A 129903-nucleotide genomic window follows, 5' to 3' on the forward strand; every position below is an offset into this window, starting at 1 on the left:
AGCTTTTCTCTGTCTCTACGGCAGTCTTAACCCGGTTTATATATATTTTTTAGTTTATTGTCACAATAACAACTTGTTTTCTCGAGCGTAATTACTCTAAAGCTCCTAGAAAACCTCTCGCCGTGTTTTTCCACCAGGATCGAGGGAAATCTATATTACTGGAAATAGCCAGTGAGCATTCCTATTATCTTTAATGTCGAGGCGGTGAATTCCCAGAATGAAGCCTCTGTCAGGGCCGCCCGGCGGGGCGGAGTCAAGCTCTGCAATTATTCCTGGAAAGCGACTAGGCAGAAGCTGCCGCGCGGTTCCTGGGAGCGGAGCGCAGGTTCAGCGAAGGCGGGGAGCCGCCGGGTGAAACGAGGGGAGAGATGCCAGAGAAAAACAGCACGGTTCGGGGCGGTTGTCCTGGGAATTAACCGAAACACAAAAACCCCCACACACATATATGTGCGAACCCGGTTTGTCCGTCGAAGGAGCGCTAATAGAGGAGCTGTAGCCCTGCCGCGAAGCGAAACAACCGGCGGCGGTTGGAGCGGAGTGGGAGTTGGTGCGGCCGGCGTGACGTCAGAGCCGCCGGTGCTGCGAGTTCTCAGAATAGACTTCTAGGAAACGGTAAATTTTAAAAGCCAAGCCTTTACACTCTGTCCTTCACACATCGGGATCTCATTCTGGCGACAACACACTCCAACGCAGTGCTGCGGAGAGCTGAGCTTTACAGTAGAGCCGCTTTTAGGTCGTTTCTATTATATTTTATTGTTGTTCTCCTCTCTGCTGATCAGTGTTAAGGACAGGAGCAGAGCCTGTTTGCGTGCACGGAGCTCTTCGGGTTACAATCGAGCTATTCATACATGAAACCCATGTCACCGCGGATTGTTTGTTAGCCAGATTTTTATTTTTTTCCCCTCCTTTTTCTTTAGATACATTTTAGTCTCTGTATGTTTTGATTGTTTTCTGAAGTCCGATTGGATTTAAGCCCAGAGAAGTGAAGAAATAGAATGATTCTTTGTGTACCCGGGTGAGTTGACTTTTCTTTGTGTCTCTGCTTTCTCTTTGCTCGTCATTGTAAAGAAACCCAGCCGGGAAATTTCAGTTACACACACATATATATACACTTATATATATATATAAATATATAAGTGTAAAATTGCCTTAATTGGCCTTAATTATTATTATTGTTGTTCAGGTGAAAACAAAACAAATGCAAGCCTGTTGCAAGATCTAACGTAACCTTTAAAAAATACTAGTTATTAGTAGTTCATTGTTTAGGTCAGTAGTAAAAATAGGATAAAATGCGATAAAGTCAGTTTTTTGAAAAATAAATAAATCAGCCAAAAAATATTAAAATTCCAGGGTTAAAAACAAGGAAGCTGTGATAAATCCTCCTGCTGTGTTTGTTTATGTCTGCTAACTAGTATCTTCCATCTGATTTCCAGTCCTGGAGCTCTTCTGCCCACTACCCCGTCCACTGAATCCCCGCGGGGTATGCGGGCAGGAACTGCAACTCCCACCCCCTGCTTCCAAAGCACCAGTCCACGATGGGACCCCACAAAAGATCTGAGGGCCATTGCCAGCAACTTCTGCTACCTAGAAAATTCAGGTGTGGTTTAAAACATGCTTCACATCTTTCTCATTCCAAAAAAAAAGGAGAAAAAAAAAGCATTCCTAAAAATCCTCGATGTGTTCCAGGTATTGTTTGGTACATTTCATTATCTGCTCTGAGAGATTAGTTGATTGTTCATCGCTAAGTAAACATCAGGCTTCATGCAGGACAACACGATCTGTTCACGGTGACTAATATTTAGGAATTTGTGTGTGTAGGATGGTACTGGGGAGCTGTGACTGCAGCCCAGGCCCACGCTGCTCTTCAGGAGGCATCTGAAGGAGCCTTTTTGGTACGGGACAGCAGTCACCCTCTGTACATGCTGACCCTGTCGGTCAGAACCGCGCGTGGCCCCACAAGCATACGGATCCAGTACAGCTGCGCCCAGTTTCTGCTCGACTCCAGCTCCCCGGCCAGACCCAGCCTGTCATCCTTCCCCAGCGTTCCCAGTCTGGTGCAGCACTACATGGGACCAGAGAGAAAGGCAGAGGAGGGAAGAGTGGAGGAGGAGCCTCCTTCAAAAGCCTCTCAGCAGGGCATCCAGCAGACCACAGTGGTACTAAAACTCAAGCAGGCTCTGTACAAGCCCCAAAGCCTCCCCTCTCTTCAGCACCTCACACGTCTCGTCATTAACAGACAAACTGACTGTCCCGATCAGCTACCACTCCCAAGGCCCCTGCTGCGTTACTTACAGGACTATCCCTTCAAGGTCTGAGGGGGCGGAGGAGGAGGAGAAAGAGGAGAGGAGGTTCACTGAATCACTATTAATGGCTGAATCTCAGCTTAAGGGGAAAAAAAACAAAAAAAACAACACTTTTAAGCGGGTCCTTTGTGTCCGTAAAAGACATTGCTGCTTCAGCAGTTGGAGGCCAGTTGCAAAAATACTGGACACAGGGTGATGTTTTTGGTGACAAAATGTGTACAAATTCAGTTAATCCTGCTGTGTCTGGTTTCAGACTTAAATTGTTGAGGACTGGATGTCGAAGCACCCCAGGAAAAAGGAAAACAACAACAACAACAAAAACTTGTGAGAAACATGAAGTACTGTACTCTGTTTTATGATGGATGTGGAAAACTGTCCATATCTTCTCCCCTCCTTCATCAGTTCAAGATGTATATAGTTTCCTGAGAAGTACACTGATTACACTGAGACATCTTTTATGCCATTTTATTTTTGTTTTCTCAGTACAGCATCTTTTTGTACCTTTTACATGTGTACGTTTTTGTATTAAAACCACCAGCTGGACTCTTGGCGTGTCATGCTTTTACATTTGTATCCACTTGTTATTCATCTGTGTTGTTTGAAATGCCAAACGTTTCTGTTGTGTTAAGGCTTGCGATCGCCATCACCAACCCCCGCATGACGACTGCTCTTGTGACACTTGTTAGGAAATATTTTCCCTTAAATCACCTTTGAAACACAAAGACTTAGTGGCCTTTAAACTCTAAGTATGCGAGAGAAGCAGATTGTGTGAGGAAGTAAAGGCCGTGCTGCGTGAGCTTTTGCTCAACAATGCACGCCGCTTGCATCTGAGTCAGCGAGAGGACAAGCTGAGGGGAGGACCGTTCGTCAGTGGATTCACAGAACTACTGAATGCTTCCTGGGAGGAGGGTGAGCTTCTGAGAGGGAGGGTTCCGAGAAAAGCTTCGGTAATTACCTTCAGCTTTGGAGCCTGCGTTTTTTTTGTGCCTTCGTGCACACATTTTTTATTGTGACGCAGGATGTGATCACGACTGTTACTAGATTAAAAGTGCAGCGGTGACATGAAAACAATGTGCGCTTGTGCAAATTATGAATGCTGGGTGTTATCAGATCAGTGTGAGCGCGTGCTTGGTGGTTCAGTGGGGGTAGGGGAGCTGAGGCAGCGGCGACCTGAGCTAAAGCCAGCGTAATAGGATCTTAATTTCTCAGTCCAGATCCTGCTTGTGGTCCTTGTTTGACTTCTTCCTTCTGAAGGATGCAGAATCGAGGCCTAGGAAACACAAAAAATGAGCCGGTGTCACTGATGCCCAAACCCCAGACCCCTTAATCAAATCACAGCGATGGCCCTGAAAGTGGGCTCACGCAGAGTGATTTCATATGAAAACTGATATTGATGTAAAGCAGTTTTATTGAACAGACCTGCCGGTGATGTCATGCCGTGCCTCCTTAAACTGCAGCCCGTCCACGTTCCCCTCCACCCACTGTCGAATGAGTGGGGGGTGTCTGGGGTCCACCTCCAAGTAAGCACGACTGTTTCTCACCAGGAAATAAAACAAAAAACCCACAGAAATGGGGTAAAAATTAATCATCAACAGGACTCGATTTTGAAAAGTAACCCTGAGATGAGAGCAGCACATGCCTGGAAGTGCATTCACTGGAAGTCTTTTAGAAAGCTTAACACATTAAAGAGGCAACACGATACATGTGTTTTTCAGAACATGCTGTTCTTGTGACAAGGCGCTTTTGCCTTTAGGAATTGAACACAGGTGTGTCCATCTGTGTGTGAGAGTTGGCTTTTTTTTGGTTTTTACCCATAACTGGACAGAATCTGGGGAGCCAGGGTCAAAATCTGCTTGATCACTTTCAGGCCGTCTTCGCCTCCGTCTAAAGCAGCCGGGTCTTCAAATCTGGGGAGCAGCACACAGCAAAAGCACACACTGTAAAATAGATACAAACATCACATATTTTAAAATGTTTTCTAATGAAATCTGATAAGCTTATTTATTAGATTTACATTTTACATGCAAATTACAGCTAAAAGTAAAGGATGAGTGCACATTTCCTTCACTATGATCATTTCTTCTAATTTAAAGATCCCAACATTGATTAAATGGTCAGCTACTCATAAATAACATATACTAAACAGTATGTTAATATTGTTATATTGGTTTCATTGTATTTATTAAACAGCTTTAACAAATACAATGTTTAACAAATTGTAACAATTGTACAATTTTTTATAAATACAACTGTATTTGTAAGCAACCTAAAACAGTAAATTCTGCTTGGTTTTATATGCCCAGAGATTATCTTTCATAAATCTTTTACAGTTTCATATATTTCCACCTTCTCCTATAAACCCAACAGATGAATGCTTAATGACATTGTAATTACTCACAATTATTTAAACAATACAACCTTAATAGCTCACTCTAAAGATTTGTACATTCTGCATTTAATAACAACTTTTGCGAATCCAACTGAATAAAGCTTTTTTTAATGTTAAACATAGACAGGTTTAATATATATAAAATGAGAATTTAGTCACCTTAAAATTTCAGGTTCAAGGGACGCCATGTCTTCTGAAAACAGGTACGGAGGGTTACTGACCAAAGTTGTAACTGGCCTAATGAGACTGAGCAGAGTTTCTGCATCTGATAAAAAACAAAACAAAACAAAAGAATCTTTTTATCAGCAGAGGGATCAGCTTTGTTATTTAGAAAAAAACATGCAAAACTTTCACTGACCCTTCATGACATCGATGTGATGAATCTCTAATCTATCCTCAAGTCCCAATCTGCAGACGAAAATCCTTTTTCAGATTTTATGAAATCTTTATAACAATGTAATGTAATCTTTATAATAATGTAATGTAATCTTTATAATAAAAAAAAATCAATGCTAAAGGACATTTACAACATAGTTTTCATGGGTTGTGCTGCAATTACCTTAGTGCGTTCTCTCTTGTTAAATCCACTGCATCCTGGCTCTGATCCAGGGCGACGCCTTTAAGCTGGAAAACAAAACACAAGAACTAACTTTACGCAGAAGTTTTCTCTCTGTTTTCCTGTATTTGTATGCACGGGAAAATTGGGACATTTTTACTTCTTTATAATCTGATAACAGAAGAGAGTCTAAAATATGCAAACACAATATCACAGTATAACTGGAGTGCATGTTTGATCAGCTGAGATGAGAAGATGTACATGTGATGTGAGGATAGCAGCTTATCAACTGGAAATCTATAACTAATGATTTATCATATCAGTTATCCTATTGATTTTTTTCCCTGTTAATCAATGTGGCTCGGCTACAGGGAGGGGTGGAGCGGGGGGTTCAGTGTGTTGTGTCAGGGGAGGTTGACCCACACAGCTGTTCTCCATCACCGGGTCATGCCTTCCCTATTTCAGGGGGATGCCGGGACCGGACGAGAGAGCGGTGTGTGCTGCGCAGAGCGAGGCAGCTGGAAAGCTGCACTTTAACTCTGTAAATAAAAAACACTCAACAAACTGTAACACTGTGGTTGTCTGGTCCTTCGCCATTACAGTCTATTAATAGTAAATAAATAAGTCATCACTAAAAAATGAAACATAACATATGGTCATCACAAGCCTCAAAAAAACACTCAATTAGCTCAGCCTAAAGAATCCACTGTCAAATGTTCTTTAGAATAACTAAATGACACATAAAAAGCTGCAGCCTTTGTATCAATACTCACTGTTAGGTTAAGGCAATTTATCTATTTAGACTTAAGCTGACAATAGTAGTGAGCAACACTTTCCAATGGCTATGGGTCAAAAAGCTCAAACAGCAGTTTGAGTGTATAAGGCCATGACATTCACCTGTGTCAGTACCTGACTTTCCCGAGGTGAGCATGGTGTTCCATTCCTCCAGAGGAATTTATTTAACTCAGAGAATTAATGCCAGGATTGAAACTGTTCTCATAACACACGACTGCCCACCAACTTACGTCAGTGTTTTTCGTAATTTGTAATTTTTCTCTAACTGATGCATCACGTTCAGCATCTAAACAAGCTGACATTTGCTTGTTATATGGGATTAGTTTCAAAAATGCTTGGTGCTACAGGAAATGTCACAACTTCCTGAAGAGAACATGAAAGTCTGTACACAACGTTACTGATTGCAAAGAGGATCCTGATCAAAACCACAGATGTTCAAAACACAACCTCATCTGACAGATGTTGATGAGGAAGACAAAACGTCTGGGTCTTGAGATTTTGCAGACACACGACCACTAACCGCCAGACATTCAGTTTGTAGCTCATTTGGACGCATGACCGTCATGGTGACAGTGTAGGATCAAGCGAATAAGGTCCCGGTCACACAGGCTTAAAGACCTGTCAGTGACCATCTGGCAACCTCCGGGTCATGGAGGAATAATGAGTTTACCCTGACCGATTGCAAGTGGTTGCTGAAGGCTGATGGCAGTCGCTGGGAAAATAACTGTTAAAGCTGCAGCCACTCATGCCTAAAGACCGGACTCTTTATGGCGTTATTTTTGTGCCACTATTCTGAGCGCACATAAAAAAATTTTTTGCAGGTGCAAGTGTTGCATTTTGAGGAGAAATTTATTTTGAGTGAAGAAAAGCTACATTTGAGTGAACAAAATTCATTGCTGCGTGCAAAAACTGTGTTTGCTGTTATCCCCACACACACAATAGCAGCCCCTCTCGCTCAGTTTTTGCATTTGAGCTCGCTCGCTATGTGTGCTCTCAACATTTCTGCCCGTGCGCATTCAACTCTTTCTGTACGCCATGTGCCACAAAACCAGCCAATCACAGACTTGGATGCAAAAAAATCTGATTGGCTATTTTGGTCTCCAATCAGCTCGAAATGACGAAATGCAATATCCCAGAATCCATTTCGTCCAAACTCAAACGAGGCAGTGGCGGAGTTTGAAATATCACTCTTTCTGGGTTACAAAATAAACTTTTAAGATATTTTCATACGATAATGGTTCTGTGTAAACTTCAAAAACCTGCTCGATTTATCAAGACATCACATATTTGCAAAAGTGCTCTAATGTTTTCGGAGATGCCTGTTACCCACCAGCTGACCGCATAGCTGGACTGGCTATTGCGCATACCGGACATTTGCCCGGTGGGCCGATGGTGATCTTTCATTTTTATGTTTGCTTGTTTGTTTTTGTAATGGTATAAACAATGAAAGGTGGTGGATTAGCCAATTGGCTAATCAACTCTGGGCTGGACCAATTACAATACATCCTTATTGAGGTGAAAAGGAACGCGATTAGTCCCGTACTTCAGCTAGAATGAAAAAAGACACAAAGCTGGAGTTATTCTGTGTTTTTGCTGTACAACTGCCTGTTCTTCTCTCATTCTCTCCCCTCCCTCTCTTGTTGCTACTTCAATCATGAAACTGATCAATGATCAGCTGATGTCTCTCTTGTTTGTTTATCGCCCACTTTGCACCAGAAACAGGAAACCAGCGGATGTTGCGCTAAACAACACCAGCACGTTTAAGCTTGATAAGCTGTTGTTAGAATTTATTTAATATTACTTTCTAGTATCAGCTGATGTTTGCCAGAGCCACAGCTGTAAAAGCTGCTGGTCATGATATCGGTTTGGATATGTGGTGAGAGGGAAACATGAAGGTGATACAAATCATACATATATACCAACAAGACAGTGTACATCACTGTGACAACAGCGTTTGTTTTCATTCAAAAGCTTTATGGTTTTTCCTACAATACCTGGTGGTGTAGTCGGCCGATTTTTTGTCAGTTCAGCCTTATACTATGTTTAACCCGAGTGACCACCCGGTCAGCTGGTGGGTAACAGGCATCTCCGAAAACATTAGAGCACTTATGCAAATATGTGATGTTTTGATAAATCGAGCAGATATTTGACGTTTACACAGCACCATTCTCGCATGAAAATATCTTAAAAGTTTATTTTGTGACCCAGAAAGAGTAATATTTCAAACTCCACCACTCTGTGTTCCTCTGCCACTGCCTCGTTTGAGTTTTGGACAAAATGGATTCTGGGATATTGCATTTCGTCATTTCGAGCTGATTGGAGACCAAAGTAGCCGATCAGATTTTTTTGCATCCAAGTCTGTGATTGGCTGGTTTTGTGGCACAAATATAACGGCATACAGAAAGAGTTGAACGCACACGGGCAGAAATGTTGAGGGTTGCTATTGTGTGTGTGTGGATAATAGCAAACCCTGAAATACAGTTTTTGCACGCAGCAATGAGTTTTGTTCACTCAAATTTAGCTTTTCTTCGCTCAAAATAAATTTCTCCTCAAAATGCAACACTTGCACCTACAATTCTTTTTTTCACGTGCGCTCAGAATAGTGGCACAAAAATAAAGCCATAGACTCTGATCCCTGACAACCACCTGTTGCTAGGGAAAAACATGTATTCTCTGACTGGTTGGCACAAAACTCGTTGTGATTGCTTTGTGTTACAGCATATTGCTGTGATCATAGTTTGAATGGAAGTGACAGACCTGTCTACAAACTAGTGCGAATAATTCGATGATAAAAAATTCTCGACACAAATTCTTTGACTCGATGCTTCGTTTAACACTTGGCTCTGAAGCATGTGTTAAACATTGTAAACGCAAGTGTTTCCCCCTCATTTGCGACTAAAAACAGTCCTACAATAGAGATATTTCATCACAGGATCCCTAAAAATAACTATAATAATAGTAGTAATGATAATAGATTTTAATATTATTTTCTGACATTGTCTTCTAACGCTATATTTTGCTACAGTGGGGCAAAAAAGTATTTAGTCAGCCACCAATTGTGCAAGTTCCCCCACTTAAAATGATGACAGAGGTCAGTAATTTGCACCAGAGGTACACGTCAACTGTGAGAGACAGAATGTGAAAAAAAAATCCATGAATTCACATGGTAGGATTTGTAAAGAATTTATTCGTAAATTAGGGTGGAAAATAAGTATTTGGTCACCTCAAACAAGGAAAATCTCTGGCTCTCACAGACCTGTAACGTCTTCTGTAAGAAGCTTTTCTGTCCCCCACTCATTACCTGTATGAATGGCACCTGTTTGAACTCATCATCTCTATAAAAGACACCTGTCCACAGCCTCAAACAGTCAGACTCCAAACTCCGCCATGGCCAAGACCAAAGAGCTTTCGAAGGACACCAGGAAAAGTATTGTAGACCTGCACCAGACTGGGAAGAGTGAATCTACAATAGGCAAGCAGCTTGGTGTGAAAAAATCAACTGTGGGAGCAATCATCAGAAAATGGAAGACATACAAGACCACTGATAATCTCCCTCGATCTGGGGCTCCACGCAAGATCTCATCCCGTGGGGTCAAAATGATCATGAGAACGGTGAGCAAAGATCCCAGAACCACACGGGGGGACCTGGTGAATGACCTGCAGAGAGCTGGGACCAAAGTAACAAAGGTCACCATCAGTAACACACTACAACGGCAGGGAATCAAATCCCGCAGTGCCAGACGTGTTCCGCTGCTGAAGCCAGTGCATGTCCAGGCCCGTCTGAAGTTTGCCAGAGAGCACATGGATGATACGGCAGAGGATTGGGAGAATGTCATGTGGTCAGATGAAACCAAAGTAGAACTTTTTGGTATAAACTCAACTCGTCGTGTTTGGAGGAAGAAGAATACTGAGTTGCATCCCAAGAACACCATACCTACTGTGAAGCATGGGGGTGGAAACATCATGCTATGGGGCTGTTTTTCTGCCAAGGGGACAGGACGACTGATCCGTGTTAAGGACAGAATGAATGGGGCCATGTATCGTGAGATTTTGAGCCAAAACCTCCTTCCATCAGTGAGAACTTTGAAGATGAAACGAGGCTGGGTCTTCCAACATGACAATGATCCAAAACACACCGCCCGGGCAACAAAGGAGTGGCTCCGTAAGAAGCATTTGAAAGTCCTGGAGTGGCCTAGCCAGTCTCCAGACCTCAACCCCATAGAAAATCTGTGGCGGGAGTTGAAAGTCCGTGTTGCTCGGCGACAGCCCCAAAACATCACTGCTCTGGAGAAGATCTGCATGGAGGAATGGGCCAAAATACCAGCTACTGTGTGTGCAAACCTGGTAAAGACCTATAGTAAACGTTTGACCTCTGTTATTGCCAACAAAGGTTATGTTACAAAGTATTGAGTTGTATTTTTGTTATTGACCAAATACTTATTTTCCACCCTGATTTACGAATAAATTCTTTACAAATCCTACCATGTGGATTCATGGATTTTTTTTTCACATTCTGTCTCTCACAGTTGAAGTGTACCTCTGGTGCAAATTACTGACCTCTGTCATCATTTTAAGTGGGGGAACTTGCACAATCGGTGGCTGACTAAATACTTTTTGCCCCACTGTAACTCCTCTACTGAAGAGTGAAAACTGCCCAGCGTTGTTGTACGTTTTTCGTTGCTGCGGCAGAAAGAAGATGGAGAGGCAATTAACAACACAAATAAGTGATGCAGACTCAAAACAAACTTTAACTGAAATATAGCAAAAGTGCAAACTGTTCTGATAATGCAGGGGCGATGTTGTGACTTCTCTAAATAACGTCAAAAATGTTAGCTAAAGTAGCCTAAGTCACTCGAAATTATTAGCTAATTGTAGCTTTCGGAGCCATTAGTCTGCTGGTATATCGCTAGCTGCCAGCAAAAGGGGCTGATGTAGTTTATTATTTTAGTTTGTTATAGATGTCTATTCCTGTTCTGTGCTTCATTGTTTGTCTACAGTACAGCTCCAGATCCAACTGAGAGCATGTCAAAAGGAAATCTGTGTCCAGTAGCAGCCTTTATTCAGTCTGAATATTGTTCTAAACATGGATCAGTTTATGCCTTTTATTGGTTTTAAATTCTGTTTCACTGTTACATTCAACCTTTGGTTGACAGCATAGTCTCAGAGAGGAGCAGAGAGGGAGAGGAAGGGAGAAAAGGAGAGAAAGAGAGAAAAAAATAAACAGGCAAGAGTGAACATGTATATTTCAAAGGGAGTGTAGCTTCTGTTTTGCCCATTTTCTTTCATGACGAAATGTTTCTCCTTGTGTCTAGGATGGTTCTTTCCAGGTATTCCAGATTCCTCCAACAGAATAAACATGTGCAGTTAGTGGGGTTAGGTTAACTGTGAGTGTGAATGGTTGTGTGTAGGGCTGCTCAATTAATCGAATTTTAATCACGATTACGATCTGGGCTTTCAACGATTATTAGCCCCTCCCTCGTGCTTTACTCTCGCGCTGCTCCATGTGGCAAATCCAGCGCACCTCTCTGCATTTCAAATACGCATCACAAAAATTAAGAGGACCCAAGGGAAGCTCGGAAAGCTAAGCAGAAGTTATTTGGAGTGTAGACATAGTGTGTAAACTTTGCTACAGTGTCGTAGCTGCACCACAGAGCAACACTGCAAAGTTCACTAAACATAGATGTTTACATTTTTCATTTATTTTTTATATTGCAAACATTTGCACTGTTATCAGTATTTGCACACTATTTTATATTATTTTTTAAAGTCATTATTCAATACATTGTTATTGTTAACCCTTTAAATCCCTGTAGAACCGGAACCATGTAAGCTAGCGCAATAATTTGTTTTGCATAAGAAACCGGAGGAGTTGTACTTACATCTTATGCCATCAGCTTAAGTGACGGAAGTGACGTCATTTTCGCGGAAAATGTAGTTTTTTACTTGTAGGCCTTAAAAGCCTATACTGGTGTTTTTATAAGTCATGTTAACTTTTCTGAATAGTTTCTGGGATGCTTAGAACTCGAATTGCTCAGCTGGAAATAGTTTATTTTGATGCACCTGCTGTTTTCTTTCCAAATTTGCATCATAGGATTGTTTTTTGTTTTTCCTGTAGTATATAAAAATTGCTGTATCTCCAAAATAAAACTATGAAGACACTTAAAATAAATTTTCTGTGGTGGGAAACTATTTTTTTGCAACTTTTTTGTATTTAAAGTTTTGAGGGATAAACCTCTTAAATTTCCCCAAGTAGAAATATATGTAAAAAAAACAAAACAAAAACGATTGTCAATTTCTTTTGTAGTTTATTGCACTTTTTTGCAATTAATGTAGTTACTATGGACTTAATGCATACATATTATTAAAATATGGGCTATAACAGTTGTATTGATGTATAGCAACTTGAAATGCTCCCAAAAATGGCACTACAGCATGTAAAAAAAAAGTAATATAAGCTCTGGCGGACTTGGTTCTATGGTAGGTCTTAAAGGGTTAAATAAATATCGTCAAATAATCGAGATCTCAATTTCAGTGAAAATAATCGTGATTATCATTTTTGCCATAATCGAGCAGCCCTAGTTGTGTGTCAGTGTTAGCCCTGTGACAGTCTGGCAATGTCCTAAATAATACCTGCAATAATATCAAATATTGCGTTAGTTACATTACAAAAATATTTAAAAATATAAAAATGAAATCTTTTTTCAAAAGCCAACAAAAGTGCACACAGGCCATAAAACTCCGATCCACTGACCTAAGGGTTGTTAGGTGGAACACTGAATTATTATTAATATAAATTATTAAAATCTACACTATCATAACGTCTGGATTTAGCAGCACAAAAACTTGCCTCTTGTTAATGTCCGAAATCTTTCCAAGAAAATAAAGTAAAGGTACATTTTTATGCCTTAGTCTGGACTTCATATATGTCTTATTTTATTTAATTTGAGAATGTAATTTTAATATTACACGTGCACACCGTCAAAGGGTTTATTTGGTTTGTTTTTTTGTTTGTTTTTTGACAAATGTATGCAGTTAAAATATAAACATTGCAATTTCTAAAATGGAAACTAATGAGGTGAGGTGTTCCGGGCATGTCCCACCAGGAGGAGGCCCCGGGGCAGACCCAGGACACGCTGGAGAGATTATATCTCTCAGCTGGCCTGGGAACGCCTTGGTGTCCCCCCGGACAAGCTGGAGGAGGTGGCTGGGGAGAACGAGGTCTGGGCTTCTCTGCTTGGGTGGCTGCCCCCGTGACCCGGCCCCGGATAAGCAGAAGAAAATGGATGGATGGAAACAGTTAATTTTGAAAGGTCTGTGTTTATTCTCTTTTGAATATTTATTATCGTTCATTGATATGACAGAAGTGTTTCTTATACGATTACTTATTTCCAGTCTGAATCACACTATTTCAATTTTTTTACCGCTCAGCTCGTAGTTAGCGAGTATTTGCAGACAAACATTAAAAACTTTGACGGCTGCCAGCTCCACCCCTCACGACACATCAACTCCTGTCAGTTGCACACGTGGTATAAATGTAAAAATGTATACTTCAGGTGACCTACTTCTCGAGTTATCGCATTCACAAGATTTGCAGAAAACCTGACCTCAATGAAATTCAATTTCAATCAGTGAGGGTAGAAATGAGAACCAGTCATAGGAATACACATTTTTCCCTAGCAACCAGTGGTTATATCACGACCAATGAGAAACCTCAATATACTGCATATATTTCACTGTTGTAATGAAAAATTTGACTCATTGTCAGTGTATTAAGACCCAAAGTGAGGGGTAATACATTAATAAGTTAAACAGCCTTTTTCCTGTGGGGTCCCTTATTGTAATTTCACTCGTCTGAAATCTTACGAGAAGCACAAAATTCTACCTGAGGCAGACTCTTCAGCAGGCTAAGAGAAATGGCACCAGACCCACATCCCACTTCCAGGCACGTAGGCTCCGTCTCAGCAGGCACTCCCATCTCAGTCTTCATCTGCAGATCATTGAGCACCAGCTCGACCAACTCCTGCATCAGCAAAGACGAAATAAAAATCACATTTCGGCTTATTCGTGATCATTTGCTGGGTCTTCACTGCGAGCATGCACTGCCTCGTCTTTTCTTTTACCTCCGTTTCAGGTCGTGGTATGAACACAGGAGGCCTCATCTTCAGCGTCAGGTCCCTGAAGTCCCACTCTTCAATCACGTACTGCACGGGCATCCTAACCCAAACATGCAACATGAGAATCACTGAAAATCACTGAAATGCATATAGAGAGATCTATGCACAAACTCACCTGGAGAGACGTGTGGTGCAGAGCTTCCATATCTGCTCTGTTTGTTCTCGGCTGAGAAACTCTGTTAATCTCTCCTGCTCAAGACTTTCTATCTGGATAAAGAAACGCTATGTGAACTTGATCCACGTTTACTGCATGTCAGTGCAAGTGCTGAGGCAATGTAGATTTTGCAAATTACAGTTTTAGCTCCGAGGAGATGAGCAATGATGTACTGGCTGGACTGCTCAGGCTCCGTCACACCTCTCTCCTCAAAGCGCCTCTTCCATAACTTCACCGCCTGAAGTGGTGTAATCCTGCCTGCGGGTAAGGCTGGAGCGCTGCATGTACGGACAGCTTGGGACTTCCAAAGTACCTAAAAGCATGACATTTAGGATTTATTTTTATAGCGAGCATTATCGCCTTTATTTTGATAGTGAAGCAGTGTGGAGTAGAAAGGAAAGAAGGGAGAAAGGACGAGGGAAGGCACACAGTAAAGGGCTGAGGGTTGAACTCAAACCCAGGCTGCTGAGTTCTGAACCATATGGCACATGTTCACCAGCTCAACCAGGGAGCCAAACTGGCACCTGTCGCATTTAAGTTCAAATAAAATTTCCAAGTATCAACTGCAGTTTTTTAACACTGATGTTAGACTCCCATTAAGCATTTCCTCGGGGGAATTTCCAGCAACTTTGGAAATCATCACGATTTATTTTAGATCAAACCTCAGACACCACTCACGATTACTCATAACACGTGTCTAGCTGACAAGTCATAAATAATTTTCACTTCCTCCCTATAACCAAGGGGTTAAGAGGGAATCTGTAAGTCAAGTTAACTTACATTAGTTTAATGTAATCCAGTAAGAGAGAAGTGTTATTATTAGTTACTGTATGTGTATGGACAATAATCATTTTGTTTATTTATTTGAGTTATTCAAGCTTATATAGTATTTATTTAGTACAGGTATAAGTTATGTGCCATGATAGATCGAAAGATACTTTACTGATCCTAAAGGGGAAATTACTATGTGATAGTAGCAGCATAAAGAACTATAACCTACAATAAAATTGCTTGAAAGTACCACGGGCCCATAATAAAGGCCTTATAATGTGTGAAGTAGTGCAAAATTTTATATGCAACAGCGATTTTAAAAAATGAAGCAAAAGAAAGACAAATAAATACAAAATAAGGCTGGGATTGTGCAAAAAAAAAATTATACTGGGATATAGAAGTGCAAACGGCTTCAATAAATAACAAGTACAATTTCAAATCCAACAGACAGCAAGCAGCAGGAAGGTTTGATACTGATAAGTCTGAGGAATACGGACAGGTGTGTTCGCCTGTCAACAAGCAGGAGAGCTTTTGTAAAGCTTTATCGAGAACTGCAGGAATGTTTTCCTGAAGGCTTGACTCAGTCTGAGCTCTGCTGCCTCTGTGTGTGCCTGCCACTTTATTTTGTTAAAAAGAAGATAACAGAAAACAGATTTGGTCCAGTTGCGTCAATGGAAATCAACTGATAAACAGATCAAGAAACTCATTTGACCTGGTCTGTGCTTACAGGTGCGCTAGTTTGTAATGTGAGTAATATTTCCAGTTAGGAAGGCAACAGGAACAGGTTTGGACTGTTGGTTGGTTTTTAAAGCCGTGACACTGTCATGTTTTTGTTTGTTCAACACTTTGGACGCAACGTGTCGACTTCCCGGAAAAAAATAAATAAAAAAAATAACTTGACCAGTTACCTTTGGTCCACTACTCCTGCACCCAAAACATCTGTAGTAGCTTGTACTCAGCGACCTTCTCCACATGGTTAACAGTATTAAATCTTTACATCGTTATTCATTGGGTTTCCGGAGTCTATGCGCTCTCGGGCTGAACTCGCTGCATGGCGGCAGTAGTCTGTTAGATCAGCATGCTACACTTTACGGTCCTGTATGAAATTCAAACATTTTTCTGTGTCGGAACAACAAGCTAACTGGCAGGGCTCGTACTGTGTCCTGCACGCGGCACAGAGAGCGACTGCGGCGCAGTCTGCGCAGCGCTGACGCCACTGAACGACGTTGCCTTCACGGACTGTAAAACATATAAAGCTACACCGTCACATACGTTAAGTCTGTAAAGTAAGATGGTAAAATAGCATCTATAAATGTAAAAGTCATTAGCAAGTAATAAAAGTAATATTACATTTGGTAAATACTATTATTCGAAACCTTTAAATTGTCTAAAAGGGAAATTTTCCTTAGTGTTGCGCAATTGTTCAGGGCCCAATACTTTAAAGCGTTTTTATACGACAACAGAGTTCGTGTTACTTTTATATTAATTTTAAAACATTATTGGTGCTACATACGCCACGACTTCCTCTGTCTTATTGTTGCCTTTACAGTTTTTGCGACGTCAATTTTTATTCTAAAGCTAAGTTACTGGGTGTCCCTGAAGGCGATATTATTGTTGTTCTTCCCTGTCTGGTTTTTGCATGCGTTGATGTGTCGAGTTATTGAATAGTTTGATGCCTGGGTGACCATAACCTCTGCTTAATACATTAATAACAGATTTTATAGGGCGTCTCTTAACTTTAGACCTGCGTTTAAGTACCTAAGGACGTCGCTAAGTTGTCTTTAAACGTTAAAGCTATATGCTAGCTCATGCTGCTGTAAATAAACTGGGAAGATCCACAGTAGACACACAGGAGATACCTTGTTAACGCAATTTGGGGCAAGTTAATAGGACTCAGCAGGGTTTACACACCTCTGGATTAGTTCTCCATGAGGATAAAATCTATGATGGGCATGCCCACTCGGATAGAGTGTATATTTTTCAGCGAATTTCATCCTACTCTGGGTCCCAAGATAACATATCAGGTAAGTCTGCAGATGGTCTGGTAAAGTAGTTTTATGTTATGTTATTTATTTTATAGCTACTGTCGTTATGATTATCTTTATAAATGCCCCAATTGAGAGCTTGTTCATGACTGAGTGTGTTTTAAACGTGCGAGGCAGGTTTTTAATCCTTCATAGTCATTTGGCATTGACATGTACTCTGCATAATCCTTCTGAGCTCATGTATCGTATTGGGCATAGTTTGTCATACTGTGTCCTCTCCTAACAGGTTCCAGAAGAGTACATCTCACGGGAGCTCTTTGACACCGTTCAGGTTTATATTATCACCAAGCCAGAGCTACAAAACAAATTAATAACAGTGTATGTAGTCTTATTCTGCTCGTCTGTCTCCCTGCCTTGTTTGAAGTCCTTAGTATTTAAATAATAGTGTATTAACTTAATCAACCAATCTCTTTTTTTTTTAAATCTTAGCACTGCAATGGGAAAAAAGTTAATTGGCTGCCCAGTGTGCATCGAACATAAGAAATATAGCCGAAATGCCCTCCTGTTTAACCTCGGCCTTGTTTGCGATGCCCGAACCAATACTTGCAGCCTCGAGCCTATTGTTAAGAAGCTATCTGGATACCTTACAACTCTGGAGGTAAAGAGTATCATATTTTCACATGTTCACGTGATCGCTTTCTTCGGGATGATTCCTTAGAGATTTTCTGTCTTGTTGTGTTGCAGCTGGAGAGCGGCTTTATATCCAAAGAGGAGAGCAAACAGAAGCTTTTACCCATTATGTCAACTTTGTTAGAGGATCTTAATGCCACGGGAGCCTGCACCCTACCCATTGGTATTATTTGGCATCTTACTGGCTATAAGTTTTATCTGTGGCAAGGAGCAATATATCTTTTTAATATATAGCTGTGGTCAGACGTTTACACACATTCATCATGGGCATGAATGTCATGGTAATTTTGTACTGTTTCATTGAACTGTTCTTTTTTCCAGGGTGGAATTATTTTAAATCTTTAATGACTTAAAAAGACAAGAATTTGGCACACAAGTTAGAACTTATTTTGGATGTTCTCTAATCCACACAGGGCCAGAAGTATATACATAACTTAAATATACACACTCACTTAAATCTTTTAATAAGTGGTGCTGAAGTTTCTACAATGTCTTTTAACTCTCCGAGACTAACTTCTTGTTAGTGATCATGATTTACATGATTTTTCTGGTACGTTTTCTTTTCCAGCATAAAAATGCTTGTTTGACATCACCCATTAGATTGCCAATACTCAGAACAATGGGTGTAGGAAGGGAAATTATAGATTTCCCTTCCGCAAGTTTGACTGCAGATTCCAAGATAATCTGTTTAAACAACTACATGTAAGTACAATGTATTCTGATGTGTCAACACTGCTGAAGTCTGGAAGATTGTCACCATCACATAAGAGGAAATTGGTTAGGATTTTCAGGAACAGAACAGGAACCACCAAAGCTCAAAGCAGCCATAAACAGGTGCCAACTAAGAAAGAAGCCCCTACTCCATAGTTGACAGCTGCCCACACAGATAAGCCAAATGCTTTCTGGAGAAAGGTTTTATGGACAGATGAGACAAAGACTGAGCTGCAGTACTGTAAAAAAGTAATTGCTCCCTTCCTGATTTGTCACATTTACATGTTTTAGATCATCAAATAAATTTTAACTGTAGACAAAGACTAAAGACCTGAGTAAATACAAAATGTACACAGCGTTTACAACTGAATCCTGTACAGTCTGTGGGTTTTAGGCTGTGGAGGTCCAAAGTTCAAATGTTCTTCGTCCTCCTACCGTCTACTTTTATAGCTAGGTTAACGTAAATATGATGTTGTGTAATTAAAAATCAGTACATACAGACGCTGCAGAGACTTAAAGCTGTTATCTGGGTAAAGTTAATTACTCCATCAAATATGTCTTGATGCATGCTCAATCATCCAGGTCAGTAAATCCCAAAAGGTTGATTCTACTCATCTGGATGTAGCGTTTTCAATGGAAGAAACGTTTCGTCACTCATCCAAGTGATTGCTTCAGTCTCAGCTGACCGCAGGTCTTTGATCAATGGGCATTTATCAGTGGTTGTTGATCAATGGTCATGACAATTTGCATATTAATGATCAAGGAACTGACCTCACAGCGCATTGTTCATTCAGTGGGCTGGTTTCAGTAATTGTGCAAATGTACTGTTTATAAGGTTGGAGAAACCGGCAGTCAGCTGAGACTGAAGAAGTCACTTAGATGAGTGACGAAACGTTTCTCCCATTGAAAAGGCTACATCCAGATGAACAGAATCAACCTTTTGGTACTCCATCAAATACATATTAATATTAGACAATAACTAGAGTAAATACAACATGCATTTTTAAAGTACATTACGGATGCATGCTGTATGTTCATTCCACCCTAGAAAAAGAAAAGCTCAGAGAAATCTTTAAAAGCCCAAAATTGTAATGATCCATGTACTTAGTAATAATGTGACATGTGCTCTGTTACTGTGCTGCAGATCATACTGAAAGTATCATAAACGATAGAGCTGCAGCTGCTCTACTAGACAAATCATGTGATTACGGCATTTCTAAATGAACTAAAGCATCTAGAATAGAATAGAATAGAATGGCCCATTATGTTCATTGCACACGTACAACTAAATTGTGGGTCCTCCACACCAACTGTGCCGGAATAGAATATAAATAGTAAGACAGCAGGAATAAATAACAAGCAGGAGAAATATATACAGGGCAAGATAAAAGCTGATGAGGGTTACTCAGGCCATGACTCTGGTTGGTTGGTGGGTGGGAGGGTAGGGGTGGGGTAGTGTTTGTCAACACTCCGAATGACCCAGGGGAAGAAACTGTTTGTCTGGAGGCGTGGGGCCTGATTTACTGGAGGTTTCGACCAGAGGGCAACGGGTCAAACAGGGATGGCGGGACACGAGGGGTCACCTGTGATGGCCCTGGATATCCTGAGGAAAGAGGATCTCCAGGAGTGGCAGAGAGCAGCCAGTTATGTTTGGGGCAGTATTAATTACCCTCTGCACAGCCTTCCTGGTTTTAGTAGTTGCCCCTGCGTGGCAGACATCCAGGCAGTAGGAGAGCACACTCTTCACTGAGGAGAGCTTTGTTATGCATTATGTTCGCTAACAACAGGTTTTCCAATATCTCTGATAAGCCCTTATCAGCCAACCAACATGCTGGCTGGGTTATGGCCCAAAGTGAAATTATGTGGTTGTTTGGATTGATTAGGTAAAGTCAAGACAAAGCAGTGCCACTATGCAAGCGGCTTTGCTCTGACTGTTACTCTTTTTAGAAATTCAGATGGGAAATGCAGGCTGATGTTTCTGAGTCAAAAATTTTATTTAAGAATTTACCAGCTACACATAGGCAGTATTCACATGTTGGTTGGCAGCAACAGTGTTTTGTTTTTTTTAAACTGCTCTTACTCTTGTTTGTTGTATCCTTTTTAAGATGAGTCTAACACCATTCATCTAAAGCTGATTCAGCTGCGAAAAGACCCCCCAATAGTTCAGGAGTACGACGTGCCAGTCTTTACCCAGTGCAAAGACCATTTTATCAAGTCTCAGTGGGATCTCACCACTCAACAGGTAGGCTTTCAATGTCAACAACCTCTGGCTGCGGCTCTTGAGAGGTATTTGATAGCACTCTAAGAAGTGCTTGGAAGAAAGATCAGTGTTAAACACTTATCAGCTGTGCTGGAAGTGATATAAGCACGTTTTTATATCCTTTGTTTTATGATTTGAAAGAAGGCATTAGTGCAAGACAAGATGCCCTTTATTGGTACAATACTGTTTTATTGCTTTTATGAGTTAACATGTTTACAGCATTTAGTTACACAGTAATGCAAAAAGCACTACGTGCCTCTAACCCTTATCTATTTGCTGCTAACTGCAGATTCTTCCCTACATCGATGGATTTAGACACATCCAGAAAATTTCTGCTGAAGCAGACGTTGAGCTGAATCTTGTTCGTATTGCAGTGCAGAATCTCCTGTAAGTATTTTTCAGTAAATACAGTTGTACTCTTTAGTAACCTCACACACGTACTGCTTCATCCCAAAACTTTGTTTTATGTTGTTGTTTTGATTAACTGATAAACCAAGTGTGAACGCCTCTGTAAATGCAGAAGTTTTAATAGTTTGCTGTGGACCATTCAGGTGGGAGCTAACACAATCCCACAATCTTCCCGGGACTTCTTGTAGGTTAACATCCCAGCAGATTCACTTCAAGGTCAGGTCGTACAGTACTCAGCGAAACCTTTAACACAAACACACACACACACACACACTCACACTGACAAGAGCTCAGTTAGCATGTTAAAGTTGATGGCAGCACAATTAGAAAAGACTGAAGAAGTATGGCTTGTTTGGAAGGACTGCTTCTCTGTAAAAGGAGCATGGTGGCACAGTGTAGGTTTGCAAAGTTGGATCTGAACAAACCACAAGACTTCTGAAACAATGTCCTTTGGAAAGATGAGACCAAAAGTGTTGACATTTAACCAGAATGCACAGCGCTGTTTGACAAAACCCAAACACGGCATATCAGCACAAACACCTCGCACCAGCTGTCAAGCACAGTGGTAGAGGGGTGATGTTTTGAACTTTGCAGCCACAGAACCCGGTGACCTTGCAGTCATTGAGTCAACCATGAACTCCTGTGTATCCCAAAATATTCCAAAGTCAAATGTGAGGCCATCGGTCCCAAAGCTACTGTAAGGCTTGGCCAAAACTGGGTTATCTGACAGGACAATGATCCAAAGCACAGCAGCAAATCTGCAACAGAATGACTGAAAAATAAAAGAGTCAGGATGTTGCAATCACCAGTCAAAGTCCAAACCTCAACCTGATTGAAGTGCTGTTGTGGGACCTTCAGAGAGCTGTGCATAAATAAATGCCCACAAACCTCAGTGAATGGAAACATTATAACACAATGACGCGAGAGACTGATAAAGTCATAGAGACAACGATAAGCTGAAGTTATTGCAGCTAAAGGTGGTTTTTCAAGCTACCGAATGAGGGGGGTGTACTTGCATTTTCACTCTGTAGTCAAAATACACTTCAAAAAGATGTATTTACTTCTCTTTTTAACTTCACAGGTACTATGGTGTTGTGACTCTGGTGTCAATTTTCCAGGTATTAAACTAATTTCACATCACACATATATGAGTGTAGTGGAACAGTTTATCAGGGACCATTAGGGCCGATGTTAGTTTTAATTGAGAAGTTGTAATTTTTTTTTTCATATAATTCCTTCTGTGTTCTGGAAATGTTTTGTTTTTTTCTGTTTTTGTGAAAGTGAATTTTCTTGTGCAGAAAAACTTTTTTGGGGGGGGGAGCAGTACAGGTTGTAAAGCCGTAAAGCAAGCATCGGTTCTGAAGGCCATTCTGATAAAAGGGTTCATTTATTTCAAAAGAAAGCCAATTTATATATTGCACATTGCTCTCTATGCACCACTTTGAATACAGAATATTAGGGCAGGTTTTTTTAAGTGAGGGAAGGCTAATTGTGCAAGGCCTTTTATTTAAAACTTTAATTTTAATCTTTTCCTCTTTTTTTTTTTAACAAATACATTAAATTATTGTCTCTAGTCTTCTGATATTCTGCTGTAAAAAGCAAGCTATTAAAAAGTGGCTAATACTTCCTGATGACTTGTTCTGGTTGCCTTCATGGGTCTTTCTCTAGTACTCTAATGTGTACTGCACCACCCCAAAAGTCCAGAGCCTCATAGATGACAAGTCCATTCAGGAGGAGTGCCTTAACTACGTCACTAAGCAGGGTTAGTTGGGGTCATGACCATTAAAACACGTGTTAATCTTTATTTATTTTGTGACGTTAACTGTGCAGCTTTGCCCTGTCACTTTCAGGTCAGAAACGTGCGAGTCTGAGAGATGTGTTCCAGCTGTATTGTGGGCTAAGTCCGGGAACAACAGTCCGAGACCTTTGCTCACGCTACTCACAGCAGCTTCAAAGGGTCGACGAGAGGTTAGCGTCGCTCAAATGATCAGTTCCTGAAAAGACTTAGCGCTCCTGAAAATTCAGGTCAAAGTGGCACTGGCTCATACTGTATGTGTGTCATGTCACTCGTTTCTCCTAAGGAGGCTGATCCAGTTTGGACTAATGAAGTGTCTTATTCGACGGCTGCAGAAGTATCCCGTGAAGGTGATCCGCGACGAGAGAAGCAGGCCTCCTCGACTCTATACCGGTTGTCATAGTTACGATGAGATCTGCTGCAAAACAGGCAGGGTTTGAAGCCTTCTTTGATTGTTGGACAAAACTTAAGAACTGATGGTGTGAAACAAGTGTGCTTACAATGTCCTAATTTTACAGGGATTACTTACCAGGAGCTTGATGAACGTTTGGAAAACGATCCTAATATTGTCGTGTGCTGGAAGTGATGGGGCAGAAGGGTACAGCAGTGCCTAAGCAGCCAAAGATGCCTTGAACTAGAGAAGGAGGTTTCTTCAATTAACAGAGAAAATAATGAGTAGCGTTTTGCAGTTTTCTTAGCTTAGTTTTGTTCAAAAAAGAAAAAAAACTTGAAAGATTGGATATCACACTCATTATGTGGCTATACAATCCATTCATTAAATGGAAAAAAGGCTAAAAATATCTATTTATGTGGGTTTCATACTTCATACATATTTTGCTATCTTTATTGCTTTGACTCTACTTATAACCCCAAATTCATGTCATTTCTACCGCACAAATAACATTCCAACATAAAAACAGATTGCACTGCCACATATCCTTTAGCTGATTCTACTCATTCCTGGAGGGTTGAAGATCCGTTTGCAGTTAGTTAATGCAATGTTATTAGCATTTGTATTTGAATTTGTACTTTATTTATATGCTGCATTTTTGCTCTAACAGAAGCACTGAAAGCGTTTCTTACTGCAAGATACATCCACCCATTCACACACAGATAAGGGCAGTTTCGGTTCATTTTTTTACCCAAGGATATTTAAATATGTCTGACCTTCAGATTAGTAGGTGATGAAACATATTATTTATAACTGTTTACAAAATAGTAAAAACTTTTTAATGTAACTTAGCGGCAGTAAAATTCATCATGGGAGTGAAGCCCTGGAACAAGCAGGTACAGTCTTATGTTATCACACTGTGAAGAAAATATTTGAAATAAAATGCTTTGAAATGACACCTGCCATTAATACGTTTTTAATAATAATTTCATGTACTTTTATTTAGAAGGATGACTTGAATTTCATGTTTGCAAGTACTTTTTTCACTACCATATACACTTACCTTAAGAAGCACACCGGTTCAGCTGCTAATAAGATAACACAAATGTCTAATTAGCTAATCACGTGGCAGCAACTCAATACAGACTTGTACTGAGACTTTTGTAGACCTGACAAAGTTCACAGCAAGCATCAGAATGGGGAAGAAGTGACTTTGAATGTATTATGGTTGTTGCTGGTCGGAGTATTTCAGAAACTGTTGATTTACTGGGATTTTCCTACACAACCATCACTAGTGTTTACAGAGAATGGCCCAAAAAAAGAGAAAATATTCAGTGAGCGGTACTTCTCTGTGCATAAAGGCCTTTACTAATCCCAGAGGTAAGAAGAAAATGGTCAGACAGCTTTGAGCTGATAAGAGGGCTACAGTAACTCAAATAACCAGTCGTTACAACCAAGGTATTCAGAGGAGCGTTAATGAAAGCACAACATGCCAAATCTTAAAGTAGATGGCCTACAGCAGCAGAAAACAAAGCATCGGGTGCCACTCCTATCAGCTAAGAACAAGAACCTGAGGTTGCAATTCACACAGGCTCGCCAATTTTGGACAACAAGACTGGAAAAATGTTGCCTGGTCTGATCTCAATTTCTGCTGCAACAGTCCAAAAGTGGGTCCAAACCAGTACTAACAGGGTCTATCTAATTGGTGATTTAACAACTTTCTGATATGTACGAACTAGAGTACATTATACGTAAAATAATTTGTTTTGACCAACAACATGAATGATTTAATCCAAATAGTATGGTCTGATTGATTTTTGCCATGAGGACATTGTAGACAGGTGCAGCTGCTACACATTTTTATTTTATTGAATAAAATTCAGCCCTGAAGGACAGACCGTTTTAGTAAAGACTAACTTCATCCAAGGACTGTGAGGAAAAAAGCAGGAAAGTCATCATCATGAGTCGCCTGCAGGTTAGGCTGTCTCTCTTTTGCTGCATACTCTGGAGTATGAGCAACAGGGGAAACTTCGAGTCACCAAAAAGAAAATCACTGGAGTATGATGAAGACATCCATTAAAAAGGAACTAGCTACTCTAAAAACTTTGAAACCAGTTGTAACAGGGTGAAGCTGGTAATCAGGTTAATTTACAATAAGCTGGTTATCATAGTTTTGTATTTTACTTTTTATTCTTTTTTTTGTTTATGTGTTCAGCATTTTCTTGTTATCCATTCATTTTAGTTTTATTATTACCATCCTGGTTGAGTTTGAACATTGAACCTTGGGCTATTGTGAGAGTGTAATGGTTCATTTAATGGATAAAATCCTCCTCAGCCTATGAGCAGACTATCTTCTGCAGGTCTAGTATCTTGATATTACTAGGACCCTCTTTAGGAATATTTTGTTTATGTTGCTTTAGTTATAATTTACTTAGTTTAATTAATATGATGTCTGCACAAGGAAAAAAAAAGTTTTCTGGCGCTTTGCTGATGATGTCATATTTCACAACAACTCACCTTGGATTATTTTTATTGACATAACTGATTTTTTTTTTAAGGTTTTGCCAGAAATGTACAACTGTATTATGTTGTGTATTTGTTTGAGGTTCTGCTGCCCCTCTATGGCGGGAAAAAAAACCTGCACCGTTCCCTTGGTTTTCCGTAACCATGACAACTACCGGAAACACTTCGTGTTGTTAACTTCGAACCGTTAACAGTACGAACAAGTCTACTCAAGCTCCAGTTAGACAAGTCATTTATTTCTTTATTGCGTAATATCTTTTCTCAACGTAATGGATACATCAGTGATTCTTCCCGTTGAAGCGGAAGGCTTTATCCAGAGTCTGGAAACTTTCTCCCTCAAGGAAGTGGGCTCAGAGAGGTGAGACGAAACAACTAACTCTGCACCTGAGTTAAATTAGCTTGTAAACACGATGGAACGTACAAAAAAGGGAAAAAAGAAAGAAAAACAATGTGATAAATAAATAGAGACTATATTAGATTATTTCTCATTAGCCAGTACAGATTGTAAATGCTAAATAAGGGAGCTTAATGTGCTTTGTTATACAAATAAAATAAAATAAAAAATCAACCCAAAGCACTCAGTGGTGCAAATTAAACAGCTGAAATTGAGCAAAACGTCAGATTCAGATGTAGTTATAATATTGCTATCATATATAACTAAATAACGCTGATTGCATTTTTGCCGCGAACCCATGCAGACTGTAGGTTTGAGCATTGGAGGGGGCCCTCAGCCAAGAAATTCACATTTCAAACACTTACTTATTTCTGGTGATGCTTTTGTCCATCAGTTTTTGTCAATGAGAAGTAACCATCACAATACAACTCTGACCTTCTGATATTCATATTGAATATGAAAGTGCAGCAGCCAGAGCTCCCCCCCCCTTCTCTTTAATTCAACCAAATATATCATTCCTTTGTGAAATAAACACATCAATATATATACCAATTATTTGGGTAATAAAAACATCAAGAGCTAAAAAAATTTTTTTATAATGTGCAGGAAACCATCTGCTACACTTAGGTCCATAAATATTTGGACAGAGACACTTTTTTTTTTCTAATTTTGGTTCTGTACATTAACACAATGAATTTTAAATTAAATAGCTCAGATGAAGTTGAAGTGACTTTCAGCTTTAATTCAGTGGGTTGAACAAAAAGATTGGCTAAAAATGTTAGAAACTAAAGCATTTTAATCCCTTCATTTCAAGGGCTCAAAAGTAATTGGTCAAATTAAATAACTGAAAATAAAATGTTAATTTCTAATATTGAAAAACCCTTTGCTGGCAATGACAGCCTGAAGTCTTGAACTCATGGACACCCCCCGATGCTGGGATTTCGCCTTTTTAATGCTCCGCCAGACCTTTACTGCAGCAGCTTTACTTTTAATGCAATATTTTCCTTACGGGAGACTTGGATATTAATACACCTACCTCCTGGAGAATGTTGTTCACTTGTTTGGTTGTTGTGAAACGTTTTCTCTTCACCATAGAAAGTGTTCTGCTATCACCCAGGACTGCCGTTTTCTATGGATGGCCAGGTCTTTTTTTGTTGCTGAGTTCACTAGTGCTTTCTTTCTTTCTCAGGACCTAACTGTAGACTTTGCCACTTCTAAACTCGTAACAATTTCTCAGATGTTTTTTTTTTCCCTCTGTTTTTGCAGCTTAAGGATCACTTGTTTCACCTGCATGGAGAGCAAAATCTTCCAAATGCAAGCACAACACCTCAAATCAACTCTAAATCTTTATCTCCTTAATTGATAATGACATAATGAGGGAATTGACCAAACCTGCCCATGAAATTGCCTTTGAGTCAATTGTCCAATTAGTTTTGGTCCCTTTAAAAAGAGGGTGGCACATGTTTCAAGGGGCTGAAACTCCATAATATAGCTGTAATTGGAATATGTTTCAGTAAACAAGTAAAAACACAAAACTTGTGTCAGTATCCAAATATATATGGACCTAACTGTACTTTGGGATTTAATGTAATACATTAAAATACATTATTAATACCCTTTACAGGTTCAATAGACACACAGGAATGTCTCTTCTGTCCTAGTTTTCTGCTTCGTTTCAGACACAAGTAAAGTTGCCTTAGTTTCCCAGTCTGACTTCCTTCTTTTTCCTCTTTTGGCTTTTTCATGATTATCAGCCTGCCTGTGTATGGCACCATAACAGAGGTCATGCAGCTGCTGCCTGACATCGTAGCACTGTCTAGCTGTGTGAATATGTGTGTACGTTGACTGCGTCTCCCCAAAATCTGCACATATAAAGAAACTTATCAGTGTGGTCAAGTATAAAAGAGAAATGCATTCAGGACTCTACAGCTCATGACGTGTTTCTATTTTCTCCACTTCCTCTTTGCGTCATTTTGAAAGAGATAGAGATTTTTTGTCAGATCTTTGTTCATCAACTTCTGTTGGTTACTTTTAGTTTCTTTCCCTTTATTTGTGATGACAAATCTGGTCCTTTTTTGAGGCTTATCAGTCATTTGCATGTTGTGGTGAATCCCCTGAGGTTCTGGCCATGTAGTCGTCTTGTGATGTTTATATTGAGAAATATGTACATCTGCATCCTGTGAATGTTCAACCACATAAACCTAATATGTCTCTGATAGATTTTGTTATTAACCCACATTATTACTGTCTTCACTTGCATGATTAGCTCTTTTTTTTTCTCCTGAAAATAGCTTTTAATCTATGTGATCTATTGGTTTTTGACTGGTTGTCAAAAAGGAAACATCTGCCAAAGAACACTGTTAGTTTTGACTCCTTGAAATCAGTGTATGTTTCAAGTTCTTGAAATATAGATTAAAATCTACACAAACTAAAACTGACACTCTAATTTGCGTAATTTGACGCACTTTACTCAAGCATTGTTTGAAATTGAATGCACTGAAGCAGAGAGCCTGATAATATGTGTCTTTTAAATACTTAAGAGAGAGATGATCTGGTCCAGACAGATAAGATTCTCTGTAAAGAATATTCAAATCAGAAGTTATACTTCATTATAATAAAGGCCCTGGGCCTTGACTAAAAGGAACTGAGAGTTAAATCAGACTTATTTTAGAGCTAACTGGGATTTTTGTTGTGTGTTAGCTTTTGCGTTCTTGTATTTTTACTTAGTTTTTGTTCCTGCTTTGGTTTATTCTTTCTTCTCCTGTGTCTTGGTCAGATTGTCCGTCTTCATTTGATTCCCTGGTTTCCCATCTCATGACTTGGTTTTCCCTCTATGTCTTTAGTTTTGGGGTTTCCTGCCAGTTTTTTGCAGCACCCTTTGTTCACATTTTATGAGTCAATAAAGCTACTTTTGCATACAGAGATTCTGTGTCCTGCTTTTGGATTCGCTCCTCATTACATCCTGATAAAATCTGGAGGTAGCTTCCTCATGTTTGAATTTCTCTCTGGGGACAGAAATTGGACTCCCTGCTGCCACTCCATAAGTATACCCTAATTCTGTGCATTTCGGTGTGATATTCGATGATTTACACACTTAGCTGCTGTAACTGATTGCATTCAATTGCTAACTTGACCCCATTCAGTCGCAGACTGTCTACAGACTGATTCCATCTTATGTCAACATATAGAGCAGATTTTGGTGACAGTGTTGGTATGTTGACAATCTCAGCATCAAAACATAACTTTATCTTATTGAATAACACTAATGTAATATTATGAGTATTGTGACAATATCATGTCATTGGTTGTCTGGTGATTCCGACCTTTAGAAGTGATGCTTTTTTATTGTCTTTGTGTGCTAGCAGATGGTTCAAGCAGCATGATTATATTGAGAAACTTAACATGCAGGCAATACTGAATGCCTCTGCCATGCACGATGAGTTTGTCAAGGACCTCCTGGTTTCATTTGGAAAGGTGACTGCCACAACTGCATATAAACAATAATAAAATGTCAGCTTTTACGCAAGCCCTTTTACAATTTTCTAAGAAGTGCTTAGAGGGGAGTGATTCCTTTCCCTTTCCAGATACACATCCTGGTCCATGAGATGATCCTTATTGAGGTGTGGAAGAAAAAAGTGTTTCCCATCTTATGCCAGCTGGAGGATTTCAATCCAGAGAAGACTTTTCATCTTTACATGGTGGTGAGTGTTAAATGAGATGTTAAATGAGCAGCTCACATTGCTCATGTTTCATGTGTTCTGTTATGACTCCTTTTTAGATCCATCATGAAGCCACCATCATAAATCTACTTGAAACCATAATGTTTCACAAGGTCAGTAAGAACTCAAATAATCCCTACATATCTTAAAACATTTCACACACCAAGAAAGCACGGACTGTCATTCTCTGAGAACATAAATTGTAGGGATGGGTACCGGTGTCCGGTGCCATGATGGCACCGGTTCTGACATAAACGGTAGTAACCAGACCGAAAAGCAGCGCACATTTCGGTGCTTTATTTCGGTGCTTTTTTTTCCTGAGCTGTGATACACTTCTAGCCAATCATTTTACGTTTCCGAGGATAGTAGGCGGGTCCAGGTATGTACGTTCTTTTAGAGCAGAGCTACAGATTAAAAATGTCCAAGGCGAAGCGGTCAAAAGTCTGGCTGTACTTCACAGCAAAATATGCAAACTCAGCAGCCTGCAACAAGTGCTTTAAGCTGATACTGTGATACTGTCAAAGGAGGTAACACCTCAAATCCGATGAAACACCTGGCGACGCATAGCGTTTTTTTTAAAAGCCCAGAAATGCGCCATATGATAGCTTGCTGCGAGACCTCACACCAAGCGCATCTACTGTGCATGGGTTGCCTGTTATCGGACCCGGAGTTAGCGGGTCACGAAGAGTAGAGTCCTGGCCCCTAGCCCTGCCAGTGTAGCAGAAATGATGAGGATGATGATGGCAGCAGCAGCCGTTCTTCTCTGGGCGAGTAGCTTAATGTTGTTCGTGTGTAATTTACGTTGAGTAGGCTAACCACGTTATTACATTAATGCATGTAAGGTGAACTAGCAAACATCATCATAGCTACATGCGGCTGTCTTCTTGTTTGATGGCAGATACTCCCTTCACCCTGGCCAAAAAGGCTAAAATGACCAAAGAAAAAGTGGAAAACAGCTAAACATGAGAGGTTTTGGACAAAGTTTGTGTTTTTTCCATTGATTAAGCACTGCTTCCAGCCAAGAGTGATACCATATATGCCCCATAGCTGCAGAAAAGGCTAACACCGTTATCTTTTTACAAAAAACCAGCTGAACATGAGAGGTTTTTGGACAAAGTTTCTGTTCTCCATTCTTTAAGCACCGGTTTGAGCACCGTTTGAGCACCGGCACCATTTCAAAAGTACCGATTTGGCACCGGTATCGGATAAAACTTAAACGATACCCATCCCTAATAAATTGTAAATTAAGCATTATGGCAAGTGTTCAAGCGGTTGTGTCTTGTTATGCAGGATTCATGTGATGCAGCAGATGACTCTCTTCTTGACTTGGTGGATTACTGCCATCGAAAACTCACCCTGCTGGCGAGTGAAGCGATTAAGGATGTTGCTGTGACATATGACCAACACAAACAGACATCCTCTCTAGAGGTGAGAATGTATGTTTTGTTTTTGGTTTGACACATTCGCCGAAGTCTGTCGCAAACTTTTGAACGCTTTGTTTTGTTTCTTGAAGGAGCTGCAGGTGCAGAGTGCAGCTTTGGAGTTTGAAATCTCTCTGAAAGCCGTGTCAGTGCTGCGCTACATTACAGACCACGCAGACAGGTATGGCGCCCTGGAATTCACTTGGTTATGTTCTAGTGGAAGTATACTCAGTATTACACTGAGAAACACGCTGCAGCTGACCAAAGGAAAGTGTTTCTTTGCAGCATCAGCATTATCAGTCGAATGCTGTGCACCCATAACCTTCCTTGTGTACTGGTTCAGCTGATTGACCACTGCCCCTGGAGTCGCTGCAGAGAAGGTATCACCTCAAACATGAGATTGGTGTTGATCTACTAATCTATATCACTGGTAAAAAAAAACAAAACAAAAAAAAAAAAACTTTAAAGGCTTCTAAAAGCTACCCAAGCCAGGAAGCTTACCTTTCACACCTGCTAAAGTTTCTTACTATTCAATAACCTACTCATTGTCTCCCACTGTAGGTAACGTGCAAAAGCACATTGATGGCAAGTGGCAGACGATACCTGTAGAGGATCATTTAAAAATGAACAAACTGGACGGTCAGGTCTGGCTTTCCCTTTACAATCTGCTGCTAAAAGAAGAATTCCAGAGAAAATACAACTTCAACAGTTTCAACAAGAGCCAGCTTCTGAAGGTATACAGTGGATGATTGTTTTATTATAACTTTAGATGCACTGATCATGCAGAGTTGTTGTCATTCATTGTCTGTGCTGATATTAAATTGGATCAACTCGTCCGTCCAAATGGCTGCTGGATAGTAGCTGTAATCTGGTGTTTGGCAAGTGTGTGAGTGCCGGGTTATTGTCCTCCAGCATCATATCTCATCTCCTCCCTTGTTAGAGCACACATTCAGTTTCCAAGGGTTGTTTTGACCAAGATGTTTCCTCCTATTATGAGCTTTCTCATCCTCTTCCTGCTCCATTAATTACATAACCAGCCAGCCATGTGCATCCTCCTGTAATCACATTTTATTCTTATGCAGTCTGTGTAAACTGATGATTCATACATTGTTATTCTTGCTTCACTGTATTTGTTGTCATTCATGTGCCACAGCTCAGAGGTTTCTTGACTGATGTCTTGATTGATCAGCTGCCAAATCTGGTGGATCTGCAGCGTTTCCTGGCTCATCTTGCTGTTTCAGATCCAGCCCCTCCAAAAAAAGAGCTGATTTTGGAGCAGGTGCAGTCACACTCACAAATGTTCACTTATCCCTGTACCTAAACAATGTGCCTGTTCGTTTACACTTGGCTCTACTCTATTTATAGATCCCAGAAATGTGGAACCGCATTATCAGTGAGAATTCTAGAAAGTGGAAGGCAATAGCAAAGTATCAAGTCAAAGAAACATTCAGCCCATCTGAAAGTGACTTGAGACAACAGGCCCAGAGGTAACACTGAAAACACAGGTCTGACTGATTAGAGAAGGAACAGAGAAACGACTCAGGCGCTCTGAATAATCAGCGCTTGTTTTAACTAGGCTGGCCCAGACGTACAACTTGGATGTAATGGAGAGTTTACTTCCTGAGAAACCAAAATGTGGATCCTGTGGGAGAGAGGCCACAAAGAGATGTTCTCGCTGCCGAGGAGAGTGGTACTGTCACAGGTACTGACAGACTCTGAGCTGAGCCTGAAGGCAAAGCTCAGGGCTGTTTTAACACATGCATGAAAGTCCTGCACCTTCCTAGGACTCTGTCAGCACTACATGCAAAACACCAGGACACGACCACATGGTTATTACACATAATGCACCACACACAATAATCATAAATGCTAGCAATGAAGTTGGCCACTTCCATAGGTTACGTTGTAGGCTACAAAGATTCCCTGCAGAAGTGCACATGTGAGAGTCACTAACAGTATTAAAGATGGCCTTAACCACCATGAGCTCATTGGTTTTGGACTTTGCAGCTTTAGTTTTAGTTTTTGGTCACCACCGTTTTCATTTTTTGAAGCCAGGTTAGAAGCCAGTTACCTTATATAGATTAGAGGGTGGAGTCCTAATTTACTTTTTGCGTTTTTTTCGTTTACTTTTTGTTTTTGAAGCCAGCCTCGAAAAGCTAAAAAAAGTGTTTGTGTGAATGGGTGAATGTGGCAAGTTGTATAAAATACTTTGAGTTGTCAGGTAGAGTAGAAAAGCACCATATAAAAACCAGTCCATTTACCACTGGTAGCGAATGCGTGTCATGTGTGCTGCCTCCTGCATGCTCACGTAAACCACACAAAGTACTTCCAGTACTGCAAAGGTGTCTGAAGGGGAATAATTCCTGCAGATTACCACAAGTAAGACAAAACAAATGTGCTGCTTCTCTTTTCAAAATATCAAAAGGTCACGTGTGAGAGCGGCTCAGTACTTTCCCCCTCTCACTCATCGCTCCTAAGGTTTTGATAAAGTTGACGTAAGCCTCGCCGGGGCACTGAGAAAGAAATTTAAACACATTTGAGAAACAAATGGAGTACACAGAGGTGTGTTTCTTCAGTATTGGATGCAAAATGCATATTTTTGTTTAGAATGTGCTAAATGTCTGCATTATTATCTTGCTGATGTATGTTTTCAGAGAGTGTCAAGTGAAGCACTGGCCAAAACACAAGAAAGCCTGCCAGCTCATGACCGAGACCACCGAGAAGATCATCAGCTGAGGGAGACCAAACGGCTCTTTCTGTGGCTGATGACAGAAAGAGAACAGTGTGTTTCCTTAGTAGCCCGACACATTTATACACAGACTCTTTTTTCTTTTATCATTAAAACTGTTGAAGAATTTAGGACGTTGTAATCAAACTGCAATAAAGTTTTAAACCTGCATGCATCTGTGTTTGCCTGTTTCATCAAAGTGCCAGGGAAGCGCTGCATCTTCTCTTTCACCAACAGCACCGTTTTGACCTTTGTATGCAATGCAGAGAAGGTACGAAGCAAAATACCACAATAACCCATTTTCCTATTGCTTTTAGGTAGAGCCACCCAGTTTGAAGCTCAGGTCTGTGATGCGTTCAGATAGTGGCTTTAGGAGTGGGGAGGGGGACTTTGCACGCCCACTCAGCTGTGCTCGGGACTCAGAAGCACCCCCTGTTTGAAAACATTCCGGATGTCGGTGCAGCTCAGTCTCATCTCACTCTCTCTTTTTCATGATGGGCCGCTTCCTCCTGCGCCGCAGTCCGACTTGAACAGATGGGTAACATCTTGAAAGACGTGCTCCGGCTCTGCCGTGAAAAGGAGGGCCCGGGGTTTCGTTCGCTGTAAGCGGCTGGTGATGAGAAATTATTTCCAGAGATGTCGCCGAGACTGCACACCTCCGTTATTTGGAAACCTTAAGACATTTCAGCGGAAAGTTTTTTTTTCTTTTCGACCTCGGATGGAAGAACTTTTGAGACAAAGCGGTAGCCACGGGGCTGTTTTCTCCCGTGTTTTGGTGAGTTAGACTTAAAATCACTGGATTTTGTTTCACTTCGCTGTTTATGAGTGACTAGTTTAATATGCAGCTGTGTTGGGAATTAGGTTTTGAATGATCTCCCCGCGTGTGTTTTTTTTTCATGGACACGGAGCTGATATATTTCTACTACTAAACTGAACTACATTTGACGGCACATGTCATTCTTTAGCTTTTTGTATTATTGTTAGGCTTAATTCTACATGACAGTGGTTTGAGGGGGAAAATTACTAAAGTAGAAAGCAATAGTACTACTTAGTGCAAGTCTACAAATCTTCGTTGTATTTTATTAAAGTTTTAAGGTATTTGTACTCAGGGGCGTTTCCATGATTTTCTTTTTAAACAAACAAGAAAAGAGGGTGGTCCCCCAGGATTTCAAAATAAACACCAAATTAAACCACTTGAAAAATGATTGGAAGTTACGTGAGTGTGAATTATTTTGTGGACGCGCATCCTCCCTGAATGGAGATGTGGCTGACCGTCAACAGACCACAGTACCGAAACAACTACAAAGTGACAGAGCTAATAAAAAGTAGTTTGATTACAGTTACAGATATGTTTTTCCACACTGAAAGGTAGTAGGAAAGAGCAATGCCACATACAGTAGGAGAAATAATTATTTGATCCCCTGCTGAATTTGTAAGTTTGCTCCCTTACGAAGAAATGAAAAGTCTAGTCTAGTCAAGTCTTTTCACCGTAGCTTCATTTTAATGGAGAAAGACTGAAGGTCAACCAAAAATCCCCCCAAAATAAACCCCAAAAAAGTGATTTGCATGTTATTCAGTGAAATAAGTATTTGATCCCCAAATAACACATCATTTAGTACTTGTTGAAGAAACCCTTGTTGGCAAACACAGTAAGTGTGTAAGACGTTTCTTGTACTTGGTCACCAGGTTTTCTTCCCACACACACATATCTCAGGAGGGATTTTGGCCCACTCCTCTTTACAGAAACTCTCCAAATCCTTTAGGTTTCCTGGCTGCTGTTTGCCCCCTCAGTGCAGTGAAATCGTCCTGTACCCCAAAGCATAATGTTTCCACCTCCATGCTTTCTCTTCCTCCAGACACAGCAGGTCGACTTGATGCCAAAGAGCTCCATTAAGGTTTCATCTGACCGCAGCACTTTCTCCCAAACCTTCTCTGAATCACTTGGGTGTTCTTGGGCAAACTTCAAATGTACATGTGCCTTCTTGAGCAGGGGGACTTTGTGGGTGTTGCAAGATTTCAGTCCATTACAGTGTAGAGTGTTGCTGATGGTGTTCTCAGCAACTTTGGTCCCTACTGCCATCAGATTATTAACAAGCTCCTCCCATGTAGTTTTGGGCTGATCGAGCACCTTTCTCATGATCATCCTCACATGAGGTAAGATCTTGCATGGCGATCCAGACCGAAAGTTCTCACCTTCTTGTCAAGCTTCTTGCTTGTTGCTGATGTTCTTTTAGCCCTTTCCAGACCAAAGAGCCTTGGACAGCTCTTTGGTCTTGCCTATGGTGATAGTGAGTTTCGAATAAAAGAAGAAACTGATTATCTGGAGACAAGTGAACTTTATACATGTAATGACATTAAGAGTATGTTTAACTGATTGGTTGAGCGATTAATTGTCACGTGGACACACAGCCAATCCATGGAAGTCAGAGTGTGTTGTAGAAGATTACATATTTACCTTACTCAATGAGTTTCATGACTTGATACAATGTGGGGTTTTTCTGGATTTGTGATTGGTATTCTGTCTCTCTCCTTCAACATGAAACTACCATAAAAATTAGATACTGTTCATTTCTTTTCAAGCGAGCAAACTTACAAATTCATCAGTTAATCAATCAAATAATCAGTCAATGAATTGTTTCTCCCACTGTATACTCTTTTATTTATGCTGCTTTATGTTTATATTTCACTGCTTGTAAACTTTTATTCTTCTGAATTTGCAGACTTGAGATTTGCATAAAAAACTGTCCATTTTTAAGTTATAATGCACTATTAATGGTGCAATGGTGCCAAACAGTCAGAATGCACCTTGACAATATATAACATCATTATGCTCTTTATGTGTTTAACCTAACTGTCCTACTAAGAGTACTACTAAGTACATTCATATTTGGTACCTTAGTACATTAAGCTGAATTAACACTAACTTCATGATTTCAGGTTGCACTCTGATTATACAGAGTCTGTGTTTTTTGTCAGTTAGTGATAAAAATGGAGGAAACCCGGCCCTGAGTGACACAATGTCTTGGGAGGAGTTCATCGAGCTCCGTGACCTCAGGTCGACCAAAGAGCAGATAGAGCTGACGGGGACGCGCGCTCCGTGCTCACCTCCGCGCCTAGAGAGAACCAACGCCCTGAGGATCAGCCCGGGAAGGGTCCCAGACCTACTGAGTCGTGTGGGCATTATCAGAGTCCTGAGCAGCAGCCAGGACCCACAGCTCACAGAGGAGAAAGGAGAGGGCCACGACTTCCAACCCTGTAGCCACGCTCAGCCCACGTGGTGCGACCTGTGTGGAGACTTTATCTGGGGCCTTTACAAGCAGAGCCTGCGGTGTGTCAGTGAGTTGGCTTACATATGCTTTTTGTGCATCTGGGTGTGTGCATGTGTCAATGCTTTGGTGCATTTGCATGAAATGAGCGTACTGACAGAAAGAGGAAATTTACTAACACAGAGGAAGAGGCAACCACCAGTGTACCTGCAAGCCCAGATTACAGTCATTCCAGCCTGATGGCTTAAACAAGGCTTCATACTAAATAAACATAAATGCTCTCTATGTTAACATTCTGGAAAAAATAAAGAGAATTGTTGCCTGTACAATTTTTATAATTATTCACATCTACCCAGTATCTAACCTGCATACACTTAAGGGTTTGGTTATTGTCTAGGCTGAGGTTCAGCTACACTCATATGTGCATTTGCAAAAGTTTCATTAACTGAAACCCACCTAAATAAAGAGCAGTGGTTTGTACAAAGCATTTAGTGTGGGGAAATAGGGGTCCCTTACTGTAACCTGAACAGGAAACATTGTCACAGTCTTTGCAAAGAGACATAAGCTTTCCAGCTGACTATATGTTTTCACAGCTGCATTCAGCTGATTGGAATTGCTATTTATATTTCTTCAAGTATTTGCAATTTATTTTATATACGTGACTATACGGTCTGGTACTTACATAATGCTTTTCTACACTATTGAAGCACTGCTGCATTCACCCATACACTCGTTTGTATGCATAAGCACTTTTAATCTAAGATTCACACTCCAGTGAATGCAGCCGGGCAATTTAGGGTTCAGTATCTTACCTAAGGATATTCCAACATGCAGACCAGAGGAGGCAGGGAATCAAAACAACATTGTTGTTTTACTAAAAACAGTGAATAACTGCAGGTAAAACTGTAGTAACCTTTACCCTCCAGCAGAGGAGAGGCAATCACACTTACACAACATTATGACTTTCATTTTGCACATTCTCATGTATGGCAACATGAGTCTAAACTCTAGGACTTTCTTCATTTACAGATTGTAAATTCACATGTCACTACCGATGCCGTGCCCTGATTCAACTGGACTGCAGCTGGGAACGAGGCTCCTTGGCTGACCCCACATGTGTCGTGGAGTACACCATAGAAACGGACACAAACGTGGTAAGGAGCTGTGCATTAGGAAGCTGACAGCTGACACGGCGCCCCTTTATTACTTTACTACCACCTTTGTTCTTAATCAGCTGCGTTGCTAGTTGGTTTCACTTGCTTTTTTATGCTAGCGTCAATGTCGCAAACTTTACACCGCATAACATACATCATTTCTTAAGACCTCTGCACTCTGCATGTTATGCAATGCACTGCCTGTTTTGGATTGCATGTTACTGTACTAGATAGGAAAGAAATCAGGAACAATAACAATAAATGCACACAGTTCACACCCCTTTACTAACTGCACACGATCAACTGAAAGTTGCACCACTCTTTCAGATTTAGTTGTATTTACTCTTAGCATTGAAACTCCAGACAGGACAAACATTTCAAATATAACATTGCTCAGGGGAAGTAAAGTCTTTCAAAGGGGAAGCTTGTCTGCAGAGGAACAGAAAATGTTACCTTGAACACTTTTTGTAAAATGTGGCTTAGTTTAGTCAGTCACAAAAGTGAAATGTCAGTTTTTAAAGTACTTAAGCCTGTTGTAAAACCTATGTGCGAATATGAAACATTCAAGAAAAAAAAAACAGAGCACACTACAGCAACAAATTTTCATAAGAATCATTGTCTATTGGGCATAGCATAAAGTACAAATACAGACAGGTATTGTCCAATCTACAGCATTAGTTTTATGTCTTAGTTCAGAAAAAGAAAGCTTTCATAGCAGTAGTAGTAATAGTAGTTCTGTCTGAAGTTTTTTTTTAAATACAAAACTGGTGTTTTTCCTTCCCACTGTCACCATGTTCTTGCTCATAAGGGGGGTCGTTTGATTTTGGGGGTTTCTTTGTATTATTGCAGGGTCTTTACCTTCCATAATAAAGGCCTCGAGGCAACTGTTGTTGTGATTTAGTGCTACATAAATAAAATAAAATTGAATTGAATAGTACTTTATGGATTCCTGTGAAAAAAAGTACAGCCCATGATTCAGTAGCTTGTGGAACCACCTTCAGCAGAAATAACTTGCGCAATTATTTTCTGTATGACTTTATCAGTCTCTCACATACACATGTGGGAGAATTTTGGGTCCACTCTTCTGCGATGTTTCTCACTGTTGAGGTTTGTTAGTTTATGCACAGTTGTCTGAAGATCAGACCACAGCATTTCAGTAGGTTGAAGTCAAGCGTTTGATTGGGCCATCTTGACTCTTTTTCAGCCATTCTGTTTTAGATTTGCTGTTGTGATACGGATGATGGATGGCCTCACGTTTGACTCTAGATTATTTAGGTGTGCATGGTTGACTCAGTGACTGCCCAGGTATTGTGGCTGCTGTACAAGCACAAATCATTACTCCTCCACAACCATGCTTGACAGCTGGTATGAGGTGTTTCTGCTGATATGCGTTGTTCTATTTTCGCCAGGCATGCATTGTGGCCAAACATTTCCACGTTGATCTCATCTGTCCAAAGACCTTTTTTCAAATTGTACTGTCATGAATTTTAGCATTTGACATGCTAACTGAGGCCTGTAGAGTCTGAGGTTGGAATACTTTTTATTTTGCTGAGCATTGCTCTGTCTCTGGGTGGAATTTGCTGGAGAGATTGTAGGATTATGTTAACACACACCTGAATGCTTCAGACCAGCAAACTACCAAAACATCTGCTTTTATAGAGGTCCTCAATCTTGCTGATGATCAGTTATTAAGTTCATTTGATTAGCAACACCTGCCTGCTTTTTATCCTCTTAATTTCTATACCAGCAATAAGAATGTACTTAACTTTTAAAATCTCTGAAAACTTTCCTTCTTACATAAACTGTAAGCTCAGAACAAGCAGCTAAACTATTTTTAGATTTTCCTATCATATAAGTATGAAGTACCAGGAATTAGTTAACGGGTTCAGAGAAAATCTTTTATTCTGTTTTTAATGGGGTTTTTCAAGGCCAGTTAGGCTGCTGTATTCAATAGTAGAAGAAATCCCATCACAATCTTTTTTTTTGTACCATGGTAGTATAATCCATTAAGTGGGAACTTAGTACAGTAGATATCCAGCAGAGCAGGTATCTTTTCATCATGTTAGCTGTTATTATTCACTTTATTAAGCGCCTGTTACTTATCAAAAGAATATAACTACAAACATAAACTTGAGCAAGCCGACACCAAGGCATGGCTAAAAAAACATGTTGGTATTTGAGCTTTTGTGTGCACACTTGCAGTCCTTGTATAATAGCAAAATGACTAGCTGCCAGGAAAATAACAGTCAAATTCAGAGCATTAAAAACCAAAAACAAATCACAGATATCTACTGACATTTTTGCAATACTACCCTCTGCAAACTATCATTCAAATGTTTCACTCTTAGCTCAGTAAGAGTGGGCTGCTCAGGTTAATATTTTGAACTGTTAGTTAATATTTGAATAATAAAGATGACACCGAGTCATACCTGTGCTATAGACATGCACAACCAGTACATAAATGTATGTTTATTGCAGTCATATTGACTGCTTGAGATGCCTGTACACCAGTGTGCCACCACTAACTTCAGATGCACCACAAATATTTTTGTTTTTGAATCAGTCCTGGTCGGCTCAATCTAAGAGCAGTATGGAGGTTTTCTGGGTTTAGCACCGGAAAACTCATTAGTTCACATTAGCAGGTTTCAGTGTATTTCCTTTTAATACATATCTGATCATATTTACCCTCTCCTTATTGATCTCTAAATGCACAAAGATGAAAAGAGATGTTCAAAAATACTTGAATCACTGTGCTGCTTGCTCTTGAATTGAGGTTCTTCTCAGTGTTATTTCCATATAACATGTTAATACCTTATAACATAACATATTGTCTGTGAAAACTATGGATGTTTTAGGTGAACAGAGGCAAGACTTTCATAAGACTTTGTCAGAAATTGTAAAGGCTGGACAAAAAAAACCAAACTAAACAACTGGTGTCCTGCAGTTTGAATGACGGTTATTTTGTAGCAATTTTGTCAACGTGTCTGATTTTAGTTATTTGGTAGCTAGATTTAGCCACAGAATATACAAACTTTTACATAAGTCTTTTCATCTTTAGTCATTTCACAGTAACACCTCCCCTGCTGGTTTGGGAGGTTTTTCCATTGTTGCACACAGGAACTGAAAATCTGGGCTGCAGCTGGAGCAGTTTTTTCTCTCTCTTTTAATTAGTAATCTAACACAGAGCTGCATTTTTCCCTAATTACTTAATGTGTGACCAGAAACTGTTTTGACACTAAAAGCTGATCTTGCTTTTAGTCTAGCTTTACAGATTTTACAATAAGATTAAACAACCCCCCCCAACAAAAAAATTGCATTTGGTCCTGATTCGCTACAGTATGGCACATACGTTATCTGTCTGTATCAACAGCTATACTTTTTCATTCATTTAGGGGTTTTATTTTTTCAGACTGATATGCGTTTTTGAGAGAAAATGTCATTGCAACATTTCAGTGCTCGCTGTAATATATTTAGATTGCTTGTATTTTCTGAACAGCCATCAAAAAAATAAAACATATTATATCTATATTAATTAAAATCAGGGGAGGGGAAGAAAATACCCAGAATAAGCAACTGATGAATAATGTGAAACGCATTTTGGTGAAACTGACTGTGAAACAGTAGTATCATTATTAAAACAGGAACTGCCTTCCAGTCCGTGTCAGCTGGGTAGGCTCCAGCACCCCCGTGACCCTAAGTTGGACGAGTGGTTAAGAAGGTGGATGAAGTGATTTAAGGATCATGCTTTTTCATGTGACTTTTAATGTGCTCATCATGTGGATTGTTTCATAGCTTGTACAACTGTATAGTTTTATGTTAAGGGAGGTTTGGGGTAATTACTTTGGCTTATCTCGACTTGAGTTTAGACAAACTACTGACGGACGAGACAGAAAGTCTGTGTTCGAAATGAGATGGATTTGCAGGAAGTGGATACTCATGACAGAGTCTATTTATGCTTTTAGTGGGGGATGGGTAGTAGAAACAGGAAAGATTCTTATGGTGACTTCTTACATTTCCTTTGTGTTCAGGCACATGTCTTTTAGCTAACTGCTATACTTCCAGCCTTCTTGACATAATTACACCCCAAAAGCTGAAATAATTCTTTAGAAGTCACCAACTCATATCTTGGTATAATACAACAAATCGTCAAATTGAGCTACCAAGTTGAAACACGGGTATGTCTCAAGCCCTGTAAGCTTTTATCTATATCAGATGTTATGATGTGTTTCCTAGCAACCAGGCCTAAATATTTAGCATTTGTGCACTTACAGTTGTGGTCAGAAGTTTACAGACTCATCGTGGGCATGAATGTGATGGTAGTTTTGGTCTTTTAATGATTTCTTTGAACAATTCTTTTTTCCAGGGTGGAACAATTGGACAGCATTCATCTTTAATTCCTTTAAAAAAACAAGAATTGGGTGCAGAAGTCTGAATTTTGGATTTTCTCTAATCCACATGGGCTCAGAAGTACATATACAACTAAGCCAGTATTTCATTAAATGTTCCTTAGCACCTTAATGCAAAGCTTTTGGTTTCCATCAACAAGCTTCTGGCATGATTCTGTCTGACCACTTCATTTAATTGGTTGGTTTCCTGGCACAGACGTGTTTTCAAGCAAATTTTCAAAGGGGTTGAGGTCGGTGCTTTAAAAAGGCCATTCCAGAAGCTTAATGCTAGCCTGCTTTTTCCATTGAAAAACCAGCTGTGATGTAGCTTTGGGATTATTGTCCTGCTAGAACAACTAATTCTGCACAAGTTTCAACGGTACAGCTGCTGATTTAATTTAGGTAGTCCTTCTTCTCCATTATTCTATCCACTTTGTGCAATATACCAGTACCACTTGCAGCAAAACAGCCACAGAACATGATGCTACTGCCACCGTGCTTGACCGTTTTTGTTTACTCCTTCAAACATAAGTCTTATTGAGGGCAACATTTCAATCTTTTTCTCATCTGACCATATGACTTTTCTCCAGAATGCATTTGGCTTGTCAGTGTGGGCAACTGCAAATTTCAGTCGAGCTTGAAGGTACCGTATTAGTTTTGGAGCAGGGGCTTCTTTATTGGTAAGCATCTTCTTAGTGTTCAAGCAGTTTCCAGGGCAGGCTTCAGGCTTCCTGGGTTGTTTATGAACATCCAAACTATATTTCCTTTCATCTGAGGGTGAAAGTTTGGTTCTTCTTCCCGATCTTGGTAAAGTGGTGACACTAATTACAGTACAAGTCATTTAGAAATGCTTTCATGAAACCTTCACAACTTATTGAAATCTACAATTTGCCTTCCCAGACTTCTTTATTATTTTGTGTCAAGCAAATCTTTTTCATGTTGGCAAAAAAAACCCAGAATAATTCAAACCCGTTCTCCCAATTCTTGTTCTTTTAAAGTAACTAAAGGTGTATCCCCACCCTGGGGGGAAAAAGGACAGTTCAAAGAAGTCATTAAAAGTCTGTGAAATTCAAAGCCATGATGAGAGTATTTTTCACAAGAACCACCTTTTAATTTTACATTTAATGGGTATATGTCTAATAAGTGTACTAGTACACCTGTTATTTTAGACCTTGTGCAGCTGACATGGTCCCTTAATCGTGAATAAATGTAAACACATTTTGCTGTATACAAACTTGTAATCAGCCCCATATTTATTTTGTATTTATATAAACAAAATCTACCAGAGGTGGTCTTTACTTTTCTCATTGGGAATATCAGTTTGCTGTAGGGCTGTAGCATAATGAATTGCATTGTGGGAGTTGTAGGCTCCAGTGTCATGGGATGGCATTTTTCTAAGAAAGTAAAATAATCAATACAGCACCATTTAAATTTTCTATTGATCAACACTGAATAACGAGACATAAAAACATAATAAAGCTACATAACTGTTAGATACGTTAGGTTGGCATGGTAAATACAGTTTTAATATTTGTATTTAGTGCAAAAGTTAAAAAATGCTAGCAGCGAGCCCCAGCATCACATGACTGGGTCAGCGGTCCGTGGGGACACAGAAGGTCCACCAGCAGCACCCCCACGCTGGGAAAAAAGGGCAGAAAGACGGGTGAAACAGGGCTTTGAGGAGAGGAGAGGGCTTTGGTATTTCCCGTGCTGTCCAATCACTGCCGGCTGAAGCGGTTTGTGTATTTCCAAACTCAGCGGACCTGGGTGGGGCCTCTTCGGGGGAAGGAAGCTGGGCATCTAGGGCGGGGACCTGCACACATCCTGTTTCACACAGAGTTTGTACGGCGGAAACGTGGCTGGTAGGCTGAGTTTGAGGAGAAGATTCGTGAGATCTTGTTGATAGTCGTCGACATTTTTTAGCGGTATTTTGTCCTGCGCGAGATTATTTAATATTATCGTTAAAAGCTAGCACTGTTGCCGGTTAGGACTTTTTGTAAGGCATAGTTCAGTCAGTAAATTCCAATTAAGCTCAATCGAGAGCGATTCGGGGTAACAGCGTAGTAAAGTTAAAGGTTCCCGACTCTCTTATTGGATATATGCCGGTAGTCAGCATGACCACCGCGGCTAGCAGCTCGGATAAAACTCCCTCCTTTGAGATGACCTGGGGCAGCTCCACCAGCAGCGGCTACTGCAGCGACTCGGACTCTGACTCCGAGTTCGAGCAGTACTTCACCGCCCGGACATCTTTCTTCCCCAAAATCCGAAAAGATACTGTCAGTCCCGCAGTTAAGCAGGTGAGAAATTTTACAAGTTTAAAAACACATAGGTTTCATAAAAATCATTAGCTTTAAAATAAAGGGGAAGTGAAACTGTGGGTGTTTCGCAGCAGGACTGTATTCTCGCGTTATTTCCCCATTTCTGCTTATTAGCTGTCAGTGTTGGGTCTGTTATTGAGTTGTGTTTGTGTTCTTTTACTTCTGGGATGAGTTGCTGGGCGTCCTACTTTGTAGATGCTGCTGGGAATGAGTTGTTTTGCTCAAAGGAACCCCAGCAGACTAGATGGTTGGCAAGCCTGCAAGGCTCAAGGGTGGAGTTCCTCTAGTTCTAAGTAAACAGGTTAAAGACTTGTGTGAACTTTTTAAAATGCAAATGAGCACTCGTTACGTCTAGATTACACACACATACCGGTATATATGTGTCTTGTTGTAACAAGCACAGACCCACAGATGAACCTGTGACGCACTCAAGTTTCCAGCCAAACACCCACCATTCATTGACTCTCAGGTTGTTCACATTAATTTCTCAGTCACACATGAGTCATGGAGTGTTTTGGATTTCTTCATTTTCTTATCTTTTAGTCATACGCACACCCACATGGGTATCGGGTTTCTTTCCTGTGAGATGTGGGTACAGTTTACTGTAGAAATATTTGACTCTCCCTTTGCCAGCCGGCAGAGGCACAGTTGTGCATAATTTTCTCCCACCACTTATTGACTTTATTGATTTGTTTAACAGCAGCATATTAACTCTACGGCCCATGGATCTCCCTAGACATTTGCAGCTATGGATCTTTCTGGATGTCTAATTAACAGTCTTTCTTAGGCAGTGTGTGGTTCAGCAGATAATTAAGCAAAAGGTAGCCTATAAGAATTCGCATTTGTTTTTTAATCTCACATTTACTGGCAGTCCTGCATCTACAATATTGGCTACTACTCCTGAGAAAACCCCTACCATGAATAATTATAGTGTAAATTGGAAGACACAAGAAAACCTGATTTTTAATCTGGCAGCCCTGCATCTGCTGGGGGGGCAAATGTGCATGACTGAAACATGACTGGGAGTTTGCGGTTGCTGAGGCAGCTGACTTCACAGGATGTGCCTGCAAAACAGAGGAGGGCATTGTCTCTCCCGCTTGTGAGAGCCTGTGAGGGGTGGCTATTTTTACATGAACACCAAGTTGAGGAATGCAGCGCAGAGCCGTTGGCCACAGTCATCATTGCAAACAGCTGCAAGTTGCAAACCCCCTCCCTTTTCCTCCCTCTTCCTCCTCCCTCCCTTCTCCCATCAGCCCTCCTACATGGAGGCATCAGAGCCGCTGAACTGGATTGGACAGAGCTGACATCATTGTGTTCGCCTCTTTTGCTGCGTTGTCCGGAAGTTGAAAGTCTGATGCAACTGGTGTTCGCTGTTAGAAATGCCGAACATCAGTTAAAACCAGCTTTTACTCTCGTGTTTCAGCAGTATTGCTGAAGAAAAAAAACACGGAAGACTTGTTTAAATCAAATTTGACTGACATTACAACTTTTTTTCCCTCCCTTGTTAAAACACCCTAAAAATGAACACTGGGCTTTTTCAACACTAATGCAGGGTTTTTCCTGCATATAATTTTTTTTTCCACGTTGACCAAAAAGATTTTGGCCAACCACCAAAGGGAAACCAACAGAACTGTGATTTTTAAACCAGTTGTTTTTAAATGGGGTTTAATTCACTTGAGCTTAAGATGCATTTTAATTATCAAATGTCCAGAAAAAAATAAAAAGGCAGAAAATGTCTTAGATTTTTCTTGAGTAAGTGGCCACGGGGACATGGTCTTGTGTAGTCACCCTCTCAAAGGCTCATTTTGAGCGGGAAAATCCCTGTAATGCTGTAAGACACAATCATATAAAGGGCCTTTCCTCTGCTAATCAGTGTTTTGTCCTGCTCTCTGGCTTGTCCCTGCTTTTTTTTGAGGTGAGCACTGACACCTGGTGGTTAAAGACTGTAACTCTTCTGTTCCTTCCAGGATGAACAGATTGAATTGAGTAAGCAGGAGCTGACAGTGGTGGACATTCAGCAGAAAGTGAAGGAGTACAATGCTCAGATCAACAGCAATCTGTTCATGAACATGGTGAGCTGTGATTCTTCACAACAAATCCCTGCTTTTCCCTCCAAAGCATTTTTATCTTTTAGTTTAATATTTGTTTTTTTCCCTTTAACAGAACAAGGATGGGTCCTACACCGGCTTCATAAAGGTGCAGTTCAAGCTGGCCCGACCCGTGTCTGTTCCCACCCCAAAGAAAGGAGGCAACGACACAGGCGGGAGGCGGGCCAGCGGAGTGAAGCGGCGCACCTCTTTCTACCTGCCGAAGGACGCGTCCAAGCATTTGCACATAAGTTCTCGAACTTCGGCTCGTGAGGTCATCGAGGCTTTGTTGAAGAAGTTCACCGTTGTGGACAATCCCGCCAAGTTTGCTCTATTTGAGCGCAGCGAGCGTCACGACCAAGGTATTCTGCTTTAACATTAAATCGTGATTTCGTTTCTTTTTTTATTTAATGTGTTTGGTGATCGCTAAATGGTTTCTTTCTCCTCCAGTTTATATCCGTAAGCTGTCTGATACCGAGCGTCCCCTTCGTCTGCGTCTGTGCGCTGGACCGAATGAGAAAGTCCTCAGTTTTGTGCTGAAAGAGAACGAAACTGGCGAAGTCAATGTGAGTAAAACATAAACAGCTCTACATCCAACACGTATGGATCGTTCACCTTCAGATATACCAATTTAACTTCTCTCTCGCTCTCGGTTGCAGTGGCATGCCTTCTCCATGCCCGAGTTAAAGAACTTCCTGCGGATTCTGCAGCGTGAAGAGGAGGAACATATCAAGCAGATCGTGCAGCGCTACGCGTTGGCTCGCACTAAAATGCAGGAGGCTCTGGCTGGCTCAACGCCCGGCTGAGATGCCTACGCTCAGAGGGGCTTTAGCGTGCACCTTTCGGCTGGACGATCGCCAGAAGTTGACCGGCCATCGATGCATTCAAAGATCCCAGAGAATCCAACTCCAAACGCCTCTTGGTGAACGAGAGTGTGAGACAGGGCGCGAGACTATGAGAGAGAGAGAGCGCTAGCGCGAATGTGCATGTGAGATGATGTGAGAGATGAGACGTGCCTTACACCTGGAGAGTCTGATGTGCCTGAGAGAATGAGTTGAGAGAATTGACGACTGGCAGATGAGACAGTAATGTCTTTAGCTTTTGGTTACTGTAGGATTATCCTGCACCTCAGCTGTGTTATTTTTCCAGAAAACCAAAATTGGTAATATTTCAAATAATGCATTTAATCCCCTTTGCCTTCACTCAACAACCCACCATAATAATGATGCTTCTCACCCTCGGGTTAAACACATACTTGCTGCAAGGTATTTGGATTTTCACTTGACCTAAGCTCCGAGTCTGCCATGTCCTCTCTTACACCCCTGATGGGTGCAACTCTGAATTTCACTGACAATTTGTGAGTGTGACTGATGTATGGACATTTGTATGGAACTATGAATGTCTGCGAAAACAGTGCCCAAGTCACCCTGGTTGACTGGAACCTTGAATGAATATTTCTTTGGATGTGTTTAACTGGAAGTTTCCTGTCATTCCTTTATATCTTTGTTTTGTTCTGTCCTTTAAAACAAAATGTTTGTCTTCTGTCACTCTGTTCACTTTCACTGTATGGAAGTCTATGCACAAATTTACTTGTTGTAGCAATCTTAAGAATGTCGTGACTAATGTGCACTGTGTTTAGTAAAGAATTACCAAAAAATCTATTACGTTTTTGTATTTTTTTTCTTTTTTTTACAGGTGCAGTGCTGTGAAAAAGCATTTGCCCCCTCTCAAATTTTCATTATTTATTAATTTTTTTTATTGCGTATTTGTCACATTTAATGTTTTAGATCATAAGCTCATTTCAATATTAGACAAAGGCTTATCCAGGGCTGGGTTGTGGGGCCAGCAGCAAACCGAGAGCCAACTCACCCAGGAGCAATCCAAGACAGATACCCGAACCACCTTAACACTTTTCAATACAAAATGCCCCCACCCTTTTTTTAATGATGACTATATTTATTAAGGCTAAAACAAAACAAAACAACACAAACAGCTATCGAAACCAATCTGGTCCTATGTGGGGAAAAAGTAATTGCTACCTAAGCTGGTTGTGTCACCCATGGCAGCAAAAACGGCAGTGAACTGTTTGCGATAAAAGGCATTGAGGAATTTGGCCCGATCTTTGCAGTATTGTTTTGGGACACATTGGAGTGTTTTCAAGCGTGAATGGTCTGTTTAAGGTCACACCAAAGCATCTCATCTGTCCTCTGAAAAGTCTTGGGAATCTATAGGATCTTTTTTTGTTCGCTCGTGGCATAGATATGCTCTTGGGACTAATTTTGATACACTGGCCACTCCTGGGAAGGTTAACCACTGTCCCAAAGCTTTAAAATGGCTTTATAACCCTTTCCTGACTGATAGACGTCAATGATTATTTTGTTGCTGTTCTGGACAGATCTTTAAACTGCTTCCCTTTGTTAAACAAGTCTTATTTAAGTTATGTTTTGATTCGACAGGTCTGAAAGTAATCAGGGTTAGGTCAGGGTTTTTTTTTTTTGTTTTTTTTTTTTTAACGAAATGGGGGTAAATACTTTCTCACAGTACAGTGTGCATACTATACATTTTTAAATTCAGATATAGGTATGAACACCCACTTTAAACATAAAAAAGATTCATTTAACGCACCTTTGAATAAATTCTTTAGTTAAATATTGGTGACGTTTTTTCTTTAATAGTCGGTCAGATCAGCTGATCTCCATCGTCGGTCGGACAGCAACGGCCAGCGCTAGCTAAACATAGCTAGTAGTAAAAGTTATGACAGGACATGTCAGGTTTAGTGTACCATAAGGTAAGATGTTTGTCAGAATCCCGTGTATAAAGCAGCAGTGTGTTTGCAGACTCGTCTATTGTTTAACCTGCGTCTGTAGTCGGAAGCTAACAGTCTGTTAGCTTACCTCACCTAACTGTGCAGGTACCGTTAGCCGGTAGTCATTAGCCACATGTAGGTCACCACACATCAAACGGGCGCCGTTGCAAAATATTAGACGATGTACATTGTGAAGCCGTGGGTGTGTTTTTAAGTAACTTGTAAGGTGTCAAGCGTTTTGAGTGACACTTAATGCGTTTAGGTTCGGCTTTTTTGTGGCCCGTTGGTTAGCTTACGGTGAAGCTACCGTAGTGTAACGTAACGATATAAAACAGACGGAACTTTTTTTTTATAGAAGTGAAGAAGCCCCTTGAAATATCTCATACCTAGTAAGTCTAGTTGCCTTGTCTTTCAAGCTCTCAAGATTATACTTAGATGTTTCTGAGTTTAGCTTGGCCATTTTCTGCCAACAGAGTCCTCTGTGCACCAAAATAGAGCCAGCAGTCAGTAAGCAAACAACGTCTTAACAGCTGGCAGCTGAGTAAACAGTTCACTCGGACACCAGACAGTGAAATTTACTTATTTATGTACTTTCACTTTTCAGGTTCTGACCTTGGTAAGCAATTGAGCATCTGGCTACCAACCAGACTGAACGCTCTAATCTGAGACTAACTATGCCTTATCTCTGAGAATGGGAGGAAGTGGATCCAAAGCCAAAGGTGTCTGGCCTTTCTCAGGCAGCGGAGGCGAGTCAGGAAATGATGGGAACGAGCAGTCTCTGGCCCGGCTGAAAGGCTCTAAGAATGCAACACCATTTGTTTTTACAAGGAGAAGGTAAATAAATAATACAGTGGATATGCTGTTGAAAGGACGTTTTCTATCCCACCCTTGAGTTTGAAAAAAATCCATTCACACAATACTAACACATACATTTGCTATGCAAATTACACTCGCCCTGAGACAAAATGCAAGCCTAGTTAGCAGTTCCAAAATATTATTTAAATTACAAAAACAGCTCTTGAGGAATACTGCCAAAATGGCATTTTGCTTTTGTCCTAAGTTCTTAATAAGCAAATTGCATGCCAAATATTAAAGGTCATCTTTAATTAATTTTTTGTTTTGATTTTGTTGACATGTCTTAAACTGTCATATCCCACTAAGTCATTTCTTATCCTGATAACAATATAAATCAATATAGTGCATTTATTGTAAATTCTGTGAAAGGTTTATATAATCACCACGCGGAATCACCCGCTCCAAACACTGAGTTAAACTGGCACCGATTTCTTTTGTACATTTAACTTAAATAATCAAAAGTGAAATAATTATGGGCCTTGTGTGGAGTTATAATTTTTAAAGCCTGTTTTGTCCTCCATTTGTAGAATGACCCTTATCTACTCACCCATTCAAATGCCTAGTACTACCTAGTAGCATATTTTTTTTGTGCCAGAGTGGCATTTGTGCATTTACAGTTTTATAGGCCACACTTTACTTTATTACTGAAATATTGTCCCACTTTAAACTGTCCACAGTAAGGTTTCTAGATTATTCTTGATTTCAAAGCCAATAATTTTATTCCTAGTGGGGTTAAGCATTAATGTCAAAATAATCCAGTAAATAATTTTTGTCACATTTAAAAACCCAGACAAACCAAAAAGGCACATTAATAAATACATGAGGCTCAAACGTTGGAGGGGAGTGAGAAATTTGGGTGGGAGGGGGGTTTGTTGTTGTTGGGTTTTTTTTTGTTTTTTTTTTAAACTTGACAACCGTTTTAGATGCGACTATCAGCAAGCAAGTAACGCCTACACCTCCTCTATGTTAATCCTGACACAATTGTCCACCTTCTGTGTTGGCAGTTCTTTGTATTATGATGAGGACGGTGACCTCGCCCATGAATTCTACGAGGAGACGGTCGTGACAAAAAATGGCAGAAAGAAGTCCAAGTTGAAGAGGATCCAGAAAAATCTAATTCCACAGGTGAGCTAGGAACACGCTTTTGCAGTGGCAGGGCGATATAGGGTCAGTGCCATCACTCCTCCTCCTTTTTCTTTTTCCTTTTTCCAGGGAATTGTGAAGCTCGACCACCCGTGTATTCATGTCGATTTCCCCATCGTCCTCTGTGAGGTGTGACACGTTGCACAGTGACCGGTCTACAATGACGTGCAGCCACAGATCCTCTTTGCTGAGCATCATTCAAGTCTCGAGAGCTGCAGTCAAGAACTGCCGAATGGGGCTTGCAGAGGAAAAAGGAAAATTCAAACTGTCACATGAAAAATGATATATTGAATTAAATGTTATACATTTGAATTCAACAAGTCTTTATTTTGACATTCACAAAAATAGTGATGGTACAAGTTGTGTTTCCACTACCCAGCTGATATGTATGCAGACTTGGAGAATACTTCGGATGAATTCGTGTTTCTCCTGTTGAGTTTTTTTTTTGTTTGTTTTTTTTAATTTTGCAGGGCAAAACATCTGTGACGTGAAAAGGGTTTAATGGTTCATGCCTTCTGTGAGATGTAGACTCTGTATGTGTCTTTGTACATGTGCTAGTTTTGGGTTCATGTGTGAACTACAAGTGCAAGATGTATTTGCAGGGTGGGAATGATGAGGGATTGTGGAATTTGTATATATTTATGTTCTGTATTGTCACGTCTGAGTTAGTCTCAGTTATTGGCGCTCAGACCTGCACTAGTGAACATAATGTACTGTAAATAACATCAGATTTCTTAGTTGAAAATACTTGAATAAATGGTTTATTGAGCAAAATCACTCAAATCTTCTTTTTTTTGTGTTATTTTTCATATTGGCTGAAGCTTTCTGGTGCAGTTCATCTTGTTTATTGTTACTGCACTGGGATGTTTGACCTTACAGTGCAGAATAAAAAGTTAGACACCGGAAGACCGTGTTCTCATTTATCATATTAGGAAGTGAAGTTCTTCCCCTTACATCTGAGTTTAGGTCCTGGATTTACACTAGTGTGCAAAAAGTCTTTAGTCACCCTTCCTTTCTTTGTATTTTGCTGGGAAAATGGGAAATCGGTGCAGTGATTTATTGAAATTTGCAGACGTAGATGGAAACACAACATACGAGGTCAAAAACAGTTTTTCCACAGTTTTAACAAGCTTGAAAATCAAGATTTGTTACAACTACTTTTATTTTTCCACACGGCCTAAACTTTTGCATTCAAGCTTTATTCTTCAGGAATAGTTCTCCAGGTTTATTGAAGGACTTTCAGAGTTTTGGTTTTTGGCTCCCTTTTGTTCTCTGTTGATATGATCCCACACTGCTTCATTAATGTTGAGGTCCAATCCATGGTTGAGACTTCCACTGTATGTTTTACTTTCCAGGTGTTATGGCAGGTCATTGTCATCCTGAGAAATGAAGCCTTTGTCAATCAAATGCTTTCCATATTATTTTGCATGGTGGATCAAAATCATATGTATTCACTTCCATCAGTTTTGACGAAGATCCCCAACACAACTGGCTTAAATGAAGCAAAAAATCACGACAAAGCCTCTACTGTATCTTATAGATGAAGTTGAATGACCTACAGAAAAACCTGGAGAGCTGTTCCTCTAGACCACGTGAAAAAAAAATACAGAAATGTCTGGTCCATTGATGTAAAATATGAAGAAATGAGGCCTGACAACAATTTTTTTCACACTACACTACAAGGAAGATTTTGTTACTTTAGTATTCTGGTAGCCAGTCATGATTCTTACATGGCTTACATGAGTGTAATGTGGTAACTTGAGACTTGTTGGCGTCTGTGAAATAGGAAACATCTTGTGTTTTGTACTACAGTAAAAACATTATTTTTTTGGTGTCTGTGGACACAGAACCGGTCGTGCTTCTCTTTTCTAAGAAAACAAGTAAAACTAAAATGTCAAGCTATTTCTGTGAACTTTAGAAAGCTAACAGCAATTTTTATTTTTAGCTGAAGAGGAAGTAGACAAGATTGAATTGATTTTATACATGTTCGCAAGAAATCCTTTAAGTTGCTAACTATTCAGAAAATATTAAGTGAAGTGCAGATTGCATTCAACCAAATGGTGACTTTTGAATGTGGGGTCAGTGATCCCTGTACTTGTGAAACAGCTGTAAGCGTAACCCTGGCATCTCCAGATTCTGGCTTATATTTAGTTTTCCTCGTCACCTTCTTGAATTTCTGTCTGGCCGTGCTTTGAGGCTGCCGGTGAAAATCAAACTTCTTTTTTTTCCCCCCTTAATTTTTTTCTCCCATTTTTATAAAAAAAAAAAAAAAATCTAAACTCAAGACATCTGCAACATAAAAGCCACATTTCCTCTAGATGGCAGCAAAAAGCTATACCTGCTTTAACTTTTTTAAATCATGCATATTTACTTCTTTGTGTGGAGTTTGCTTTCCCAAATAGATAAGGATGAAATTAAAAGCTCAGCCTCAGATCGTGACAGGTTTTGGTTGTTGTTGCCAGCTGGTGTAGTATCAACTTTTAATGGCGATGTAAACATATTTCACTGCGCTCAGATGACAAATCCCCACAATAAATGGGTAGGGCTTCCTTTGCAGGCATTCTCTGGTGTCTGTAATTGTGTGGAATGCGGTCGGAGCGTTTCGAGGCCAAAGGTCAGCCCCTTTGATGTGTTTCCTCTCCATTGGTCTTTGATGTTTCGCTTAAAGGATGAACGCTTTCCTGTAAAGTCATAAAAAATGCACTAAGTTCATGAATATGACACCAAATAGCAGCGCTCTGATCTGCGTAATGTGCTCTCTGATGTATGCAGTGTGTTTATACGGGGAAAAGTTGTCCATGGGGCTGAGGCTGAGAGAGGCAGTCACTATAAATTATCAGCTGCCTTGAAATACAACTAAACCATACTTTGAATTATGAACAGTAAAATAGATATATTGTTTACATGGGAGTAATTTAACAAGCTGTAGTGCTTTAAAGTAAAACAAAGGCGCTTACTGTAGCCATTTTTGTGCTAGTTCTCACATGGATTCTGTTACATTTGACTGTGTTACAGTGAGATCATATGTAGTCATTACAAATAAGTCGAGGAAACTTGGTGGTAATCTCCTATTTTTTCTAGTAAAGCCACAAAATAAGGTTATAGTTACAAATGATGTAATGTATGCACTCCTCAGAGACTGAAGAATTTATTTTGATGAGTGATGAAATTTTTCCCCCACTCAAAATGTTACGTCCGTATCAACGTTTTGGGATACGTGCTCCTCAGTTTCAGACTTTGTTTGCATTATGAACCTTTAAATGTGGGTTTTGTTGTATTCTTATATAAACTGGATGTTTGGATGTTACAACCATTTATAATTCCTCAGTTCAAATTTACCAAGTCAGAGCATTACCCCAAATGTATCACAATTCATAAAGTGTTTGGGACAAAAAGTGAAGATAGTAGGGTGTGTTGGCAGTTTCCCTGCCATTGTTTTAGCTTCCTGACGATCCCTGACTTCAGCTGATGTAATGTTCAGGAGGCAGAGGTCAAAGGGAAGCCGAGAGTAGACGGAAATGAAGCCATTCCTTTGTTCCTTTCCCTCCCTGTTCATTCACACGGGTCTGTCCGTGGTCCACTTTTTCCTTACTCTGCAGAGCCCTAGAGAGAAGCTGATGACATGGTGAGGTGAGTCAGCAAAGTTCAAAAGCAAAACAAGCGGAATGGATTTTGGCACAGGAAACCAGAGAATTTCCAGGCTCCCCCACCTCTTCCTAGTCATGTGCTCAGGGATCTTTTAGTTAACATGTATCTCCTGGGGAAAATGTTACCTTTTCCAGGAATGCCGTGTTTCAGATCTTATTCATTGAGTACAGACGTAAGCAAAAGTTGTACCTGTTATTAGAAAATCACCTTCAAGTACAGCGCACATATGGATTCCCCAATTTTTCCAAATCATCCCAGGTTGTTAAATTTAGGTAATTACGTGTTGGTACATGGCCTTTACTATCTCCTCTCCACTGCCATATCTACTGTGCTTGGCAACATGACAGTATGTGGTACTCGGTTCCTCTGTTAAGCCCTCGCCAGTGGCTGTCATCACATGCTCCAGGCAGCAGTGAAATCTGTGTGCCAGATGCCTCTTGCCCACTTTCTGAAGTGTGTTCAAGACATTCAAGTCTGCATGAGTGGAAGGAAACTTTAAAATACTTAAGTACCAGCAACCAAAAGACTTGAGATAATAATTTTTCACTAGTCAAATAAAAAGAAGCTTTGAAAAATACACCACTGGTAAATTTAAAAAATATATTCATCAGACCAGTGAGATATATATATCTCAAAGGTAAATGTTATACCTGTAAACTGAACTGCACATGAAAGATGATGCACTGTGTAGCCCAAACAACCAAACTGTAAATTTATTAAAACATACTGTTGACATAAAAAAATCACGTTTTCAGAAGAGTCTGTGGAGTCCATTGAAAGATTAAGTAAGGCTAAGTAGCAGCCAGGTGCTACTAATCAAATGCACTTGATTAACTGATTATCAGCAAGCATGAGAACCTCTATAAAAGCAGAAACGTGGACAGTTTGCTGCCACAGTCATCCTAAAATCAAATCCCTCAGCAAATTAATTCTATTGGTCAGACTGTGCAATCCTCAGAGAAATTTCAAAAAAAAAATTCAGATTGCATCTTAGACTCTACAGGTCTCGGTTAGCATGCTACATGTTAAAGTTTACGGCGCTACAATTAGAAAAAGACTGAACAAGTATGACTTGTTTAGAAGGATTCAAATCACAAGTCTTGCACATGCTGTGTCCTTTGTGTCCTTTGGGCATATGAGATCAAAGTGAAGATGTCTGGCCATAATGAGTGCTGTTTGACAAAAACCAAAGCATACCAGCAGGTCACCATAGCATTTCAAAGAGGAAAGATCATTTGGAAGAACCAAACATGATTTATTGAGATAGAGAAATTAATTTATTTGGCAGTTAGACTTCAATGACCCATCATGGCAGGATGGATTCCCAGAGGTGACAGGATTTAGGACAGGACTCCCCAGAGCCTGAGGTGGAGATGGGGAGGAGGTATGAATGCATGAATGAGAATCTGAAAGGGAGAATGATGGAGAGCACAGATTTAAAACATGCAGATTGGAAGCTGATTGGGTCAAAGAAGGCGGGCCGGAAGATGATTGGAATCGAGTAATGATAACAGAAATGAGTTTGGCAATGTGAGAAAGTGGTTATGAAGTACAGACCAGAAGCGGCCAAACACTCAGAAAAGGAGGCAGATGAATGATTACAGATATTCCGTACTGAACTTATGGACGACCTTCATATGAGCACAAACACCTCATACCAACTGTCAGCACGGTGGTGCCGGGGTGATAATTGGGGCTTGTTTTGCAGGCATAGGACACTTTGCAGTCGTTGAGTCGACCATGAACTACTCTGTATACCAAAGTACTCTAGAGTCAAATGTGAGTCCAACAGCTAAAATTTGGCTGAAACTGGGTCATGCAACAGGATGATGATCCCACGCACAGCAGGAACTCTACCAGAATGCCTGAAAAAGAAAAGAATCAAGGTGTTGCAATAGTCAAAACCCAACTTAAAAAAACTAAATAAAAATCGCCTCCATCAGATTTCTCAATATCCTTAACACGATTGTCATGCAGCTGAAAGGTGAGTTGTAAGCATGGTCTTATATTTAGGGATGTGGTACAGTGCCCTGCTGTGACCTTTTGTAGATATTGGCATCCCTGGTTACAGTGTATCTGTTTCACGGAGAGTGGAGGCGAACTTTCTCGGACCGACCCATTCAGGCGCTGAGCCGGGACACGAGGGTTAGCCTTGAGGAAAAAGAAAAACAGGACGCAATCAAAGCACGTCTCGCTAAGCTGATACTCGAAGCAGTTTGAAGTAGTGACGTGAAGAAACGAATTAGAGCCGCTGACAGATTTTTTTAAAGGATGTCCATTTCCTTTCTCCGGCCCCCCCTTTTTCCTCAGACCGAATGGAACATCCCATCCCGAGAGTGGTTTGGCACTCGGGACTGAACGAGTTGCAACTGACAACATCGCAGGGGGTAAGTTGACTTCTGTGAGTTTTACATACCGCAAGGAGCCGGAGAGCCGAGGTTATAAGACACAGCACAGCTGCATGTGCTCCTGTAAAGTTACCCCGTCGTCTTTTTCTTTATACTGAATTTTCTTTTCCTATTTGTTTTTAAAGCAACGCCAAAACGCGGAGTGAAGTTGTAGGCTTCTGTCTTCGGGGGAATGCTTCCCCAGCCTGCCAGTAAAGGTAAGTGTATCCATCTGTAGGGAAGCTGAAGTTGATTAACTTTACCTTTTTATCGTTGCTAATAAAAGAGCTGCAAACAGTAATTAAATTGAAGGCAATTTATGTTAACAGCTTGCTAGAGGTAGAATCCAGTTTAAAGAAGCCTATTTTTTGGATAAAAATTGTATTACCATTTTTCTTTTCTTTTCTTTTATTTATTTTCTTGTTTTTAAGAAAATATTAATAGTCTGCAGACATTTATGTAAATTAATCTGCAGTGGCAATGTCACAAAAGAGAAGCTTGTGCTTCATGTCCATGTAATTATAAAGTTGGTTTTGAATAAATAAAATGGAAACATGTTTAAGGTTTGTTTAAGAGAAAACACCATGTGCATTCAGGAAACTAACATGTCATTCCCTCCTGTGGATTGTAGAGCAGAGTGTGGCAGTCCTTTTTGTCCATCCACATCTGAAGACATGTTGCACGGGACTTTGTCAGCTTGGAAAGCTCTGCTGCTGATTGTCCCGCTGTGGGATTGCCTCTTTGCTCTGGGACTGCAGCCCACGAGATGGCCACTGTATTCCCGAAAGCCTCTGCTCCTTGCTTGGAACGCCCCGATTGAAGATTGTGCCCCGCGGCATAGAATTCATTTCCAGCTGGACCAGTTCCAGATTGTGGCTACACCCAATGAGGGCTTTGTTAATCAGAATCTGACCATCTTCTACAAGGAGCGCTTGGGCTTGTACCCCTATTTTGAACAAGATGAAACACCGGTGAATGGGGGACTTCCGCAGGTGGCCAGTCGCACACGGCACCTGGAGAAAATGCCAGAAGATGTTAAGAAGTACATACGTTCAGAATGGGCCACTGGTTTAGCTGTTATCGACTGGGAGGATTGGCGTCCCCTCTGGATACGTAACTGGGAAGCCAAAGACATTTATCGCAGACATTCTGAGGAATTGGTGCGCCAGAAGAACCCAACCTGGCTTCCTGATCAGGTGAAAAAAGTGGCCCAGCAGGAGTTTGAGTTGTCTGCCAGGCTGTTCATGTTAGACACACTGAAGCAAGCTAAGAACCTGAGGCCCAACCAGCTGTGGGGTTTCTACCTGTTTCCTGACTGCTACAACCACAACTACGTGCGCACTCTGGAGAGCTACACGGGCCGCTGTCCTGATGTGGAGGTGTCTCGCAATGACCAGCTGAAATGGTTGTGGACTGAGAGCACAGCCCTCTTCCCTTCCATCTACATGAGCAGCTTGCTGCGCTCATCAGCCGCCGGACGCCAGTTTGTGCGGAACCGTGTGAAAGAGGGGATGCGTTTGGCCTCATCGGGCGATGGCTTGGCACGTCCTGTCTTTGTGTACACGCGGCCCACGTACATGAACTCCCTGGAGCAGCTGACCGAGGTGACAGTCTAACTTTGGAAACAGTGCCAGTGTTGAATTTGGTTCCTCTTCCTGGAACTTTTTTCCTGCTTTTTCCTTTAAGACACTAATGAAGTTTCGAACCAGCCATGTTACTGACTATATTCCGAAACATTTCTTCTATCTTTTTCCTGCTAATTCTTAGTAAAAGCCTGACATATAGAACCGTCACTGAGCACTAATGTTAATGCATGCTGTGTAGATTCATCTCTTATCTGCTGCTACAGTCCCTTCCTGTGCTGCTGGCATTCAGACACCCCAATACCTTTCATTTGTGCAGAGTAGGCAGGATGGGTGTTGGTCAAGTTAAAAGTCACTCTAAACACCCTTATTTGCTTATAGGAGAATGAGAACAGAAGAGCTGGGCCTCTACTTCACATACAGTAGCCTATGAACCTCTGACACTTACTTAGCTGACTGTTTTCCTTTTGTTTGACCTGTAATTTTTTGCAGACTGACCTTGTGTCCACGATCGGGGAGAGTGTGGCCCTGGGAGCAGCTGGAATAATCATGTGGGGAGATATTGCTTATGCACACAACAAAGTAAGCGTCCACACATCAATTGCGAAACGAACACATCAATCACTCAGATATGGTGTATGCATTTTTTTGGAACAGATGTTATCATCTTAACTTTTGAGCTGCTCTTCTCGTCTGTGACATGCGAAGGCATTTCATACTAGGAGATATTTCTCAAAGTTCAGGGTTTACGGTTAATGTCTTTGGCCACATGATCAGGTGCTGATTAAACACATATACGCTGACTGGGGCTTTGACTTCGATTCCATTTTGGGGCATTAAATCCAAAATCTTGAAATCATCATTAAAAAAAAGGGATGTTCTGCAGCAGTTGACCTGTTTATTTATTTTTTCAAAGTTTAGTTTTCAAACGTATTGGACAAGGATACATTTGAAAAGGTTTAAATCATGTCATAATATAACAACAGACACGCAAAACTAGACTTTTGTAACGATTTGAAGTGCAAAAGGCCCAAGCATAAAGAGACTTCAACAAGACAATTTAATTTCCGCACAGTGAGCTAACAAAACTTTTTCTGTAATTTTACATGTTTATTTCTTTCAATTTAAGCCCAAACAACACTTCTATATTATGCAAAAAAAAATCTTAGATCTTTGTTGGAAAAAACACTTGTTTTCCTTATATTAAAATATCTCAGGGATTAAATGTGTAAGTAAAGTTCTTTACACACCGATATAGAGGAGCTTCATTGGTCCAACCCACTTAGGATCAAAGTGGACTGTTCAATGTAAAATCATTTTGACATCCGTGGATTAGAGTGACTGTTAATCTAGCAGTCCCCAGCACCACTGGATGTAACTGAGTACATTTACTCAGGTACTTTATTCAGAATAAATGTATTTGTACTTTAAGTATTTCCACACAGCGTCCTGCTTTTACTCCATTACGCTTAACCAGCTTGGATAAATAATCTCTTTCATGCCTCCAAGCTATAAAAACGCATATTCCAGACTATTGATGCTCAGATCACACCTATTTTATACTCTTTACACTGGCTCCCAATAGATTTAGGATTCTGGCATTTGCATACAGAGCACTTTAGTTATCCCAGCTGCTCGCTGTCTTCATTCACAACTCAGAATCTGTTGTTCTGCGTACGTGACTAAAGACTAGGTAGAAGAGAGCCGTTCACTCTGTGGCACTACATGTATAATTATTATTGTTATTACTCTTTTATTATAAAATACCCATTTTATGGGCTATTATGACACTTAATTTTCCTATTTATTGTACTCTTTGTTGTGTAACAGCGCTTTGTGACATCTTTCTGTGAAATACGCTTCATAAATAAACTTGTGCACACAACCAAAGTAAGCATGCACACAACGATTGTGAAATTAAACACATCACTTGGATACGTCGCATTTATTTTTAACCACAGATGATATCATCTAAACTTCTGAGAGCATGCTGATTAATAAACAGCCTTTACTCACTTACAAAGTGTATTTATAGCAATTTGTACTCCATACCAGAGCTTTAGTTACTTCATATTTTTCAGATTAATTGCGCAGTACTTGAAGATTTCATGTATCCACTTATTTTTTCCCATAGACCACCTGCTCTGATCTGGATAAATATCTGCGGGGCACACTGAGTCAGTACCTCCTGAACGTTTCCACGGCAGCAGAACTGTGCAGCCAGACCCTTTGCGGCTCTCACGGGCGATGTCTGCGCAGAAACTCAAACAGCGACGTTTACTTGCATCTGAATCCCCTCACCCACGACATCGTCGAGAAGAACGGCAAGCTGACGGTCACCGGTGAGCTCGGCAAAGCAGACGGGTTAAGTTTTGAAGCAGACTTTCAGTGTCAGTGTTACAGCGGGTATCAGGGGGAGCTCTGCGATCAAACAGACCCGCTACACCAAAAAGGGACGGCGACTCGAGCCACAGCAGTGGCTCTGCAGTGTTTGATCTTACTGATTGTCTGCCTGCTCATCTGTTAATACCTATTATGTAACTGTAAAAGTCTAAAAGGAGCACAAGAGGAGAGGTGAAGGGAAGATAGGTGTGTGTGGTTTTTTTCTGTTGCTGTATATCGTAAGAACCGCTGTGGAAATTCCAAGGTAGTGTTTGTTTCTAACTTTTAATCATTTAAAAAAAGAAAAAAACTTGCTGGAAATGACCCTGTTTACATTGTCCTCTCACTCGCCGCTTGCCAAGGTGTCCATGCTTCTTGTAGAGAGGATGCTTCTGTGGTAAATGCTGCGAATGAGTAAATGTATGTGGTGAAAGTGGAAAACGATTCACTTAAATCTGATAACAGCACAATATATTTGAAGTGCCTAATTTCTTTTAAATCTTCTTTAAATTGGCCTCTTTCTGACATCTGATGTGTTTATAGAGGCATTCGCAGTGTTATTATTTATTTGAATGTATTTTTTATACGATATTATTGTCCAAAACATGACTACTACTTTTTTAAAAGGGTGACACATCTCCACTCTACGAGCCTCATGTTTCAGTGGCCTTTTGACTCCAGAAGCACAGTGTTTCTCATATTGATGTCTCTCATACAAAAATGGCATTTGTCGGTGTAAATAAACTTCTTTGTTGAGGTTGTTGTGTTTTAATTTAAGGCTGCCTAAGTGACACTGGGCGAGGGGCCATGGTCACAACTGACACAGGAGGGAGAACTCAGGTGTATTAGTGGTTCAGGATTTGCGCAGGCGGTTTGTGCGGAAAAGCCATTCAGGCTCAGACAAATATAGCATCTCCAATCAGCCTAAGATGAATGTGTTTGGACTGTGGGAGGAAATTGGAAAGCTCCAGCTAACGTGCAAGTTCAAACCCAGAACCTTCCGGTTGTGAGGCCATGGTGCTAACCGCTGTGCCAGCCAGTTTTGGATAAATAAACTGCTTTATCGTGCTTTGTGTGTATTTTTAGTAAAGTAAGTGTGACGCTTTTCTTTTTTTTGTAACTACATAAGGAGATAATATAGCTGAGATATGGTTTTGGGAGTAATACAGGCATGATTTTGTTGTCAGCAGTTGAGAGTGAAGCCTCTGCGGGAAGCCTCTGTGGCCAGGGGAGTCCGAGCCAGCTAGTTCTCAGGGATTGACTCATTTTGCCAGCAGCACCCTCATACCCCCTTCCCCATGTAATTGTAGGTTTTCGTTAACCACTGGTTATTTTTATATGCTTTTAAGAGTTGAGCAAAGCACGCATTTAAATTGCAAGGTGGAAGAGTTCATTATGGCTTCGCTTGGTGGTTTTTCAGAAAACGTCAAGCTTTCTTAAGTCCCCCAATAAACTGTTGATTGTCATATTTATATTCTTTTTAAATTCAAACAATCTGAAAACTGTTTTCAAGCTGTACAGTGTGATGGGAGGAAGTGCTAACTTGCCTGTGACTTTAAATCTGTGTTCTCCATAGAATGATTTGCATGTCTCTTGTTATTGGTTGTTGGAGGTCCTGTGGACACTTCTAATTGGTTCAGCGTTTGTTACTTCCCATTTTTCCTGAATATGTGTTTCAGATCATGAGACTTGTGGGTATTTCACAAGGCCACACGCTCCAATCCTTCTCTACTTATAAAGTCGGTGAGTCAGTGTTTGCAAGCTTAATGTTAGTTAATTTCACACATTATTTTGACACTAGAGCCTGTTATTTCTAGCCAAGTTTACTGCATTACACAACATCTGTAATGATCAGAAAGCTTTTGGCGTGTTAAAGGTGTTTGAAAAGTAATAAAGTAACAAGTAGTGAATAGACACATTTAAAATTCCTGGCTCGTAAACAGTAGAAACTCTTAAAACTCTTATTGATTTGATTTGCCTTACAACTGGAAAAGCTTTGTTTAAACAAATAGCAACATTTTGCAATATGCTCTTAAAATTTCATAATACTGCTGGGTAACATAAACACTGTTTCCTTCCTGCCAGGGATGAGGTCCTTGAAGCCTGCGGTGCTGCAGCACTTAATTCTGATCAGCCTCGTCTCAGGGCTGCACTATCCAAATTCACCTTTTTCCAAAGTACCTTTCCTGACTGTGTGGAACGCCCCAACTGCCAAATGCCTCTCTCAGTATGGCGTTAACCTTGACCTGGGGATGTTTAACATTGTCCACAACCAGAATCAAACCTTTATGGGTCAGAACATAACCATCTTTTATGATGATAAGCTTGGTCTGTATCCAAGGTATTCCCCCCAGGGAGAGGCTATTAATGGCGGGGTTCCACAAAACAGCAGCCTTGACAAACATCTCAAAGTTGCCAGGGAGAATGTAAACACCTATATCCCTGACAGGGGTTTCCCAGGCCTGGGTGTGGTGGATTGGGAAAGTTGGAGACCTGAATGGGAGAGAAACTGGGACACTAAGAAGATATACCAGGATGGGTCAAAAGCACTAGTGAGGTCTAAGCATCCAGACTGGAGCCCCAAACAAGTAGATGACGCAGCACGCATGGAGTTTAGCAAAGCTGCGAGGAATTTCATGGAGGAAACTCTGAAACTGGGGCAGGCGGCAAGACCTGATGGTTTGTGGGGCTATTATGGTTTTCCAAACTGCTACAACTACTACAGCAACAAAAGCACAGGCTACACAGGGGAGTGTCCAGCTGTGGAGTTAAAGAGAAATAACAGGCTTCTATGGCTGTGGAGCACCTCCTCTGCTCTGTATCCCGACATCTATCTCAGCATCCAGATGCAAAGTCTCAGCAGAGAAGTGCTCCTCTACTGCCACCACCGCATCCTGGAGGCAATGAGAGTAGCGGATCAGGTGACTCCGTTCGCACCGCCCGTGTACGCCTATGCTCGCATCGTCTACACATACACGCTGGAATTTCTCTCTCAGGCAAGAATCAGACGTTTCAACTCAAACATTCTGTGTCTGTCGTGACTGGGGCTGCGTGTTTTGCTCACCTCTCTGTTTCTGTCTAACAGGAGCACCTGGTCTACACTATCGGAGAGAGTGCCGCTTTAGGCTCTGCTGGTGTAGTTCTTTGGGGTGACCACACTCTTTCTAAAACTCAGGTACAATAACTGACTTGTCCATTTGATGTAATTGGCTGTAATAGTGAAAGTGAGGATGTTACATTTCTCACTGATGCCTACAAGGGTCTTTGTTTTATAAGTTACGCTTTTAAAAAAATTTTGAAAGTTACACACAGGAAACTGTATTGCACAAAAATTACTGAAATGAAAAAGAAAAAACGTACTTTAAAACTTCCTTATTTCATATTCAAGCTCTTTAGTTTTAAGGTCTGTTTGGAATCGCTCCACTGTATATTTCATTTGTTACCTCTTCGCAACAAGGCCTCTCAATCCTGCTGAACACACACAGTACTGGTAAAAAAGACAGTACACCCTTTTTCAACCATAAGGATTTAAGTTTCAGGACATATTCAAATCATCCCGCTCTTAGCAGGTCTTAAAGTTAAGTGAATACAACCTCAGATGGAAAACAAGATATGATATATTGCACCAGGTCATTATTTATTTAACAAAAACGAATCCAAAATGCAGAAGCAGTGTGTGGAAAAATACAAAATATCCTTACTGCTACCTAAGAAATTGAGATGGAGAATAAACTTACACTTGATTAGCTGATCATCAGCAGTGTTGGGAAGGTTACTTTTAAAATATATTCCACTACAGATTACAGATTACATGCCCCAAAATGTATTTTGTAATATATTCTGAATACTTTGGATTACTTGATATATCATCATGCTTTTTTTTTTTTTACAACTACATGAATGTATTGCTGTGTGATTTATTACTATTACTGAAGACTACTCGCCATACCAATACCAACTAGATTTTTAAATCTTAATATAAAATGAGTAACAGTAGGGTGGACATTAGGGTAAGGCTGCACTTTTTGCAGCGATCTCGTATAGAAAACTATTCCACGCATATATAAAACAGGTCTGCGTCTCCGAACCGTATTAAAGGGACCTCTGGCTAATACGTTAAGTTTTGGGCTCATAGACGAAAACTCGCTTGACTTTGTTGTCTGGGTCAACTTTGCTAGCGAGAGACAGAGAGAGGCGCTGAAAGGCTGCTCCAACGGAACTTATTGTTTCGGAGGAAAACACGAACACGGTGTACAATCGAGTCTTAATAATATCTTATTTACAACTGGGCTCGTCAGGCACTCTTTTTGGCTGTAGTGGTTATTATTATATTTACATGCTTCCAGCTCCCATTTCTGCTCAATGACAACTCGTACTTTTCGACTATCCTTTTTCTCCCTCCTCGCGCTCACAGATACATAACGAGTATGGCAGTCCATTCTCCCTGCAGCACGGACTACACTGCCCATGAGGCTACATTCTTTAGGGCGATGCCTGTAACACTCTATTGCCTTCATATTAAATCATTTTTGTGAATAATTTTTGTAAAATAATTCTTCACGTCATTATGTGGGCCGCAAATAGAGGTGACGTGGGCCGCCAGATTGACAGACAGGCATAAGAGCCTCTAAATAGGCTACGCGTGTTGTTTAGGTTTCCTCCGGTGTGGAATTACCAAAAATAGAGAGAGCATAGCCTAATATGTGAAACAGGAAAAGACCGCCGTGTAATCCATTTATTTCAACAAAGTAACTGTATTCTGAATACCACCCTTGTAACTGTAATGGAATACAGTCACTCATATTTTGTATTTAAAATACGTAACGGCGGTACATGTATTCCGTTACTCCCCAACACTGATCATCAGCAAGCGTGAGCACCTGTGTGAAAGCAGAAGTTTTACCAATTTAATGGTCTGGAGCAAGACCCAGAGGTCAGACTGTGCAATGCTGATAAGAGAAATCGCAATAAAAAACCCCTGAGCTTCATTTCAGACTTCACGGGCTTCCATCAGCTTATTAAATGTTCAAGTTCATGACTGTGCAATTAGAAAAAGACTGAACAAGTATGGTTGTTTGAAAGGATTGCTAGGAGTACCTGTTCTCTCTCTGAAAGAATGTTTCGGCATGTTCGGCATGTGCCCGCAAACCACGTTGAACTGAAGCAACATTGTAAAGAAGAGTGGGCCAAAATTCCTCCAGAACCATGTGAGAGACTGCTAAAGTCATACAAACAAAGCTGTTTCGGCATGTTCTGGAACAACGTCCTTGACGGATTGTTAAAACCACACACTGCATATCAGCACAAATACCTCACACCAGCTGTCAGGCACAGTGGTAGAGGGGTGATTCGACACCTTGCAGTCACTGAGTCGATCACGAACTCCTCTTCACACCAAAATATTCTAGCATTTAAAACCTAGTTGAAACTGGGTCATGCAACAGGGCAATGATTCCCAGCGAGGCAGCAATCTCCTACAGAGTGGCTGAAAAAGAAGAGAATGAAGGTGTTGCAATGAGAATTAAGAGAGCTGTAAACAAGTGCCTGCAAACCACATTGAACTGAAGCAACATTGTAAAGAAGAGTGGGCCAAAATTCCTCCAGAAGCATGTGAGAGGCTGCTAAAGTCATACAGAAAGCTATTACTTCAAGCTACTGCTGTTAAAAGTGGTTCTCCAAGCAGCTGAATCGTGGGGTGCACTTAGCTTTTCACACGTGTCTTCTGCATTTCGCTTTAGTTTTTGTTAAATAAACAACATGGTGCAATATGTCACATGTTGTTTTTCATCCAAGGTTGTAGTTACGTGATTTTAAGACCTGCTAATGTCTAGATAATGCTTTTATCCTATCCTGATATTTAGAAACCTCAGAAATGTCAGAGGGCGTACTTTCTTTTTTAATGTGACAAATATGTGGTTTCATTTTATAAAAGGAGCTCTCTGCACAGCTGGACACTGATATTTGGCAAACATTACTCAGATGGGAGTAAATGAAGCATTTACTGGAGATTTTTTTTCAGCTGCAGATTAAAGTGGTTTAAACAACAGGTCTTTTGTATATGGGACTGAGTCAAAAGAAGCCAGAGCGCTTGTTTATGTGTTCATGAGCATCACCGGGTAAAAAACAAGGTGGCACATTGTGTTTTTAACAGTCTATTGATGATGATGCTAGAGTGGCGCTTTTCTCAGCACCTTTTGCTTTGACCACTAATAATATCTTTAACAGTCTTAATGTATTTTTTTCATGCTGAGTAAAACAGGACATGTTACCTGCTCTGAAATACGTCTTTGTTCATTTTGTAATAACTTTAGACTAAATAACATATCCATGCTGTTACCTGAGCATGCATATAGCTTAAAGATTCTGTTATGTAAAGTTGCATTAAAGCTTTTATTGGGCATTCTTCTGCACATCCCTGGTTTATCATATCCTGTTTCTTTCCTGCTTTCAGGCTACCTGTGCTGCCGTCAAGTCCTACATCGATAACACTCTGGGTCCTTACCTGGTAAACGTGACATCAGCGGCTACGCTTTGCAGTCAGACCATGTGTTCCTCTCATGGACGGTGTCAGAGGAAGGATCCACAGTCGAAGGCCTACCTCCACCTTGACCCTGCCTCGTGGAAGGTGGTGTCCAAGAGGAAACCAAATGGATGGAGGAAATACAGAGTTTTAGGACATTTGCAGCCACGTCATGTAAAGCTAATGGAGTCTGAGTTTCAGTGCAGGTGTTACGCTGGATGGAGGGGTCAGAGCTGCTCTGAGCCTGTTCAGCTATAAGACTTAGGCACTTTTGAAACTAGTAGCTAATTAATGGCTTCTTAGCAGTGAATGTATCAAGATACACTAAGACACTTTATTAGGTACACCTGGTTAGTACCTGGCTGGACCCTCTTCTGCCCTAATTCTTTGTGGCATAGATTCAACAAAGTGCAGGAAACATTCCTCAGACATTTTGGTCCACACTGACACGATAACATCACGCCGTTGCTGCCAATTTGTCAGCTGCACATTCATGGTGCAAGCCTCTGATATCACCACATCCTAATGGTGCTCTTTTGGATTGAGATCTGGTGACTGTGGAGGCCGTTTGAGTGCACTGTCATGTTCAAAAAACTAATTTGAGACGATTTGAGCTTTGGGATATGAAAGCATCTATCAGAATATGAATACACTGTTGTCATAAAGGGATAGCTATGTTTAGCAACAATACTCAGGTAGGCTACGGTGCCCAAAATGTGCTAAGAGAAAATCCCTCACACCACTATTTCATCACCACCAGCATGAGCCGTTCATACAAGGCAGGATGGATCCATGTTTACATGTTGTTTACACTGACTGTACCATCCCAGTTTCACAGCAGAAACTGAGCCTTGGCAGACCAGGCAAAACTTTTATAATCTTCTATTGTCCAACTCTGGTGACCTTATTCGAATGGTACCCTTAGTTTCCTATTCTTAGCTGAGAGGAAGAGCACCCGGTGTGGGCTTCTGCTGCTGCTTCTGTTTCAAAATTTGACGCGTCATGTGTTCAGAGATGTTCTTCTGCATACCTTGTGCTAATGAGTTGACCTCTGACCTCCAGTATCAACAAGAAATTTTCCCCCAGAGTAACTGCTGCTCACGGGATATTTCCTCTTTTTCAGATCATTCTCTGCAAACCTTAGAGATAATTGTGTGGGAAAATCCCAGAAGATCAGCAGTTTCTGAAACACTCAGGCTAACCTATCTGGCACCAACAACCATGCCATGTTCGAAGTCACATAAAATCACCTTTCTTCCACATTCCGATGCTCAGTTTGAGCAGCAGGTCGTCTCGACCGTGTCTGCATTCCTAACGAGGCATTATCCCATGCATCAATAAGCTGTTAGACAGATGTACCTAATAAAATGTCCGGTGATTGTATATTATTATTTGAGTGACAGAAATCAGCTTTAAACTTTGATGCACTACAGTTTTTACAGAGGGTTTCCTCTACTGCAGTATTTTGTTTTATTACTTTGAACTTTTCTTACTTTGTCCATAATAAGGTTGGGCACAGAGTCTGAATTCAGTGCTCGCTTTCTGTTCTTTAATGGTATTTTAAGGCGTGTTACTAGGGGTAAAAAAAAAACTCAGCTTATCAGTGAAGGAGCGCTGGTGTCCAGCAGCTGAACAATGCAGTATTTGTATACTCAGAGACATTCTGATTTCATTTAGGGAAAAGGTTTGATTGCGACTCCGTCCTGTATTCACGTTAAACAAAGAAGCAAGAAACAACTGTCAAGACTGAGCAACAATTTAAAGTTGAAATATTTAAATACATTATTATGAGTTCTTTGGGGGTAAAAACAGTTACAAATTAGTGCTCAGAGAACACTATTATAATCTCTTTAAACATTTGTGCTAGGACCAATTAATGCATGAAACCTGCAGGTGTTCTCCTGGATTTTAAACGTCAGAACTGGATGATCATGGCTGCTGTAGCACCATCTCTCTTTTCCTTGATAGTTTATTTCCATAATAAAGTCATATATATTTGATACTTTACATTAGCGTCTCTTGAAATATCATTTCTGCACGTTAAACCTGATCTCACCAGCATTCCCAATGTTGGTGGAACTACTACATGTTGATAGTGCATGACACAAGACCATGGACCTGCTCACCTAAATAGTCAAAAGAAGGAACACTAGAGTCCTACTCAGACAGCTGCAGGGCAGGGCTGCGGCTGCAAGAATGCAATAAAATACAAGTTGAAGCAGCTCATCGCAGTTTTCTACCAGGAATATGAGATCAGAGACGGTGCACTCGTAAAGTGAAGTAATTGTGACCCCAACTGCTGATTAAAATCAATCAACTGGAACCAAGAACTACTCACAGAATATGTTTGGTTCTTCCAAAAGGTTAAAATAATGTGCAGAAAAACTGAAAATCCATCTCACAATATAAAACTTATTTTGTGACGAGTATAGAACACATCAACATTAATAATGTTAAAAAGTACATCGGGGCTCTTTGTTTTGTAGTTAACATTTATGCTTTCTCTAAACTTTTCTATGTAAAATTTATACATTTATACCTTTACACCAGCAGGTGGTGGTGCTGGACAACTTACTAACAGCAAAAGGGCATCAGACATCAAGGTCAAAGCTCTGAGTGCTAGTAATAACCGAAAAAGTCAAATAAAAGCAGAAGTAAAGCCCGGTTTGGCTGTGTATGTCAGGTTCTGATAAGTTTACATCTGTGCTGTGCAACAGCTGGGGTGCCCACTATGAACTGAACCCGCTATAACACAGAAGCAAAGGGAGCAAAGAGGTGACCTTGATTGATTTAAGAGTGGCGTGTACAATTCTGCCTTATCTGATAGAAACGGCTGCCGCAAACTGGTGTCACTGATGGTAATTTCCCTCCTCTGTCCCCCGAGGCTCAGTATACCAGAAGAATAGACTCCTACAAGGCCCCACTGTTTCCCATTTCCGGCTTTATCATAACTGGCTGGATTGTGAGGAAATGAGAAGAAGATGGGTGCTTATTTTGAAGGCGCTGGTGAGTCTGTGCTTTTTGAACATCATTTTGGCCTTCATAGGTCATTTTGCAGTTGTTTTCTAAAGAAGACAGCTGCCTCGACTGGTTTTCAGCGACCAAGGACAAAATTGAATCTATCTCCTTAAACGCTGTGTTTACCTGTAGTTACCTTATAATGACAGTCTATAATAACTGGTGGTGACAGTGGGAAGGAAAAACTCCCTTTTAACAGAAAGAAACCTCCTAATGATTACATGAATAAACCTAAATGCAAGTTTGAAGTCCGGCCTTAAAAGTAAAGATCATTGTATCAAAGTCATTTAAGTATAAGAAAGAAAAATCTGATTCAAAATAAAGTCTTGAATTTTAGGCAGACTTTTACACAGTGTTACCATCCCTCCATTTTTCTGATTAAACCATAGTTGTGCTGGTTCTGATCCCCAAAACCCTTCTTTGCTAAAGTTATACAGGTCATAAGTCCTTCACTTTATAAACAGCCTTTTCAAATCCTTTAAAAAAAACAAAACAAAGACCCTTTAAGTATCTGTACATTCACGGAGGCCGTTCTGATCACTTTATCTGCTTCGAGCGGTCGTTTCCTCTTCCTACACCCTCCATCAGGTCTCTCAGGCCCTCTATTTCTCTATCCTCTCATCTCTGCATTTCTTCATTTTGGCGTCTCGCTCTGTCACCCTTTCATGGTCACGTCTCCCCTTCCCCTGCTGCTCGGTCTAGAGATCGTCTCGCTTGCGCTCGGTTTAATAACTGTTTTGTCACGCTCGGTCTCTGTGTCCTTCAGAGGAGTCGACTCTCTGATCAGGTTTCTTAAAGATCTGATGCGCACTTGTTTACATGATTTATGTGTGTATATGCCACCCCGGCCTCGGCATTGTGCACTCATCGGGCTGTTAAATGCTGAATAGTCACCGTGAGAATGTGAAGAGAAGAATGATGCCACATTAATGTGTGCGTGATAAATCTGCGTGCTTAACAAACAGCTGAAGTCAGGGGAAACACGGATTCTGGTGCTGTGTATAGGGGGAGGGGAAAGTGCTATGTTAGAGAGCAGAGGGAGGAGTTTGGGTTTGATGGAAGGGTCAACAGAGAACAAATAGCACTGATTTCTTTGAACCCTAATTATAACTAAGAAGTAATCATAGCCATGACGAAGGTTTGTTTTTCTGCAGAAATATGAGCATTTAATTTTTCCTACCATTAAGCAAATGGCTTTCCAGTCTAAACTTGGCTACAGAATAAAAGCTTCTTTTTTTTTTTTTTAATTTTTGAACCAACATTGTTACCCAACATTGTTACATTGTTACCCTATTTAAATATATAAATGCTAGTTTGTTTCATTTGAAAGACTTGGTACCAAATATGCAGTGACTTTTTGGACTCTGAGCAGTTTTTTAAAATTGTTTTTTTAAAGATTTGTAATACATTAATTTGTGATCTTGTCAACAGAGCTGCTTTTTATGTCAGAGATTTTATAAAAATCAAGTGTTGACAAGCAGCACATGAACTTTTATATCCTTTAGGCAAACAGCACCTCTCATGTGATGCACGGCTCTATTTCAAAGTAAAAGGAGCTCATAATGAGCGAGCAGGCTGTAAAACCTGATGGAGAGCTGTCTTTGAATCACCTTTTATAACAACTCTTTGTAACTAAATGTAATCAGAGCAGTGAATCGGAGACATGAAATGAAAGGCTGAAAAAGCAGCACGCCGGGGAGGTCACCGCGTCCTATCTCGAAGGAGATGCAGTTTTGATATCTTTCCACTCCGAGCTTGCTCGTCCACTGGCGGACTCACAACCAGGCCACGTCACGCAATAGCGATGATTGATGCATTCGCACGTGAACTAGTGTAAAGATAATACAAGGATGTACAGCAACTTGATGTGTTTTATGTGCACATTTGCACATAAAACACACCAATGTGATATGAAATGTGTTTCTGCGTTATTGCCGTTGAAGATTTGCTTTCTGTGCTGTACACCTCCTGACGAGAGGTGACCTGACAGACTGCCACGTGACTTGTCGTGCGACGGGCAACACTGTGCTCAACCTCAGTCCCTGCCCCGCAAGACCCCATCAGAGCTCAGAGAATATCATTCAAAAGCAAGAGGAAACTCACATTCACACACTTACTATACAAAGGTGGCTCCTGCCAAAGTCACACAATAACTGTGTGTGTCCGGGGGCCACTCAGGTGGAAAATTACACTGCCCAATCAATCGCTAATACAAAGTATTTCCTCCGGCAGGGGCCAATCAAACGCTCACAATATGCCTTCTCCTTGAGACAACGGCCAATCAGTTGCTCACAATGCTTGCCACTGTCATGTTGATGCTGATAAAATGTAATTATTCTCTGCTTTTCACACACACATATTGATGACACAGGGCAGTGATGAATGTGACAATAAATAAATGTAAGCTAATAAGAAAATAAGTGAGGAAATGGAGGAAGAGAAAGCATTTTTTCAGCACCGATGGCCTTTCAGTTTGTAATTAATTCAAATATGATTTTTTTTCTGCAAGCATATAATCCATTTCAGCATTTTCACATTCATTTTTATAGGATTTGATCTTGGCTCATTTGAATAAACATTTTGCTCCATATTAGTCTGGGTAATGAAGTGGATCTCAGAAGAAAAATGCTTTTGTTATGAGAGTGGCACAAAGGAGTGTCACACTGGTCAGCTCAGCAGGGAAATTGCTGATTGGATAGCAGATTCCATCTAATGCAGAATACTAACGACTAATACCCCCCCCCCGCCGTTCTTTTTGACAAAGTTTGATTGTCAAGAATGATGAAAATGTGGTTGTTTAAGCAGGAAGTGGGGATTCAAAACTCTGTTCTTTAGTCACAGAGTTTTTATTTATTAATGGAATTTGCTAAAATCTTTTATGGCATCCGCAAGATAAACATGTAGAGTTGTGTTCAGAAGTTTACATATACTCATCATGGGTATGTATTCTTTTGGATTTTCTATAATGAACACAGGATCAAATGTATATATAAGGTCCCACTAATATTTGGTTAAATGGCTCTTAGCTTCTTGCACGTCCACCAGGCTTTGGTAGCAATCAACAAGCTTCTGGAATAATTGCAGCTGGATATTTGACCACTCTCCTTGGTAGAAATATTAGAGTTCATTTAAACTGGTTGGTTTACTGATCCAGACTCAACTTTCAAGCACAGTCAACACATTTTCAATAGGGTTGAGGTCAGAGCTGTGGGAAAGTCATTCCAGAAGCTTAATGTTAGCCTGTTTTATCTACTCCAAAACCAGTTTTGATGTGGCTTTGTGATCATTGTTCAACCATGTTTCAACCGTGTAGCTGTTCAGCTGAGGTGAAGTTGAAGAACTTGGAGTTAGTTCTCCTTCTTAATTATTCCATCCACTTTGTGCAATGTACCAGTGCCAATGGCAGCAAATCAGCTTCAGAGCAGGATGCTACCGCCAAATATCTCAATTTTTGTCTCATCTGACAACAAAACTTGTCCATGTGGGCAACTGCAAATTTCAGTCGATTTTGAAGGTGTAAATTTTGAACAGGGACTTTCTTTGTGGCGTCTTCTTAGTCCATGATGATGTAAAACTCACATCACTGTAGACAGTGACACTGGTATTCGAGAAATTTCCAGTTCATGGCAGGCTTCAGCCTTGGTGGTGAGGGTGACACTTTGGGTCTTCTTAAGGGAAGAAGGGAAGGGAAGGGCCATGGGAAAGTTGCAACACATCCAAATGACTTGTACATACAATAGTTTGAACGGATGATTTTGGAATCTGCAGTAGTTTAGAAATGGCTTCAAGAGACCTTCACAAATGTAAACCTACAATTCTACTTCCTTGGATTTTCCCATTGTTCCCAGTTGTCAATCACGATCACAAATGAGATGCTAATAGGTCTTGGTCTTGTCAAGTGAAAAGACATCATAGAACCTACCTGTATGTAAACTTTTGACATTGTGTAGATTCATACTTGTGCACCCAATTCTTGTTTTTTTTACAGTCTTTAAAGACGTATTTGGTGCAATCATTCTACCCTGAAAAAAGAAACAGTTTAAGGAGATCATGAAAAGTCCAAACTCACTGTACAACAACATTCATGCCCATGATGAGTGTATATAAACTCATAATGTATGTAGAAACGTACATGGAAGTCATCATACTTTTGGCTACTCGTGCTACGAGTCTGTTTTTCATGGCTTGTCAGAGACCTCTGAAATTCCCTGATAGAGATCAATATTTCACACTTTTTTGTTTGAAACACCCCGACGACCCATCATCACCAATCAAGTTCATGATGTCAGTGGTGTATTTGCCTCGAAAACCCCACTGCCCTCATTTAAGAATCACTTCCCCTTTTTTCTGCTGTTATATTAAAATGTACAGTCACACAAATCCATGTCTGTAACTGTAAATCCTGTTTCAAGATTGGTTTGGAAAAACCTGGCTGCACTGAACTGACCTTTAACAACTACTGCAAGCCAGACTCTCTCACCCCACATCAGTGGTGTGTCGCAGTGGTGGATAAATGGAAACACAGCTGTCTAGGTTCCAAACTGATTTTCGAAAGAGGTAGAGAGATTTTCCATTTTCTTTGGAGGAAGCTCCTCAGGTGTCCACATACTTTTGCCCCTGATATAGAGGCCCTAAGTAAAACTAACTAAAACATCAGTCTTGCCTACACATTTGTGGAAGCGTTGAATTTTCTTTAGGAAGACTCTGGATAAACTAAAACAAGGGCGAAAAACTCACCTCTTTCTGTTTCTCCCATATTCACAAGGAGTGCAGAGTTTTATCCCAAATACTCTTCTTGATGTAGTGCTCCCTGGGATTTAATAGGATCCTGATCTTGAGTTGGGAACCTTTCGAGTTTTAGGTGAATGCATTAATCATTACACTTTTTAAACACAGCAGTCTCTCTTGTTTCATGTTTCTATTATTTGCTGAAATTGTCAAATGCATCTTCTAATTCAGACCTTCCCAAAGTGTGGGGCCCGCCCCCTAGAGGGGGCGCAGGGCCATTGCAGGGGGGGCGCGGTGTGAAAAGGGGGAAAAAAACAAAATGCTTGGACACTGCTAGCACGGGGCGCCCACAGAAACGCAAAGCAGGAGATGAAGCATCGCTGAATATGTTTCCAAACCAACTTCATTCTAAGCCAAAGACTAGAAAATATGGTGAAGCATATCTGCCCTTTGGTTTCACCTGCACAAGTGCCAGGTAGGTCTCCCCTGCAGAATTGGTTTTCCCTTTGTTGGGAGCAGCCCTGGGCTGTTTAAATCACGGACAAACAGGATCCCACAGTTGTTTATGTTTTTAAACCCATTTTGCACAGAGAGGCATTTTTTGAAAAATGTATTGATAGCAATATTGAATATAATTACACATGGAAAAAAAAACAACTACACCTAAAATAATTACACCCAGACGCCTCTGCCTTTCTAAATAGAGGGACAGTAACTGCGTCCCTATGTAAGCGTGTAAAACCTGAAGATAGTCAGATTAACAGTATTTTGTCTCTATCTGCCATTCTGCACTTCATCTCATGTAAACAATAACGTGGGGCACAGCGTGACGTGAAAAAAGGCACATACCTTTGACGTTGAGTGATGAACTCTGTATCCCTTGTCCACAGGTAAACGCAAAAAAGGAGTTTTAAAAAATCTCCGTTTTCGGTGATTCGAAACGCCGTTTACGCCTGGACGAAACAGCTGCGTTTTCAAAAATACCCATGTAGGTGTGGACGTAGCGTAAAAGAGTTAGTAGTTTATTTTATTACTACCTGTAATTTATTGCAGATTACTTGTATTTGCTTAATTGTTTACTAAATGTTTGAGGTGTGAAATAAACCGCAATGGAGCAAAATATGGGTGCGTGTGGTTGGAGGATGTGTTTGCGCGAACATTTTTCTTGTAAAACAAAGGGGGGCCTAGCAAAATAAGTTTGGGAACCACTGTTCTAATTGATTTACTGATTTCAGTTTGCATGCTGTGCTTCTGATTTTTTAATTCTTCTTGATGTTTCAGGGAATAGCATCTGAAAGCAAACACGAAAAAAGTGATATTTTTTTCCCACGTACGTTCATGAATAAGGTCAAAAAAGTGCATAACAGTCATTTCCTGCCTCTCGAAAGTGCTCTGCTCTCTTGATGATCTCTGAACCTAAAGTGTGTTTTAATGGGATTCATGACTCCCATTTCGCTTTCATCTTAATCGACTGTTTGTTCCTTATGCTTTGATTTACTTTTTCTCTTTATTCTATAACCTTTTATCATAAACAAAAGAGTGTGGAGCCCGTGCACACACTTCAAAGGCAGGGAAGCACTCATACAAACACACATGGATTCAAGATTAGTCTACAGAAATCAGGGTTTGTTGGGTCTCAACAGAAATGTCATGGTGAGTCGTAACCTTTACAGGAGCACGTTATCTGCTCTGATAGCGTGGCCAGACCGGGACGGGGACCTACGCGATGCGATTGGATTTGAAAGGTCCCCATCCCAGTCATGCCCACCGGCTATCTTGCCTCCACAGTTCAGCAACACCAGCATAACGGCATGCCGCAAAGTTTCAAGGATCTGATCTGTCCTGCTGCATCTACATCTCCCTGCCCCTAATTAATCAGCTGAGGCCGGAGAATAGGAGCTGGGTCATTCTGTGTTTGAGCGGAGAGGATGTATGACGTGAGGAAGCGTGACACAGAAAGGGATAGCAGTGAAAGAAATCAGTTCGACATTTCTCAGCTGCTCTTTTTTTTTTTTTTGCTTAAATGTGGGAGTGGGATATGAGAAGCTGTTGAGAGAAAAGATGGATGGGATAGGTGTTATTAAATGCAGATCTGTTTAGAGAAGTGCTGACATGTGTATCTGTCACTTTGGGTCATGAGTTATGAAAGTGACAATGCCACCTCTTTGCTTAAACCAGAGAGATCCGAGGATGTCCTTGATGTCAGCTTGGATAGACAAATGGATATCTACATTTCATAAACCACGCTACATTTTTAAAAAGGAAGCCATAGGGGTGATGATCTGTCTTTTTTTTTTTTTGTCACATTCATTATTAAAACAGCTACAGAGAGTAAAATGTGGTGACATAATTAGCGGGATTGTTGCAAAGCAAAGATCTGAGTCCAGCTCAGGTCATACTGCAGTTTAAAGACAACTGCACCTTCAAATATTTAAGCTGCCATTCACAATTTAATTAAAACTGCTCCTGCCTGCCACACACACACACACACACACACACACACACACACACACACACACACACACACACACACACACACACACACACACACACACACACACACACACACACACACACACAGAGGAATGAACAGAGCATGAGATTAGACAGAAGCTTTTTTGAAAAAAAATACGGATCCTGAAAAGTCACAGACTTTCAAAGTAAAAGCCATCATTGAGTTACAGGAACTTATCAGCATTCTTTAAGGTGCCAGTTCTTTTCACAATAAAAGTCTTTCATTAAAAAAATTTATTTATTTACTATATGAGTATTGCCTAGTATCTTCACTCAACTTTTTTTTTTTTTTTTTTTAAAAAAAGCTGACCTTTTTAGCAGGAAACAACAGAATCCAGCAGTAGCGACAGTCCCAACACAGTTTCTCCAGAATTTGCACAGTCTTGTTTAAGCGAGTGTTTTGTTCTAGCTTTTGACATATTTCACCTTTAGCTTATTGTCTCAGAGCAATTCACCTTTCAGCCAGGGGAAACTCAAAACACACACAGACTTCAACGTAAATACATGAAACCTCTCACTAGGTTTCAAGGCTAAGTGTCCCAGGATGTTGTCAATGTTTTGTTTTTGCAATCATTTCCCACACTAATGGACAACATTGAAATTATTTGATATATTGATGGTAATAAATTAATGAGAAGCCTCAATATATTAGAATTTGGCCTAATAGATTTCAGGATACCAGGTGTGACTATAGCTACATACAACTTATACATACATACATACAGACTTTTTTTTCTTTATTATTTTTTTTTCAAACCAAACCTGGCATAAATTTGGCCAGTCTTCCCTTGTTGTGTGTTGTCTCCTAGTGCCCCTCTGGACAGCTTCCAGTACTGCTGCTTATTTTAGATCCGTGCCTCTTCTGAACATCTGGACATTTCCAATGAGCTCGTGATTGCCTTCAATTTGGGGAAGAAGAGAAAATTACAGGGAGTCAGATCCAACACAACAACATTCAAGTCGTTTACACAGAATGTTCTCCCTTAAATGTAGTAAAATTTTGCATTGATAGTCCAAGTTTTGGGAGGATTCACTGTGAATCCTCCCAAACCCTTGAATATCAGTAAAAAACAACAAGCATGCCCCCAGTACTACCCTGACCTGACGCTCCTCATTTGAGGTTGGACACTGGAGGCAGATTTTACTGAAAACTGCAGTACAACTCGAACTCATAGTTAGAAATCCAGCTCTCATCACCAGTGATGACAGTCAACATGAAAGCTGAGTCACTTTGACACAAAAGAGTTATTCTTTCCATCCTCTCAGCTCGAAGCAGTCTGGCCATTCTCTCCTCTGACCTCTGGCATCAACAAAGCATTTTCACTCAGAGAACCGCCGCTCTCTGGATATTCACTCTTTTTGGGATCATTCTCTACAAACCCTAGACTTGGTTATGCAGGAAAATCCCAGCAGAATAGCAGTTTCTGAAATACTTAAACAAGCCTGTCTGGCACCAACAACCGTTGCACATTCAAAATCAACGTTCTTCCCCACTCGGTTTGAACTTCAGCAGGTCAGCTTGACCATGTCTACATTTCTAAAGGGCTTGAGCTACTGTGACGTGATTGGCTGGCTAGATATTTGCATTAACAAGCAGTGAAACAGCTGTGCCAGATGAAGTACTAAGTGAGAATATATTATTGAGTATGCTAAAACAAGGCCACGTGTTTTCATCAACACTTTGGCAGAAAACCTTGTCCATGCCACCATCAAATTATGAGGGGATATAACAGCTTCTCCCACTGGTTGTTTCTATTAGAAACTTGTGAACAGTTTGATAGAGTTTCATGGCGGTGAAAGAATCAGTCACCCTGTTAGTCCCGGTCTTTTGTACTCAGCTCCACCCTGAAGTGAAAAGCTCAAGGTGAAAGCAGACCGTAAAATTAGTTGATCCTTTAAAAGCTGTCTTCTGTTGCTGACTTGGTGAGACAGATTCTGCACAATATAGATTATATCCTCTAAAAATCTAATTGTACACAACTACATGTGAGACTTTCCTTTGACTAAAGAGCTTCTGACTTTTACTTACTTTTGGTTTTGAACAGCCTCTTTTGGGAAGGCCAGAATTTTAGAGCGGCACAGTTTATGTATATCTAAGCATATTCCATTTAAATCATCTCTTATTTTTAAATCAGCTTTTAGGAAAGAGTCATTAATACAAGATTATCTTCTTCTTTGGCGCTCATGCCTGATTTGCCAGGATTCCATATTTCACCTCTGACTGTGGCCATAAGTGTTGGCCTGCTGTCCACCACGGGTGAAAGCGTTGACACTCTGAGATAAAGTATGGCTCAGGTTAGTGTCACAGCAGGGGGCAGTAGTGAATAGTGTTTCTGCTGGGAGTCTGTACCAAGATGCCTCTTCTTTTTTTTTTTCAGTATTTCTGGGCGAGGTCATAAGTCTGTTGTTTTTTTGATGTTGTTTTTTTGCTGGTGAGTGCCGAGTGTCTTCTGTTGGCAGAAAATCTGGTGTAATAAGTGGTATTGTGTGCTCGATATGTAGATGACAAAAAACTGACTGATAGGACATAGTATTCAGCATAAATTGATTTTTTTTTAAAGACATGGGTAAAGAAAGGGGAAATTTACACTACAAAGATGTGTGAAGTGTTAATTTTGAGAACTGTTCTTTTCAAACAGTTTGCTCCATGTTGTATTAGTTCCACATTTATTTTTCATGAATTATGCTGAAGATGAGGATTATACCATCAGGTGGTCTTTTTTCTCTTTCCATGGTCTTCTACCCCCCCAGTTTGCTTGAATTGCAGCTTTCATTGGTTCAGTGGAGCAGTGTGGCTCCACAGGGTGACATTCGCCTGGCGCGCTGTTGTTCTTGGGCGTTGCTAAACGGCAGCTCCTGGGCTGCTCAGCCAGTGTCGAAATTCTTCAATTCTGCACCTGTTTCCTAGACAACTGACATTTAAAGGGGCGGCTCTGGTTATTGACTGTTTGCCCTTGACCCGCACTCGGCTTTAGCTTAAAAAACTGTTTGTTTCAACCTGTGACTGTTTGAGTTTTTCTCTGTAAAGTTGTTGTCAAATCACGGCCGACTGCAGCAGATGTGGCTGAAAGCTGCATTTGAACTATTTGGGTGGAGCAACTTGGGGGGGGATTACACACACGAGCATTGACTTTGCCTTGTCTCCAGCGCTTTAATTCAAAAACAGCTTTCCACTGAGAATGCTTTTGAGTCATAGTTTAAGCTTAATGTGGGAAATCAGCCTAAATGAGCAGTGAAATGAGCAAACTCCAAACGCTATGCTGCCAAAATCAGTTGGCGGCAAAGCACTTGTGTAGGTGTAGCTGTGGATTCACATGAGTGACTGAAAAACAGGTTTATGTAGACACTGGCACCCTACAGTGCAACTGCCACACCACCAAATTAAAATTAAACCACCTAAGATGAGTGTAGAGGAGAATGTTTTCCTCCCTCCTTCTCCTCTGATCTCTGGTGGAGTCCTCCTTGAATGCTCTTTTATGTTATCAACAGAGAGCCTGATGTCTCAATCTGGCAACTCATCTCTTGTTTCCCAGTGATGGTTAGGGTGAAATTATTCACTAGCAGGTAAAACCAGCAAAAATAATGGGATTCCTCACCTCGAAATAGCAGAACAGATTTTGTGTCTGAAACCAGATATTTTAAGAGCTGCATGGAAATGAACAACTAAAGGAAATAGATACAAATTTCACTTATGCTGGAAAAAATGGTAAAGTATGTAAATTTGTAATTCATTGCATGCAGCGGGGTAGTAGCTCTAAGCAGAACATTAATGGGTCCACTCAAAGGAGACCGCTTTTATAAGGGACTGGTCCAAAATAGGAAAAGATAAAGTGCTTTTAAAGATGGAGTTTTTGTTATCCAACAGATTTTGACTTGCCTAAAATATGCCAGTCACAGCTCTCGCATACTCAACACATTCACAACAAGATTCACTTCAAATTTCATTGTCAAGGAAATCAAAATTAAGTTACCATTACCACTACTAGAACCATTAAACACAACAAACACATAACGAGATTATATAAATCTGTTAAAATAAGTCTGGATAAGAGGTTAAGGAGATGGGTGGAAGCAGATTGTTGTAGTTCAGTCCATAATTTGTTGTACAAAGACACAATTAAGTATCTTTCCTTCTGTATGCCACCAGACTGGATTGTAAATCAAACAATCGATGTGATTAAAGTGCAGACTCTCAGCAGACTTTTAATTTAAGTGGTTTAACAAAAAATCTTTTTTTGAAATAGCTGTTTGGAATTGCAGCAATTTTTGGACACAGACTCAAAAAACAGGGTGCAATTGACAAAACTTGCATCTTTGTCCAACAAATTTTGGATTTATGGTAAGTGTACGTGTATCAGAGGACACCGAAGTTGCCTAGTGTAACAGTGTAAAGTGTCCTGGATGGTGCAGGATTACACACACACACACACACACACACACACACACACACACACACACACACACACACACACACACACACACACGGAATGCATAAAACTGTACAAGATCAACATGACCCTAAGAATCAGGAACTCAATGAAAATGTGGTGAACAGCACTAGAGACCAACTTTAAGCCAATCGCACAAGTCAACATCAAGTGTGGGATTTACCAAGGAGATGCTCTGTCCCCACTGCTGTTCTTCATAGGCTTGAACCCACTCATTGAGGTCATTGACTGATTACGGATACAGACTATGGAATGGAGCAATCTTCAGCCACCTCCTCTACCTGCATGACATCAAGCGGTCCTGATGTTGCTGTCATGCGGTATCGCTACGTTTGTCACTACGGCCGTCTTTCTCTGCTTGTCCACCACTAGTATGTCCGGTTGGTTAGCCATCATAGTTTTATCTGTCTGTATCTGAAAGTCCCACAGGATCTTAGCTCGGTCATTCTCGGTCTAACCTCTCATATTTACATTAAACAACATAAAATATAACACTACAAACCTTAAAATAGCCCATTAGACTTAAACAATAATCAACTAAATAATGTATGACAGTAGGCTTTTTGAAATTTTTTTGGTAGTGTGCTATTTTGACTTAAAGCCGATCTTCTCCATTACCAGCTGTAACACACTGCTGCCTTGCAAATCTGTGAGCCAGTTTAAGAAGGCTGAACTGTGACCCACGATTCTGACAGAGTGATCACATCAAAACAAGAAGTGGGTTCTTGTATTTTTCAGTTGTTAATCAGCGATCAATGTAGAAATATCTGAAGCCTTTAATTCTGTTTAATTAGAATTACATAATTCCCATTATTCTTTTCTTTTTCACATTATCAAACCAATTTCAAGGCCTTAGTTATGGTTGTACAGAGAACAAAGAGAAGAGATTGTTTCTTTTTAATTCTAGTCTTTTTTTTTCTATAGAAAGTTGGATTTAAAGACTTATTAAATAGTTTGGATGGTTACAATAGATCAGACCCAATTTCAGTTCTGCACTTGTAACATCCTGTGAAATGTCTGCAGGTGAAGATATTTTTAGCGTTTGAAAAGTCAGCTGTATTTCAGACTTTGATCAGATGATTCAGTTACATTTGCTGTACCATGTTAACCCTGAATATTACCCTACCGTGCTTGAGGGATTTCTCTCTTTGTAGTCATTAAACTCTATTGACAGCATACTGAATGAACACTGATAAATATTTGAGCTAACTGGTTTTAGAAGCAGCTTTTGTGACATATTCAGTCTTTTTTGGGGGGAGTTCACAGTCAGGACATCACAGCTCAAGACGCTCAAAATAAACAGAAAAAGCCAATTTATTGAGTCGCTTCTTAGCTGCTACAATGCTTATTCATAAATTTCTAATTGCAGCAGGCAAAAGTTAATTAGACTAGAGGACTTAGACCTGTATGAAAATTAGTGCTGGTGTCATCACAAAGGGGTCTTATAGGTTTAGTCAGTAAATACTGTCTCGGGTCACATTGGTCTGTGAGTTTAGTCGATGTTCTTGACTTCTAAATAGATCAAGCAAATAAATGAAGACTAAAGAAGCAGGTTATATAAGATGCCTCACATCTGTTTACATTCTTCTTCATTTTGTGTCAGAAAAAGATTCATGCAGTTGGTACAGATGTTGTGTTCAAGGTGCAAATCTGTTTGTTTTTTTTCACAAAAGTTTCATGTCTCAGAAATAAGGCCATTTAAGGAGCCCCTCATGTCATGTGCTGCTACAATGCTCAAATCTTCTTTTGATGCCATGTGCAATTCCATCAAAGGCCATCAGTGCAGTACAATATTGTCATCTGGATAAAGGACTATGTGAAGTTGAGGGGAGATGGCTGAAAGCAGATGGACAAATGGAGCAGTGGACACACATTCAGTCCAACTTACACCCCCTGACAAAAGCTTTCAAGGTCACTAAGATGAAAAAGCCAAACCAAAATCTTGAAGTCCCACTTTTGCCTTTCCCTCACAAACAGCACCTCCATTCATTTCTTTGTTTCCCCCCCCCCCCCCCCCCCTTTCTTTCTTTTTCTGTCTCTTTCGCTCTCCTCTCCCTGCATCGTCTCCCTGATCGGGCGGCAGACAGCGTGTAAGTGCTCTAACCCAGAGAAGTCTCCAGGAGCTCTTGTGATTGGCTGTGCTCTGCAGCACTGTTCACAATCGATTAAGGCACGGTGAGCTCCCGTTAACAGCTTTTCTCTGCTGCTCCTGTGGCTTTGATACCGTCACACAGACTCCAACTTCGCCCTTAACCCTTCAACCGCTGTCCTCTCTTTTTCTCTTTGTCTCTTTCACGTTTCCTCTTTAAACTTTTACCTTCATTTTCAAAGCCCCAGACTCCCACCCCCCCCACCCCCCACCCCCCCAACTCTATTGGCCCTCAAAGACATTTCTTATAACTCTCACTCCAGGCTTGTGTTATCCCCCCACCCTTGAGTTCTTACTCTTAAGTCACTTAGAGCCTCTTCTACCCTCACTCACCTTGTGCTGTCATCTGAAATTTCACTCACAGTTCTCCGCTCAGGGGAAAAGCTCAAAAGATAGACAGAACTGGAGATAGAAGAAAGATGGAGCTCTTTAAATGTAATAATACAACTGTTGCCAGACCCTACAGATGGTCTTGTTCATAATATTGGCTAACTAAGGATGTCATGATGGGTTTTTCCGAGCCAGAAGTTACCAAGTTTGGATGAGAGGTTGGAGAGCCAAGTTATCAGCTAACACCAGCGAGCTTGGTTAGCAAACAGCATCTTTTTTTCCTGCCATGTTATTCTGTCTTTAAAACTTCTTATTACACAATAATCCCACAGCATATGAAACTCAAATGAAGAACACAGGAAGAGTAAATGTTCAAAATCTCTTTAACCCTGGAGAACCCATGGGGTCAGAGCCGACCCCATTGGTTTTCTAGGGAAACCATGGGGTCAAATTTGACCCCATGGGTTCTCCAGGGTTAATTTAGGCTGATGTTATGCACAGCTCAGCAAATAAACCAGGAAAGGAGAAAGCCACAGGCAAAAAGTTTAAAGATGAGGAGAGAAACTAGAAATAGTGAAAATCTGAGGAATACAAAATTTGCTGGACTGGAGTGACTGATGAGTAACTTGACAATTTGACAGGAAACAAAGGGTAGCAGGAGCAGTAGTGTGTCTAAAAAAATGTGAATATTATGAATATCCTGGTAGGTGGCCGAGCTGACTTTGGACTTGATGAAACACAATGCACAGACCACCACCAAAACCAGCAGGTGACACGAGCACCCAAAATCATCACAGCCGCAGAAACTTCAAACTGGACTTCAAACACTTTGTATTTTGTGCCTCATCTCTTTTTCTCCGGACTTTGGGACTCTGGTTTCCAAATGAAATGCAAAATTTGCTTTCATCTGAAAAGAGGACTTTGAACAATTGAGCAACAGCCCAGAGAAGATGCTTCTAATGTGGTCTCTGGTTCAGAAGTGGATTGATATTATGAATGCCGCAGCTGTAGCCCCTTTCCTGGAAACACCTGTGCGTGCGTAACAGCTCCTGATGCAAGCACGCTAACCTCAGTCAACTCCCTGGAACAGCCAGCCTATTCAGCAGCGACCTTCTGTGGCTTGTGGAGGGTGCTGATGATTGTCATCTGCACAGCCATCAAGTTAGCACACTTCCCCGTAATTGCAGTTGTGTTTACTGAACTAGGCGAGAGATATGTGGTATTTATACTGGTGATTTACTCTGACTGAAAACTACATATTTAAATAATTTGAGATACTGGTTTTCTGATTTTCTATATAAAAGCTTACCTTTTTTGAATTAAGTTGCAGAGAATTATTTTTCTTTTTTTCCTTGTGCATTAGTATGTACACACTAACAGGAATGACTGGATAATGCAACACGGGTGATACTAACTGTGGTGGGACAGACCATAGCAACAAAAGGTAGAAACAGAAACAAAGGCTACAAGCAAAGCTAACAGCGATAAAACAGGGTGAGCAAAAACGAAACAGCAACTGACAGAAGTAGCTCAAATCCATGAACCATGACAGCACCAGTAGTGCAGACAGTGACATTTCTGGAAAGAAAATTTCCTTTTAAAAACAAAACATTGGTCTGTTTCTAATGTCAAAAAATTTGTAGCTGTCTCATTCCCAACCTCAAATGCATCCAACACCTTTGGGATCAGTTGAGGCAGATTGTGAGCCAGGATTTTTTGGCAAGCATTTGTGGTTCTTGAGGGTAAAAGGGATAAAAAAAAAAAAAAAACCCTGCTGCCAGTTTCTAAAACGATGTAGAAAATCCCCTTAAAGTGCAAAGTTTGAAGAAAAAAAATTGCGCAACAACAGTCTCTGGATGAGATGTTTAGAAATCAGATATGGATACAGTGCTTTCGTATCCACAGGCTTCTGGCCAAAATAAAATTTCACATTATGTTTAAAATCATTTGTTTAGTACTTCTCTAAATGTGGTTTTAACAGTTCTTTTTTGTGTTACACACACAAAAGAAATCACCAGTGCCACTTCAGCTCAGTGGGTGAGCAGGGAACCACATGCTACACAATATCACCAAAAGTGTTCACTTACCCATCCAAATCATTGAATTCACTCACTTCCACAGCCACAGGTGTATAAAATCAACCACCTACACATGCAGACTGCTTCTACAAACCTTTGTGAAATAATGGGACATTCATAGGAGCTCAGTGATTTCATGCATGTTACTGTGATAGGACGCCACCTGTCCATTTGTGAAATTTCCTCGTTACTAAATATTCCACAGTCAACTGTTAATGTCATTATAACAAACTGGAAGCGACTGGGAATGAAATCTACAGAGTGGGTCACACCTCTAAAGTGGCCTTCATGGAATGGGTTTCCATGGCCGAGAAGATTCCAAGTCTTACATCACCAAGCGCCAAAGTGATTTGTGTGCTGTCCCGTATCCAGTGGACTCTAAATCAGTGCAGAAGTGTTCTCTGGAGTGATGAATCACACTTCATTGACTGGCAATCTGAAGGACGATTCTGGGTTTGGCAGAAACTCGTCTGCCTGCATGCGAAGGAAACAGTGTACATGGCCTTTGCTGCATATCTTAATAATAATGGATTGGATTTATATAGCGCTTTTCAAGGCACCCAAAGCGCTTTACAATGCCACTATTCATTCACTCTCACATTCATACACTGGTGGAGGCAGCTACAGTTGTAGCCACTGCTGTCCTGGGGCAGACTGACAGAAGCGAGGCTGCCATATCGCGCCATCGGCCCCTCTGGCCAACACCAGTAGGCAAGTAGGGTAAAGTGTCTTGCCCAAGGACACAACAACCAGGACAGAGAGCCCAGGGATTGAACCGGCGACCTTCCGGTTACAGATGCGATTCCCAACCCCCTGAGCCACGGGCGCTTTCCTGTCCATATTCACTGCCCTACTATCCAATGCAGGAAAAAAATGCTAAAGAAATGATATTTTAAAAAAAATCACCAAAATAACAAGTAGGTAAGCAAGAACTTACTTTTTATATAAATACTAATTCCCCTCTTCACTCGTTTTTGCTTTTAAACACAAAAGCTGACTTTGTGACCTTCTCTGTATTTCTTCAGTCTGAATTGAATGTTTTGGTCTAATTCGATTTAATAACATGATACATATCTAACCGCCTTTGCTTTCTGTATCCCTCTGCCTGCAATTAAGTCATTACTTTGTTGCAGCTTTTGTGCTGGAGCATGTTATCTCCGCCTACTTGAGACGAATGAGAAATTAGTATGTTTAAGTACAGGCAGGAATGCAGTTCATCCAAAACTGTGACCAAAATGTGAATTTCCAGCTTTTTGTGACTGTTCATCGAGCAATGGAGGACAGCACTGCCTGAAGAAAATTACGTTTTTTTTGTAGAAAAGCAATGAACCATTCTCTATGAAACATAAAAGATGTGCAGCGAGAGAGGCCAGTGGCTCAATCTGCCCAGACAGGGTGTTCTTTTCTTCTGCTGTTTTTTTTTTTCATTTTTCTCTATTGTGGCTCACAGAGAAAGCTTTAAGGAGCATTTAGCCCATCTACTTGGTGCAAACATGGCCTACAGCTGCTAACGTCTGCTGTCTGGTATAGGGGAGCGTATAGTATGGTCCGCAATTATTATTATTGTGATGCACATCTGTTCAGTCATACATATCATTGACACATTTTTTAGCTCAAGCTTAATTGTTTTAAAGAATAAAAATATCCCATGCTTCCCAAACAAATAAACTAAAGATGATGATTAAAAAGGTGGCACCTTCACAGCACCACAAAGTTGCTGGAAAAAAACTAGAACCACCAAACGCCAATATATCCACCAGAGAATAGCAAATGGTTTATTTCTTTTCGACTGAAAACACCGCAACTTCTGCTAGTAACATTATTAGGGATGTAATAGTACACACTGATCATGATTTACTATGTATTTTGGTTTTGAGTTGCTTTTTTATAACTTACTGTAGCCCTTGATGTCCACCAATCACAGAAGAAGCCTCGGGTTGAGAATTCAAGCCTGTACTTGTTTATAAAAGGTTGGGATGATCTGCTAGCTAAAATGTACACAAGAAGGAACTTTGCGCCGTTACTTTCAGCATGTGTTTTAAGTCTTTACCCCTCAAAAGTCAAAGGAGCTTGCAAAGAAAAGCGTCTGGACTTCTTTAAGTTACTTGAAGACGTTTCACCTCTCATCCGAGAAGCTTCTTCAGTTCTAAGGTCAAATGGTGGAGAGTCCCAGATATAAACCTAGTGGGAGTGACCCCCACAGAGGGACAAAAGGACCCCCTGATGATCCTCGAATCCCCTGAGCCAAGGTGTGAAACTGTTAAGTCTGTGTTTTGGCGTTTTGTCTTTCGGGTGAACCAGTTTCTGTCTGAGCGTGTTGCTGGGTCTAAAATACACCGGGATGTCGTGCTTGGAGAAAACTCTCCTGAGTTTTTCTGATACACCGGCTACATAGGGGATGACAATGTTGTTGCGTCTGTCTTTCTTATCCTCCCTCGCTGGTGTCTGGTCTTCTTTTCTGTGCCTCTTTGCTGACTTTAAGAACGCCCATTTAGGATAGCCGCACGTTTTGAGTGCTTCCTTTACATGTGTGTGTTCCTTCTTTTTTCCTTCAGGCTTAGAGGGAACATGTTCTGCCCGGTGGTGTAGGGTCCTAATTACTCCAAGTTTGTGTTCCAGAGGGTGATGGGAGTCGAACAGGAGGTACTGGTCCGTGTGTGTGGGCTTCCGGTAGGGCTGCTCGATTATGGCAAAAATGATAATCACGATTATTTTCACTGAAATTGAGATCACGATTATTTGACGATATTTATTTAACCCTTTAAGACCTACTATAGAACCAAGTCCACCAGAGCTTATATTATTTTTATTTTTATTTTTTTACATGCTGTAGTGCCATTTGTGGGAGCATTTCAAGTTGCTATACATCAATACAACTGTTATAGCCCATATTTTAATAATATGTATGCATTAAGTGCATAGTAATTACATAAATTGCAAAAAAGTGCAATAAACTACAAAAAAAATTGAAAATCGCTTTTGTTTTGTTTACATATATTTCTACTTGGAGAAGTTTAAGAGGTTTATCCCTCAAAACTTTAAATACAATAAAGTTGCAAAAAATAGTTAGCCACCACAGGAAATTTATTTTGAGTGTCTTCATAGTTTTATTTTGGAGATACAGCAATTTTTATATACTGCAGGAAAAACAAAAAACAATCCTATGATGCAAATTTGCAAAGAAAACAGCATGTGCATCATTTCACTGTGGGAAGTGTTACGAACAGCTGATAGGAACGGCAAAGCGTGTTTCTGGAATATTATGTTTTTGTTCCTGCAAGCGCTTTTTATGCAGTTTTTGCAAAGCTATATGTGGAACGAAACCGTGACCGAGGACAAGCTGATGGCATCAGATGTAAGTACAACTCCTCCGGTTTCATATGCAAAACAAATACTTACACGGTTCAGGTTCTACAGGGATTTAAAAATAGTTATGCAAAACGGAGCGTGCTGCTCTGACCGGCTTTAAAGGGTTAACAATGACTTTAAAAAAAAATAATATAAAATAGTGTGCAACACCACTGAAGTTTTTTTTTTTTTTAACTCTTTTCAACCAACGGCAGTCACTCTCCAAATAACTTCTGCTTAGCTTTCCGAGCTTCCCTCGGGTCCTCTTAATCAGCGGTCTCCACCCTTTTTTGCGCCACGGACCGGTTTATGCCCGACAATATTTTCACGGACCGGCCTTTAAGGTGTCGCGGATAAATGAGGGAGGGGCTAATAATCGGCTCAGTCATTTTTAATGATCGTTGAAAGCCCAGATCGTGATTAAAATTCGATTAATTGAGCAGCCCTAGCTTCCGGTAAACTTCGATGTTGAGGTTGCCATTCTCTTCAATGTGCACAGCGCAGTCCAGGAAAGGCAAACAGTCGTCCTTTGTGTCTTCCCTGGTGAACTTGATGTTTTTATCCACAGCGTTAATGTGCGCAGTGAAGGATTCCACTTCTTGTGTCTTGATTTTGACCCAGGTGTCGTCCACATATCTGTACCAGTGGCTGGGTACTCTTCCTTTGAAAGAGTCCAGAGCCTTCCTTTCCACTTCCTCCATGTAAAGGTTGGCTACAATAGGTGACACGGGGGAGCCCATGGCACAGCCATGTTTTTGTCTGTAAAAGCCTTCGTTGTATTTGAAATATGTAGTGGTGAGGCAGAGGTCTAACAGTGTGCAAATCCGATCGGGTGTGAAGTTGGTCCTGTCCTCCAAGGAGCTGTCTTCTTGTAGTCGTTTTCTGACAGTCTCCACGGCCTCCGTGGTGGGTATGCAAGTGAAGAGAGAGACTACATCAAAGGACACCATGGTTTCATCTGGATCCAGGGTAAGTTTCTGGACCTTGTCGGTGAAGTCGGTGGAGTTCTTGATGTGGTGTGGGGTGTTCCCCACGAGAGGAACAAGGATGGTAGCAAGGTGTTTAGCAATGTTATAAGTGGCTGAGTTTATGCTACTGACTATGGGTATGAAAGGGAATCAAGGAAACTAGCGGATTATAGGAACCATCTCCGTTTCAACCTAAGATGTAGACAAAGCAGAGTTGTTCCTAAGAGCCTGCGCCTTGGATCCACTGTCAGGGGATACAGAGCAGACTTGATTCTACACAGAGCACAAAATCACCTTTTAAGTGAAAGGATAAGACAGGTCCATTTCACTATAGATGCCCTCCAGATCAAGATCAGCCAGACCCTGTAGGAACTGGAAACCCTTCTACCCTCTCCAATCTTAGAAGAGGTTTACAAGTTTGTGGACAAGGCTCAGCGGGCCCAACACTCTAAAGGAAAAGAAAGACAACGCAGGAAATTTCACACCTTGCTTTGAAAAACACACACTCCTCATCCTGAACCTACACAACCCAGAGAAGAAAACACACCTGAAGTCAGTCAGGAGAAATGGGTTAAGAACTTTTCAGACAGGATTCTCACTGAACCTGAAAAGAGAGTATTAGCCAAAGGACTCAATTTTGCCATTTCTCCACAACAGTTGCCCATAGTGGACCTCATCACAGCCAGAGAATCTGCCATACGGATTAATAAATTATCACAGACAGAAGCAGAGCAAATCAGGATGAAAGTCTCAGCCATGCTCTCCAGTGCCAAAGTCCCTCCATCCAACCTCACAATACAGGAAAAGAAGGCCGTCGCTTCCCTGAGCAAAGACCACAACATCACTGTTTTACCAGCTGATAAGGGAAGATGCACCGTGGTCCTAAACACTACAGATTACCATACAAAGATCACTACTCTCCTCAGTGACAACAATACCTACGAAGCCCTAAAGCGAGACCCCACAAGCAGCTACAAAAAGAAAGTTATAGCTTGCCTTCAAGACTTTGAAAAGGACAAAATTATTGACCGCCTTACATATCACCGCCTTTACCCAGAGTTAGCAGTCCCTTTTAGCAAGGGACTGCGAACTTTGCTATTGCTACATGTTTTTTTGCCCATACCAGTTCTGTTTACATTTATGTAGTGCTGTTTCAAATGAATAATCAAATTGAACAGAGTCAGCTCCATACCCAATTGCAGTTGAAAAATGTCAGCATATAGCTTTTGTCCGATCCACCTCCCGTTGTCCGTTGTCTGAGGAAACTGTAATATTCTCAACTGAAAGACTTTAATGATGGTGTAGGGACTTAACTACATACATGCGTCAAACCAAAAGAATTATACCAAAAAGCTATGGGACTCTTACACCTCTCAGACATGTTGAAATGCTTGGTTCTCAAAAGAAAGGCATTAATGACCCAATGATCTGACATTTAAGCCTGGCACATGAGGAGGTGAGAAGAGCTTGGTATTATACTCTGATTGATTTTTCACCTTGGTGCTCAACTATAAGTGAGACTTTTCATATAAATACACCCATATCACAAGATCCCTGGAGAGACTGTCAGAAAATGTATGCACAGTCCTCAGTTTAACATTAATATTTCCCATCTTCTTCTCATGTCCATATTTTCTCTTTAGCTTGTATTATGTCAATTTGGATGTCAAGTTGGAACACATCTGATTTCTCTAACTCTTATAGTTAGACATCAGACGTCTTATTGACTCTTTTAAGTACTCCTAAATTAGACAACAGAATATTATCACTGTTTAATTTAGCTATGAATAATGGCTGGCTTACTTTAGGCCTTTAAAGCACTTGAGGATTACCAATATTTTTTGGTCTTTATTGAAAAGAATATTATTTGATTCCCAGCCCATACAGCATTTTACTTTTTCTTTTCTTTGCCACGGAGAGAAGAAACTAAGTCTACTGAACTATGGAAGTTGTTGCCACAAGAATATTATTTCAGTGTGTTGCTTTTTTGGGGGGTTTGCTGAAATTCATGGATTGCTGAGGACAGTTTGCTTTAGGTAGCAAGACAGAAAGGAAGCATTTGAAGGGGATGGATGGCCCTGTCAGCCCGTCCTTATTCCCAAGACATCAAATACTGCCCTTTTGTCAAAGCCGATGGCACCTCACAGATACGCACAAGGTGTCCTTTTGGTGTCTGTGCTGTGAAGCACATGACATCTTTCCGTGAAGTTTATGGGAACAGTGAAGTAAGTTTGTCTCACCTAACATGTCAAATATGGACACTTCTACAGAAACCTTTGGTTCATAGTTAAACTTCACTGTTTTGAAAACACAAAATACTGCTTAAATTACTGCGTTTTCCTAAAACTAACCAAGTATATTTGACAACAACAAGGTGCAGCATATTTTACTCATAAATATGCACAGATTAGTTTGTAATTATGTCTTCCAAGAAATTCATGAGTTCTCATAAATTCATAATTAATCCATTAAAAATAGATAGTTGTGGGTTTGCAGTTTGTGGAAGCCACCATGTTCCGCAACAGCTAACAGAGGCTAACGGCAGCACAAGCAGCAGATTTACTGACAACTCACGGTACCACTGTCTGGAAGTGAGCTTTTCTGGTTCATTGACCTGTTTTAGACTCTTTTCACAAGATTTTAGAGTTAGAGTAAATAAAGGTGGATGCAGACAGCACTGAAGGCTGAGGTAAACAGTGGAATGACAGCCTACCACAGGCAGGGGGCAGTTCTGGGGCAAATCCAGATGTGGTCTAAACCAGCGGTCCCCAACCCTTTTCCCCGCCACGGACCAGTTTATATCGGACAATATTTTGACGCCTTTAAGGTGTCGCAGATAAATCCAACAAAATAAAACCAGTACCAAAAAAACAAGATTTATTCCAGCCCGTTCTCCCTCCCGAGGCGTAACATCCTGACGATTTGTCACGTCCCGCGGCGTTCCTGAGGAAGCGAAAGGTGACCTTCTGCGTTATGCGTGAAATACAGTAGAATGTCCCGCGGCAATACACGTTCCAGCCCTGACCCCAACCCTATCTGGAACCCTAACTGTAACTTTATCCCTAACCTAAACCAGCACTTTAATGACCTTAAATAGTGTTTTCCAAAGTGATCTAAGTAAAATGAACGAACATGTGTAGATTGATTCCAAACGGTTCTCATGTTTCCTCATTTTTCCGATCTCGTCATTTAGGGATGTGTTGGGTGCCCGCCCGGAAGTGTAATATGTTGACGATTTGTCACCTAGCGTAAAATATTACGCACGGAAAAGACCCAGGAAAACCGAGTTAACGATAAAAACCCTGAAAACCATACATTTCAAATCTGAGCCTCAACTCTCGCGGCCCGGTACCAAACAACTCAAGGACCGGTACACGTCCGTGGCCTGGGGGTTGGGGACTGCTGGTCTAAACAGTAGTAGAAACCACCCAGCCAGCCTTTGCTGTTATGGGAACCAGTCTAAATGTGATGTTTTTTTTATGTCGCACCGCACCAAAAGTGTCATGCACTTGGATTAGGAGGGATAAGAAAACAGAATTTAGTTGACTACATTCTGCAATCCTCTGACATTTAGTGTTAAAAATTGTACACACTGTAACTGTAAAGGAAGTAAAATAGTGAAAACAAAAGAAATAAAATGGTGAAGAAACAAAATTAGAAAGAAGCAAGTGAGCAAATGAAAAACAGCTGATAAAAAAATCTAAATCAGGGCCTGTACAGCTATCTCCTGGTTAAAAAAAGCTTGTGATTCACTCCTTCACCAGCCCTCTAGCTGTCAAATACAGACTTTGTAGATCTTTAAAAGCTGTCTTTTGATGTTCATGCCCAGCTCATCTAGGCACCGCTGCAAAAGGCCACCTTACACAATATTCGATTCCCGGGGATGAGAGTATGCGGGCCATGTAAACAGAGTGGCACAAATTTTAGTTAACAAGCTTTAGGTACACCTTAACTGCTCATTTTTTAACACAGATAATTAAATATTCCCAAAGCACAAGTTTGTTTTTATGCTTGTTTGCTGGTTTTCTGCCTTTTTTCTAACTCACAGTGCTTCCAGTGATACTCTTTTGATGACTTGACCCCTTTCTATCCCAGCAGAAACTGTGAAACTGAATTTCTGTACTGAGGTTGCATATCGACTCCTGGGCAAGTTCCTTTCACTGAAAAAAACTTGTGCAATCCCCTCAAAAGCTCAAGAAATACAGCATATAAAAGAAGCTTTTATTTTAACACAGTATTTCATGCCATCTATTATGGTATATGCTGTAATTTGGAAACAGCAACTAGCAACCTCACCACAGAATTAAAAAAAGAAGAAGCGCTGATTGAAATGAGCTTGTTTCCTCTGCTGAAGTATTATTGACAGCTCATTAAATATTACATGACCCTTTAAAGTGAGTCTGTTTCTAAAGTCTTGAAAGTCAAATTTCTGTCTCAATCTTTGAGCCAACATGCATAATAAATCCTTAAAATGCTCAGAAAAAGAACATTTAAACTTCTTAATTTTTACAGGAAACTGCAAACTTCACATGATGAAAAGTTTTAGATAAATTGACCTTGTTTGAGTTTTTTTTTTTTTTTTTTACTGCCAGCTATATTATTCTACTGCAGAAATGTCGATAAAAGTGTTTCACTTTATTGACTTTTAAAATGTGTACAATATGTTTTTTTTTACCACTCTTTATGTTGTCTGCTGTGTCATTATATGCTTTATACCTTGAATGCATCTTAGAGAGATGCTGACACATTCAATGCCACAATTTGTGCCACGCTTTCTCTTTCTATTATCATCTCATCATCGCAGAGATGAGAAAAGTTTCTTCACTCCCCCGCTGCTGCTCTATGACTCGTATTCATCTGTCACATGCCTTTCACAATGGATACAAACTTGTGCAGGATTATAGCAAAGCAGCGCGTGTAGCGTGTGACAGGTGATGAAGATCTCCAGCAGAGAATAATACTGGACAGTCAACCTGTCGGCGTATGATATGTGCCTAGAGCCCTCTGGGTGTTGTAGTTTGTACTCGTCTCTCTGTTGGTATCACTGCTCACTGCGTTTGATGGCAGGTGCCACATGTAATGGAGAGATGAGGATGTGGCGTCTTCAAAGCAGACATGACCTCCAGGGGCCGTGGTTCAATGTGTTTGTTTGGAGATGAATCTTGTTGGGACTTTGCCGGTGTATGGTCCCCCCCCCCCCAGAAGTCCTGTCTCCTCAGAGCTGTAATCACAGCAGACTGCATGTCACAGCACCCTGCTCTAATTGGCCTGTCACTCTCAGTGCACTGGGGGGGGGGGGGGGGGGGGGGGAGGAGGGGCTGGCCTTTGTAGGGCTGCCATGGCGACTGGGCCATTTAATGAGAACGAGCACGCTGTGACTAATGACATCCCTGAGCCCATCGGATATACTGCAAATGGACAATTTGCTGCATCACTCACACACTCGCACAACAATACACAAAAATAAAGGCACAGAGCTCGGCGTGGTCAGACCTCATTGAATAGAGGACAGTTTCCCCTTCTGCCTTTTTTCACCATGAATCAATAAGTGACAAGTCGACTTCAGTAGTAATGCGAGCTTTTAGCGATTGTTTTATTTAATAAGGCCACTGCTAATATCATGCAGTGATATTAACTACAGCTTAAACACATAAGCTATTGGGTGCGTTATTGCTCAGCAGACCTTAATAGGAGATATGAGGCATATCGTGAATAATAGGACTATGGATCTGATGCGAGGTAGGATAACACAGTCGAGCACGTTTGCAGCGGAGAGAAACACATTAGCTCAACCATCTTCTCTTCCTATCATACTGTTTATTGGTCCATTAGTGACCAAGTGACAGCTTGAAATTTGTGGACATCTATCAAATATATCACTTCCTGAGCTGGATGGGATGGTAACCCAACATGTTTTGGGTTTTTTTGTCTGAAAGTATTAATGTGCTTAAAACAACAACCATTCACAGGGGTTAAGGTCACGGTTCACACAAGTTTATAAGGCTGAAACAATGCGTCTGTCATGGGTGGGTTCGATCTGGTCCACCGGTTGGCTTTAGAAAAGTGAAAAATGGAAAAGATGGCCTTTAATTTGGAGCTTTTTGTATATTTTGGTCAGTTTTACAGCCTTCTTACTGACAAAGACATCACCCACACCCTAGCATACTAACCAAAGTGAGCAAGTACAACAAAACCTACCTAACCCCATCTCTTTTAACAGTGGGAGGAAGGTGGAGAACCCACGCAGACACAGGGAAAACCTGCAAACTCCACACAGAAAGACCAGATGATGGATTCAAACCCATCTTACTGTGAGACAACAGTGTTAACCACCAGGCCAACTTACTGCCCCGCTTTTGAAATGCTATATTAAAAAACTGGGACCAGATCTATGACCACTTACAGTCATTTGCCTTCTTCAAAGCAACTTTCTATTAAAAATTAAAGTCTGGCTTATGAACTGCCTTTGGTTTTTGTGTAATTTTATGCAATTATTTCTTAGATGTAAATCCAGAGAACTATGCAGCAACACTAGGCCTTGTAATCATAGACTGTATATAAAAGATGTGGCCACCACAATGTTAGCGATTGGTTTGTGAAAACATTGTTAATCTGATTTTCTTTACACATTTTGACTTATTTTTTCAACCCAAGGAGTCGTCCCCTATTTGCCATTAGACAGAATACAGACTCAAAGCCCTTTCACATTACATTTACTTTTCAAACCCAGAAACTGCATGTATTTTCGGTCTAATATGGCAACCTGTACTAGTCATATGACCATTTCCATGCAGGTTGTAAGACTGCAGAGAATCTCCTAGCTCCCTCTTTTGAATGCCAAGAGCATTGCCAGGAGTGAATATCACCTGAAAAACTACTGTAGCATGTCATGTCTGATCAGGCTGTCCTCACTCTCATCGCCTGCCTCCTTGCTCTCATTTTCAATAGTTTCTGGTTCCTCTTGACAAGCTTTTTATCGTGCAACTTTGCATACTAAAGCAAACTAAATAGCAATTTACTTAAGTAAATACATTTTGCACAATGTAAGTAGCATGCACTCCCTTAGGATTGCCAATATTGAACTGGAGAGTGTGATAAACAGACATCAAATAAAGGATATCAGCTCAAATATCTGCAGAGCTACATCCCCATTTACCATCACCTTAACGCTGCCTATCTCCAGTGACACGGTGTGACAGAGCACACTGGTTTGGTCAGGCACTGGGGAATATGAAGAAAGGGACACTGCTTTTTATGTTTGTGCAATTAGACTGATTACCATTAATGCCTTGGTGATTCAGCATACCCAGAGTTCAACATGTTTGAAAAATCAAAACATGAATCAAAATGCCAGAGAAAATCTGGCCCTCGCTGCAATCCCCAGTTAATCAGCACAAATAATGTTTTGCTAAACTATAATCTTGTCTGTGAATAATAATAAGGGCTCTAAGGGACCTCAGTTGAGTGATGAGGGAGTGCTTGTGGCTCCCATCTGAAAAGTGGGCAAACCATAGAGACAGACCGTTACACCACTCAGCTATCAGTTGGCCGTCTTTGTTTTCCTCAGTGACCCTTAAGTGTGAAAGCAATATGTGGCTATGTTTCAGTAACAGCAGACAGCTCTGTCAACAAACTGCCATTTTGCATGCAACATGGACACCCAAGAACACACACACACACACACACACACACACACACACACACACACACACACACACACACACACACACACACACACACACACACACAGAGGAATGAACAGAGCATGAGATTAGACAGAAGCTTTTTCTTTTTGCACATTTGAGTGTTCCACGTTGGCTAAGAGTGATATCTCTGAAGGGTCATCAGGAGCGTTTACAGCCCATGTAGCCTTTGGAGAATTGATAACAACACGAGGACTGTGGACAGGTTAATGGTGTGTGAAGGGACTGTTACATGTAAAATCCAAATTGTTACTTGTGGAAATGGTGCACACATCACCATCAGAGTATTGAAGTCTGACTGTTGTGCCTGATCTAAGCCCGGACTGTGACCCACGAGATGCACATTAAATAAGAAGAATCAATCATGGAGACGGCGTCCAGCCATTACAGACCGAATGTGATCACCAATGCGGTCAGCTGTGTTAGGTTTGCCTTCATTCAACAACGCATTATAAACACACTGGTGACAGTGGCGGATGAGAGGAGGCTGTTCTGGGTTAAGTAATCGTAACACTAAGCTATAATGGAAACAGAGTGAAAAGCACCCTGAGATCAGAACCAAGGGGCAACTGCAGCGTGCTTCTTGTGGCTAACCATCTATGGTTTGGTTTCTGGCAGGGGCATCCCCAGCTGGTGGGACATGCAACCCCTTGGAGGTGAAATTTATTGGTATGGATTTTGTGCTGCTACTGGTGGATTGAATCAGTGTGACCAAGCAGGCAGGCAGAGGGAAATGGGGCTGTTCTGAGAGTGAATTATAAGCAGTCACACACTCAATTTACCCCTGAAAACCTAGTTATGGAGGGAACAGACATGGAGGCATACACATGCTGTGGGGTAGCAAGCATGCACGCTGGCGCGCATGCATCCGTTAAAGCATGCACTCGTCATTAGTTAACAGGATTAAGGACATTAAGTCAAGACAGAAATGAAATCCAATTTTTAATTTGTGCAGCAAATTGGAACGATACATTATTTTAGGCAATGACATGAAATGTTTCACAACACTGACATAAAAATGTGCTTAAAACAAAAACATATGAAAGAGTGAATGCAGCCAGCACTGATTAAAATATAGGTTAATATCAGTTCGTTTGCGTCATTAATTTCCAGTTTGAACAAATACTCTTTATGGATATTGAACCCCAACTCCACACCAGCCCACCATGTAATTGATCACGTTACTGCCAGCAGCCGTACAGACAGTCAGTGGAGAATCGCGCTGCCAGGCTGTTCTGTTTGATCTGGATGTCTGTGTTGAAACCTCTTAATGCCAGTTCATATAAAATATTCATCTTCATTTCGCAGGCCATGAATCATCAAGGTGTTTCTGGCCCTCCGCCCTCACTCCTGTCCTGTGGCAGAGCAGACAGCTGTTTGAAATTAGACACCAGATTGTGTTACTTAAACCCGCTTGCAGGAGTAATGCTGATCGCTCCCTAACCCAGCGAGCAATCTGTTAGCGTGCTGAATCATGTGAATGTGATCATGGGGGTGCTGTTGTAGTAGTTAAAGCCTGGCCTCCCTCCCAAACAAAGAGTCGCTTCTAAACACGAACACAGTGATCCTGTTATGTATTATTCTAAAAAGAAAAATACTCACAGTATATTATAGCTGCAGCACGTAGAGGCTTGTTTCTAGCACTGAAAAAAGAATCTGCAGTGGAATTTTTTTCTTCCTTTTTTCTATCCATAAGTCAAAATTGTTTGACTTAATAATTCAAAATGTAAAGTTTTCATTTATTTATTTGGTCAATTTGAGTAGTTTCTTCACCATTTTAAGTTAGTAAAACCCAGACAAACCTAACCTCTAACCCTCAACCTAATTTTGTAGAACATCAAAAAATTTTAGATAACATTTTGTGTTTTGAGTGTTTGAAGATCACAACAAGGAGCACAGGGTTATGACACAACCTGTAATTTCTCAGATGCTAATCTTATTTATCAGCTCAGTGATGTGCAGGACCAACCTGATCCATGCATCTCCACCCTGATGGCACAAGACCTAAAGTATCCAGTGCCAAGATTCAAAATGGTGCGAAGAGGAATAAAAAAAGAAATAAAATATAAAGTCATGCCAAAAAGGTTTGTAGACAAATGCATCAACTATAAGAGAGAAATTATATAAACTACATCACTCTCACTGATCAGAATCAGTCTTGCTACATGATGGCATTTGTGTCTATTAGTTAATAACAGTGGTATAAAGCAAATGTGTTGGTCTGTGACAATGACTGTAGAAAACAGACTGTTTTCTAAAGTCATTGGTCTGTGAGGTTGCACCTGGGCACTGCTGACACCAGCAGGTTAAAAAGCTCACAATTTAGTCTGTTAGCAGGATAATGTTTGCTAAGTAGTACTAAACAAAAAGCATATGAATGAGGAAAAAAAAATACTACTCTGACCTGATGATAGGACGAAATTGCTCTTTGTTGTTGCAGAATTGATCTTGAGGGCAAAATGACCAAGCATCTGATGATCCAGCAGTTGTTGCATTAATTAATTAGGGCCCTTGTTAACTTGTTAACAGATTTCTGAAACACAGTTTTTTGTGACATACAAAATGTTGCCCAATTTGTTTTAACTTCTCATTGATAATAAATGGTTTCTCCAATTCCCATTAAATCTTCTGTGTGCAATCTTCACTCTACTTTTAATATTAGGCGTAAAACTTTCCTCTTCATAAACCATATCGTTAGGGCTGGATCAGGTGACCCTGAACCCTCCCTTAGTTACTGTGTAATAGGCCTAGGCTGCTTCTCACAATTCACTCACCTATTTTAATTTTATATCTACAGCACTCTGAATGTAATCATTAGTTATCATTAACAAACTTCCACCATGTGTCTTTTATTCTGTCTTCCTCCCCTCACCCCACACCAGTCCCATCAGACGACTGCCCCTCACTGAGCCTGGTTCTCCTGGAGGTTTCTTCCTGTGAAAAGTTAGTTTTTTCTTTCCACTGTCACCAAGCGCTAACATGGGGTGTTGTTTCATTGCTGAGGTTTTCTCTCTCTATATATATATATATTGTAGGGTCTTTACCTTACAATATAAAGCACCTTGAGGTGACTGTTTGGTAATATACAAATCAAATTGAATAGAACTGTATACATTCCTTAGTGCTTCTACTTTAATTTGTATTGACACAGACTGACACAGATTTTGATTAAGAAAAAACCCCTATACTAATACAAAGCACATTTTATGCTAAGTAATTCGGTAGGAATAACGACAATTACACAGCTTCTTTCTCTGCTCTCAAGTTCTGGCTCGCTGAATGTCCATCTATGGTTCATTCACGTTTTTCTGGGGGGGTGTTCACACTCCATCTTGGAGAAGAGGAGACTTGTTTGTCTCTTCCTACAACGGGACTCTTTCTTTTTCTGGTGAAATGTCCACAGCTATCCCAGTTGTTCCACAGTTTCAGATATCCGTAGCTACCATTCATTAACCTGGGAGCAAAAGTCGTGTCATTTTCTTGTTCCGACATCACAATCAAGCTAGCAGACAGAATATTATATCGTCAGTGTGGCTCATAGACTACCAATTGAGATAACAAAGGTGCCATTACTCTTTAGCTAATACCTAGTGCAATCAACATTTATTTGGTAAGTTAAAGCAAAAAGTTACCTTTTGCAAGTTTCATTTTGAGTTTTTATCAGTGATTGATGAGGTAATTACCTCAGATATTTGAGATTTGGCTTCTTAAGTGACTGATTATTGCAGCCTGTGGCTCGGTTATATAGAAGGTATAGTATATATATATATAAATATATATATATGATACCAATATGGGCCCATAGTGGAAACACTGTATCCCAAATAAATTCACTGTCACAGTAATGACACCTAAAGGCAACACGTTATTCGTTTAACTGTTAAGCATCAGTCAACGGTTTATAAATAATGCCATTAGGCTTTTCATATTATATAGGGTACCCGTGCTTTCACTGCTTTAACCATTTTAGCAGTTGGCATGTTTCAGTTTGTACCTGTGGTGAGGCTCTTTGATCTTCTGCTTTTGAATTTTAACAGATTATGGCGGAAAATGAGGAATTATTACTCACTTCTTCAATACTTGCTTTGCCCGTGGGTTAGCATAAGTCAATACTGTGCAATTACACGTGGAATATGATACGGAAATGATAATCCCCAGTAGCTGTCTTGTAAAATCAATCAGGCCATTGAAGCCCAGGGACAATGGTGGTGAGATGACTAGTGAATCCTGTGGTCTGGTGAGGACAAGCGAAGGCTTTGATAGATGGCCGTATTCTCTGAAGCAGGCAGGGAACAGACTGTGATTAATTCTCTGAGAATGATTTGCCGGAAGTAGCAAAGAAATCGTTGCGGTTATTTCCTCTTTTCTATCTGTTAATAACGTGTGTACGAGAATATTCCACCGAATGCATCTTTTTCTTGCTCTACACGCGAAGCTTAGCGTTTGTAATGCAAATCACAAAGCCACTCACTCACTCTTATCATTTTTAGTGATCCTCTCATAATGACGTTTAGGAAGAAAACGAATAATTGACTTACACTGACAGCCGGTTTGGCGAGCATTTACTACCAGCAGATGAAAAGGGGCTGAAATGACACACGAGCTAATCAAAACTGGATATTAAGTATTGAATTGAAGCAGGCCCTTCTCGACAGTCAATTTTTTATAAAGCTCTTTAATGTTCTGTTATATGAATCAAGCTCATATTAACCTTCAGCTTTGTTCCTCCATTTTTCCCAGCGTTCACCGCTCACTCAGATTGTCAGAGAACCTGCAAGCTGTGTTTTACATCTAAATGTGTGTGCAAAACAGACAGCATTTTAGTATTGGTAAATGTGGCTTGTTTATCCTTCAAAAGAAACCATTAGTCAAACAAACAAAGAGCGGTATGTGAGCAGACGTTACTGGCAGAAGCATTAAAATCCACTGCAACTCTCTGCCAGGTTAGTAATTGCTCTTTTTATGGTGGTAATTATTTCCTCTAAGGTGCGCACTGTTGCACACTGCAATTATACATGTGCTGCTATCTCTGTGTGGAAGAGAATGTGGGAGGAGAGATGTGGAAAGTATTCTGAAAAATTGTGCATTTTGCGTGTGTGGATGTGAGCATGTGTGTGTGTGTGTAGGTGTATGTGTGTGGGATGTGCAGTGAGAGAGAAAAGAAAAATTGACGCTGCTGCTGCTGCTGCGATCTGAATTGATGCACAGTTTCTAACAAGACAACAAAACAACAAAAATCAAACAACGGTGTGACACAGCACCGTGTTTCCAGTATATTTTTTCTGTTTTTCTGCCTTCAGTTAAGTCCTCGCTTCAATAACACAACCCTGCTGAAAGGCATTGTACAGAAAAGCCAGCATGTTAGGCATGATAAGGCCAATACCCTACTATTCATAATTCTGTTTCCTTTGTCCCCCCTGTCCTCTCCCTCCATCTCGTTCTCAGTTGTTGTTCGGTTTGTTTTTTTCCTCCCTCCACTTGCTCCAAACATTGTGACCTGCAGGACCAGCCTGGAAAAACGCCATTACACAAACACCTCTCACTGATAAGGTCTCCGCTGGGAAACGGAGCAGACAGTGTTTCCTGATGTTTCTCAGATGCTGCGAGGACACGGGTGCTGCTGAGCCGGAGAACAGAAAGCAGAAATTCATATGGATGATTCTGTGAAAATGCAGCAACAGCAGCTTTCGGCGGTTTCAGCTGATCTAAGGAGAAGAAGTCCGATTTGCATATTATTCAGTGAAATCGCTCTCTGCACCTTTGTCCCAGTCAGTGTATAGTATGAGTGAATAGATGTTTTTTTTTCTTTGTGAAAACACTGTTGTATAAATATATGAGAATCCTTAGGTGTCCTACTGAAGAAGAAATTCTATTGTACTAAAGGGACGGTATATAATAGATATAAATGTACCAGTTACTTTTCTCTGTGTAAAAGGAAATCATTCGTGGAGGTGATTATCAGAACTTCTAACAACCTTAGATGATGGGAAACAAAATGGGTAACACGGAAACAAGCGACGGCCATAAAAACAGCCAAATTCTTCTGTTTGCTGAGTGATCATTAACCACAAATAGATTCAAAGTTATGCATTTCCAGTGTCTTTATTTTTGCCTTTATTGGACATGAATTCAGCAAAAACCTCAGTTAAAACATTGCATGTGACAAAAAAAAAAGAAATGCCATTGGCGAGGGACGCAAATCTGTAAAGCTGGAACACTGAACGTTTTTTATGAACAACAGCCGAGCGTAGTGTGAAATTGCTTGCTCATTATAACCAACTCACAGAGGAATTATCACCTGACTTGGCGGGTATTCTCAGCTCTACAGCGGCATTTGAGCATTTTTAGCACATTGTTTTGGTTTTTATGGCCTTCACACAGAAGCAGAAACACTGCAGCTTTTACCTAAATTGAAAAATCAATATATGAGAACGAAAGAACTAAAAAGTGCTAACAGCAATTTTTACAGCTATGAATGTTGGTAGAATTGCTGCTAAATGGTCTGCATGTGGGATTCTTTCATTAGACTCTGGGAAAGTTTAACAAATGTATCCTGTTACTTTTTCTACTTCATATCATCTTCCTTCCAGATCTTTAAGACTGACAGCAACGAAACAGCACAAGGAATAAGCAATCAATTATTATTAGCACTATTATTTGCAGCAGATTTGCCATTACATACATTTGTCTTCCTCTCCTCACCCCCCAACCTAACTGCTGCTCCTCCTTGATCCTGGTTCTGCTGGAAGTTCCTTCCTATTAAAAGGGAGTTTTTCCTTCCCCTTTTCTGGATAATTGTAGGTTGTTTACTTTGCAACAGCTCCTTGAAGCAACTGTTGTTGTGATTTGGCACTATATAAATAATATTGAATTGAACTAAATAGATTGGCAACCAAAATACACAAGCAAGTTTGTATCTTAGCTGTAAGGTGTTGACTTTGAAGATATTTTTTTTTACATCTTTTTTTAATATCTAACATTTAAATCTCTATCCCAGCCTCTAAAACTTCTTAGATACACTAAGGTCAAATGTGTAGCATAATCAAGCAGACAGAAGTGTAAGTTTTCAGTTCAATTCAATTCAGTTTTATTTATACAGCACCAAATCACAACAACAGTCGCCTCAAGATGCTTATTGCAACGTAGACCCTACAATAATACATACAGAGAAAAACCCAACAATCATATGACCCCCTGTGAGTAAGCACTTTGGCGACAGTGGGAAGGAAAAACTCCCTTCCAACAGGAAGAAACCTTCAGCAGAACCAGGCTCAGGGAGGGGCGGGGCCATCTGCTGTGACCGGTTGGGGTGAGAGAAGGAAGACAGGATAAAGACATGCTGAGGATAAGAGAGACAGAGATTAATAAGAAATATGATTCAGTGCAGAGAGGTCTATTAACACATAGTGAGTGAGAAAGGTGACTGAAGAAGAAGAAATACTCAGTGCATCATGGGAATCCCCCAGCAGACTACGCCTACTGCAGCATAACTAAGGGAGGATTCAGGGTCACCCGATCCAGCTCTAACTATATGCTTTAGCAAAAAGGAAAGTTTAAGCCTAATCTTAAACGTAGAGACAGTGTCTGTCTCCCGAATCCAAACTGGAAGCTAAGTTGGAAGTTAAAATGTGTAAAATGTTTAATAAACAACAATACTGTTTTTTAACAGTATTTTAATGTACACATTAATTAAAGAACGTGAGCACTGGATTGTAAAAATGTGTCAGTAACAAGTACAATATGTAACACTTCTTCTTGTCTTTAAGAATGAACACTACATCCACTCCTCACTTTGTCTGATTCTAGTAACAACAGTCTGAGTCCTCAGGGCATCTTATCAATCACCGAGTGCGGTTGGATGGGAGGAGATGTGATAATTGTCCCTTCCTCTATCTAGTACGGTATCGTGCCCTAATTCTGAGAGATAACATCTCCTGGGAGAATTCCTTCTGCCATCACACTGTTCCACATTCCCATTCAGCTGAACTGGAAACTATATTTATCCTGTTTTTCCCCAGTTAACATTTGGAGGATTTGTAATCATCATTCAACCTGAGATTTCCTGAGCAGCTCCCAATTAACCTGACTCTCCTCTCTTTTTGACCTCATCAGTGCTCCATTAAGCGCACACTGTCACTAGGGTCCTGTTCTGCATCGTAAAACTGTACAGATGGAGAGGGGCGGTGTCTTTGCAAGTAAATTTGTGCCACAACACGTTATTGTATCGCTCATAAGAAAGAACGTGCTGTCTGTTTGTGCTTTAGTCTTTACTGCAGATTTATACAGTATATCTACTAGTATTTAAATATGCATGGGTGTAGTTTTATTCCTTATATTGTGAGGTCCTATGTTTACACAGTCATACTGTAGGGACGTGCCTCTCTTTTGGGGACAAAGACTTAATCTGAGTTTTGCATAAGTCGTAATAAGAGCATAATATTACTTTGGTGTAGGTCTGTGTATTCCTGGCAGCCGCTTTGCAACCCACCAACACTAGCTCCTCCTGTCATGCTATAATAATACCTGCTGCCACTGAATCTGTGCTGGGATCTTGCTGCTGCTCACAGAAGCATGATGCAAAATATAAATTATTGCAGTTGGAAATGACAGTTTTCCTTTGACTGAGTCTTCAGAAAATGACTGTAAGCCCTCTGAAGTGATGTGTCTGTGTGCACGGCAGTACGTGGTAGTGCTTTCACTTGACTTTTGTTTACATTGTATCTAAATTCTGTGGAACCTCTGTCCACCTCTCTATTGACCTTTGTCTTGTTTTGAATCTCATTACTGTGTGGCTGTGTATATGTGTAGAGTGTGTGTGTATGCGCGTAGCATGTGTGTCTGTGGATTGAAATGCATTAGCTCACTCCTCCCAGTGGAATGCCAGTCTAAACTAAGCAGCATGATGATGATGCTCTCTGTGAGCTGACACAACCCATTTGGCAATTTGGAGCTGATCTACACCAGCGCTGCTCATTTACAGTAAGGGAGGGGTAGGGAGGATGGCGTCTGTCTGCGTCCACTCAACCCTCGTGTCCTTGTCTGGGTGTGAACAGGACTAGCAGCAGAGAGAATGAGGCAGCTTCATCTGTTGAACATTAGGCATCCCTTAAGTGTGTAAGAGCTCAAAGAATATTTGTATGTTAAAATAAACTTTTTAATTCTTATGAATGGGATCCATAAATGTTAGTTTTTGTACCTGCATCCACTTTCCAGGACTTTTTCACTACACTGTTTTGGTTTCTCCAGTCTGTTTACTCTCAGACTGTATAGGCCTTTTATACACAGGTCTCTTTTGAAAAAGTATCAAGTGTCAAGCTTATTATTATTAGCAGTAGTACTAGTTTCATCTATGTCTTGTTCCCCACCTGTGACTAATCACCAGTCATTAGAAGACTGAGTAACCTTATCAAGTCATAAGTGTCTTATGACATGATAATGCTCACTCAAACCTCGTCTTCTTATCCCCACATCGCCGAGGTCTGCTCTGCTACACTATTTTCTGGACAGCTAGTGTTTTTATAACTTGATTGATGATCAGTGGCGCGACGATCGTAGAAAATGCACAAAGCAAAGGGATGTATCGTGTGCCCACTAAACATCAACAAATGTGAACACACGTCGTAAGGTCACGATTCAATGCTCAATTGAACTGACAAATGTACAGTGCCCTAAGCACTGTTTATGCAAAGTTTCATCATTAATGGTCCACACGTGTCCCAGGAGCAGATAAGGAACATATGTTGTTAGTATGATGCTACGACAGGCAGCTGATAGACTACATATGTATCTTTATATTTGTTGACCTGTGGACATTAGAGCTGATTTTGACACATTACAGCAACTTTGTATAAAATACATTCAGTTGAATGGTTTTAATTGTTTCTATAAGCTTACATTTTCTTGAAAACAAAAGAATAGATGGACAATTATTTTGAAAGGATAAGTTAAAAAATGACATCTTTCATATCCATACAAGTAGAGCAGCTGATTAAATACAGAATGCAATACTCAGTACTGCAGTACTCAGATTCTTACCCCTGTATGTCAATGTATGCACAGCACATACCCGTTTACCATTTTGGGCTGACACATGCAGTCTGTATTATCTGTCATGCTATTTTAATCTAGATTTAGAAACCTAACCAGGGAGAGGGCTGTAAATTAGCTTCACAGATAGATGTCCTACATACAATAAATCTGCTGCATTGCTTATCCGTATACAACAATCTTTGATCTGTATGTTTGTTGTTTTGTTTTTTTAAAGAAAATACATTTAGTCTTTCAATAATCAGAATGCGTATGTTTTTTAAGATCCCCAAAACAATGCTTAATAAAAATAAATAAATTGACATCTTTGAAGACATAGCTGCAGTGACGAGGGAAAAATGTAACGTGTAGGTTGAATAATAAAATGATGCGGAACCATTATGGTGACAAATTACATGTGATATTTATAAATTTATTAGAACACCTTATATTTGTGTTACAGGTGTGGAGATCTGATGCTAGTATGTTACAAAGAGAACGTGCTGTACTACTCCTATGTATCACCAAAGCTGCTGTTCAGCTGATAAGTGGCAATGATTGCTATCGCTGGCACTATAAACCGACTGCGTTTATTTGTGTAATGACTCATATTAAACATCCGACTGAGCAAGCTACAATCTTAAAGAGGCAATATCACCGAGGAGCCGCAAGATCAGTGCTCAAAGCTACACCATCATCTCTGTTTCCACACTCTTCTCTCTGTTAAGCAAACGAGATAAAGGAGAAGATGCAGGAAAACAAAGAATGTTTGTCTGGCCACAGCTCAAATAGGAAGGAAGCTTCCTATTAGCACTGGTGAGATAAGGTCCAGGTGGCTAAATTGCATCTGCAAATGTGTTTCATCTGCACAGACATGTAGCTAGGCAACAAAGTGCAGGACTGTAGCATATTTGATTTATCTTGTCTCTAATTTTTACACTTTCAGTCAGTCAGTTAGTGATTTAAGAATGCTCGGGAACTAGAATCGGAGCATATTAGTAATACTTCATGTAAAAAGTCAGAAACTAACTTGAAATTTTATTTGTTTGTTTTTGATAGTTTGCAATAATTATAGCTTAAATGTAGTGAGTTCACAGGTCAGCTGAAAGGTCAAATATGTACACTTCGATTTCAGGTATGTGCTTATAATAGTGTGTTCATTAATAACTGAATGATGACATTTACTTGAGTCATTCAATCAAAGAGAATTGGTTCAGTTCAGTAAACCTAACAGTCCTCTTTGACTGCTCAATTAGAACAAAATGACAGACAGCAATTCTCAAGAATTAATTGAGAAACAATGGCTCTGCCTTCTCATCACTATTAAAGAATCCCTGGTGCTTTCTTGTAAACTTAATATGTGTTTACAGTGAGCGTTAATAACCAAAACACATTTTCTATCCTAACTGTTTCCTTGCCAGCAGCCTCGCTCTCTGCCTTTCTGGGTGCGTTGCTGCATTTTCATCTTCCATGTTTCCTTTAACTATTAGACTACTGTGAAATCAACATCAGGATGTTTATCGTGTCACCTGCTTACAAGCATTAATAGACACATACACAAAATCAAGAAGTGGTAGAAGAAACAAAGAAAAAGACCTCATTAGGTGGTCATTTTTGTTTTGTCCACAGCTACTTGCTAAGTAGGTCAGACTTAATTCATCCAGATGAACACAGTAACAAAATGCATGATGATTACACGCATGTTTTGCAAAACCTTAATATTTAAAGTCCCCAGCTCAACATGTATGAGAGAGAAAAAGAACAGATATGGATGTTAATGATTGAAGCTCTGTGTCCACAGGGATGGAAGCTCAGTGTTGACAGCATTCAGAGTCTTTAGAGCCAAAATCCCCTGAGCACCAAGTGTTTTAATCTCACTACACTCACGATGCACTCCTAGTTGGTATTGGCTGATATGCTGGTATTGGTATTGGATCGATATTAGCGTGATATGATCAATACTTTGTTTCTGTTCTCTAAGTTCGGCATGTAGCCCGCTAAATTGTATTAAATGAATTTTGTTTTTAAATTAAAATCCATATTTCAACCATGCAATATGAAAAATGTTTGAACCATTTTGTGTTAAGTGTCACGTCTATTTTATTTATAGCCCACAGCACATTTAAATAGCAGAGGCTGACTCAAAGTTCTTCAGAGACAGGCATATTCACAGGTCTCTCAAAATACATGAAAAGCTAAAAGGTGTGTCTCCGTGTGTTAATTAACTATTGCGGAAAGTAAAAGTCACAGTGATTTAGTGGTCATTAAAATGTGTCAAGAATTTAAATTCGTGATGATTCATCTCATAAATCATGACACACTGCTCTCCATGACATAAGCTGTCTTTATAAGTTAAAAGTATTGGTATGGGCAATGCTGGCCCTGTATTTAATTGGCATCAGATCATGAGTATCAAGAAGGTTTTTCAATGCTGTAAATATTGAGGAGATATAAATAGTGATGGTGCCGTCTGTGGAAACAAACCCTAAATAATGAGCGGTATCATTTTATTGAGAACAAAGAAGATAACCAGAGAAAAAAAACTTAATTTCTGATTGTTTTCACAGTAGTTATAGCCTGCTACCCACCTTTAAATATTACATAATGAATTTACCCTCAGAGAGAGACCACTCCGATCAAGCCACAAACTAGCCGTTGCTGTTTCAGAGCCCAATACTTTAGCCTCCTCTTCAGTGGGACCTGCCACTTGCACTGTATAGCTGTGCTTAGCTTGCAGGCACTCCTCCAATTCTGAAGTAGAGCTCTTTGCAGCTGACAGACTCGTCACCGTGGCGCATTTTGCATTTCTTTTCCTTTTTAACAACAAGTTCAAAACACTTTCATAACATGAATGCTGGCCTTTTCTGCCATCTCACTCTTTGACCTATGAATGTGCACAATAGTAGGCATGGATAACAAAAGGAACAGAGAAATGCAGTAGCTACAGTTTTATCTGTGACACATTGCTTTTGTGAAAAAGTAAATAGCTGCTTACTCGAATTGCAGACTAACATTTGTGAAAAGTTAATCTTCAGTCATGTGAAAAAGAAAGTGGACTCTCTTTTGATTTCAATTTTCTACAGATCAGAAGATAATAATAAAATTTGTCTTAAAGTGAGGTAAATACATCCTCAAACGAACAACAACTTATATTGTATTACACCACATCGTTAATCTTGCAAAAGCAAGCCAAAATACAGAAGCAGTGTGTGAAGAATAATAAATAATAAATAAAATCTTTTCTGCTCCTAAAGTAATCAAGAGTGTAAGTAGCAGCCACATGCTGCTTATCAGATGTATTTGATTAACTTGTCATCAACAAGTGTGACTATCTCTATAAACGCCGGATTTTTATCAGCTGGCTCGTCTGGAGTGGTGTGTCTTAACACAATGCCAAGTAATGATCTTACTTGATGCTGGCCGTCAGTCTGTGGAAAGTTATGAGCCATTTCCAAATTTAGCTTTAGCTTGTTAACTGTTAAAGTTCATAATTGTAAAATTAGAAAAAGGCTAAACAAGTATGACATGTTTGGAAGGATTGCCAGGAGGAAGCTTCTTCTCTCTAAAAAGAACACGACAGCATGGCCCACGTTTGCAAAGATGCATCTGACCAGACCACAAAACTTCTAGAGCAGTGTCCTTTGGACAGGTGAGACCAAAGTGGAGATGTCAGGGCAGATGTGCCATGATGCACAGCACCATGTTTGATGAAAAACACAACATATCGGCACAAACACCTCATACCGGTGTCAGCACAGTGGTCGAGGGGTGGCTGTAGAGCAGGTCACCTAATAATCAGAAGGTTGGTGGTTTGAGCCCCCTCTCCTCCAGTCTGCATGCCAAATATTTTGGTAAGACATTAACCCCAAGTTGCTCTCTGATGCATCCATCAGAGTATGAATGCATCTCACTGTGATAGTGTCCTTTTCCTTTTTAACAACAAGTTCAAACCACTTTCATAACATGAATGTTTAAGGTTACGTGATAGTGTATAGATAGAAAGAGCACAGAAAGAAAAAAGCACTTGTGTGAATGGGTGAATGAGACAAGTTGTGTAAAGCGTTTTGAGAAGAAAAGTGCTATAAAAGAACCATTTACCATGATTTGGGCTTTTTCAGCAGCCACAAGACCTACGCACCTGAGCTGCAACACCTGCTACAGCCAAAAGTAACATGTCGCATACAACACTGGTTTTGGTCCAGTCAAAGATCAGACTTGCCTGAAATGCTGTGATGTGACGTCAAGAGAGCTGTGCATAAACAGATGCCTTCAAACCTCAGGAACTAAAGCAACATTGTAAAGAAAAATGAGCCAAATCTACCTCACAGTAATGTAAGAGACTGATTACATCATACAGAACATGATACTTCAAGTTAATGCTATTGAATCATAGAGTGTACTTACTTTTTCATTCCCAGCATTCTGGCTTAGTTTTTGTTAAATAGGAAATGACCAGAGGTTAGAGATACTTCATTACTAGACTTAAGCAGAATTGTTTGAGTATTTCTTTTACTTTTTACTTTTACACCCTAGAGTTTGACACTTTCAACTCAAAACCGGCTTGTTACGTTTGTTTTAAGACATCTGAGGAGTTATTTCACGTCACAGTGAACCTTTAAACATCAAACCGATTTGAGCCTAAACAGTGAAATGCAATCCTATTGGTGTGTCAGTCATCAGGGGCTATCCTATACAAAGTGATGAAAGAGGCGAAACCATGCAATTGAGGCATTACTTATATCATCATATTAGGAGTTAAAGTGGGCCGTTTTTTTGTTTGTTTGTTTGTTTTTTGGCACAACACCGAACTCGAAACAACAGAAACAGTCATGTAACCTTAAACTACACACACACTGCTCAGAGTTTGCAGCCCACAAACATCCCAAACACAGCAAAAAAAAGAAGAAAACTATAGCCAGAGGGAAGGGTCTCTTCAGATAAATACTCTGCCACACACCGGTGGTTCATGAGTGATGGCTAAAAAGAGAGATTACCTTTGTCTATATACTTCATGCACTTTCAGGGGCACCAAACTTAAAATGAATTAAACTGAAAGAAAACACATTTTGTGATAAACAGACATTTACAGCGACGTTATTGCAAAAAGTAAACAATTTAAAAATTATTTTCCGTGCACATATTGAACCCGTGTTGAAGTCCTCTTAGCATGGATTAAAAAATAGCCCCAAATTCCCACCACAGCCACCTTTACAGTGACTGTGAATGGCTCTTTAAAGGCGCAGCTGAACAGCCCTCACTCGAGCACAAATGACCAAATCACCAGACGGCTGCTGCCTCATTCTGTTCATAATTGTAATCCCTTGGACCGATGAAAGGGGCGAACTATGCCGGTTAATTAAAACTGCAATCAAATTCACCCCTTAAACTGGCTGCAGAAAGGGACCTCATTCAATTAAATCATGCATCACTTTCTTTTCAATAACACACAAACAAACAAGTGAGCGGGAAAGAGTCATGTAAATCCACGTTCGTGTTGATTGCCTTCTGCAGCTGGGATTTTTTTTTTTAATTTGGTAAGCAGTGGCTGAGGTGGCGCTTGAGGTGGTGTGGAGGAGAGTCCGGGGAGCAAAGGGGATTAAAGACCATTCCACTGGCCTTCTATTGGCACTTGTCACGCACTTAATTTGATGCTGTAATTAACTTTGGAAATCTCAAGGCATTTTCAGCATGTATACATGGGATTCTTTGCAGATAACTGCCAGGCTGAGGCTGATAGGATAAAGTAGCTGACTCACTGCTGCAGAAAGCACTTACTGTTTATCTCTTCCCACTACAAGAAAGTGCATGATCCCAAAGCCCTCTGAAGGCCTTTTGTTATACATCCGCATTATGTGTGTTCATGTGTATTTGTGTGAAAGCAATTACGCTGACGGAAAAACTTTGTGCTTTGTCACATTTTGCCCACCTGCTACATGTCGTCCGCCTGCTTGACAGAAGAAAGACTCGCGTGCTGTGAAGGGTATGAGATTTTTCTTTTGTACTTATACACAAGCACACAGAGACACAGTACACACCAAGATTCACACTCACGCAGGTAAATCAATTCATGCAGACATCCACAAGGGTTTAGCTGAATGGAGAGTGGGCGACTTTTTCATCTGGGCCAGCCAATCACGCGATAATTGCTTTGAAATTAAGTACCTTTTGTATTTGAATGCTAATTAACTGATGAAAGAAAAATGCTCAATAAGTCATTAACAGAAACCTAAACGAACGTGTTGATCAAGTTCTTTTTAATTTTTAAGCACCGACCGCAGACAGATTGAGTGTTGAGAGTTTGACTGCCATTGACCTCGATACGCGGTCATTACAGTCCAAGCAATCAGACGCAGTCCTGTTGATTATTTACTGTAGACTGTTGATGAAGTTTATCTTAGTTTAGAGTTGAGAATTTGGTCCTCAAACTACAGAATTAATGTATATTAAATACTTCTGGTTTGTGAGTGATACATATAGAATAATTTTGACCTTTTAAGGCTTCTTTTAATATATGAAAAACGCAGTATTCAGATGGTCAATTTCACATTTCGACTCCATTGCCCTCTACTCCTCAGCCGTTTGCAGTTTTTGCTAAGCTCTCTGGGTCACTGAAAAACTTCCAATGTCAGGCTTTCCTCTTTTTGCACTTCTGAGATAAAATTCTGCGTGCACATCCAGCCTCTCCCATAAGTAATGTGCATTACTTAAAAAAAACCCCACTGAAAATCATTTGAATATCTTCTTGGGAAAATGGTTCTGTAAGTGGGACGAGACCCTGTTGAACTGTCGAGATGTGAGCAAGGGCACAGCGAAGGGACAACAGCAAGATAAAGTGTCTCTGTTTGCTTTGTGCATGTCAATGTGTGTAATGGAAAGAAAGAGGGAAAATCATTTGCACGCGAGTAGAAGTCTTTATATTTTACTAAAGTTAAAGTAAAATGACTGTATTCATGTGAAAAAATGCACCCGTTAAACTAGTAGTTTCTGTAAATCAGGAGTGGCCAATTAATTTTCCCAAAGTGCTACATGAAAAACTAGGACTGTTTTCAAGCTTATAAACAAATAAAATAAATACTGGGCAGAACTGAGTTCAGCGAATTGAAGAGTCCCAGTTTCTCATTTGGCCCCTTGTGAAAAGTATTGGTTACTCCTTGTGTATAATATGGAAGCGATGACTTGTAGAGGGTGTACCCTGCCTATCACCTAATGGCAGGTGGGATAGGCTCCATGGGCGGAGGGATGGATATGGTATGGTTAAATAATATAACTATTAAATGAAACAACACCTTAACACAGGTCACCAAATTCAGTGTGTGTGTGTGTGTGTGTGTGTGTGTGTGTGTGTGTGTGTGTGTGTGTGTGTGTGTGTGTGTGTGTGTGTGTGTGTGTGTGTGTGTGTGACTGACTACGTTGTATGGACTACACAGTGTACTTCACTAACACGTACACAGAAAAGGTTTCTCTCCAAATTGAGTTACAACAATCTTTGAGTCAATTATTGTACTTGTCTGAACGATCGGTCTACAACAGTTCGATCAAGTCCCCAGCAATCTGCTCGAGCTTCAACTTCACAACCGAGTAACACTCAGTCGCACAGACAGCACAAATGTGATCCACATGTCAGAGAATGCACCAATTGTAATTTTTCAAAAACAAGCTTTTCTCACAGTAAGATATATAAGACACTATATAAGATACAAGTGATAGGATTGTCACAAATTGAAAAATAAAGTGCTCTGCTACTACAAAGAGGCTCAAATAATTTCTGCACCCAGCATTACCTGACATAGTTTATCTTGGCAAACAAGAGCAGGTGCGACAGATTAATATAACAAAACAAACGTCGGGTATTTAGTTTATTTTCCAGTATGTTTTTAAATTGTCCAGACAAGAGGAACTTGAACCTTTTTTCTTTTTTTTACTCATCTGCACAATTTTCACTAATTTGATCCTTTGCTCATACCGAGGCTGTTGGCGCTGAGCTCTGGATACACTGTTTACTCTGTATTTTACAGTTTTGTACTGTTCTTCTAGAATATCATTAAATTTACATAAATAGACTGTGATTTTACATTTCAAATGTAACTTAAAGTAAAATCACTGTAAATGTAATAAAACATAATTTTCTTGTTTTTTTAAATGTATTTGTCTGTACATATGCATATTTAGATTGTTAAAATACATTCACAAATGTATCATAATTTCACAAATATTTGTCCGTTATTTGAAAGATTGAACTGTTAAATTCAAATGTAATGCTATGGGAAAATATATAAAATGATTCTTATAAACTTTTTTTTTACATCAAATAATTATTGTTGTTTAGGGCAATCGTGGCTCAAGAGTTGGCAGTTCGCCTTCAGTGTTGGGGAGTAATGGAATACATGTACCGCCGTTACGTATTTAAAATACAAAATATGAGTAACTGTATTCCGTTACAGTTACCGTTTAAAAAGGTGGTATTTAGAATACAGTTACTTTGTTGAAATAAATGGATTACACTGCGGTACTTTCCTGTTTCATTTTGTCGCGGGTCAGGACTGTTTGGGTTTTGTTTGACAGCTACGTGCTGTTGTTCCAGGCGGCAGCGTTACGGTTGCCATGGTTACAGGGCGACGCTCTCTCTCTCTCTCTCTCTGCGACTGTGTGTTTCCTGGGTGAGAGAGCGCCTTTTCGTTGTTGTTGTTGTTGTTGTTGTTGTGCTAAGCTAACAGGCAGAATGCTACAAGCATAGCTCTAAAGAATGTAGCATCATGGGCAGTGTAGTCCGTGTTGCAGGGAGAATGGACTGCCATACACGTTATGGGTCTGTGAGCGCGAGGAGGGAGAAAAAGGGGAGTGGAAAGGTACGAGTTGTCATCGAGGAAAAACGGGAGCTGGAAGCATGTAAACATAATAATAACTAGAGATGGCACGATACCACTTTTTTATGTCCGATACCGATACCGATATCATAAATTTGGATATCTGCCGATACCGATATGAATCCGATATAGTGTGTTTTAATCAACAAAACTGTTTTTTAAATATCTTGCTGCATTTTGTATAAGTTCATACTCAAGTTTAAAACAACAACTACACTAAAGCTATTCTGTTATACCTGTATGCAAAAAAAAATATTTCATAGTTCAGCAATACTGATCAATCTAATAAACTTAAACCTACACCATCCTCCCTATTCTGGTATTTTAAAGAGTACTTAGCATAAATATTAAGCAACCTAACTAATAGGGTTCCAACTCCCAGCAACAACAAAAATAAATAAATAAAAAATAGGGAACCACCCCTCACGCTCCACCTCATGATGCTTAATCGACGTAATCAACCTTAATTTGATGCAGTGTGAAAAAAATACACAGAAATCAATTATTTTTCAATATATTAAAATATTAAATAGATTCAACATCTTTCTTCAACAAAATTGCAGACTGCACAGATGGTACCTTCCCAAAGGAAAAAGTACTATAGCTTACTAGGGTATATTAGACTTAACAGTTACTATATACAATAATGGACTTCTATACATTTTACATCAAATTAAAACTTTGGGTGTAAGATTCAGATAAATATTAAATAATTAAAAGCTCGACATTTTAAATGAGAATAAGAAAGAAAAGTATGTCTTTGTGCCCTCTTTTCCCTGTTAATGCCCTATCGGCCCCCCTGGCTAAACTTTGCTAGATCCGCCCCTGCACAGTTACCAGCCGTCAGCTACGTAGAAAAAGATCCTGGAGTAGAAAGTAATATTAAATAAATTCTAACAACAGCTGATCAAGCTTAAACGTGCTGCTGTTGTTCAGCCGCTGGTTTCCTCTGTCTGGTGCAAAGTGGGCCAAAAGCAAACAAGAGACACGGACTCGCGACAGAAAAGCCGATCAGCTGATCAAATCAAATCAAATCACATCACTTTTTGTGATTTGATTTGATTTGATCAGCTGAAAAAAAGCCGATCAGCTGATCATTAAGCAGTTTCATGATTGAAGTAGCAGCCGGAGAGCCAGAGGCAGTCGCTCGTTAAGCTTAACGCAGGAATGCTTTACAAACATTCAGAGATGGACTTACACACTTGCTTTACTTCTCTCGGGGATAACTTTGTCGGAGATGAAATGCGGGGTTGCTAGCGAAGCTCCAAATGCTATCCAGACCACCGACAGGTCCCGCATGCCACAGCCGCTCTATCACGTGATGCATACTGCTCCGAGTGCTAACGTTCTGAGGTGAGTTACGGCGTGTTGCAAGTTTTGTGAGGTGCTTTCGTGATATTTAATGGATCGGATTACATTTTTTATTTTTCTCCGATATCCGATCCAGTAATTTAGGTCAGTATCGGACCGATACCGATACGTAATATCGGATCGGTCCATCTCTAATAATAACCACTTCAGCCAAGAAGAGTGCCTGACGAGCCCAGTTGTAAGTAAGCTATTAAGACTCGACTGTACACCGTGTTCGTGTTTTCCTCCGAAAACAATAAGTTCCATTGGAGCAGTCTTTCAACGCCTCTCTCTCTCTTTCGCAAGAAAAGTTGACCCACACAACAAAGTAAAGCTAGTTTTCGGCTACGAGCCGACAGGGACCCCGCCGTATTAGTCAGAGGTCCCTTTACTACAGTTCGGAGTCGCGGACCTTCAGTAATTGTAATAAATCACACAGCAATAGTACATTCACGTTGTTGTAAAAAGCATGATAATATATTAAGTAATCCAAAGTATTCAGAATACGTTACTGTCATTGAGTAACGTAACGGAATACGTTACAGAATACATTTTGGGGCATGTATTCTGTATTCTGTAATGGAATACATTTCAAAAGTAACCTTCCCAACACTGTTCGCCTTGTAATCAGAAGGTTGCCGGTTCGAGCCCCGACTTGGACACTCTTCGTCGTTGTGCCCTTGGGCAAGACACTTCACCTACCACCTCCTGGTGATGGCCAGAGGGGAATTATAAAGCGCTTTGAGGGTCTCATAAAGCGCTATATGAATGCAATCCATTATTATTTAAACCAACTGTTAACTGTGTATTTCTGTACATTTAAGTATTATTATTCATATTGCCGCATTCATTGACCTTGTTTATCGGTAATTTCATTGTTTAATCACATTAAAATGTTCCTAATTTAATGTTTAAAAGCACTTGAAAAAGGCAAAATCCCATGTAAAATTAGGGCAACAAACTGTATTGTCATTACTGAAAATAACCGTATTTTTATGAGAAAGTTATTTTCTGGTATTTTCTGGTATTATTTTGGTGCCTCAGCTGCCGGAATATTACTGTTTTTTTAGGATTTTTTTTTACAGTGTAGCTTTAGCTTTGTTGCCTTTGTTAGTTTCTTTAAAGTTTCAGCGTTCAGCTGGATGACGGTGATTTCAGCATCTGATTAGGTTTGTTGTTACATAGTTTTTTTGTTGGTTTAATTTAGTGAATGCCATTCATAATGAAGCGCTGTAACTGTGTGGCTGCTAGTGTGAATGACTGTTTGCCTGCAACCTTTCATGTGTATTAGGCATGCTTCAAACACAGCAGCTCTTAATCAGACGATGGTTGGTTGACCGGCTGAGCACGCTGAAAATTGGCCAATTCTGGTCCCTAACATTTGGATCGCTGCATCTTTCAGTAACTTTGAAGTTACTCCCGAAGAGTCAACTGTTAGCATCTTGGCCTTAAGAATCAGCTAGACTCACAATTTGAACTTGTTTGGCCCACTTAGTATGTTTGAATAGGTGGCGTATCTGTACTGAGTAACAAAGTTGACACCAGTTATTTCCATAAAGGCATCCTGTGCTTTTCTGTAAGATCCTTTTCAGAAACTGCTAACCCCAGGCCAAGTGTGACCATACTCCTGTGACACTTAATGAACAATAATTGTCATGTACAGATGTCAGTATAAGGAGCCTTGAAAGAAACTTGGACTTGGATGTTTAACTTTTCATCCAAAATGGCTTCTTCAGTTCCAAAACCAAATGTAAATGTGCAAGATAAACAACATGTACACTATAAATATATGTATGAGGAATTGTATGCCTGACAGGTGTGTTCTCCTGTCACTAAAAAAAAAATTTTTGTACAGTTTTATGAAGAATGGAAGGAATGACTTCCTGAAATGTTCTTTATGGCACAGGTCTGAATAAGAGCCCTGGTGCCGCAGTAGAATCGTGGAATATCCAGGAGGGAATTTCAAACCGACTGCAACGGTTGCATCCTGTTACAGTAACACACTCAGATTGCTCTTTCGAATGAAAGCCATTCTTTCACAAATGGCTGCAGAGGTAGAACACAGAGCTAGGTGTTTGATTATTTTATACATCCGAGGCACTGAACACAACTGAACACAAAGATTAAGAAGTGTGGCCCAGTACTTCCCTTCATACAGTGTATGCGCTCACAAACAATAAAAAACATTAAAGTAAAGAAAAATTTAAAAATGAAAGAAAATTTAATTTGTGTTGCAGAAGAGTTTGTTTTCTTTTAACCATCTTGAGGTTTATCTTGTAACCCTTTGAGTTTGGGAACAACTTTATAGTAGGAGACTAAATGCATATTAAACATGTATTAACTTTTTATAACAATGCAGTTACATAATATACCAGCCACAGAGAGCTAATGTGATACGGGGTAATGTGTTTAATAGACAGTATTGCATGTAAGTAAAATGACTTTGCTCCTTCAATTTATGTGTAGTTATACAAGTGGCTTCGTGCTTAAGATGGTTGTTATGTCACCTCCTGACGTTTGTCCCCGTCATTAACCTGGGATTAGCGTGGCAGAAATGGAAGTGAAGGGTCAGAGAGTAAGTGAGTCACCCCACTGCACAGTCTGTTTTCCAAGCCCTGAATTAGCAGTTAATGCTTCCCTCTTATAAGTGAAAAAAATAAAAACATCTTTCCTCACCTCAAGGGAATTTGTGCAAGTGTGCATTTTCTGTGGATGTGCAGCCGATAGTTGCACAAGTGGCCAGGAGATATTACATGAAGCTGCTACTTTTTAATCTTTTTTCTGTGTGATTGTGATTCTCATCAGAAACGTGCTGCCGATTTGCACATCGAGTTCAAAGTTTAAGGCGGTTGTGGCTATTTGGCTGCCAAGGAGGTATGAATGGGGAACGCGTTTGGCTGACGCTTCTGAAGGGGGCAGAATTTGTTTTATGAGGGTAATTGATGCTTTGCTGCAGGAGAAGAGGGCAAAGCAGGCATGAAATTGTGCAGGGGATCAGATCCGTATCGGAGCATACGGGAGAGCTGAGGGAGAACAACGGAGCCTAGCAGCCCGGGGGCGGCTGGATTAGGGTGCTGCTCAGCACTGAGGTACAGTTAAGAGCCAATTTTATTCTCTAGCAACCCAATCAGTGGAAAAGCCCTGTATCCTATTAGAGTCAAGTTTAGGGAGGAGAAGCAGAGCTGCTGCAGAACGGCCATTAAGACATTTGTATATATAGCCATCCGAACAGAAAAAAAATAAAATAAGAAAACCCCCAAAATATTCACCCAAGAAACTTTTCTATAAGTAAACTCACAACTTGATATCTTGAAACTAAAACTGATAGAAAAACTGATGACTTTGTGCCTTTTCAGGGGTCATCCAGCACTAAAGGCTAAGAAAATGAACAACTGAGCAGGTGGTTGCCTGGTCATTTTACACCTGATTAAACCGCTGATCTCTCATTGTACCCAGGTTTACACCGCGTGAGCAGCGAGCAGGGTCATCGGTTCAATTCCCCCTGCGCATTCTTGTGTCATTGTGTTTGGAGGCGGCGTGGAGCTCGCTGCTGACAAATGCATAGAGGGCACAGCTCATCAGGATTCCAGAGCTGTCTATCTGTGAATAAGGAGACCGAATTGGCTGTCAATCCCTAATTAATAAACTCTGCTTCTCTCCCCCTGAACTCTGCACGGGGTTGTCTGATCAATAACCATTGTGCACTGCCTCAGATGGAAGCCATTCAGATTTATCTGCTAATATCCTGGGTGATAGCCGGAGCTAGACTGGAGATGACAGTAGGCTCAAAGCCCATTACCTCCCTATTTACTGTTTTAAATTCTGCTATAGTCACAGCCAGTTGGTGTCTCTAGAGTAACAAATAGGGGAAAATCTCCTCCCGCTTCCTGGGACAAGTCAAGGACAAAGCCGATTGAAAACATATGACTGTCTCTTCGTTTTAGCTTGATTTCTGGGCAAGCACGTGCAAACACGTGCACGTGTGTGTATGCAGATGTAGACATCTCTGTTTCAATATACTCAATGTGAAATATGCAAGTTTAAACCGGTGACCTGCTTTTCCTGTCTGGCAAAGATTTTTAAAATAATAAATTCACTTGCCATCGCCTTCTTTCCAATCAATGCTCCATCTCCTCTAAAAATGACAACCCGTTTCAAAACAAGCTGGTTAATTTCTAAATCCTCATCCTGTTATATATAAATCCTGCTGCTTTATCTTCAGCCCAGTCAGCTGCAGTCAGTCTGCACATCCTGTTCATCTATCAGCAAAGTCTGACAGTAGTACAAATATTCCTGTTATTCACAGTGATCTACAGCCAATGAATAAAATCAGACACAGAAGCAGAAGCTTGGAAACAGAGACGAAGAGCTTCACAATTAAGAGTGGCACTGGATCGACTCCAGTATCTACTCTGGTGCCACATAAAAAGCTTAAGAGTGAATTCATGAGTCCCAACCTTCACTCACAGGGACAGCTTTTATAGAATTTACAAGAAGATTTATTTTACGGTTGTACCCATAGACTATATAAAAGATGGAGGTAGCCACTGTGACGACACAGAATGGTTTGTAGAGGCCATTTTTAAGCTGTGGCTTTAGCGAAACATAGCAGTTGGCAGGCAAAAATGGCATTATTGGGATGAGAGGGTGAAATCCAAAAGTTATCAGTTAATGTTCGCAGGCTTAATTAGTTATTTTGTTGTATCCTATTGATTATGTGGATGAACTGGTCACCTAATTCTATTATTTGTTGGATTACGGCATTATAAATGCCAAAAAACGACTGCACGACCTGATGATTAGGTTCAGAGTCCAGTTTTTCAACACATCCCACAGGGGCTCTGTTGGATTGAGATCTGATGACTGAGGAGGCCAGTGAACTCAGCGTCAGGTGCAAGAAACTAGTCGGAGATAATTTGAGCTTTGTGACATGGTGCATTAACTTGTGGGAAAAAGTAACGAGAAGGTGGGTAGAATGAGTTCCTAAAGGGATGGACATGTTAAGGAACAATACTCAGGTAGACTGTGGTGTTAACCTCCTAAGACTCGAACTCTTCCACGGCATGCATTTTTTATTTCTCTTTGATATTTGGGCTGATTGGGACCTAATGAATGTAAAAACAAAGAATTACCAGATTTTTTTTTTTACCTAATTTTTGTTTCTAAGAAAAATGAGAGCCACATATGAGAATATTCGTTTCAAATTTCGATAGAACAGTAGCAGTATAATGTCCTCGTCAGTGGATATCAGGCCCTTGTAGAGCAAAATTGAGTATTTTGGTCTAAATAACCCAAAATGTAATGTCAACATATGTGGACGCCAGGTCCTAGGAGGTTAAATGATGCTCAGCTCGTACTAAGGGGAACACCATTACACCACCAAAACCTTGCTTTTCATGCTCAACCTGAACTTCAACAGGTTGTCTTGAACATGTCTACGGGCCTAAATGAGTTGCTACCATGTGATTAGCTGAGTAGATGTATTAACAAGCATTTGACAAGCGTAGCTAATAACACAACTCACCGTTACTTCTCATCACTTCCACTCTTCACTTTCCACTCCAACAACAGCAACTTATACTCTCTGATTTAAAAGGATGGCAACTCATTTCAGACTTTGGAGTTTGGAGGATGTAGTTTGTGGTAGACAACTGCAGTACACAGACAGGGCTCTTTCCCACCCTTATTCACACTATGTTGACAGCTTACTTGGTCTAATAACAGTTACAACAGAAAGATTCTACTGGCGTTAATGTTATAATGCTCAGGTTTGTTTAGACCAGTCAAATGCAATGCTGATTCATCTTTATGGTTTCAGTAGTTTCCAGTGCCATTAAATTATTGCATGCTTGCTTCAACCCAGGTAGACACACTATATAAGACAGGCTTTAAATAAACCCTAAGGTAAGCTAACCTTCATTTGGGAGAGAAAAACAAACATAAGGATTTCCTGGTTCAACTTCACACTTCTGTCTTTGTCCTGGCAGCTGCTGACACATTTCCCTTTCTAATAAGGGTGTATTTTGCTGGGTGTGTTCACTTCTGCAGCTGAAGGGCAGCCATGTTATGACACTTGAGCAATTACTATATTTTGGCCAGTAAATTATAATTAATGAAGTTTAAAAATTAGATCATAGCTGCGACAAACCACACATTTCACTGTGAGGTCAAACTGTGCCTTATTATACAATCATCATAATTATGTGCACAATCAGCTTTGAGGGCAGATTTTAGGATACTGGTGGGGCTGGAGTCTTTAGGTTCATTGCGGCTCCGCACAGGCTTCAGGTGGCCCACACATGGGAGGTCTTGATAAGCACTTTGCCACAATCATTATTCTTGTTCAATGGAGTTGAACTGAATTATCAGAACATCCAAGAAGGGATTTGAATTCAAGGTGCGAAACTGGGTGATGTTTATGCTCCATCACCCAATTTCAGTGGCAAACTTGTTGTTAGTGCCGTCCTGCGGAGTGAGCTTTCCTCGATGTTATCTCTGTTGATCACTTGGGGGCTGATTACAGAGGCTGGCCTGAGATACGATGGTGTCGGCACACAAATTCAGAGTGCGGAGGGAGGATTGAAGCACACGGGAGACCCATGCTCGGGAATGAGATGTTAGCACCCTCAACAAGCTTTCACATCGTTTTTTTTGCAACGATTGAAACTATCTACTGGATCACAGCCTGTCGCAAACTGGGGATTATTCTGCATATGCTTACAAAGCTTTAAAGTGACATTTTGGAAGTGTGTTTGACTTGCAAAGTGGTCGCTTGTGTGTGGTATTTAACGGTGATAAAGACTGCAACAGGCCAAAGTCCATGTACTATTTAAATAGACATATTTGCCCAATTAGATGATCCGTAGAGGGTTAAAAGCAAACACATACACAAATCCCCCCGCCTCAAAATAACCACTAACCCAGCCGCCCACACAGGCATGCACACACATACACAAATACAATCCATTAATCTGCTTTTTGATTCAGGTCTTAATCTCCTGTCTGCTACTCCACTGGCAGGTCCCGCCTTCCAGCTTAGTAGTAACAAAGAGGCTAGAGATTCGTGAAGAGGCTCAAACAGGCAGCATGCATCATAAAACCTGTTTATCTCTGCTGTAACCTTGTTGCCCATGCACATGTGTGTGTTTGCAGGGACCCGTGTTAAAAACACGTTTAGCTGCAGGTTTGGGGGTTGATTACATGTATTTACCAATGAGACTTTTCTCAGTCTCACAGTTTCTTTCTGTTCGTCTACAGCTGTGTTGTACAACAACATGCGATCAGAGTTGGTTTATTAAATTGTTGGTCCTTGCAGCGGTGCTGGAGCAAACTGGAATTTGATGTCGATCCAAAACGTAAAAGCCTGATGATTTACTGCTAATAACCATGCAGGGAGTGCGAGGCCTGTTTACTCATGTGCAGATGTCTTGATTACCGAGCCATTAGATGAATTGAGATAAGCTTTACCATGCTGCTCGTAGATCCTGAATATCCCCCCGTGCAAATAATCAGCGCTTGTCAGTGCAAGGTTAATACAATATTCTATAGAGGGCCTCGAAAGACAACAACATGGCAGTGCAGAAAAAAACTCCAAGAATGAAATGAGACACCCGCCTTAAAAACTGTGCTGAATCATGTCTGCAGCCTTGTGGGACCAATGGACTATGTCCCAGCACTGATAGCTTGACAGATGATACATTACCATTAGCTGCAGACTCTATTGTTATGACAGCAGGAAAGATGCTATCATTGGAGCAATATCCACAATCTGATAAACACACACAGCATACTGTAACACAGAGTAAACACTAATTATAGTGACTTTTTCCTGCCATAAAAGCACACACAAATGCAGTTTTTGCTTCTCTTTACAAGTCACACTGGAATATTGGTGAAGTACTGTGCAGTTGCCACTAGATGTCTCACTCCATGCTTGTTTTTAGGCCACACACACACACACATGCACACGCACGGTCACATGCAGGGTGCACATGGTGTGTTTAATATGACCAGCCTAGCCACTCTCCACATGTGTCGCAGTCTCCTCTGGGAGGACAGGAATGCATCTGCCTCCCTCTGTCTGTCTAACACATTTCTGGGAAAATAGCCCAAATCTGAGGCTCAGGAGGAGGGATACACATACTCACACAAACAAATATACACCTGCGCGTCTGAGCAAAAATAACAATCATTTGTGCAAATATATTAATGCGCTCCAATTTTCATTTCATATTATTGAATTTAGAAAACATTGGTGTGATGCTGATTATCCCTACATGCTGGAAGAAATGCAGTAATAACGCTGGTAATGATAAAGATTTATGCAGCAGTTTTCTAAGCCCGGGTCCAAATAAAAAAGTGAGCATATCAGCAATCCATTAGCTCTAATGAGGGGAGAGTTAAACTTCTAGATCTGTCAGGTACTCAGAAGCAGTTTCAGCAAATACAGAAGGGTTTTGCCTATTTGCTCTAGTAGTGTTTTGAATTTCTGTGTTGTGTTTTGCTGAGGGCAATAGGTGCCTTCTGGACGACGGAAAGCAATGAATAAAGGAAATGCAGCATGCACTATTGGAGCAGGAATTATGGTAAAATTCATAGAAGCATAAGCCACTTCTAGGTCGATAGCCCTTACTTCTAGGGAGAAGCTTGCTGATTAATTAAGCGTGAACTGTTCAAGGATTTTCTCAGATAGGATTGTTCTCCAGCAGCAGAGTGCTGTTAACATTAGAACTTCAAAATTTAGTTGGAAAATTAATTAACAGAATTTCCATTATCAGTTAATCAGTCAGCACAAACATACATTCACTGGCTTGAGTTTCTGCTGCCTTTTATGTTTTGTATTACTGTAAATGTAATACGCATATTTGTGCTTTATTTACTGTTAGGAAAGGAAAATAGCATTTTTCTACTTTAACTACCTAATTTCTAAATCAATTATGTCATAAATGATTTAAATATAATTAAATCAAGTCCAAGTCCAAGATAAGCATGTACTTTATATATAAAAGAGGGATGACGCTTTGATGTTGCCCATTGGTTTGTTGGCTATTATGATAGTGTTCACATATAATAATTATATGTAATTCAGGAATTGCATGCATTGAAAAACTGAGCACAGACTTCTTGAATTGGCTGTTGGTGCAATTAACCACAGGGGCTATGTGCAACCCATTAACCACATGCAAGTCATATTATTTGTCTGATAATGGCATTAAAATGCTCCTGAAGGCACCAACACCACAATCATGATAGAGCGGTCGAATTAGTCACCTAGCAGACTCTGTGAGTATCCACCTATCATTCAAAGTGGTCACGTCCCAAATTGAAAAGTATTAATACAAATCCATGAGTCATCAAAAGATTTATACCTGTAGATGTCATGAAAGGGCAAATTAGCTATAGAGAAAAAAGCAATGTCTTGTTGGGTATTTCAACAGTAACTCTGTGAGGACGGACCAATAACTATATAAAAGAAGAACATATTGTGGCATCATTCGCTAGCTGTGGACTTGAGTGTTAATTTTGGTATTTTGAAGCCAACAGTGACCTTACAAAGCTAGTTAGCTTGGTTACAAACTTATATAAGCAATAAGCCATCCAAAATGCGCCAAGAGCACACAAACTGTTAAGCACTCTAGGTTATTGATTCAAAGTAGTAGCAGACTAGCAGACTCCAGC

At 40.4% G+C, this 129903-nt stretch overlaps 7 protein-coding genes across 15 annotated transcripts; 6 read left to right on the forward strand and 1 right to left on the reverse strand.

The window, feature by feature from the left end:
• Positions 1-282: 282 nt before the first annotated feature.
• On the forward strand, positions 283-2846 carry LOC308402459 (cytokine-inducible SH2-containing protein-like). 2 transcript variants are annotated; one of them, XM_080891339.1, is made up of 3 exons: positions 283-612; positions 1434-1597; positions 1819-2846. In XM_080891339.1, the coding sequence occupies exons 2-3, from the start codon at positions 1483-1485 to the stop codon at positions 2313-2315; spliced, it is 612 nt and encodes a 203-aa protein (XP_080747465.1). In that variant the 5' UTR covers positions 283-612; positions 1434-1482; the 3' UTR covers positions 2316-2846. The 2 variants fall into 2 exon arrangements, with proteins under 2 accessions (XP_080747465.1, XP_080747464.1); XM_080891338.1 differs by lacking the exon at positions 283-612 and adding an exon at positions 631-1015.
• hemk1 (HemK methyltransferase family member 1) lies at positions 2755-16337 on the reverse strand. The gene is given in 12 exon segments (XM_080891340.1): positions 2755-3553; positions 3555-3573; positions 3723-3833; positions 4115-4210; positions 4852-4957; positions 5051-5100; positions 5252-5316; positions 13926-14063; positions 14164-14257; positions 14333-14424; positions 14511-14684; positions 16051-16337. Coding segments are annotated over 12 exon segments (1056 nt in total). The 5' UTR covers positions 16117-16337; the 3' UTR covers positions 2755-3508.
• nprl2 (NPR2 like, GATOR1 complex subunit) lies at positions 15739-24333 on the forward strand. 3 transcript variants are annotated; one of them, XM_080891337.1, is made up of 11 exons: positions 15739-15871; positions 17414-17505; positions 17617-17785; positions 17872-17980; positions 20634-20770; positions 21078-21175; positions 22278-22314; positions 22865-22958; positions 23047-23164; positions 23278-23420; positions 23510-24333. In XM_080891337.1, the coding sequence occupies exons 3-11, from the start codon at positions 17624-17626 to the stop codon at positions 23575-23577; spliced, it is 966 nt and encodes a 321-aa protein (XP_080747463.1). In that variant the 5' UTR covers positions 15739-15871; positions 17414-17505; positions 17617-17623; the 3' UTR covers positions 23578-24333. The 3 variants fall into 3 exon arrangements, with proteins under 3 accessions (XP_080747463.1, XP_080747462.1, XP_080747461.1); XM_080891336.1 differs by having other exon boundaries at positions 15740-15888; XM_080891335.1 differs by lacking the exon at positions 15739-15871 and adding an exon at positions 16505-17166.
• A 1733-nt stretch (positions 24334-26066) lies between these two features.
• zmynd10 (zinc finger, MYND-type containing 10) lies at positions 26067-34467 on the forward strand. 2 transcript variants are annotated; one of them, XM_080891756.1, is made up of 12 exons: positions 26067-26263; positions 29662-29773; positions 29884-30000; positions 30078-30131; positions 31309-31446; positions 31532-31620; positions 31725-31819; positions 32001-32173; positions 32593-32718; positions 32805-32926; positions 33016-33141; positions 34094-34467. In XM_080891756.1, exons 1-12 carry the CDS (start codon positions 26175-26177, stop codon positions 34173-34175), a joined length of 1323 nt encoding a protein of 440 aa, XP_080747882.1. In that variant the 5' UTR covers positions 26067-26174; the 3' UTR covers positions 34176-34467. The 2 variants fall into 2 exon arrangements, with proteins under 2 accessions (XP_080747882.1, XP_080747883.1); XM_080891757.1 differs by having other exon boundaries at positions 29665-29773.
• Positions 34468-34559: 92 nt separating this feature from the next.
• On the forward strand, positions 34560-49038 carry LOC308402710 (ras association domain-containing protein 1-like). 4 transcript variants are annotated; one of them, XM_080891760.1, is made up of 7 exons: positions 34560-34942; positions 37148-37503; positions 38463-38587; positions 47258-47362; positions 47454-47739; positions 47828-47943; positions 48037-49038. In XM_080891760.1, the coding sequence occupies exons 2-7, from the start codon at positions 37185-37187 to the stop codon at positions 48181-48183; spliced, it is 1098 nt and encodes a 365-aa protein (XP_080747886.1). In that variant the 5' UTR covers positions 34560-34942; positions 37148-37184; the 3' UTR covers positions 48184-49038. The 4 variants fall into 4 exon arrangements, with proteins under 4 accessions (XP_080747886.1, XP_080747885.1, XP_080747884.1 ...); XM_080891759.1 differs by having other exon boundaries at positions 34561-34942; positions 37105-37503; XM_080891758.1 differs by having other exon boundaries at positions 34561-34942; positions 37144-37503.
• Positions 49039-49187: 149 nt separating this feature from the next.
• Positions 49188-53064, forward strand: tusc2a (tumor suppressor 2, mitochondrial calcium regulator a). Of its 2 annotated transcripts, none has more exons than XM_080891763.1 (4): positions 49188-50572; positions 50788-51017; positions 52043-52163; positions 52251-53064. In XM_080891763.1, the coding sequence occupies exons 2-4, from the start codon at positions 50875-50877 to the stop codon at positions 52314-52316; spliced, it is 330 nt and encodes a 109-aa protein (XP_080747889.1). In that variant the 5' UTR covers positions 49188-50572; positions 50788-50874; the 3' UTR covers positions 52317-53064. The 2 variants fall into 2 exon arrangements, with proteins under 2 accessions (XP_080747889.1, XP_080747888.1); XM_080891762.1 differs by having other exon boundaries at positions 49188-50165; positions 52251-53063.
• A 5209-nt stretch (positions 53065-58273) lies between these two features.
• On the forward strand, positions 58274-70700 carry LOC308402245 (uncharacterized protein). The gene is made up of 8 exons (XM_080890932.1): positions 58274-58434; positions 58848-59820; positions 60292-60381; positions 61934-62323; positions 63861-63924; positions 64267-65177; positions 65267-65356; positions 68633-70700. The coding sequence occupies exons 2-8, from the start codon at positions 58891-58893 to the stop codon at positions 68957-68959; spliced, it is 2802 nt and encodes a 933-aa protein (XP_080747058.1). The 5' UTR covers positions 58274-58434; positions 58848-58890; the 3' UTR covers positions 68960-70700.
• Positions 70701-129903: the final 59203 nt, after the last annotated feature.

This window comes from Rhamphochromis sp. 'chilingali' (assembly GCF_963969265.1).
Source record: "Rhamphochromis sp. 'chilingali' genome assembly, chromosome: 9".
In the NCBI taxonomy this organism is placed as follows: Eukaryota; Metazoa; Chordata; class Actinopteri; order Cichliformes; family Cichlidae; genus Rhamphochromis; species Rhamphochromis sp. 'chilingali'.

Excerpts from the sequence above, each read along its gene's own strand:
- LOC308402459 (XM_080891338.1), top strand. The coding sequence starts at position 996 with ATGATTCTTTGTGTACCCGG. Across the intron at positions 1,016-1,433 it reads ATGATTCTTTGTGTACCCGG|TCCTGGAGCTCTTCTGCCCA; the intron begins GTGAGTTGACTT and ends TCTGATTTCCAG. Across the intron at positions 1,598-1,818 it reads CTGCTACCTAGAAAATTCAG|GATGGTACTGGGGAGCTGTG; the intron begins GTGTGGTTTAAA and ends TTGTGTGTGTAG.
- nprl2 (XM_080891335.1), top strand. The coding sequence starts at position 17,071 with ATGAGGATAAAATCTATGATGGGCATGCCCACTCGGATAGAGTGTATA. Across the intron at positions 17,167-17,413 it reads GTCCCAAGATAACATATCAG|GTTCCAGAAGAGTACATCTC; the intron begins GTAAGTCTGCAG and ends CTCTCCTAACAG. Across the intron at positions 17,506-17,616 it reads CAAAACAAATTAATAACAGT|CACTGCAATGGGAAAAAAGT; the intron begins GTATGTAGTCTT and ends TTTAAATCTTAG.
- zmynd10 (XM_080891756.1), top strand. The coding sequence starts at position 26,175 with ATGGATACATCAGTGATTCTTCCCGTTGAAGCGGAAGGCTTTATCCAG. Across the intron at positions 30,001-30,077 it reads CTTTTCATCTTTACATGGTG|ATCCATCATGAAGCCACCAT; the intron begins GTGAGTGTTAAA and ends ACTCCTTTTTAG. Across the intron at positions 30,132-31,308 it reads AAACCATAATGTTTCACAAG|GATTCATGTGATGCAGCAGA; the intron begins GTCAGTAAGAAC and ends CTTGTTATGCAG.
- LOC308402710 (XM_080891760.1), top strand. The coding sequence starts at position 37,185 with ATGTCTTGGGAGGAGTTCATCGAGCTCCGTGACCTCAGGTCGACCAAA. Across the intron at positions 47,363-47,453 it reads GCAATCTGTTCATGAACATG|AACAAGGATGGGTCCTACAC; the intron begins GTGAGCTGTGAT and ends TCCCTTTAACAG. Across the intron at positions 47,740-47,827 it reads CAGCGAGCGTCACGACCAAG|TTTATATCCGTAAGCTGTCT; the intron begins GTATTCTGCTTT and ends TTTCTCCTCCAG.
- tusc2a (XM_080891763.1), top strand. The coding sequence starts at position 50,875 with ATGGGAGGAAGTGGATCCAAAGCCAAAGGTGTCTGGCCTTTCTCAGGC. Across the intron at positions 51,018-52,042 it reads TTTGTTTTTACAAGGAGAAG|TTCTTTGTATTATGATGAGG; the intron begins GTAAATAAATAA and ends CTGTGTTGGCAG. Across the intron at positions 52,164-52,250 it reads AGAAAAATCTAATTCCACAG|GGAATTGTGAAGCTCGACCA; the intron begins GTGAGCTAGGAA and ends TCCTTTTTCCAG.
- LOC308402245 (XM_080890932.1), top strand. The coding sequence starts at position 58,891 with ATGTTGCACGGGACTTTGTCAGCTTGGAAAGCTCTGCTGCTGATTGTC. Across the intron at positions 63,925-64,266 it reads CTTCTCTACTTATAAAGTCG|GGATGAGGTCCTTGAAGCCT; the intron begins GTGAGTCAGTGT and ends CCTTCCTGCCAG. Across the intron at positions 65,357-68,632 it reads ACACTCTTTCTAAAACTCAG|GCTACCTGTGCTGCCGTCAA; the intron begins GTACAATAACTG and ends TCCTGCTTTCAG.